Source organism: Rhinatrema bivittatum, chromosome 3 (genome assembly GCF_901001135.1).
Source record: "Rhinatrema bivittatum chromosome 3, aRhiBiv1.1, whole genome shotgun sequence".
NCBI lineage: Eukaryota > Metazoa > Chordata > Amphibia > Gymnophiona > Rhinatrematidae > Rhinatrema > Rhinatrema bivittatum.
The window spans coordinates 436,132,218-436,276,396 of NC_042617.1; the positions used below are offsets into that span (position 1 = coordinate 436,132,218).

Here is a 144,179-nt window from a genome sequence, read left to right on the forward strand (position 1 = left end):
TCCTCTTTTGGTGATGGACTTTAGTAAAGGAAGGAGTATTGTTTTGTAATTGATGATTTGTATTATATATGTGGTTTTTTTTAAATTTTACTTCTTATTACTTTCTATACAAATTGTATTACTTGGTGGTGTTATTTAAAAATTGAATAAATAAAGAGTAAAATAATAAATACATTTTGTAATTGTAGTATGTTTTCATTGTTTCTTATATGGGGTGGGATCAATCTGGGAAAAACACAAGGGGGGCCCATACACAAAAGTTTGCCCAGAGCCCCATAAGTGATTCAATTGGCCCTGAGTATCGATCTTTGAGAAAGGCAAGCTGAGTGGATACCAGGAGTGCAGTGAGCTGAGGGGCATCCTGGGTACCACCAGCATCACCCATTACGCTGGTCTGCAGCACCAAAGAAAATGAGGACCTGGCAGGGAGCCCCATGCCAGAGAAAATAAAGAGGCAGCCTGGTGGAGAGCTCCACCCCGCTGACCAAAGACGAAGAATCTTGGAAGAAAAAGAAAAGTGCTAGCAAAGATCCCCAGACCCTGCCAGTGAAGAGCCACCATATTCCATGCAGAGAGGGTGGTGGATGTGTGGAATGGCCTCCCAGTAGAGATGGTAGAAACAAAAACAGTATCTGAATTCAAGAAAGCATGGGATAAATACAGGGGATGTCTAAGGAAGTGATGCTAAATTAATTGGATGGATGGGAAGACTGGATGGGCCATACAGTCTTTTTCTGCCATGATGTTTCTATGTTTCTACATTGTACAGTTATGGCAGGAAGATGTTCATAGAGCCTATGTTCTAACTGTTTAACTATGAGTGCATTTGCCCTGTTGACTTCCTCGGCTTTCAAAACCAAACTGTCTGGTCCAAAAACCAGGCAGTTGATAGATCTACCCATGGCCCCTTCCTGAGTCCTTTTCTTCCCATCCCTCCCCCTAGCAGAAGTGTGCATGCCAAAAATTTTGTTTCATTTTATTTTATGTTTTTTTGGATTTAGCTTATGCTTTATTATTGATAGTTCAAGATGAGTTACATTCAAGTACAGAAGGTATTTTTTTGTCCCCAGAGTGCTTACAAATCTAAAGCAGTGGAGGGTGAAGTGACTTGCCTGAGGTCACATGGATCATAAGAACATAAGATATGCCATACTGGGTCATCAAGCCCAGTACCCTGTGTCCAACAGTGGCCAATTAAGTCACAAGTACCTGACAAGTACCCAAACATTAAATGAATAGATCCCAAGCTACTAATCTTTTTGATTAATAGCAGTTTATAGTCTTCTGCTCTATTAATTTATCCAACCCTTTTTTAAACCGAACTACACTAACTGCGATAATCACATCCTCTGGCAATGAATTTCAGAACTTAATTATCCGTTAAGTGAACAAGAATGTTCTCCGATTTGTTTTAAATGAGCTATTTGCTAACTTCATGGAGTGCCCCCTAGACCTTATATTAAGCGAAAGAGTAAATAACTGATTCATATTTACCCATTCAAGTCCTTTCATGATTTTGTAGACCTCTATCATATTCCCCCTCAGCTGTCTCTTCTCCAAGATGAACAGCCCTAACCTCTTTAACCTTTCCTCATAGAGGAGCCGTTCCATCCCCTTTATTATTTTGTACTTTCTCCAGTGCAACTATATTTTGTTTGAGTTGTGGCGACCAGAGCTGCAACAGTGGAATTTAAACCTGATTTTCCTAGTTATCAGTCTGCTGATCTAATGTTAAGGGGGAGGTTTTTGACCAAATTTTGTTCTGTTGGAGGTCGTTTTTCTTTTTATTCATTTCAGATACTTTATGCATACTGTTTACAAATAGCACAAATTTGTGATGTAATAATGCAGAGGCATTATGATATTCTTTTTTATTTATTCCTTTCCAAATAATTCTATTTCCTTTTTTGACTGCTGACACATACTGATCAGAGGATTTCATAGTATTGTCTACAAAAATTCCAAGGTCTTTTTCCTGCTTAGTGAATTTTAATAAGGAGACATCTTTATGTACCTGTAGTTGGGACTATTTTTCCTTATATGCACTTATCCACGTTAAATTTCATTTGCCATTTAGATGCTCAGTCTGCTAGCCTCAAAAGCTCCTTCTGCAATTCCTTACAATATGCTGTGATTTAAACAATTTTGAATAATAAGATTGTTAAATTTTAATGAATGTATTAGAGAGCTTTGAGTGATGTCAGAAATAAACTTTGATTTTTTTTCATTTGCATTGACAAAATCCTTAAAAATGAATTCTCACACATTTGAGACCTATGATTAAATCTTTAGGGTGGCAACACTTTCAGCAATACCTTTGTTATTTATTCTCTTCTACTTTTTTTATATTATTGGATCTCAAAATAGTCATTCAAGATTGTGCAGACTATGGGAAGAAGAGCGGTCAAAACAGTAAAAGGGTATTTATGAACGCCAGTTTTCTTGGCAGCAAAACGATAATTAATGTATTTATTTATAGCATAATTAGACCCATCAGATCGATCAATCCCAAAACATTGTGCTATAGGCAAGCCTTAAAAGCTTCCTCATTAGCCCCAATGGTGACCTATCGGCGCTATTCTGCCTTCTGCTTCCACTTCCTGGTTGCTTGTAGCGAATCAGCTGAGCCTGCCGTGTCTCCTGGCCCCGCCCCCCTGCAGTTCAGTTATTGGAGTAGGGAGCGAGAGGAGCCTGCTCTGCCTGTTTCTGAGAGGCTGTAATTAGGGGAGAGGTGAGGAGAGGAGGGCGGATGTTCCGGTGCTAAGAGTGTTGCAGTTCCTCCTTGTTTCTGGGATCGAAGTTGTTTGGGGCGTGAGATAGCTATTTAAATTTAGATCCAGTATCCTTCTTCGTTGGGGGTATGTGAGGTTGAGAGGACGATGGGGATGGGCTTGTATGCCTTCTAACAACAAAAAGGTATATGTTTACCTTTATTTCTGTGCATTCTAACATCTGGTATTTGACTGTCGTTCTTAAGCTCGAACCTAGTCAGAGCTGTTGATTATGAAACACTGAATTTTTACTATTTGTGTATCGTATTTTTATGAAAGAAGCTTCCAATAGGGTTTTATTTTGGCATTACAGCTTTATATGTATTGCCGAAGTATCAAAATATAGAACAATTAAAAAGTGGAGAAATATTTCAAAATAACAGTAAAGTAAAAGTACAGGTTATGGCTAGAAACATGCTTAACTGTTTATTCGTATGTGTCCTCTGACTTGACAGGTGAGGGCTAGCAAGGCATAGGATCAAACCGATAATATTAGAGGTGGGTTGTTCATAATATCACCTCTATATATCCCTGACCATTTCCTCTCCCCTCATCCCTGGATCCAGAAAGTGCCCCACCAGTAGGAGTCAAGAACAGAGAGGATTGATGGTGTGTGCTGTGTCTCACAGACAGAGCAAGAACAGTAAAGCCACAGATATTGTGACTGTGTCAAGGGTTGTATTACTCCAATTTGAGCCGGAGTCACAGGGAACCAATCTACTACAGGGAGAGCCAGAGAATGGGAAGAGAGATATGGGGGGGGGGGGGGGGGGGGGGCAGCTAGGGAAGGAAAGTGGTTAAAGAGGAAGATAAGTTGAACGGAGTGGGAGAGTAGAAGGAGGGGAGAGCCTAGAATCAAATAGGGGGAAAAAGCAAAAATAAAAGGCACTAAAATGAGCCTAGAATTGTGTGGCAGTTTTTAAAAAGCATGTTTTATGATGAAAAAATGTTTTGACACTTTTTTTTTAAATTATATTTTAGAACTGTAGCAAGAGCAGGGTTGGCATGGACTCCCGTAATTCCTGAATGATTTTTCTGTCCTGCTTCATGTTTGTGATGCATGTTTTTTTCAGCATCTGATCATTTTATAAAGTATGGCAACTTTTTTTTTGTATTTCAGATGCGACAACACTGAGCAGCAGATTAGTTGTTACTGCCCCCAATCCTTGTACTGTAATCTCTCCTGGGGAGGGGGTGATGCGGCTGGGCCTTCTCATCTTGCAGTTGCGTCGCACCCTGCTCATTTCTCCTGTGGGTCTTGTCCATGCTGCCAGAATGTACTATGCAGTAAGGATAGGCAAAAAGCCTGGTGTGTACCAGACCTGGTGAGTGTCCAGAGTACTGGCTTTGTTGTTTTAGAAACTGAAAATGTTTCTGACAGGAAGTAACTGATTTTCCTTTAAAAATAGTTTCTAGCTCCCATTGCTCCACACATCCAGTAATATCCAGAATCCATTTTTCCATGTAGAGAAACTATTTATTTATTTAAAGTAGGAAACATTCTGTAGCTTTGTACTGTTGTAAGAAAATGAGCCTAATTTTTCCTGCTTTAAGAAATTCTACAATGGGGGAAACTTTCCCTTAATATAAAGGCAGAGCATTTTAGAGGTTCTTTCTCCTCTAAAACAGACTTATTTTATTGTCATGACCCAAACTGGACCATTTTCATACTATTCCCCTTTAGATTGCTGATTTTGTTTAATTTCTTTAAAGCAAATTTCTTACAGCCCTTTTTGCTTTCACATTTATCAATGAATATAAGTATATTGGTGGTGAAATCTTAATCATATTGGGGGGGAATTCTGTCATTTCATTAGAGCTAAAATGCGAACATTTTGAGCAGTGCTGGATTAAATTAATCTGAGAACCAGTGGCGGTAGAAGCTGAGAGAGTTGAACTATGTTCATCTCTGAGTATAGTTGCTCCTTTGTCCTTCTTGGGAGGCTGGCACTGGTTAATTGCTGCAGACAAACACTCTTGGCTAATGAATGTTCCCGAGCATACCCAGATCAGTCCAGACTAGTGGGATATGCACTTTCACCAGCAGATGGAGGCAGAGAACAAACTTTGAGGCACTGCTTATCCCAAGGGTGCCACCTGCAGCTCCTCAGTATTTCTCTGTATCCAGCAGATAGTGGTTGTGCATCCTGCAGCTCTTGCTTGAATTGGACTCCCCAAGGTGCTAGGTTCCGATCGCAGGCTATCCCTTGGGTGGAGCCGGGCGATACCCCTGACTGTAAGAGCCCACGGATCCCGGGATGTTGATAGCCAGGGGACTGGCTCCCTCCACATCCCGATGCCCCCCTCCAGTGCCTCAGATACGGAAGTACCCCTGCGGGGAGTTTTGTTTCCTTGGTTTTTTAGTTAAAAAAAAAAAAAAAAAAAGAGAGGAAAAGTTAATCATTAGGATTTTTTTTCAGGCTTTATTCTCTGCTGCAGGGCTTCCTGGAGGTCTGCTGGTTGCAGGCAGTACTGAGCCCGGCTGGATTGCCGGTGAGTCTCTCTTCAGCTGGGGGGGGGGGGGGGGGGGGAAGGAAGGGCATCCGATCCTGCTGAGGCTCCCTCGGGTTGAGGGAACAACTTTCCTGCCCTTTCTTGCCGTTTCTGGGGCTTTTCGAGGCAGGGCAGGAGTGTTCTGAGCTAGCAGGGTTTGTTTTTTTTCTGCTCCTCCGGAACGCGAGGTCCGGGCTATTTTTGGTGCGGGCGCCATTTTGTGTTTTTCACGGCCCCCGTGCGATTGCTCAGCGCTGCTATTTTTTTTTCTCCTGGGACTTCAGAGAGAGAGAGTTTTAATAGTAGAGAATGGCTGTAATGGCTGTTTTTAGAGCCCTGTAAGGCCTGTGGTTTTGGTTTTGACCAGCTGGATGTCCTACTGTGGTGTACCTCCTGTGCAGTGGGAGGGGAGGTGGCCTCTTCCAAGGGGATTTTCCCCGGATATTGTGTTTTTTATGCCCTAGGCCTTTCTGGCTAGGAAAGCATCCACGAGAAGACCAGAGGGACGCTGGGGGTCTGGCTAAACGTCCAAAGGACCAGAGATCCTTCCTCTCCGGTATCTGGGTCATCCAGGGGCAAGGATAATGAAGGGAGAGCAGCGGACTCCCTGGCGGGGGGGACGGGACCCTGTTACTAACCAGGACCCAGATATGGGGGAGGACATGTTGGACACCACTGGGGAGAGGGATGACTCTGGGTGGTTCGTCTGTTCAAGCAGGAGGAATTGCATCCTTTGATTCCACAGTTCCTGGATGATCTGGGCCTCAAATTATCCCAGGAGGATTCTGATAGAGGGGATCAACCCTGTTTTGGTGGGACTTCAAGGGCCGCCCATGGTCTTTCCTGTTCGGAGAGGATCCAGAAGCTGATTAGCCTAGAATGGGATTCCCCGGAGGTTGGTCTTCAGGTGGGTCGGGCCATATCCAAGCTCTATCCGCTGCTGGAGGAGTTCTTGGAGCCCTTATGAACACCGAAGGTGGATGCGGCAGTGGCTGCTGTCACCCCAGAGGACATGCAGGATTGCAAGTTAGCGAGCCCAGGACCTGTCCCCCAGGGGGAAATGCCCCAGGGCCCGGCTAGAGGCAGGAGTGGTGTACTTGGCGGATGCCCTTGTGCGATCCATGGTCTTGGCGGCGGCACGGCAGTTGTTTGGATTCGGAGACTGGTCGGCAGATCCTTCTTCCAAAGCCCACTTGGGTAATCTACCCTGCCAGGGGAAGCTCATTTGGGAAAGAAGCTGGACTAGCTGGTTAAGTCCCTGGGTGACTCAAAGGGCAAGAGGCTGCAGGATGATCGAAAGCCTCTGTCCCAAGAAGTCGACCTCTGGATTGTCAACATTCCTGTTGAGGATCCGGCAGAACAGCCTGGAGTGGCTCCACCCGGGGGAGCCAGAAAATCCTCCCTATGAATTGAGGGGCTCCCTCTCCTCTGCCACCGCGGTGGGAGGACGGCGGCCCCAGTATTACGAGGTGTGAACCCAGATCATCAGCTCAATGAGTGCTTCTAGTGATCTACGTCTGCTACACCTTAGAGTTTCTCAGCCACCCAGAGACACTTTCTGGTATTGCGCAGCGCTTCCCCAAGCAAGTGGGTGGTGGTAGAGGGCACACTGTGCAGATTGCTCAGTATGCAGGCCTTCGTTCCGGCACCACTGGAGGAACAAGGGACCAGTCGTTACCCCATCTATTTTGTGGTACCAAAGAAGGGGGAATGCATAGACTCATTATGGAATTTCAGCACGTAAATCGCAGCAGGAAGGTACCGCATTTTGTATGGAGACTCTGCGCACCGTAGTAGTGGCCGTATGCAAGGGAGAGTTCCTTGCCGCCTTGGACCTCACCGAGGCTTACCTCTATATACCGATCCAAGCTGATCGCCAATGCTTTCTACGATTCAAGTTCCGGGAACAGCTTTTCCAGTCTCAAGCGCTTCCCTTCGGTGTGGCGATGGCTCCCTGCACCTTCACCATGCTGATAGTGGTGGTGGCAGCGGCTCTCAGAAGGGAATAGGTATGGGTGTACCAGTACCCCGACGACTGGCTGCTCCAAGCGCAGTCGAAGGAAGATTGCCGGTGCAAGGTTCTTCATGTGAAATACTTGCTCCAGTCGTTGGGAGGGGTGATCAACGGCATGAAGAGCCATCTGAACCTTTCCCAGTCCCTGGAATACCTAGGGATGAGATTCGGCACCCGGAGGGGCAGGGTATTCTGGACTTTAGACAGGATGAGAGAGCTGCAACATCAAGTCGTTGGCTTCCTGAGCGCACAGTTTCCCTCTGCCTGGGACTACCGTCAGATCTCTGGGTCTATAGGCTCGACACTGGAACTAGTCCCGTGGGCTTTTGCTCTTATGAGGCCTCTGTAGATGGCCCTTCTGTTGCATTGGCGTCTGGTATCAGAACAATATCAGTTGCGGCGGCCCCTGCCTCCTCATATCAGATCCAGCCAGAGTAGTGGTTGATCAACTTCAATTTTCAGAGAGATATGTCTCTCGACACACCGACTGAGTAGTAGTAACTACCCACGCCATCCTCTGCAAATGGGGTGCAGTGTGCCCGGGCAGAACGGCACAAGGCAGGTGGTAGGAGACGGAACGCGCCTGGTCCATCAACCGTCCAGAAACAAGACCGGTATGCAGAGCATTGGCGGTGTCTTGTCTCTAGTCAGTGTTCGGGTGGTTTCGGACATTGCCCCCAAAGTGGCGTACCTCAACTACTAGGGAGGAACCAAGAGTCCAGCGGTTGACCGGGAAGCTCATCTCCTCTTTGCCTTGAACGAACGCAATCTGGAAGGTCTAGCCGACTCTTACATGGCGAGAGTGGACAGCATTTAGACGAGACTTCCTGCGCAGGCAACAACTGGATCCAGGGGATGGGGGCTGTCCTGGGAGGCCTGGAACCTCTTTTGGGCCAGAGGGGGGACTCCCCAGCTGGACCTCATGGTGACCTGAAGCAATGCAAAGACGGCAAGATATATTTCAGCCAACGGAAGGATGTCTGGTCAGTCGGCCTGGATGCCCTGGTATCCTTAAGGCAAGCAGGGATTCTCCAGTACGTCTTCCCTTCATGGCCACTAATAGGGCGGGTCCTGAGACGAGTGGAATTGTTTCGGGTCCAGTAATTCTAGTGGCACCGGAGTGGCCTCTGCACCCTTAGTTCGCAGACATGGTAAGGTTGGCCACGGTCGGACCTATATATCTGGCACATCTTCCGGACTTGCTCAGACAGGGCCCCATACTTTCGGACAATGAGGATTGCTTCTCTCTCATGGCCTGGCTTTTGAGAGGGGATGTTTACGACTAAAAGTGCTATTCGGAAGTCAGGGATTTCTGTCCTGCTACAGGCCCAGCGACCGTACATCTCTATGGCCTATGTCCGGGTATAGAAGGTGTTGGTGTTCTGGTGTACACAGCAGTGGATTTGAACAACTGCGGCATCCATGCCCCCTATACTAGCCTTTCTACAGCAGGGCTTTTTCAAAGGGCTTAGTGTGCAATTCCCTTCGGATTCAGGTGCTGCTCTGGGATGCTTCAGGGCACAAATAGAAGGCAGTTCCCTAGCCTGTCACTTGGATGTGGCTCGCTTCCTGAAGGGGGTGAAGCTTTAAGGCCGCCTGTTCGGAAACTGTGTCCAGAATGGAACCTGAAGCTGGTCTGCACGCTAGGGATGTGAATCGTTTTTTGACGATATAAAATATCGTCCGATATATTTTAAATCGTCAAAAATCGTTAGGGCCACGATACAATACCAGTTCCCCCGATTTATCATCAAAAAATCGTAAATCGGGGGAAGGGGGAGGGCAGGAAAACCGGCACACTAAACCCCCCCCCCCCCCAAATGCCTTAAATTACCTGGGGGTCCGTAGCCTTAAATTACCTCCGTAGCGGCGGTCCGTAGCTAAATCGGGGGAAGGGGGAGAGCAGGAAAAGCGGCACACTAAATCGTGTAGTCTTCAGCCGGCGCCATTTTGCAAAATGGCGGCGGCCATAGACCAAAACGATTCGACGCAGGAGGTCGTTCCGGACCCCCGCTGGACTTTTGGCAAGTCTTGTGGGGGTCAGGAGGCCCCCCCCAAGCTGGCCAAAAGTTCCTGGGGGTCCAGCGGGGGTCCGGGAGCGATTTCCTGCCGCGAATCGTTTTCCGTACGGAAAATGGCGCCGGCAGGAGATCGACTGCAGGAGGTCGTTCAGCGAGGGTTCTGGACCCCCAGGAACTTTTGGCCAGCTTGGGGGGGCCTCCTGACCCCCACAAGACTTGCCAAAAGTCCAGCGGGGGTCCGGAACGACCTGCGTCGAATCGTTTTGGTCTATGGCCGCCGCCATTTTGCGGCGGCCATTTTGCAAAATGGCACCGGCTGAAGACTACACGATTTAGTGTGCCGCTTTTCCTGCTCTCCCCCTTCCCCCGATTTAGCTACGGACCGCCGCTAAAGGCATTTGGGGGGGGGGGTTCGGGAGGGTGGGGGATTTAATTTAAAGGGTCGGGGTGGGTTATAGGGGGTTTTAGTGTGCCGGCTCACGATTTTAACGATTTTCACGATACTTTACACACCCAAACGGCAACAATACGATTCCCTCCCCCTCCCAGCCAAAATCGATCGTTAAGACGATCGAGGATACGATTCACATCTCTACTGCACGCCTTGTGCACTGCGCCCGGTGAGCCTATGGGTCAAGTCCCCTGCAAGGATCTGATCCTGAAGATGACTTTCTTGGTGGCCATTTTTTTTTTGGCTAGGCGAGTTTTGGAATTACAGGCTCTCTCCGATCGGGATGCCCTGTTTACGTATCTCGGTGGATAATGTGCCCTTGCACATGGGACTGCCCTTCCTACCCAAGGTAGCTTTGGACTTCCATATCAGTCAATCGATGGAGCTTCTGGATTGGGCCCGAGACTCTACTTTGGGAAGAGAACTCCACTTCTTGGATGTTCGCAGGCTCCTACTGCGGTTTTTGAAAGTCGCCAATTTCTTTCACGAGTCAGGCCATCTCTTTGTCTGGTTTGGTGGTTTCAAGAAAGGGGACAAGGCATCCGAAGCCTTGCTATCCAGATGGTTTGAGGAAATGAGTTCGGCCTACAAGAGCAAGGGTCAACAATACCAGTGGGCTTGGAAAGCTCCCCCTTCAAGGGCGCACGTGACCTCTTGAACGGGAGGTCAGTTTCTTTCTCTGGCGGATATTTGCTGGGCGATGGTATGATCGTCCTTACATGCCTTTACCAGGCATTACCGCTTGATGTGCAGGCACTGGAAGATTCCAATTTAGGGGAATGGGTTTTCAGAGTGGGTTTTTCGGGTACAGAGTAGTGTGGCTTTGGTACATCCCACTAGTCTGGACTGTTCTGAGTATGCTCAAGAAAAGAAAATTTGGTTCTTACCTGCAATTTTCGTTCCTGAAATACTACAGATCAGTCCAGAGGCCCTTCCTGTTTTTTGCTGTCAAAAGCCTGACTGACCTTGGAATGCTCGTTGTGCAGAAGAGATCTGGAGGAAGTAAGATTTGGGGCTATAGTTCGGGTCTGGGCTTCCAGTTTTAGGGGAATCCAGCCCTTCAGTTGTTTTGGTTGGTGTGCCTTGTTTCGGCATAGAGTTAGTAGTTATATTCATTTGGGAGACATCAAGCTTGGGTATTGATCATTACTGGGGAGCTGCAGGTGGCACCCTTGGGATAAGCAGTGCCTCAAAGTTTGTTCCCTGCCTCCATCTGCTGGTGGGAGTGCATAACCCACTCGTCTGGACTGATCTGTGGTATTACATGAACGAAAATTGGTTCTTACCTTTCTATGGATTTCAGGGAGGAATGCAACGAACAGGTGAATCGATTCCCCTCTGCCAGGTACAAGAAGTTTGCCACAGAAGAGGAAGCCTGGGCATTTGTGGATTCCACGAAATCAGCAGGTAATCTTCTCTATTCTATGGAAAGGGCTGGCCCAAAAGCTAATTTTTAGGAGTCCTGCAGAGATGGGGGATCTTGGTCATTAAGTGCTGCAAGGAAGTCTGGTTATCAGGACATCCAAATTATGCAAATGTGAATTTTGAATCAAATGTATCTTAAATATTCACTGTGGAAATTCTGAAAACCTGGTCCTCAGTTTCCACATGTAGGGCTGAAGTTGCCATTTCTGAATCAGGGATGCAAAAAGAAATACCTCTTTGCCCCAAATTCCTCTTCTACCATATTTCTTGTCTTCCTTTTATCTCTCCTATGTATCTGCCCCCTATTCCATCATCTCTCAACATATTGAGTACCTTGTACAATTCTGGTTGCCATAGCTCCAAAAATATATTTACACTGGAGAAGGTACTGAGAGAGGTGACCAAAATGATAGAGGATGGAATGGTTCCCCTATGAGGAAAGGTTAAAGTGGTTAAGACTGTTCAGCTTAGAGATGGCTGAGGGGGGATATGATGGAGATCTATAAAATCATGAGTTCTAGAATGGGTAAATGTGAATCTGTTTTACTTTTTCAAATAATAGAAGGACTAGGGGGCACTACATGAAGTTAGCAAATAGCACATTTAAAACAAATCTGAGAATTCCTTTTTCACTCTACGTTCAATTAACCTCTGGAATTTGTTGCCAGAGGATGTGATTAGAGCAGTTGGGGTAGCTGGGTTTAAAAAGGTTTGGATAAGTTCTTGGAGGAAAAGTCCATTAAACTGCTATTAATTAAGCTGACTTAGGGAATAGCCACTACTGTTACTGGTATTAGTAGCATGGGATCTATTTAATGTTTGGGTACTTGCCAGGATTGGCCACTGTTGAAAACAGGATGCTGGGTTTGATAGCCCTTTGGTCTGACCTAGTTTGGCAACTTCGTATGTTCTTAAGGTGCATCTCTTTCCCATTTCTGTCCACCATGTGTACCTCCTTTCAACTGTTCAAAATGATGCTTGAAGTAAATTGGAATCTCTAGAATAAGCTTGAAACCTACAGATGAAAGACTGATTAGATACTAGCACTCCACAAATCCCCTCTTCTCTCTACCAGGGTCTTCTATTGGTCTGTTATCCTCTTCCTCTCCACTCTCTTCTCTGTATCTGTAGATAGGAGTTGGCAACCTTTCTGAGCCAAATAACGCAGCACCATCCCTTATTGCAGTAATGGGGGGTAGGGGGGCCTCTCATCCGATTTCCTCAGACTGGGCTGCAGTAAAAACCTTGCTGCTGTTCATGAGTGTTTTGAAACCAGAGGGTCAGCAGTTGATCTTGCCAGGCACTGCTAGCCTGCGGGTTTTAAAAGTAAATCCTGGGCAGCACAGAGGTTTGGTGGTGGCCAGGAAAGGAGTTTGAGGTGTGAAGTTTTCACCTGGCAGCCTGAGATTGCTGAACCTTGGTGTAAATTTTGTTAGTAATAATTAGTTCATATCAATTAGGCATTGCTATGGAGATCAGTTGATTACTACATTTCAGAAATATTTTACAGCTTTTTTTTTTTAAATTAATTTTCAGGTAAATGCTATGGTTCTAACCAGTGCGCAGAAGTCAGGAAATTTTGTTATGGATGCCTCAGCAGTCTCTCTCATTACATTAGAAATGGTTTCAGACATTTGTTCAGATGTGAAAAATAAAGTTAACTTTATAGTCTCCAAAAAACAAGTAGACAAAAATTTGCTTAATCTAATTTTAAGAAAAAATGCCGTGCACAGTTACCCAGAAAATCTTTATTCACAAAACTTATTTCTTAAGAAGGGCATCAAATGGGTAGCTTAAGATCATACATCTGTCACTTAACTTCATGCCCGGACCATCATAATCTGCCCATACTCTTTTTCATAAACATCTATAAAAAATGATTGGTTTTTTTTTTTTTATTTGTGGAACAAAAATGTATTCAAACTTCACAATGCTTAAAACAGTCCCATGAAAAATTAATCACAACACTCAGATTCAAAAAAAGCTTTATAGAACAGCCTCTCTGACAAATCTTGCCTCCTGGTAATTCTGCCTCACAGATTTATAACTATTCAAACTGCCCCAACACTGATGTTTTGGCCAGTGCTGCATCAGGGGACTTGTATGTTTGTAAATAATAGTGCCTTACATAATGGTGGCATTGGTATTGTTGAGAATGGATGAAGATAGTTTTCCCTGAAGCAGGAAATATTCTGAAACAAGCCTTATTGGGTTACTTTCACCAACATAAGTAACTATGCAACATTTTTTGTTTTTAAACGCAAGTGTAAAAAATCAATTGAAACTATATACATGAAGCCAAGAGAGTGAACAGGGATGATTCTCTGTAGCCAAACAGGCATGATAATAAGCCTGAGATTATGAATGGTCCTTTCTATTATATAATCACTAGCCATTAATCCCATAACAGGCTACATTACCTTTTTTTTTTTCGGTCCATTTCCTTACCCCTCATTCTCTCCCCCCCCTCACTCCTCACTCCCCACTCCCCCTCTCAGCTCATTCACAACCCCTTCGGATGGCACAGACCAGATCTCCGGGGGAGGTCCCTCCCTCCCACGCGTGCACTGCTGCTACTGCTACTCGCCGCGCCAGAGGTCCCTCCCTCCCTCTCGCGCACCGCTGCTGCTACTGCTCCTCGCCGCACCATTTTTGTTACAGGCAAGCTCTCACCGACGTGCTGCCTGCGCATGCGCGGTAGAGTTGCTCTCTACTGCGCATTTGCGGCACGTCGGTCAAGCTTCATTTTATCTAGTAGAATAAATACATCATAGTCTAAGTGAGGTTAAAGATGGATATTCAGATTTATTTGGCATACTTCCAATCAGACTGTGCAGATCTATAAATGCATGAGCTGGTTTGGAACAAGGAATTTGCTGACATAGTTATAGTAATTTTGGAAGCACATTCATTTTTAGCAAATTAATTCTGCCTGCCCAGGAGATTGGCAGACTTCTTGTTTGATCTTACCAAGTAATGCCATCATTTTTGAAAAAAGGTTCCTAAAACTCAAGATATTTAAAATCACCTGAAAGGCAGATAGACATACAGGAATTACTGTCTTTACACTACTGGGGTAGATTTTTACTTATCAGGATACAAGGTTAATTTTGATAAGGGACCATAAACTGATAAAAGCTGGACCTTTTAAGTAGACTAAGGCATCATTTGCGAAAAGAGGTATCTTGTGTTCCTGTACACTGAGCTGGATGCCTTGGATATTGGGCTGTTTCCTGATTGCTGCTGCTAGGAGCTAATTGCCAAGCCCAAAAGAAGTGGAGAAATATACAGCCTTGAGAAGTGCCCCACGCTATAGTAATAAAAAAAAAAAAAAAAAAAAAAAGAACAGGGAATCATTGACTAATAAACATGCTCTGGGCTGTTCTTACATCCATAAGATAAACCTGCCAAGTAAAACCAATTTGTTCTAGGACCTCAAATAGAAAAGGCATTTTCAGCATCTAAGGATACTATTAAAGCATGAATATCCTTGATCTTGGCCAAATGCAGTATGTTAAACAATCTTCTAGTATTAGAAATGAATACTCTACCTTTTATAAATCCTGTTTAATCCCTATAAACCAGACAGGGTAAAACAGATTCCAAATGCCGCTGTAAAACCTTAGCTGGTATTGTACTGTCTGAATTTAGAAGAGAGATCAGTCAAGAAGAACTGCACACTTGTATGTCTTTGCCCTTTTTGTGAATAAGAGAGAACAGCATCAGCCATAGTACCCAGAGATAGCCCTGTCTCCCCCACAATGTGAAAAATCTGTAGAAGAAACTGAATAACCTCCAGCAAGAACTTTTTAATAAAATTCCATATGGGCCAGGGCACTTCCCTTTAGGGAGCCCCTTAACCACTGCCTGGATTTCCAGTAATGAAACGGGGGCAGATAATACATCCCTTTGAGTGTCCTGCAGCATGGGTAGATCTAGGTGATTTCAAAAATTCCCTAATAGCACCTATACTGTGGTAGGATCTGTATAGAGATCAGAAGAGTGTTAAAGGCATTTTCAATTTCCAAAGGATCAACATGTTGTCAGCTTCCTAACACTAAAAATAGATTTACAATCTCTTTTCTTAAGAGCTTTGGCTAACAGGGTCTCAGGTTTATCACTGTGCTCATAAAATTTTAACTTAGACTATTTTAGAGCCCCTTCAATTTCCCAATTTCTAAAGATTTCAGTTCCTAAAAGCTTCCAACAAGTGTACGGGCCAAACAATCCTTTTTATGCTGCACTTCTAAAGCCTTAATTCTTGCCATGAGGGCATCCACTTTCTTTCTGTGCTCTCTTTGCAGGAAGCCAGCATAACTAATCTTACCCCTTAGAAATACCTTAAAGGTTTCCCATCAGAGGTCTGGTGTATAATCCTCCACAGGATTAAATTCAGGGACAGGAAATGCTAATCACTGAGAAGATGTTTAACCACCTTGTACAGATCTTGGGTTTGGGGACATCAAAACAAATATGTTTCTATTTTCAAATCTATAGGTATTTCAGGTTTAGTACTCCAGTGGTTTGTCTCATTTCTATCTGACCGCATTCAGCAAGTCAACGTAGATAATCATTCCTCTGAGCCGTACACTATTGCTTCAGGTGTCCCTCAGGGTTCGTCTTTATCCCCTATTCTTTTTAACATTTACCTGTTACCTCTTTGCCGTATTCTTGCCTCTTTAAATTTGCAGTTTAAAATCTATGCCGATCTACAGTTTATGGTACCCTACGATGTATCTTGGGCACATACTCTTTCTTTAGTATCTTTATATCTTACAACAATCAATACTTGGCTTTCTCATAATCGACTAAAATTAAATCCAGCAAAGACTGAAATTGTCCATCTCGCATCTATCATGGAACCGGCTAGAGGTCCCCCCATCTCATCTTCTGTTCACTGGCACTTCTATTCCTATTTCTAAATCAGCAGAAAAACTTTAGGCGTGACTATCAATACTGATCTATCTCTAAAACAACACATCACTGGTAACAAGAAACTCTTTTTACAAACTGCAACTCTTGAAACTTCTACACCCTTTGCTTTTTTTCCATAACTTTCGGACTATTCTACAATCACTTATTTTTTCTGGGCTTGATTACTGTAATTCTCTCTATATAGGTCTTCCGGATAATACACTTCAAGAACTTCAATTAGTTCAAAATGCAGCTGCACGTATCCTATCAGGTTCCCCAATTAGAAATCATATTACCCCAAATCTTCAGTCTTTACACTGGCTATCTTTCAAATACAGAATACAGTTCAAAATCTTAACCATTATACATTCCCTTATTCATAATTCTAACTCTACTACCTTGTGTTCCCTCCTTCGAATATATAAACCGTTCAGACATGTAAGATCAATGAATAAGAACCTTCTAGACATACCATCACCTCGACAGGCACGCCTTGACATTACTAGGAAACGAGCCTTTTCGATAGCAGGTCCAACTCTTTGGAACGCATTACCAGACTCATTAAGATCCATATCAAACTCCAAAAAAAAATTTAAAAAATCTTTAAAAACACACTTTTTTCAAATTGCATTCAAAATTACACCCACTAAATAATCAATCAGTTACTCTTCATACATTAATCATATGGCACCCTATTAGTAGTAGTATTCATTTTTTAATAATCATGATTTTGTTTTAAGTTTGTTTGTTTATATTATATTTGTAATTTTTAATTGTTTTACTTTATATTCTGAAGTTTTTTTTTTGACTGATATATTGTACACCGTCTTGACTAAATTTGCTTTGTAAAAGCAGTATATAAACATTTTTTAAACAAAATATGAATTTGAACTGAGTGGTGGTCTGATAGTGCCACAATGACGTTTGCTATGTCAGGAACCTTTAGATGTGAAACTAGCAGTACATATAAAATAGTCCAACCTACTGTACATATTGTGCCTAGGAGAGTAAAAGGTATAGTTGGTCCTTCTCCCCAGGGTGGTGATGCCTCCAGATATCAGTAAGGTGAAAGGTATCAGTTAAGTCTTTTTTTACACTGGAGGAGAGTGTAGGCCTGAATTTTGTCATGGAGGTCTTATCAAGGGAGGAATCGGGGCAAATGTTCCAAGTGCCTCCAATACAGAGAATTTCAAAGCCAAAGAGAGCTATAACATCCTATTTCCTAGTGTGTAGCAGATGGATGCAGGATCAATGGGTATAGTGTACTCCTGATAGTTGGGAGACAGATTTTAATCTGATGTCAGCCTACATATACCCGTGCAGGAAGCTCTGCCCTTCAGTATTTCTCAGTCTCCTTAGTTTGGGACTCTACAAACGCTTGCACAGCGTTAGAAAATCCAAACCAAATGAAAGAGAAAATCTTACCTGTACAAGATGAGCCCCGCTCTCCTGTGGTGATACCTAAGGGTCCCTCCCCCAGTTGAGAATTCCTGAGGTGATTTCCGAGATCCCTCAGAGGTTAGCCTCTGTCCGGTAGCCGGTTCCCGGCGTGGACTTAGCCCCCTGAGTGGCTGAGAGGCAGCGAGTGCAATACCGAGCAAGGCGGTGAAGGTATTCCCCTCTTTCTCGGGCCCTCCTTAGGCTCCTCAGAACACCGCTGGATTCAATATAGACCCAGGGACCTTTTTCCTGGGTGGAATTCTTCAAATGCCTGCAAGCCTTCATCCAGGTGCAATCTGTGCCATCTGGGACACAGCCACAGTCTCCACCAGAAGAGCAAAACCTTCCAGAGCCCTCTTGACCTCCCCAAGACATGTCTCCGCCCTGAGATGTGCCGCCTCCAGGCAAAAGCCTCTCCTTAGGGGACACAGACACCTCTGAGGAAGAGCCAGACTCCCTGGAGGAAGGGGAAATCCCTCAGGAATGGAACCATACCGAACCATGATGTGTTTCTTCTCCAAAGAGAGCTATTGGATCTCTTGTCTCTCAGCCTGAAGATGCTGGCCATCCCAGGCACAAGCTCCGCGGCAGAGCCGAAGACTAACCCTGCAGACCTGGAATGGAATATCCCGGAGGCCAGCTTCAAAGAAGGACGGGCCCTAGAATCCCTATACCTCCTGGGGTTCCCCAAAGGGGCGGGAAGGGGGTGTGGTGACAGGCCGGGGGGTGGTCCAGAGTTCTCCGGCACAGCGGCCTGTGCCAGGGGATGGTGGGCAGGCGTAACTTGTACAACAAAGGTAGTGGAGGGAGAGTTAGGTGGGGGGGGAGGCGGAAGGAAAGTTCCCTCAGAGGCCGCTCCGATTTCGTGCGCTGACCCTGGATTTTATAACATGCGCGCGGCATTGCAGGTCTGCAGAGATAAATTCAGGTCTCTTGCATGCGTGGATGTTCGGAGGCTGCTAATTAGGTATCTGGAGGTGATTAATGCCTTCCTCAAGTCAGACTTTTTGTATTCTTTGGGGGAACACCTAGGAGGGAAGCGGTCGCTAAAACCCCTTTGGTTCACTGGATAAAGGAGACTATTGTCTCGGCTTATGTGCTGGGGGAGCAAGAGGCCTCCCGACTTGATTCAAGCACACTGCGTAAGGGTGCAATCTTCTTGGACGGAGGTGCAGGCGCTTGCACTTCCAGGCATTTGTAGGGCAGCCACTTGATCTTCCTTGCATATTTTTGTGAAACATTACCACCTGGATGTTTTGGCCAAGGAGGACTTGGCATATGGAGCTGGGATTCTCAAAATGGCCCTCGCTTCTTCCCACCCAGATAGGTAATGCTTTGGTACTTCCCATTTGTATGGGGCTGGATGAGATGGATGACATTTTCATACCTGTTGATTTCCGTTACACTAGTCCAGGACCCTCCCGGGAAGCAGGGTGGATTCACATCGGGTGCTAGGTTTTCTTCTGTTGTGTTAGTTTTCCTGGTTTTTCCTTCTACTTCCCAGTTTGGAAGCCACAGGTTCAGTTTGCATTGTTTAGTTTTTGTCTGATCTGGAGCTTTGCCAGGGATATACTGGATTCCTGCTGCACTACTCCACCCCTAAGTAGTGGAGATGATGTCTATGTTCTCTGCCTCCATCTGTTGGTAGGGGGAAACAACCCACCTGTATAGGGATGGACTGGGATGGCAGGACTAATGGAAAGAATTAACAAGTAAGAATTTTTCCAACTTCTGGCCGAGGGTCTTGCAGTGGGGGGAGGGGGGAACTCTTACAATCACTTTTGCAAACAGCATTGTAAAAGTGCTAAATTTTAAGAATCTCAAGGGTTTTTTAATCTCCCAAACGTGTGCCCTAAGATGTCCCCCTGGCTCTCACACACTACATGTAAATTGACTATGAACCAAAAGTAAAAATAATGCAACCAAATCCTTTTTCCTCTTTCCTTGTCCATGTTACAGGTCCGAGCAGTGAATGCAAGTCTGAAACGTGCCATGAAGGAGAGGTGGAAAATCTGAACCTCAGCAGGTCCAAGAGGCCGCACCAGCAGTTGTCTTCATCCGAAGATGAGGAAGAACTTGAGCACAAACGTGGAAAGTACACCGAAGCAAGCGCCACGCCATTAGTTGAGAAGACGACCTTCACGTATTTGGGTATTCTTTCACTAGTATATGTTGGCCATATTTCCCGCTGTCTTAAGTATGCAAAATACTTTTTTTTTTTCCTCAAGCTGGAGGAGCGGGCTTTGTACAAACAATAGCATCATGTGCTGTTGAGGTGCATCAATGTCCTTTTACACATGGGTGCAAAAAAGCAAAACAATGTAAAGAATTATTAGGAAAACAGAGAATGTCATAGTACCTCTATATTTCTTTTTAGTGAGACCACACCTGGAGTACTGTGTTCAATTCTTGTCACTACATCTTAAAGATATAGTTAAACTGGAAAAGGAACAGAGAAGGGCGACCAAAATGATAAGGGGATAGAATGGCTCCCTTATGAAAGGCTAAATGTTTGGGTAATTGCCAGGTTCCTTTGGTCTGGTTTGGCCTCTGTTGGAAACAGGATGCTGGGCTTGATGGACCCTTGGTCTGACCCAGCATGGCAATTTCTTATGAGTTTAGGGCTGTTCAGCTTGGAGAAGAGATGGCTGATGGAAGGATTTGATAGAGGTCTATAAAATCATAAGAGGTCTAGAATGGGTAAATGTGAATCAGTTATTTACTCTTTCAGATAATACAAGGACTCCATGAAGTTAGCAAGTAGCACATTTAAAACAAATCTGAGTTCTTTTTCACTCAATGCATAATTAAGCTCTGGAATTTGTTGCCAGAGGATATGGTTAAGTCAGTTAACATAGTGGGGTTAAAAAAAAAAGGCTGGACAAGTTCCTGAAGCAGAAGTCCATAAACTGCTATTAATCAAGTTGACTTAGGAAATAGCCACTGTTTAATATAGGCATTAGTAGCATGAGATTTATTTACCCTTTGAATACTTGCTAAGTACTTGTATCCTGAATTGGCTTCTGTTGAAAACTAGATACTGGGCTTGATGGACCCTCAGTCTGACCTACTATAACAAATTTCTTAAATGTTTGTGTTTGCATTTATAAAATGCTGCAAACCAGAATATTCAGATTTTGCTTTTAGAATGCAGCCATTGTTACTGTAACTTTTGTTTTATTGTATATTCAGCTGACAAATTTCATATCTCAAACCTGAGCCCACTATGATCTCATTAGCTGGTGTTAAAGCTTCTTTGTGAAACAAAATATTTCACCCAAATCCTCACACACACATAGTGCTAATATTTAGTTTTTCAGTTTTACTTAAACATAGGAGAAAAAAAAGACCTGTTAATATAGGCTACACTTGAGAGAGATTCAGCATGCACATCTTCCAATCATAGGTAATTAAAAAAAACCCTCCATACACTTCCAGACTTGATGGACCATTCAGTCTTTATCTGCAGTCAATTACCGTATTTTTCGCTCCATAAGACTCACCTAGATTCAGAGGGGGAAAATTTAAAAAAAAAAATATAAAAAAAAATGGTGTGCTAAACCAGCTCTGTTCCTGGGCGTCTGCATCTTAAGGAGCAAATTAGGAGAGTGCATAACTTTTTTTTTTTTTTTTTTTTTTTTTTTAAACCCATTTTGTTTTTGGGTCTGGGGAGGGCCATTTTGGTCCACTCCCCAGATCAGAAAACTTTTTTTATCATTCTTTCTGTGGGGAGGCCCCCCCCACCCCCGCCCCCAAGACCTGCCAAAAGTCCCTGGTGATCCAACGGGGGGTCCGGGAGCGATCTCCTGCACTTGGGCTGTCGGCTGCCAGTAATCAAAATGGCGCCAACGGCCCTTTGCCCTTACTATGTCACAGGGACCTGTTGGCCTATGTAACTCTTAATTTATGTCCTGCCAAACCAGTTGAAATCTGAGACCCAGAGCACTTGTTAGGATGGTCATTGTTCCTGGGCTGGTGGAAGAAGTCCTAATCTGCTGTCTGTTTTTTGTAGATTGCACTGGGTGATTATAATACTCGGGATGGGAGTGGAGAGGTTTTATGGGGAAAAGCATGTCTTCCCAATAGTTATGAACCTGATTTTGAAAGCAGGCAGTAGAAAATGTTCCTGACATCTCTCCCTCTTTGCAGGAGATGCTGTTGTTGTGTACACTGATGGCTGCTGTTCAAGCAATGGCAGGAGTAAGGCACGTGCTGGAATAGGCGTCTACTGGGGACCAGGTCACCCGCTGTAAGTGAACTTGGACTTTTTAAAAAGTGGTACTAGTAAGACAGGCTGCACCCTCCCTTCTCCCAGCTGCTTTGACTGCCTGGCTTTAGACACTTGAGGACAGCAAGACCCACTGTGGCATCGGCTTCTGCTGTAATGCAGATTCAGATAACTTTATTGGTATGACAGTTTTACTTTGGCAACATATGCATCATACCTTTTTTTTTTTTTTTTTTTTTTTTTTTAATTTTATTCCTGCTGTAAGAAAAGAGGATTTAGTGACTCAGCAGGCCTTGGGAAGATGGCAAGAAATTGGCACCCCCCCCCCCCCCCCCTAGACTATTTTTGTATTTATAAAATTAATTTAGCTGCAGGAGAATACCAGAGGGCAAGCCTCATTGATTTCTGTTCATTCTCCAACTCAGTGATTTAAGCCTGGGGTGGAGCAATTTACATTAAAAAAAAAAATTGATCTCTTCCCCCCCCCCCCCCCCCCTCCAATATGAAGCTATCAAATGTTAAAACAGGCTAATATGCGAAGAGGCTTTTTTTTTCTCAGTTTTAGGAATTTCAGGGATAGTCTTGTATTAAAGCAACTGACAAAGCATGAGTTTGACTGCCTTTTACCAGTGTGCTGATGACTTGCTTTGCTAAAATAGAAGCAAAAGATGAAATCCTTTTGAGAGGCAAGTTTTGCCAGGAAAACCTGGTGTTCCTCAGCCTGGTGACTGGAAAACTATGGCCTCAGTTAAACTGTAGTTTTAGCTATGCCGTATGCAAACACCAGAATCTCAGCTGCTGCTTTTCTTTTGTAAGATGACGACAAAATGCTTGTTTTGGGGGTCTCAAAGTCCAGCATGTATAACCAGCTATTTAGCCTGGTGGCTGAATAGCAGTGTGTAGAGGGACCTGGCTTTGATCCCTGGGGATGCTGCAGAGTCCAGTGTCACAGCCCCATGTGGGGGAAGGAGTCCTGATCCTCGTGCAGCAGTGACCCCTGGTGGCCATATTGTAGAAGCTGCCCAGGTGCACATCCATGCAGTGCAGAGACTTAAGTTGGGAGAGGAAATAAAATTGGGGCGAAACTCCCCAAGTAGTTGTGAATGAAGGCTCATGTTCTAGAAGCCCAAAGGAGTAGCAGGAAACTGGTAGCTCATAAATAATGTTTGTTCTAAAGTGAACAATTCATCCTTTACAGATATCATAGCAGAATGTGTTTTACTTTTTTTTGATTCTTCTTTTTTTTTTTTTTTTTAATAGAAATGTAGATGATAGACTCCCTGGCAGGCAGACCAACCAGAGAGCAGAAATACAGGTAATTCTGTTTTAAGAACTGGGCATAAACTATTGAACATTTCTTTTAAGTCGTATATATGTAAGAGCTGTGCTAGGCCAAAGGAGTGGTCCGTTAGGCCACAGTCAGAAATGGGGTGCTGGGTTTATCGGGTCACCTGCAAGAACCGGCAGATCATGCTGGGGAGATAGTAACATACACAGTGACATAGCAACTGATGGCAGGCAGAGACAAAAATGTCTCAGCCAGTCTTCCCTGTTGCTCACTTCCAGAAGTTAAAAGGTGGTAATCTAAGTCTGCATGGAGAATAATTGACTTGTCCCCAGAAATCATCCAAATTTTTTATTTATTTTTTTTTAACCCCATATTAGAAACCTTTACATCTTCTGGAAGCTAACTCAACAGCTTAATTGTGTGTTGACTGAAAATACTTAAATGTGTGTGTGTGTGTGTGTCATTAGTCTGCCATTGAGTTTCATGGACTGCCCTCGTAGCCCTGTTTCTATTTGAAAGGATAAATGAGATTCCTATTGACTTGTTCCACACTGCTCATAATTTTTTAAACTTTTTTTTATTTGAGTTGCATACAGTCATATCTGCATTTACATAAAATGTGAGCTTGAACATGTCAAATTCTAAGGCAGTATTAAAAATGAGACGCTTTCCAAAAGATACAAGAACAATAGCTAACAGTAGTTCCCTCTGCCACTATTCTCATGGTACAGAAAAGACACCATAACTTCCAATAAGGCCCAAATGGCATCATATTTCTTACAATCCATCAAACAGTAATACAACTTTAAAATATCAGCTATAGTTCTTATTTGAGCTCTCCAGTTGTCCATTCTAAGATTAGCTTTCCACGTGAAGGCAATGGTAAATTGGGCTGCCAGAAGCAACTGAAGAAACCACAACCCTACTCCTCACTGGCACCTCCGAACCTGACCATTTACCAAGCAGTCCAAGCACCCGTGACAAATGAAAAGGGCTTCCAAGAATATCTGATATTTCCTGTCACAGTTGCCCAGAACGGACTAATCCCAGGACACTCCCACCACATATGTAGATAGGAGCCCAGTGTTCCACACCTCCTCCAGCAGCTGGGACTAGCTCCAGTAAATATATCTGCAAAGTAACATGGTGTGTGGTAGGTCCTGTGCAATAATCTAATCAGCTCTACTCTTTTAGCACATATAGAACCTTTATGCGCCAAGACTCGGACGCTACCAATCTTTCTCAGTAAGCATGGGATTCAGATCCTCATTCCATTTAGCAATAAGTTGATCAGCTCTGCTCCCAAACTTACAATGGTGAATCCAGGCCTATCGCAAAATGGAGGGGGAGGGGGTGGACCTGCAAAAGCCGGCAGCCTTCACATCACCACGGTGTTTTCGCTGCCGGCTTTTGCACCCAGTAGCGCCACTGTGAAAGGTGGTGCTATTGGGTGCGCTACTGGCGATGATAACATTACTTTATCGCCGCCAGCAAAGCCACCGCCAAGTCTGCCTCCTCGCCGCCCCGACTCCGCCCTCAGCATGCTATCGCACGCGAAAAGGGCCTTTTCGCACGTGATAAGCCTTTGAAAATGACCCCCCTTAGCTAGTAGAATACCCAGATATACGAGGTGAGAGAGCTCAACTTTGTGCCTATATCAACAAAATAAGATTCCAATAAACTGGGCGTTCGAGGTGGTTATCACCTCAGCCAGATGCAAAATATTCCCGCAAAGCTGGAGGTACAGGGCTCTTGAGCATTCATCTAAGGACTCGAAACCTGCATTGTCCCACAACTGTGCTTCAAACATCAGGCCCTGCAAAAAGATGAGGCCAGATAATCCAGCATTTTGGAAGATGGGAGACTGAGGAGGAGTTTTTCATCAACGAGTCCAAGGTGCCACAACCTCTCTACACTCCAACCATGTGGTCCAAAAGAGGACTCTGCTGACATGCTATTAGAATGATAGAGGAGGAGAAGGGTGAGAGAGAAAACCTTAGTCTCCCACTTGTGCCATTTCACAGGAGACCCAAGCAGGACCTTCCCCTGCCCCCCCCCGACCATATCGAAACCAGGATTTTAGACACAGCCGCCCAATAGTAATGGAAATTTGTAAGTGCCACACCACTTTGCTGTTTTTAATCTGCCACAGCATGAAAGATTAATTGTCATGGGTCGGTGTTGCCAAACAAATTTTGCCATTAGAACATAAGAACATGCCATACTGGGTCAGACCAAGTATCCATCAAGCCCAGCATCCTTCTTTAAACCCAACTGCACCAACCACATTCCCTGGCAAAAAATTCCAGAGTTTAATTGTGCATTGAGTGAGAGAACTTTCTCAGATTAGTTTTAAATGTGCCACATGCTAACTTCATGGAGTGCCCCCTAGTCCTATTATCTGTGAGAGTAAATAACCGATTCACATCTACCCGTTCTAGACCTCTCATGATTTTAAAACACCTCTATCATATCCCCCCTCAGCTATATATATATATATATATATATATATATATATATACACTTTTTTTTTTTTTGAAATGCGGCGACCAGAATTGTACACAGTATTCAAGGTGTGGTCTCACTATGGAGCGATAGATGCATTATGACATTTTCCCAGATTTTTGAGGGTCTGCGACATACAACAGCATGTCTTTCACATATAAGGAAATTTTATGCTCTAGGCCCTCCCGCCTTTAGTCCTTTCCCTCTGAATAGTCTCTGCCAGTGGCTCTAAAGCAAGGTCAAACTACAAGGGAGATAGGGGGCATTCCCTGCCTTGTGCCTCTCTGAAAATCAAAGCACACTGCTCCATAACTTTATAAATCTCTCATAACCCCTCTGTCTCTTCTCCAAGCTGAAGAGCCCTAACCTGTTAACCTCCCTTTTATAAAGGGAGATTTTTTTTTTTTAGGGGGTTGAGATGAAGTGACCCAAAGTGCTCAAGGTTGCACCAAGGATTTTTACAGAGGCTTTATGATTAGATTTGTTCCTTTTCAAACAATTCCTAATATTCTGTTTGCTTTTTTGACTGCTGTTGCACACTGAGCTGAAGATTTCAAATTACTGTCCATGATGACTCCAAGGTCTTCTGAGTGGTAACTCCTAATGCAACCTTGGGATCCTCTTTGATGCCTTTCTTTTCTTCTCTGCATACATCCACATCACAGCCAAAAAGCACTACTCCCTTGTATTTATTTTTTTCTTAAAGCCTCTCCAAAATCTGTCCCTTCTTGTCTGAACATACCAGAACCCTTCCTTGCTTTCTCATTGCCTCCCACTTAGGCTACTGCACCCTGCTCTTTGCAGGTCTGCTGCTGCTGAGTGATCTCTCTTGCAGTCTGTTCAAAACTCAGCAGCATGCTTTTCGTCCTCCTCTGTCGTTATGATCATGTAACCTTCTCAGATCACTGCCTTGGCTCCCCATCTGCTTCCGCATCAAACTCAAACTGCTTATACTCGTGTACAAATGTATTCACTCCAGCAAATTACTGCAGCCCTCTCATTTCACCATACACCTCTCACCCCAAACTTTGCTCAGCAGACAAGCTGCTCTTATTTATGCCTCTGTCTTCCATTGCTAAGTCCTAGACTCAAGTTTTTCAGCTTTCTATGCCAAATGTCTGGAATAACCTTCTTGAACACTTGCTCCAGGCTCCCTCTCATGCCAGATTCAAATCCAGCCTAAAAATTCACCTCTCTGAGGCTCCTTCTTTTAAAACAGTTTCCTGCAGAAAGCCTCTTTACCTCACCCACAGGCTGTTTTCTCATATACTAGAGACCTCACTCCTCAGAGCTGGCCCCACTGTTTCAATTTAAAAGCACCCTCCCCTCGATGTTTTGTCTGTCTGTATTAGTTTAAAAGCTTCAAGAAGTCTGTAAAGCAGTACATTCATCTGATAGCACTATATGAATAACTGCAATGTAGAGCCCAGCACTGTGAACATATAGTTGGGATTTCCTTTTTTCTGTCTGCATCTCTTTGCACCTATATACATGAAAAATAATTTGCCATTTAGATGCCCAGTTCCCCAGTCTTGCAAGGTCCTCCTGCAAGATATCGCAGTTTACTCATCATTTAACTATTTTGAATAATTTGTGTCATCTGCAGATTTGATCACCTTGCTCATTTTGTCTTTTTTTTTTTTTTTTTTCCAGAGCATTAATAAATAAATGCTTGTTCTAGTATGTATTCTGGCGGGCACTCTACATTTCTTTCCATTGGGAATACAGACTATTTAGTTCTGCTGTTTCTGTCTTTTTAAGCAGTTACCAATCTGCAACAGGACACTGCCTCTCAGGAGGCACTTTGTCAAATGCATTCTGATAATTGATTTCTTGCACGTGCACACAGTCTCGCAAATGTACACACAACACATTTTGAAAATGTATGCTCTGTGTAAAGAACCCCATTGGAAATTTTTATGTACTCCTTGTTTATTTTAAATCTTAAACCCTGCCTCCTTAAGCATAGACTTGTTAATCATGCTTACTACACTAAATTTCCTAAAGCTTATTTGTCTTGTCTATATTTTAAACTCCATGGAGCAAGAACGTCTCGTGCATTTGTACAGTGTTGCATATGTCTAGTAGCACACAAGAAATACGTAGTAATAGTATTTGACTGGCTGAACCTTAACTCTTATGATCTACTCGCTCCCTGCGGTAACTTACCTTCCTGAAAGGCTGTCTAGGGCTAGAGCATCTTTTATACGTTAGCTGCATCGGTTAGGCAGTGATGTCCTTCCTCCACCTTGTAGGGAAGAGGAGGCTCTGTAAGTTCGCTGACTGCACTGCTAATGGATGCTCCCAGTGGAAGTACAGATTCCTGGAAGGTGTGCCCTCTTGTAATTCTGTGATGAGGTGTTTTCTGTGGTTCACAGCTTATTTACAAACTTATTCCTTTCTTCAGGCAGCCTGCAGAGCAATAGAGCAAGCCAAGGGCCAGAATATCAACAAACTGGTTCTCTACACAGACAGTATGTTTACCATTAACGGTACGTGTATTGCTCATGATCTGCATAAAAATATAACCGTCCTATGAATGGTGTAGAAATAGCATGGGCAAAGACTGAAAATGTTTTGTTTAAAAAATAAAATCAGTATTCTATAGATGAGCTTAAGTTACATGCTCATGAAGGATATGATTTTATTGTAATCCGTTTTAGACAATTGTATTTTGGGAAAGGTGGAACATATACTTCCATTTTTATTTAAAAAAGAAAATGTATTATGTATTCGCCAAGGCCTTGTCTCCTTACCAGCTGGTTTGTGCCATCCTTTACTTAATTTCCCTGGCCTTAGTCTCCTGGATGACTCTTATGGTGTTAAAGTTCAGTTGGGCTCCAGCTCTGTGCAAAATCCTAATACTGGGTGTTAATATAAATATTTCTAGGTGTTGCTTTGGCACCAAAAGGCCTGCCTGATACCTTTTTGCTTCTATACTCTGTCTATAAAAGATTTTGATTATAAAGAGCAGGCTGGCCGTGTGTTCTACTGGCAATTGCACAGTTGGGTGCTTGTGGTCTCCCCACTGGAGATTTCGTTGAGAGCAGTAGGATGCTGTAGCTGCCATCTGCTTTTCAGCAAATTTCAGTACAGAGTTCTATATGGAACTTAATGAAGATTTTAATGCAACTTAACTGCTAAAGTTGATAAAGGGAAAACCAGTGGCGTAGATTTTAAAAGAAGCGTGTGCTACCCGGCGGAAGGGAACTTCCCTACCCCCCCCCCCCCCCCCCCCCAAAAAATGTAATTTACCTTTTTGTGCCTGCCTCTGACCCCACCCCTTTAGTAAAGCCCCAGGACTTGTGCGCGTAACATTTTTTTATTTTTTATTTTTTTAATCCGGCCCAGTATCTTTTGCAAGACAGAACAGGTCAGTACTGCCACAAAATTATAGCACTATCCTGCCTTATGTTGTGTTCACACATTTATAATTATGACAGGATAGAGTGGCAATGTGTGGCAGTGCAGACTTATTAGATTATCCGGCTGACTCATCAGGTGTAAATATCTTTTGTATTGCTGCAGCCTATTTCTAAATCCCCAGTTGGGGATTGTAGCCTTCTGGGCCTGATCTAGGAATTCTGCCACTGAGCTGAAGGGACAACTTAATTTAAAATGTTAAAGGCAAAAGAGGTGGGTAAGGGTAGGGCAAATATGCATGCATGCAACACCTCTACATTTTTCTTCTATGCCTTTGGAGATTTCAGCCGTAGTTTATTTTCTTATTCTTTCTGACTGCTTTTTTTCTCAAATTTAATTAAACATTTAAAATATTTTCTGCTGTATTCTCCTACCAAACCACTATACTCTGTTCTTAGGTATAACAAAATGGGTTGAAAACTGGGATACCAATGGCTGGAAACAGAGCACAGGCAAAGACGTGATAAACAAAAAAGACTTTAAAAAACTACAGAAACTGACCAAAGGCATCGATATCACATGGGTAAGTGCTCCCCGTAGAAAGTCTGAAACCTAACCATGGTTCGGAGAGTGAGGGTCAGCCACTCTTTGTATTTGAAATGATAGTTTTATAGATCATGAAGTTCATATTTTCACTTTAGAAATGTTTTTTATACTTTTTTTTTCACATGCTAACATGTTTGAATTAGAAAATAAATAGTAAGCTCAATAAAAACTAATTAAAAAAAAGAAAATAGTAAATATAATGAATTGTATGTATTGATTGGTTTCGGAGGTGCTTCATTTATGAAGCATTTTTATGAAGACATATTCTGTACTACAGCCAAACCATATCTATATGGCATTTAGTCAAGCCGTACTCCTAAAGGAATCAAAGGACTGATTTACCTATTTAGAAGACTGACAATATACAGCAGTGGTGTCCTGCAAACTGTTTCCAAGAAGCTAACTTGATGTCTTTGCAGTGATAGCAGGATGGACACCTTGGAAATGAATTAAAAAAAAAAAACACAGAAAGCTAGTAGTAATCCAAAACTGTTTTATAGAGGGCAAGCAAGTTTTAATAAATGTGCAAATATTCATTCCATGCTACAAAAATATCAAATAATAGTAAGCTAGGTTATCAGATTAGAAAATACAGACAAGATGTGTAGTTATGGGTTTGGTTTCTTCAGTTTCCCCTAAAATGAGCTTTTCTTGGTGTATCTGACCTGCAGCGGGGTTAGGAGGTCTGTACATTTAATCCTGGTTTCTCATCACAGATGCACATCCCTGGACATGCTGGCTTTCCAGGAAACGAGGCAGCTGATAGACTGGCTAGGGATGGAGCTAAAAAACCAGAGAAGCAGTAGCGTTCCAGTCACTGGAAGACATCTGTAGTAAACTAAGCATGCAGCACTGCCTTTGTGGACTATTCCAGGAGTGATGCTGAGGGTGGATGTAAAACGAGAAGCATTTCTTAGATCTGCATTAATTCTGATTCTTTTTTTTAATATCACAGTTGACTTTATGTACAAATGGAGCCTACGTCGATGCTTTGTCACAGATTTTTAACTATTCCACAAATTGTAAATAGTATAAAGATTAACAGTCATGAATTACTGTAGTGATTCACAAAACCTGTATAAAAAAACCTTTTCTGTTATTTGTAGATTATTTTATGCACAGTGCCCTTGAGAATTCTATAGCAATTGCCCACCTGGAAATGTTTATTTAAAAATAAATATTGTACTTCTAAAATGTGGTATTCAAGCCTTTTTTTTTTTTTTTTGGTCTAAAAGGAATACAAGGACATTTTTTATTTTTATATTTGTACGTTGACCAATGTGCATCTCTAAGAGGGAAAAAAAACCAGGAAGAAGCAATGACAAGCTTGAGGTCAAAGACAGCAAACAAAAGCGAGGGGGATGAGAGTAATTATAGTTTGTGAAGGACCAGCAGACAGGCATAGTATGCTGGCTGCTTCATTGTAGAGCAAATGGTGTGGTGGGAGCTTGAATAGCCTATGCTCAGTGGGTTAAATATAGAGATATCTTGTGCACGATAAAATAGCATACAGGTATAGTAAGAAGCTTAACCCAAGCCTAAAATAGAATGGCAATCGCTTTTTAAGGTGTGCAGCCCAAAAATGTCCTTTTTTTTTTTTTCTCCCTGGCAGGGGAGGGGGAGTATTCACTTTTTAGAGTGCAGTATTTTTTTAAAGCACATTAAAATATTTGTTGCATACTAAGAATTTATATATCTATCCATCCCGCAGCACCCCTTACGTTCATGCAATTAGTTGGGCTGCCCCCCTCCCTTTTTGTTTCTCTATAAATTGCTGAAAGGAGCAAGAACATATATACAGGGAGAGGCAGGCACCTCACTCACAGGGTGCCTGCCTCTGATAAGACACGCATTGTGAAAACGGGTGCTTGTATTAACACCCGTTTTTCCTAACGCACATGCAGCTACATCCCCTGGGCATCCGATGCAATATTAAAATAAGGGGCTGTGTAAAAAAGGATGTGCTATGGGAGAACTGTCTCTAGTACTCAAATGCATCAGGTGCTCGATAGGTGCAATTGTGTTTATCCTGTTGCTTCTAGTTGATTTTTCTGAGGTAGCTGACGACACCCATAGCGAAGTACCCCTTTCAATGGGCATCTAAATTGTGTCTAGAAGAACTTATTTTTAAATCGAGCCTATATAGACATTTTTCAATACAGCAAGCAGTAAATGTGTCAATACAAAGTAGGAGGAACCACAGAGGACTTTAGCATCATTGTGGACAATACTTTGAAATTCTCAGCTTAATGTGCAGCAGCAATCAAAATAAACAAATAGAATGTTAGGTATTTGAAAAGGAAAGCAAGTTCTTACTGTAAATGGTGTTCTCCATAGACAGCAGCATGAATTAGCCATGACACAAAATATGACTTGCCATATCCTGACTACCCAGTATCCTGTTTCCAACAGTGGCCAAGCCAGGACACAAGTACTTGGCAGGATTCCAAGAGGTAGATAGATTTCAAGCTGCTTATCCCAAGAAAATGATTGGCTGAAAGCTGCAATACGTTTTCATACGCTGCGGAGAAATTTAAGATCGGCAAATAAGGGTTTACTGTCCATTCCATCAGTCAACACAGCCAAACTAACATCAGTGCGGGAGAGAGCCATATCATTAGCAGGCCCAAAACTTTGGAATGAAATGTCAACCGAACTGAGACTACAATCAGACTTTTAAGATATTTAAGCGAAACCTGAAAACATGGTTATTTAAAAAGACCTACAATACAGATGCATAAACTTCAGTGCTTCTACCTTTTACTTCTTATTTGTTTTATCTTTTACCTGTTACTTTTATTGTTAATAATCTGTGCTAAGATTGTTTTCTGTTTTATGCCTTTTAATGTTATAAAATGATGTATCTATTTTCTTAAAGCTTGTAAACCGTTGTAAAAGTGGTAACTAAACGACGGTCAATAAAACTTGTTAAATAAAAAATAAAATAAGCATTATAGATTGTTTGACATCACCCAATGCTGACTGGACCCTTCTCTCTAAGCTTGCTTTTGCTTTATTTATTTTATTTAAAAATATTTCTATACCGTCTTTTCAAACTAGTTTGATCAAGACGGTTTACAGATTTCGATTATATAGAGCCATTAACCAAAGAAAAAAAACAAAAATAAAAAGTAAAATAAAACATCAAATTTAAAAAAGTATAGATAAGAAATAGAAAGAATAAAAATACATTATATTGCCATAATCCCTACTCATAAAATAGATATACTAATTTTTTAACAAAAATAGTCAGAGATAGAAAGGAAATAATAAATCTAAAAATATAACTCATATAAACCATATTCCTTCAAGATGTGTAATTGAATAGTAGATTGCTACAAAAAATGTGGCTTAAAAAAGTGAATTAGTCAATTTTCAAGATGAGCATATGCAATCTTAAATAAATAAGTTTTAACTGCCTTCTTAAATTCACTATGACTAATAATTTGCCTTAAGGTGTTAGGGAGAGAATTCCACAACAGCGGTCCTGCCACTGAAAAGGCCCTCTCCCTGGTCATATTGAGTCTTGCTATTCTAACTGTGGGAACATCGAGCAAATACTGAGATGTTGATGGAAGGTGTCTCATTGGTTTATACAACCGTAAAGATGTACAGAGCCATGTGGAATCATGGTCATGAATTAGTGAATGAATTATAGAGAGAACCTTATATTTTACTCGATATTTAATTGGGAGCCAATGAAGTTTATATAAGATAGGGGAAATATGATATCTCATAGGTAGTCCTACTAAGAGACGAGCGGCTGAATTCTGTATTTGCTGCAATGGTTTTATCGCAGAGTCTGGAAGACCCAGAAACAAACTGTTACAATAGTCTAAACCTGAGAACAGGAGAGACTGAAGTACAGTTTGAAAATCATTTTTGAAAAGTAAAGGTTTTAATCGTTTCAAAGTGTGCAATTTAAAGAATGAATTTTTTACCAGATTAGAAACATGATAGGATAAAGATAGATTTGTATCCATTTGAGCATGTGTAGGAATTTATGCACAATCATTGCCTTGAGGTCCCTCAGTTGATAAGAGCTAAATCTAGTAAAGTAGTCAACTCTAGGAAGATGGGTGGGTATTTAGCATGGTTAATTCATCCTGCTGTCTATGGAAGGACACTATTTATGGTAAGCAAACTTGTTTTCTCCATCGACAAGCAGGGCTGAATTACCCATGATATGTGAGGAGTACCAAGCTGGGGGTTGCAATGAAGCATTTACTGAATAAATAACCTGGACTCCACGGTGGAGTGGATACTGGCATATAGGCTGAGGTTAATCTTCAGAGACATTTAGACAGATAATTCACAAATTATCTATCAAAATGGCAAGCTTTTGAATATTGAGCCTCTTCTCCAGCTAGATTTTAGTCAGATAAGTAATTTCATTTTTTTATTTTTTTTTTAGCCAGCTAGGTGTTCTGGGGTCATCTCAAGGAGGAGTTATCCAGTTAACTTTTGTCAGTTTTTAACTATAACTTTAGATCTACTTCAGAGTAGGTCTAAAATTATCCAGCTTTGAGTGGCTAGCTAACCTGCCACTTAAGTAGATAAGTGGCACCCATATAGTTCTAAAAAAAAAAAAAACCCAAAAAAAAACAACCCACTAAACCATCGACCTCTTGGCCAGATTCCCATCCCTTACCATCAGTCTTTTAAATCCCTTCTGCAAGAGCCTCTTAAGACCCCCAACACCTCAAAAAGGAAAAAGACCTCTGTTGCCCATGCTAATTTGTAAATATTGGCAAAACCATACGCAAATTTAACTAGATTTTTTGAATATTTTTCATAAATTAGAAATGCTAAATTGGAAGCCCCTTTAGTTTCCCACTGGTTGGAAACTAACCATTCTCTCAATCTAAAATGTTTTGCCTTAGAATTGGTGTTTTCATCAACACATGGGACTCTAAAAAGTTTGGAGAGAGGTTTTTATAAGGGGATATATTCTTTAGCGTTTGGCTTGCTTATTATTTCAGAAATACAGAGGGAGTTAATTCTAGTATCTCCCTCTCACCCACCCCTAGCTCAGCCCTTGATTTTTAGACAAGACACTTTCTCAGTAAAAATCTATCAGGCTCTTTTCTAAGTCATACTATTGCATTGGCCCTTATTGAGAGTTTAATCATCTCCTTGTAGGTCACCAGCAGATTAGTGAATATACCAATAAATTTAAAATACTCTAATTCCTACTCACTTAACATCCTAAACTTAACTAGGAACTCAATAAGGAAAAGGCAGCAGTCTAGCAGCATCGAATGTCACATGTATGATTTTTTTTTTTTTTTTTTACCTGCCGGTGAGAGATCGTGTGCACCCAGTGCAAAAGGCTCTTGGTTTTCAGAGAACAAGTCTGATCTCTGGAGGCTAGAGTGGCAGAGCTGAGGCAGGAAGAGGTACATTGAGACCTTCAGGGACATAGTAGCCAAGTCCCAAACCCAGTCTGGCAGCCTCAGTGTCACTGTGTGCCTTACCAATCACCACACACTGCAGCTGCCTTCTGCCATGAACTAACAGGACCGAATGGGCCTTCCATTCATACTTCAGCACTACATTGCAGTCACCTCTCATTCCTCTAGCCAAATGGCACAGACTCTCCTGCCATAGCTAGTCATACCACTGCAAGCATAGGGAAAAAGGAAGCTGTTCATGCAGTCCATTTGGCAACAGTGCACTCTCCACTGCTCTGCATAGCCATCACAACTCAACTATTTCCCATTTGATGCTTTTATTTAACATGCCACCATTGCCAGGCTCAGGCTGCCTTCTGGAGTTTGCTCATCATCCTGATTGAAACTCAACTTTCATTAATGGTGTCTCTAGGGGCACAAGGGGGGGGGGTGTTTATATTAGTGTGACATCAGCAAATCAGTTGATCTTCATCTGCTGGTTGGCATGCATAACCCACTTGTTTGGACTGGTCTGCCTGCATGAAGAAATGTAGTTTTCCTGAAATCCAGGACCTTTAACTATCACTCTTCGTGCTCCTATGCTGAACTGACCGAATCTTTGATCACAGGACCCCGGCTGCTCCTCAGTCTGGTAAACACTCCATTTCTAAACACCAGTATAAGCCCCTTACATCAGTTCTGTTACCATATTAGTTCTTCCCCTACACAAGCCAGGATCTCTCTACTTTTAGAGAAAGCACCTGAAGTGTCCTAATCAACATCCAGCAGATTAAAGTTACCTAGCACAATTGTTCATAATAATTTAACAAAAGCAAAAAAAGACAAATGAGTATCTGTTTGCAAACAGCTTTGGCTAAGACCACATTTATACAAACTCTGCCAATCTTTCTGGAGGCTGAATGATTATAAAGCTAAGTAATTTTGACTTTAAGAACTCATATGAATACTTGACATTTCACACACAAGTGAATGGCTTTGGGATTTCAACTTGAAAGAAGCATAAAATTTCAAACTCCCATTTATAGCATTTTTCCACATTAATAATAGAGAAATTACTTACCTGATAATTTCATTTTCCTTAGTGTAGACAGATGGACTCAGGACCAATGGATAGTGTACTCTCCTGATAGCAGTTGGGAGACAGTCAGATTTCAAAGCTGATGTCAGCCTACATATACCTGTGCAGCATGCTTAGCTCTTCAGTATTGTCATCGCAAAGCCAGTGTGAATACATGTTGCTTAATACTTGATTAACCTTGAACTGGTTCAACTGCATGTAGCCAGATGGACTCAGGCCAATGGGATGTACAAAATCTACTCCCCTACAGGATGGGAGGCTGCCCGTGGCCCACTTAGTGCTGCCTTTGCAAAGGCTGTATCTTCCCTGGCCTGAACATCCAGGCAGTAGAACCTGGAGGTGTGGAGGGAGGACCATGTTGCTGCCCAACTGATCGCAGCTGGCGAAAGCAGCCTGGTTTCAGCCTAGGAGACTGCCTGGGCCCTTGTAAAATACACCTTGACCTGTAGAGGTAATGGTTTTCCTGCCTCTATGTAGGCCACATTAATTATTTCTTTGATCCAGCGCGCTATGGTGGCCTACCAAACCGCTTCCCCTTGTTTCTTCCCGCTGGGAAGAACAAACAGGTGGTCAGTTTTGCGCAAAAATTCCAATCTCTTTAGGTATCGAACTAGGATTCAGGTGGCGAAGGATGCGTGAGTTTTTCCCGAATCCCTGTGCTCATCTGGTGATAGTAAGGATATGGTCTGGTTCATATGAAACTGGGAAACCACTTTCGGAAGGAAGGATGGTACCTTACGCAGCTGTATGGTGCCTGGGGTGAACCTGAGGAATGGTTCCCGACAGGATAATGCCTGAAGTTCGGAGATGCACCGAGCTGAGCATATTGCGATCAAGAATGCTGTCTTCAAGGTCAAGAGACATAGAGACAGGGCACTTGTTGATCTGAAGGACTCCTCTTCTAGGAAGTCTAGTATTAGGTTGAGGTTCCATAGAGGCACTGGCCACTTTAATGATGGTCGGAGTTGTTTGACTCCTTTCAGGAAGCAAGACACATCAGGATGAGTTGATAGTCTGATACCATCCCTTTCAGATCTGAAACAGGCCAGTGCCGTGACTTGGACCTTGAGGGACAACCTCTTCTGCAAGCCATCCTGTAGGAATTCTAGGATCGTGGGGATCTTGGCTAAGCTCAGGGAGAGACTGCGGTCTTCACACCAAGCTTTGAATACTCTCCGGATCCATATGTAAGACGGATGTGGAGAACTTGCATGCCTAGAGCAGGGTGTTAATCACAGCTTTTGAGTAGCCATGGTTCTTTAGGCTAGTCTTCAAGGGCAATACCGTAAGATAATCAAGCTGGGTCTTCGTGGGAGATCGGTCCCTGCATGGAGGTAGACGCAAAGGACTCCCTGCCCATAGTTTTCACATGTTCACATACCATGGTCTTCTTGGCCAATCCGGGGCGACTAGTAGGAATAGTGCCCTGTAGTGCTCTCTCTTGTGGATTACCCTGCCCAGTAGGGGCCAGGGTGGGAAGGCATACAGGAGGCTTTCCTCTGGCCAGTTCTGGATGAGAGCATTGATTCCCTGAGATTGTGGTTCTTGCCTATGGCTGAAGAATCTGGGGACCTAGGCATTATGACAAGTTGCTAGTAGGTCCATGGCTGGAGACCCCATTGATTTACTATCAGCTGGAAGGCTGTGTCCGGCAGCAACCATTCCCCCGGCTCTAGGCTCTCTCTGCTGAGGTAGGCTGCAGAAATGTCTTTTCCCACGATGTAGAAGGCCGAAATCCCTTTAGATTTGTTTCCACCCACTCCATGAAGGGGTCTATTTCCAGAGACACCTGCTGACTCTTGGTTCCTCCCTGGCGGTTGATGTAGGCAACTGTCGTTGCGTTGTCCGACATGACTGACTGATTCGCCTCAGTCTGTGGCTGAATCGTAGGCAGGCTAATCTGACCGCTCGAACTTCCAGGTGGTTTATGTTCCATCCCGCCTCTTCCTTGTTCCATTGTCCCTGGGCCGTCAGTTCCTGACAGTGGGCTCCCCACCCTCGCAGGCTTGTGTCCGTGGTGAGCAAGATCCACTTTGGTGCGGACAGGTTTACGCCTCTGCTTAGGTGTTCTTCCTGTAGCCACCATTGAAGCTGCTCCCGAACCTGTTGGTAACTGGAGGCGAATTGAGTAGTTTTGGGACACTGGATTCCATCGTGACAGTAGGGAATGTTGTAGCGGTTGCATATTGGCCCTTGCCCACAGAACAACTTCCAGAGTTGATGTCATGAGGCCGAGGACTTTAAGGTAGTCCCATACCTTGGGGCAGGCAGAGGTCAATAGTTTTTCTAATTGACCCATCAGCTTCCTTCTCTGTGGAGGGGGAAGCTGTTTGGTATTGTTCCGTACTCCCAGGTATTCTAGTGACTGGGAGGGCTGCAGAAAGCTCTTGGCTGTGTTCACCACCCACCCGAGTTCTTGTAATAGATTGACTCTGGTGGTTGCGTGGCGACTCTCCTCTGGAGACTTTGCCCTGATCAGCCAGTCGTCCAAGTAAGGATGTACCAGGACTCCTTTTCCTCAGTGCTGCCACTACTACCACCATAAATTTGGTGAAGGTTCTGGGGGCAGTAGCTAGTCCGAAGGGTAGTGCTCGGAATTGATAATGATGGCCCAGTATCGCAAAGTGCAGGTGGTTCTGATGGACTGGGATGTGAAGGTAGGCTTCAGATAGGTCCAGGGAGGTTAAGAATTCTTCTGGTTGTACCGCCATTATAACGGAGTGTAGGGTTTCCATGAGGAACCTTCAGGTAACTGTTGACGGCCTTGAGGTCCAGGATAGGCCGGAATGTTCCTTCTTTCTTGGGAACAATAGTTTCCACTGCCACTCTCTTGGAGTGGGAGTGGCATGGCAATTTCATAAATTTGTCTGAGGGGATGCTTTGGAATTCAAGTACCCCTCTCAAATGATAGTTAGGACCCACCTGTCTGACATTATCTCGACTCATCTTTGGTAGAAGAGGATAAAGTCTGCCCCCTATGTCTTCTTCCTGTGGAGAGATCTGTGTCTTCTCATTGTTGGGTACAGCTGGGGCCTGCACCTCTCTTAATATGCCTGTTCTAAAAGGACCGAGACCTTCCTGAAGGACGAGGTGCTTAGGACAGTGTATTCTTGTAAGGTTTAAAGCGCTGCAATACTCTACCCTTGTTTCTTCTGGGGGAGGAGCACTTATATGTCCTTTTGTTCCTGTCCGCAGGAAGTTGGGGTACTGGAGATTCACCCCATTTGTTGGCTAATTTCTCTAGTTTGCTCCTGAACAGGAGGGATCCTTTAAAAGGCATTTTTGTGAGGTTCGCTTTGGAAGTCATGTCAGCTGACCAAGTCGAGCCATAATTGTCTTCTTGCCACCACTGCAGTGGCAACACCCCTGGATGAGGTGCTTACGAGGTCTGTGGTGGCATTGGTGAGGAAGGAGGCCGCAGGCTCCATCACTTCTCCGGGCATGGTTGCATCGCTGGCGAGGATTAAACAGGAGCGTGCCACTAAAATGCAGCAGGAAGCTATTTAAAGGACTGCTTAAGGATGGCTTCCAGCCTTCTATCCTGGGCATCCTTCACTGCAGCTCCCCCCTCCACTGGAATCGTAGTGCGTTTTGAGCCATGGGTTCCAGCGAATATAGGACTTTTAGTGCCCACCCCCCTTTGAAAGTGGCCTCTGGAGCATTCCATTCCAGGTCAGTCAGTTCCTTAATGGGCTCAAACATAGGGAAATAGTATGAGGCCTTATGGAGGTACACCAGCATGGGATTCTTCTTTGGTTCCACTGTGGGCTCCTTGCCTGGAAGACCCAGCGTCTTCATAGTCTGGGACACAAGGGCTGGTAATTCATCCTTGTGGAAGAATCGGAGCACGGTCCAGTATTGCTCCATCCCTAGGGGAATTTTTCCTTCCAGGGAATGTTTGCTCTTCTGGAGGTGTCTGGATCCTCATCAGGGATGCTCTTGGTTAGGAGAGACATATCTCGAGGAACTCGGGAGGGGCCAGGAAGTGCTCAAGTTAGGTGGGTAGTAGGGGCTGGTTGTGCCTGGACAAAGGTTTGCAGCCCTTTAAAAAATTCCACCCAGAAGGCTCCTGGGGCCATGTTGATCGCAGGGGAAATTGTAGTGGCCACCCTGGAGGAATTTTCCTGTGGGGGCACAGAGTTGGAAATACTTAAGTCCAGAGTGCCATCAGTGGTTCCAGATTCTGCTCCTGGCTATAGAGGGTCTTGATTTGGTTCTCCCTGGTTCTGTTCACTTTCAGGCTGATTCAGTAAAGTCCGTGGGACACTTGCCATGGTGCACAATTCAGTATTTAAATTAGGCCTGGCGGTAAAAACGGGCAAAAGGAGGTGCTAGGGACAGTAGCGCGTCCCTAGCGCCTCCTTTTTGACAGGAGTGGCAGCTGTCAGCGGGTTTGACAGCCGACGCTCAATTTTGCCGCCGTCTGTTCGAGCCCACTGACAGCCACGGGCATGGAAACTGGATGCCGGCAAAATTGAGGGTCCGGTTTTCGACCCAACAGCCGCCAGCTGACTTCCAATTGTTTTTTCTTTTAACTTTTTTTTACTCTTAATATCGCCATGATATTAAGTCTGAGGGTGCACAGAAAAGCAGTTTTTACTGCTTTTCTGTGCACTTTTCCGGTGCCGGAAGAAATTAGCGCCTACCTTTGGGTAGGCGCTAATTTCTGAAAGTAAAATATGCGGCTTGGCTGCACATTTTACTTTCTGAATCGCGCGTGAATACTTAATAGGGCCATCAACATGCATTTGCATGTTAAGGGCGCTATTAGGTTCGGCGGGTTGGACGCGCGTTTTCCGCCCCTTACTGAATAAGGGGTAAGGGAAAACGCGCGTCCAATAGCAGGCTAACAGTGCGTGCTGGAGTGCACTGTACTGTATCGGCCTGTTAGCACAGGAGGGATTCCAATTCAGGCTGCGTGGCTCTTAAGTGGCAGGCTGGGCAAAGAAAAGGTCCCTTGGATGGCAGTGCCATTGTTTTGACACGGGCAATGAAGTTTGTGCCTGTGGCCTAGTTGTGCGTGTCGCTGTGCGCTCACCCCATAGATAAGCATTTAAGTTAGGCGCTCGGGGCCTCTGCCCTGCCCCATGCGTACCGCCGGTCGAGGGGGGAAAATGGCGCAGACGACTCCGAAGGTAAGATGGCGACCCCCCCCCTCCCCCCTCCCCGATCTCCACATGTGGACCCTCTCAATGAATTGGGGCCTGCCCAAGGAGGGCTGCACAACCCGATTTTAAAGCCTTGGAGGAAGGATGGTACGGCTATTCGAGCCTTGGAGACTTAGAAGTAAAGGTTTCTACCTTACCTGGTCTTGGCGATTACCAGACTATCTCCAGCTGTGGAGGAGAGAGGGAAATGCTTTCACAGCCATGCTCGAAACTGCACTCGCTGCCTTACAGCCACTCTGGGGGCTAAGTCCTCGCCGGATCGGCTGTCGGACCAAGGCTCACCGCTTGAGGGATATTGGAATTCACCTCAGGAAAGTCTCAAGTGGGGGAGGGACCGTTAGGTTGCACCGGAGAAGCGGGGCTCTCAAAAGGTAAATTTCACACAATTCTGTTTGGTATAGTGTCCGCATCTGTTATGGAGACTGAGAAATACTGAAGAGCTAAGCGTGCTGCACAGGTACATGTAGGCTGACGTCAGCTTTGAAATCTGACTGTCTCCCATCTGCTATCAGGAGAGCACAATATTGGTCCTGAGTCTATCTGGCTACATGCTAGGAAATGAAGGGTTTTTTTGACTAATGATTTTGCCTTAACAATTCACAAGGCGGTGTTGAGCCTGAGGATTAGCATCTGAAGTCTTTTTCCTCCAAACTATTACTCCCCAAAACTCAGCCTTTTTGAGTTTGGTTCTATACAATGTGCCTTTCAAATTTACAAAGTTGATTTTCACTGGGTAGTTTGTTTTAATTTATCTACCTGGTCTCCCTTGCTAAATAGTAATTTTATCAATCCTCAACTAAATCTATATATTGCATTGTTCAATTTTTCCCCCTCTTCCAACTCCAAGTTAATTTCCCCTGTTTTATTGTAACTTTCTCACACACGGTATTGATACACTGTATTTAAAGTTTCACAGTTTATTGGGAATATTGTTTATTACGTTACGCTATGCTTTACACACATTGTTAATTGTAAACCGGGTTGATGTGATATCTGTCATGAAACTCGGTATAACAAAAATAATAAATAAATAAATAAATAAATCTCTAACCATTTCTTCTGCCTGCAACAGAGGTCTGTATCTCACGCCAATATATATAGATGTTCCATTTTCTCTTTCAATATTAAACTACAATGAAATTAGCCTTACAATTCTATTGCTGTCTTCCTGAATCAATTATAGCCTGGTACAATTGTACCATCTATGACTGCAATTATATTCTTTTCAGTCTCTGCCTCTAGATTGGAGGCTTTCTTTCCTAGAGACTGATCATTAGCATACATAGCTTTCCACATCTTTCCCCCTCCCCCTAAGGTTCTACTTATTTATGCTTTCTTCACCCATCCCCAAAATGCCTAGTTTAAAGCCAGTGCTGCCTTGGATCAGAAAGGTCTCCCAGTAGGAGAACATCACCCTGGTGTAGCAGGAAGTGATCCTGTAGCAAGGACCTGCTCTCCAGGTGATGTATTGTCCTCTCGCACTGAGGACAAATCTCCTAGGGCTACTGCCCAGGAGGGAAGGGTTAGGACGGCCATCATAGTTGGTGGTTCGATTATTAGAAATCGAGATAGCAGGGTGGCTGGTGGACGTGAGGGCCGCCTGTTAACTTGCCTGCCTGGTGCAAAGGTGGCAGACCTCACGCGTCACCTAGATAGGATTATAGACAGTGCTGGGGAGGAGCCGGCTGTCGTGGTACATGTGGGCACCAACGACATAGGAAAATGTGGGAGGTTCTGAAAGCCAAATTTAGGATTTTAGGTAGGAAGCTGAAATCCAGAACCTCCAGGGTGGAATTCTCTGAAATGCCTACTATTCCACATGCAGGTCCCCAGAGGCAGCCAGAGCTCCAGAGTTTCAATGCGTGGATGAGAGATGGTGCAGGGAAGAAGGATTCAGCTTTGTAAGGAACTGGGGAAACTTTTCCGAAAGGATGGGCTCCACCATTCCAGAGTGGAACCAAGCTGCCGGTACTAACTTTCAAAAAGGAGCTAGAGCAGCTTTTAAACTAGAACAAGACAGTCACTCAGCAGTGCATGGTTCGGAGAAATGTATCCTTGAAGGTTACTAATGAAACAGGAGAGTTAGGGCATCCCAACAGAGAGGTTCCATTAAAAGCAAACATAGTTCATATGCCTATATGTAAAAAATCACCAAAGCTAATGATTTCTGAATTATCCCAAACAACTGAAAAGCAGATTGTTAAAACAAGCAAAAACCACACTTTGAAATGGCTGTTTGCCAATGCCAGAAGTCTAAGTAGTAAGATGGGAGTTAGAGTGTATAGCAGCAAATGATGAGATTGACATAATTGGCATCACAGAGACTTAGTGGAAGGAGGATAACCAATGGGACAGTGTTATATCACAATGATAGGGAGGATCAACTTGGTGGGGTGTGGCACTTTATGTCCAGAGTAAATGCTCTATATGGGTAGAAATCCCATGTGTGTTGGGTAAGAGTATAGTGATAGGAGTATACTACCGTCCACCTGGACAAAATGGTCAGATGATGAAATGGTAAGAGAAATCAGGGAAGCAAACCAATTTGGCAGTGCAATAATAATGGGAGATTTCAATTACCGCTGAAAAACACGTTGTACAATATTATTTCAAATTTGATGTGTGTATTTTTCTAAATATAATTCACTTACTGACTTATTAAGGACCGTCATAACACCCGTGGTCTGCATGCATTTGATGCCTGTGTTCTCAGCCACTTTGGGTCATCTTTAATCATTGGTCCTATAAAATTTAAACTTAAACAGTCTTTTTTTGTTTTTATAATTTTTACATTTTTTATATACTCATGTAGTATGTGGAAAAATACTTCCCTCAGTAAGGCGAAGTTTTACTGTCATGCAAGTCCCGCTCAGGTACTTCTACTGGCATATAAGAGCAATACAATTGCCTACTTGTTCGGCGTTGCTGCTTCACCATACAAGTCTCTTCCTCCGTTCACTGTTTTTATGGGCGCCACCACGCTGCCACATTCGCCTAGATTCAGCGCCACCGCGCTGGTTGCCAAGATCCTGCTTTGCCGCACGGGTATCCCCCGTTTGTTGTATACTGGCGCCGCCGCGCTGGTTCACAGAAGTCCAATGTACGTTTCGCAGTGATTGCTGCTTCAGGGACTATAAGATATACTCAAGGAATACTTTTTAAGAATACGTTTTGAATTCCACATCTGTATCCAACATTTGCCAAGTTTCTATAAGAACAAAGTTTCATACTAAATCACACAAACTTCAAAACAATTAAATATGTACATCCCAGGGGCCTTGTATCCGTAACTTGTTTCTCACCCAAGCTTCACGCCATGTCCTGATTCTGGCGTCTATGTGAGTCGACTACTGTGTTGCACCTGCTTATAATGTTATTAATCATGCCTCACCTGAGTATAGTTGGCTAACCTGTGTGTGTTTGGCGAACCTGGTGAGGGTTCACATAAAGTGAATCCACTCGATGTCCTTGTTGAGCCCATGAGGGGCTAATGACTGTAATTGAAATATCCATTTTTGTTCAGCTTGTTGGAGTCTTTTAATTCTATTTCCCCTTCTCCAATGCTCCGCAACAATTTCCAATATTGTCCAACAGAGATCAGAATAAACATGATTAGTATCTTTACAATGTGAGACTAAAGGTTCATCTATTCTGCCCATCTTCAGACATTTGTGTTCTGTGAGTCTGTAACGTATTGGGCGTTTGGTCATGCCCACATAAGTCAGTGGACAAGGGCAGAAGATTGCATATACTACATATGATGTGTTGCAATCAGATTGAGGCAGGCTTTCAATTTTACCCATGGATATCTGGATGGAAGAGATTGAAGCTTTTTGAGAACAGTATGAACAATTCCCATTGCATATTATATTCTCCACCACCATCGATGGATTATATATGCTAGAGTGTACTACTCTGTCTGATGTTTTGGCCTCTTGAGTAGGCTATCCGGATGGGATCTTGCAGCTGAGGGTGAATTTCTTGTAGAATCCTCCAGTGTTGTCTAATGGCTCTGCTGATAGCAGGGGCTGCCAGCGTGTGTCTCAACACCAGGGTCTGGGGGTTAGAATCCTCCTGATTTTTAGGCAGAAACAAATAATCACGGTTTGAATATAAAGCTCTGCGATAAGCCTTTTTAAACCTGGAGACTGGATATCCACGTTGTAAAAACCTCTGAGCCATATTCTGTGCTTGGTCCTTAAATTCTTTGTAGTCTGTGCATATGCATCTCAACCTCATGAATTGACCAACTGGTAAGTTCATTTTAAATGTATTCGGATGAAAACTATCAAATCTCAAAACGTTATTGCGATCGTTGGGTTTGCGATATAATGTGGTAATAATCGAATCAGACTGCCTAGTAATCAAAAGATCGAGGTATGCAACTTGCTGAGTGTGGAAGTTCATGGTGAACTTTTTAAGCACATGTTTCTTATAGAAACATGGCAAATGTTGGATACAGATGTGGAATTCAAAACGTATTCTTAAAAAGTATTCCTTGAGTATATCTTATAGTCCCTGAAGCAGCAATCACTGCGAAACGTACGTTGGACTTCTGTGAACCAGCGTGGCGGCACCAGTATACAACAAACGGGGGATACCCGTGCGGCAAAGCAGGATCTCGGCGACCAGCGCGGTGGCGCTGAATCTAGGCAAATGTGGCAGTGTGGTGGCGCCCATAAAAACTGTGAACGGAGGAAGAGACTTGTATGGTGAAGCAGCAATGCCGAACAAGTAGGTAATTGTATTGCTCTTATATGCCAGTAGAAGTACCTGAGCGGGACTTGCATGACAGTAAAACTTCACCTTACTAAGGGAAGTATTTTTCCACATACTACATGAGTATATAAAAAATGTAAAAATTATAAAAACAAAAAAAGACTGTTTAAGTTTAAATTTTATAGGATCAATGATTAAAGATGACCCAAAGTGGCTGAGAACATAGGCATCAAATGCATGCAGACCACGGGTGTTATGACGGTCCTAGATAAGTCAGTGTGTGTATTTTTCTAAATAATTCACTTATCAAATTTGAAATAATATTGTACATGTTTTTCAGCAGTGCTTACCTAATCGTTGTATTTTGCATAAGTTCCGGATATTTTTGGTAGATTTCAATTACCCCACTATTGACTGGGTAAATGTAACATCAGGACTTGCTAGAGAGACAAAGTTCCTGGATGTAATAAATGATTGCTTTATGGAGCAATTGGTTCAGGAACCAAACAAGAGAGGGAGCTATTTTAGATTTAATTCTTAGTGGAACTCAGGATTTGGTGAGAGAAGTAACGGTGGTGGGGGCCACTTGGCAACAGTGATCATAACATGATCAAATTTAAACTAATAATTGGAAGGAGAACAATAAGTAAATCTGCAGCTCTAACACAATTTTAAAAAGGGAAACTTTGATAAAATGAGGAAAATAGATAGAAAAAACTGAAAGGTGCAGCTGCAAAGGTTAAAAGTGTTCAACAGGCTTGGACATTGTTTAAAAATACAATCCTAAAGGCACAGTCTATATGTATTCCACGCATTAAGAAAGGTGGAAGGAATGCAAAACTATTACAGTCATGGTTAAAAGGTGAGGTGAAAGAGGCTATTTTAGCCAAAAAAAATCCTTCAAAAATTGGAAGGATCCATCTGAAGAAAATAGGATAAAACAAAAGCATTGCCAAGGTAAGTGTAAAACATTGATAAGACAGGCGAAGAAAAAATTTGAAATGAAGTTGGCCACAGAGGCAAAAACTCATAATAAAAACTTTTTAAAATATATCCAAAGCAAGAAACCTGTGAGGGAGTCGGTTGGACCATTAGATGACAGAGGGGTTAAAGGGGCTCTTAGGGAAGATAAGGCCATTGCAGAAAGACTAAATGAATTCTTTGCCTCCATGTTTACTAATGAGGATGTTGGGCAGATACCAGTTCCAGAGATGGTTTTCAGGGGTGATGAGTCAGACGAACTGAACGAAATCACTGTGAACCTGGAAGATGTAGTAGGCCAGATTGACAAACTAAAGAGTAGTAAAGCACCTGGACCGGATGGTATGCATCCTAGGGTTCTGAAGGAGCTAAAAAATGAAATTTCTGATCTATTAGTTAAAATTTGTAACCTATCATTAAAATCATCCATTGTACCTGAAGAGTGGATGGTGGCCAATGTAACTCCAATATTTAAAAAAGGCTCCAGGGGTGATCTGGGTAACTATAGACTAGTGAGCCTGGCTTCAGTGCCGGGAAAAATAGTGGAAACTATTCTCAAGATCAAAATCGTAGAGCATATAGAAAGACATGGTTTAATGGAACACAGTCAACATGGATTTACCCAAGGGAAGTCTTGCCTAACAAATCTGCTTCATTTTTTTTGAAGGGGTTAATAAACATGTGGATAAAGGTGAACCGGTAGATGTAGTATATTTGGATTTTCAGAAGGTGTTTGACAAAGTCCTTCATGAGAGGCTTCTACGAAAACTAAAAAAAAAAGTCATGGGATAGGAGGCGATGTCCTTTCATGGATTACAAACTGGTTAAAAGACAGGAAACAGAGTAGGATTAAATGGTCAATTTTCTCAGTGGAAAAGGGTAAACAGTGGAGTGGCTCAGGGATCTGTACTTGGACCAGTGCTTTTCAATATATATATAAATGATCTGGAAAGGAATATGAGTGAGGTTATCAAATTTGCAGATGATACAAAATTATTCAGAGTAGTTAAATCACAAGCAGACTGATACATTACAGGAGGACCTTGCAAGACAAGATTGGTCATCGAAATGGCAGATGAAATTTAATGTAGACAAGTGCAAGGTGTTGCATATAGGGAAAAATAACACTTGCTGTAGTTACACGATGTTAGGTTCCATATTAGGAGCTACCACCCAGGAAAAAGATCTAGGTATCATAGTGGATAATACTTTAAATTCGTCTGCTCAGTGTGCTGCAGCAGTCAAAAAAGCAAATAGAATGTTAGGAATTATTAGGAAGGGAATGGCGGGAAATGTCATAATGCCTCTGTATCGCTCCATGGTGAGACTGCACCTTGAATACTGTGTACAATTCTGGTCGTCACATCTCAAAAAAGATATAGTTGCGATGGAGAAGGTACAGAGAAGGGCAACCAAAATGATAAAGAGGATGGAACAGCTCCCCTATGAGGAAAGGCTGAAGAGGTTAGGGCTGTTCAGCTTGGAGAAGAGACAGCTGAGGGGGGGATATGATAAGAGGTCTTGAACCAGTAGATATGACTCTTAGTTACACTTTTGAATAATAGGACTAGGGGGCATTCCATGAAGTTAGCAAGTAGCACATTTAAGACTAAATCGGAGAAAATTCTTTTTCACTCAATGCACAATAAAGCTCTGGAATTTGTTGCCAGAGAATGTGGTTAGTGTAGCTGGGTTCAAAAAGGTTTGGATAAGTTCTTGGAGGAGAAGTCCATTAATGGCTATTAATCAGTTATACTTAGGGAATAGCCACTGCTATTAATTTCATCAGTAGCATGGGTTCTTCTTAGTGTTTGGGTAATTGCCAGGTTCTGGCCTCTGTTGGAAACAGGATGCTGGGCTTGATGGACCCTTGGTCTGACCCAGCATGGCAATTTCTTATGTTCTTATGTAAAGCCCTCCATAGTGTGTTTGCCAGTCTGTTTTGAAAGAGGCTGCACCCCACTTCTGCTTAAGTCTTTGGAATATCATCCTGAGGTCCAGGAAGTTGAATACTGACATCTATACATCTCCAGAATGCAATCTTCCACATTTTTCCTTTGACAGGAAGGACAGAGTATACCATCTGTGCACATATCTGCTTTGCTGTCACCCAGTGCCATGAAGTAAGGTTCCTCTCTCTGGTATGGACCTTCTATAATTGGACCAGCCCTTCAGTGAAGAGTTAGAATGGAAGCTTAACCAGTTTTTATTTTGTAAATGTTCTTCAGAATAGCTTAATTAAAAATACCACAGCATATTTGTATCTCACATCAATGTTTATGGAATTATGGGGCAAGATTAAGTGAAATAAATGAATGGACAGAAAACTGGTTACCAAGGATAAGCAAAAGTAGTTTATTATTCGGAATCTGTCTGAATTTAAAACAAGTTGTAATTATATATATGTACTCCTGCTTGAGAAAGAATGTAGGTAAATGTGAGCAGGTATATTACATTTATACCAAAAAAGGTTTCCTCTCACTGTAACTAAGAAAAGCTATATTTTGAAAATTGTATTAAAATATAAAATATATTTGGTCATAGCTCATAGAAGCCCTGGTTATTAAAAGGGGTCAAAGTGCAGTTTCTCTGGCACCTCCATTTCTCCTGCTCTCCTTGTTACATTATATCAGTTCTCCTGATCAGTGCTTTTGGAAACTCTTGTAAATCCAGTATTACTTTATCTGTAACATAGAAGCATTAGAAATACCCTTAAAAAGAAGGAACACAGATACTAAACAAGGAATTTTTTATTTCATCATGTCACACTTTACAGCTGGAACTCTGGGAACTCAAATACAACATCTTTGCCTGTGAGCTTCTTGTAGACCCCGGAAAATGTTTCAACCTGCAAAGAAATGCTGAATTAGTAACAAGCCTTACATATTATCCTTTAGTCTTTTTTGTTTCATGGATTTGTATTTTATTGTGCATGCATTTGTAAACTAAGAATTGCAACTTGGCAGTATATAAATGTATTAATACATTACCATGTCAGGAGAGTGTGGGGGGGGGGGGGGGGGGGGGGGGGAGGGGGGGGGAGTTAGGCTATGCCATTAAATGCTTTGTAAATTGAACCACCAAAACTGCACCATAGTGGCCCTTAATTCTGGCCAGATTAACTAATGTACCCTTTTAACAATTCACAAACTGCATTCTCAAATAATTGTGTCCTGCATGGTTTGTCTCCCCAGTAACTGTCCAGAGACTCTGGGAAGTTGTAGGAATATACAGGACGCTGCCCTCTCTGGCCCAAGAGCCAGGGACAAACATGCTCTTCAATGTTGTGGAACAGGACTATACGTCACTGCACCCAGGGGTGCTATGCTCCCATATGCCACTTGGACAGAGCCATGTGAGAGCAACCTCACTGGGTGTCCACATTGGGTTTAAGACAGGACAAGTACATTCAGAAAAGTTTCAGCTAGAAACTTAAATACCTCAGGCTGCTGTTTCTCAGTTAGCTCATTTAGTTTAAATAGAAAAAAATGTTGACACAGAGCAATTCATTTATTCGTTGTATATTTAAGATACTAACAAAAATCACATTTTTCAAATACTGGACTAGTAACTAAAATATAAATAGCTATACATACCCTCAAATATTTTGGTAATTAAATTTTTACCTTATGTTCAACATTGTTCTGCTGTGCTTTGTCCAAGTGGACTTTTATGAGCCTGCTGCCGTCCAGTTTCACACGAATTCTCTTGCCCACAATTTCACTTGGGAAGACCAAGTCTTCCAGAATGGCATCGTGCACTGCAGTCAATGTGCGGCTGAAAGACATTGCCAGGCAGATTAACAATCTGACAGCAGCCAATCTGTATTATCTGGTTTCTGAATACTTGTCTTTCACCTATACCTGCAAGCAGTTACAACCTCTTCCCCCTACAGGTTGGTAATCAAATAGATTGTAAACAGCAGTCCATTATGAGGTACTGCTGACAGTGGAAGAAGCTCCTTATGCCTTCCAGAATCATGTTAGCCAGAGGAGGACTAATATCAATTCAAGTTCAGGTAAAAATAATTTTTAAAAAGGATTCCAGTGAGTCCTTTCAAGTGGGTTATATCCCCCTACGAGCAGATACACAAAGCAAAGACTCTCCATGACATCTTTGCCACTATGTATAGGTGGTGCAACACAAGCTTCAGAATACCCCTGACAAAGCACTGGGAACAATATAGGCAAACAAAACCAGACCACCACGAATATGCCCAGAGAAGCGCTTTCAATGAGCACCTTCTTGTCTGAGAATGGAAGGAGCAGGACAAAAAAAACAAATAGAAAGGAGGAAACAGGTCAAGGGAAGACCAGATTCTTAATATTTATACACAATAATCAGGCCCCTTGGACTCCAGCAGGCCCAACTTCCCTGGAAGGGTGCTAGACTGGTGTAGAAGGATTCATGGAAATAATTAACTGGTAAGAACATTTCTCCTTACATTTCATCCTGATACAAACAGTCCAGCAACTCCTTACAAGTGGAAGTACCAAATAATAAGGGAGGAAGTAAGGGGCCACCCTGAGGACACCAGCTCCATAAGCTGTGTCCACTTTAGCAAGAAGATCCAAGCAATAATGCTTTACAGAGGAATGCAAGAATGATTAAGTAGCTGCTTTGCAGACATCGTCCAGTGTTACCGCAATTGCTTCTGCCCAAGACTACTGCACCGGAGTAGAATGGGCATGAATAAGGTCATGAGCTCGCTAAAGAGACTATCCAGACTGAAGATAGCTGTACAGGCTGCCTTGCCTCTACAGGGTCCTCCAAATAAGAAAGTCTGTTAGTTCTACAAAATGAATTAGTCACCTCCAAATAAACTGGTGAACATCCAGATACTTTAAGGATCTGTTCACACCCTGACATTTATTTTTAGAGATATCAGTGAGAGACCGATTCAAATGTCATGCCAAAAACACCTTAGGAGAAAAAAAAAAGGTAGATGGTAGTAGACAAAAAGGATGAACAAGAAAAGATCCCTACAAGACACTGCTTGAATCTCTCTGAAATACACTGTGCTGGACAGATTGCCACTAGACACCCAGCATTCGGGGTAAGATCTTTCAAAGAAGCTCAGAGAGGAGACACCAACATCTTCAAGACCAGACTGAGGTATCAAGCAGGGAGGACAAAAACCTAATAGGCTAACAAGGACCTATTCCTCCCAGGTGGATGATAGAGAGTCTAATTGCTCAAGAGCCATAATTTACCACTAAACTTTTACCCCCTGCATAGACTGATTGCAGGGGTGAAATTTTACCCAAAGACGGCGTGTATTTAAATCAAGCTCAATTATATACCATTAGCTTAATATAATTAGCATGGATTTCAAAGCGTCTAAACAATAAGATTTTTCCATTCCCCCATGTGATGTGTTATCCACTTGAGAAGAATAGGGCCTTCTTAGTTAGCTTACAGTGTTCTTGTGGTCTGACCATTTTTTAATGTAGTTTTAACCCAATCTGTTTCATCACTTCAGACAGAGCAACAGTCTCTGGGTAAAACACGTCTCCTCCCGTTCTAGACTAAATTTTGGTAAAGGAGCAACTGCTGGATAGCTCTGCTCCAGGTTTTCAGGACAGGTTGATCCAGTCCTGGTTTTACCCCAGGATTTGTAGCTCTGACTTCCCTATTGCAGTTTTAGAAAAACAAGACTACATACAAGGAGGTAAAAGTCAGAACTGATCAACCTGTCCTGAAAGACTGGAACCAATTGGCAATCCTAGTCCCAACTTCTTTCCCTCTGGATACAAGACCACAGGCCACCACTCAAAACAAAGCCCCAAAGAGCCTTAAGAAACACGGGGGGGGGGGGGGGGTTGCAAAATCCACCCATGCTGGACCAGTCTGATAGGACAAAGTATTGTTGAAAACTTTAATCAATATTAACACACTGAATTAATGCACAGGTTAAGAAATTTGTTTCCTAGAAATATGTACTTACCAAAAGAGGGAGTGTATTTAAATCAAGCCCGATTAAATACAATTAGCTTATTAAATATTAGTATGGATTTCATGTATTTCAATGTGTAACAGTAAGACTTCCATTTAACAATTTTTGCATGTGAAATAGCACTATAGGCTTCTTTTGTACTTTCACAAATACTATACAACTGTGTGTAGTATGCACAATCTTCTTGTGGTAGCTTGATGGCAACTCGCCACTTTAGAAATAGTGATCAGGTTTTAACCAGCAAGGCAATTCAATTTGAAGAAAATAGTTAAGCCATTCCCTTGCATTAACTTACTACACTTATGCAGCACAGAGAGCAAAGAATATTTTTCATGTTAGCAAACTGTCCATTTTCTTGGAGAGTGCCATCACAGCTGCTTATTCTAAAGATGATTTTCCACCTATGGGACTTGGCTTATCTTTTGGATTTGATCTAGCCTCTAATAAAGCTGGCATGCTACTTAGTTTTGTGGAAATAAAGGGTTCATTGATACAGGTCTAGCTGACAAGCCAAAAAATTTCCCTCACGAGCATTACTCAACCTGAGATCTGTATTAAAGGGGGAAGACTATGATCAACATTTTCTGGTATTGTTTTCTAGATAAGTGCCAGAATTCACCAGTTAGGCAACATTAAGAAGGGTCTCCTCTATCCTTCTGCTTACTTTGCAGATAGTAAAATTTAGGTGTTGATGTGGATCTAGCATATGTGCCAGAATGCACTAAGTTTCTTCTCCCAAAGCACCCTTTCCAAAAAACAACTCTGAAGAAAAACCACAATTTCTAGATATCCATATCCTCTTTCCCATGCCTGCCTTCTTACAAACTTCTCCATTCCCAGGCACTTCATTCTTACAGCCCACCCCCTAATTTTCTTGTTACTCTTTCCAGCCTCTCCCCCCCTCACACTTCTAAACCCTATGCCATTTCTTCTCCTCCAGGAGGCACAGCATCACTGCAATAAACATTTCTCTCCAGTGCCATCGCTCCCACCTCCTCCCACTGATCCTAATGCTGTAGGAAAAGCTGAAAGCAACAGTACCAGAGAGCACATCTTGCTTACCAACTCCAACAGGCAGTGACTCACTTATGAAATTTCCGGTTGTCAGTGGTATAATACTGACAGTCCAGAACAAAGATTAAATTTGGTATTTCTATTCTGTCTCCACCAGAAAAATCCCTCCCAGGAGCAGCCTACTCATACGTGCATTAGCTCATATATCTACACCATCTGCTGGAGACTGAGAAATACTGAAGAGCTGAAGGCAACACCAGACTGCTATAGGGGGACCAAAGTTAGAGAATAAAAAGCCTGAAAGCTTTCTCCATTTACAGGGGGAACATAAGCCACTGGTTCGGCATGGATAAGGCATTTCATTTTATTTATATTCCATCTTTTATGACTGGTTAGCCACTTCAAAGCTGATTACATTCATGTACCATAAGTATTTGCTTGTCTCCAAGCTTACAATCCAAGTTATGAATTAGATCGAAGCAAGACTAGCACTACCAACTACATCTCAAACAAAGCATACAAATGTTTACCTCAAATCAGGACCCATACTATTTTGGTTACTCTTAGAATGCCTCCGTGATAAAAGGCAATACCAAGGAAAGGAAAATGCTTTCAGGTGCAAAGTGTCCTACTGATTTTGCAACTTTAAATCTGGCTCTGCATTTATGCTAGTTTGTATCTCACCCAAATTCTTAACTATAAAGATCTAGTGCAAGACAGAACAGCCATATAAACCTGTTAGAAGACTGAACTGCAGAGCTATAAGAAGAAAGTGTAAATACTGTGCCATTCAATTGTACTAGGTATTCACCACTTATAAAAGCAATGCCTCCAGACAAGAGCCTCATTGCCAGCAAGAGCTCTGGCCATTGGGGTATTATAACTTACATGACTCACCTCCTGGGACGCTTCTGCTTGTTTTTTGTACGACTTTTCCTTGTTGGTTTGGGTAGAATTCTCCTCTGTTAAGAGAAACAGAACACAACCTTAGGATCAATTCAATTCAATTGTGACAATCTACTCCAATCACACACAGGTCAACTATCAACTACGTATGTCATTAAAATGCTTTCAAATTTGGGGCACAAGTCTACAGAAAACCTTACTGGGGATGGGGTAAGACACTTCCCTACTCTGTGGGGAGTGAGCATCTTTGATTAATGCCCTTTTAATTTAAGGGTAGCAAAGTAAGTTTACTTATTGAAAAATGTCTCCATAGGCAATGCAATGATTTTGCCACAACACAAGGGCAATGTCATGGAAGAGACCCCTTTACTAGTAGAGCAGTTGCTCTACTGAGCATGTGTAGGAATTTGAATTCAAGACTTTGCCTTGTGAGGCCCCTCAGTTGACTTTAGAGGATTCTAGCTAGGTAGTTGTTTCTTTAGGGAGGCAGGAAGGTATTTAACATGGCTGATTCATCCAGTTATCTACAGAGAACACTGTTCATGGTAAGTGAACTTGCTTTTTTCAATCAAAAAGCAAGGCTGAATTACCCATGAGATTTTGGGAGCCCCAAGCAGAGGACAGCGGCACACTATTTACTAAATAAGCAATCTGGACACCACAGTTTACAGTAGACGACTAGGTGAACAGACTACACAAAACTGCTTGTCCAAGTTTACTATCAACCCTTGAGAGATTGTCGAGACAGTAATGAGTGGTGTGTACTAATGACAGTTACAGCTTTGTAGATTTCTTCAATTGATATAGCTTGTAGATGAGCCATTGATGCAGCCATGGTTCCAATGATTTTCCTTGGAAATGTCTGCAATTTGTAGGCCTGCTAGTGTGTAGCAAGGCATGATGCAGTCTGCTAGCCAGTTTAACAACTTGCATTTGGCTACTACTATGCCCAGTCTGTTAGGATTAGAGGAGACAAATAGTTAAGCCTGATTAGGCTAAATTCTTCTCTTGTAGTAAGCCAAGGCCCTTTTACAGTCTAAGGTATGAGGGGCTTTCACCTTCATATGCATGGTCTCTGAGAATGGCTTGATTAATATGAAAAGCAGGAACACAGTTTAAGGACAAACCCAAGGAAAGACTGCAGCGGCCGAAAGGCGGGACCTGTCAAAAATTCCAATATAAGATTAAGATTCCACAAGGGAACCGGACATTTCAGGGGTGGCTGAAGTTGCTTCACCCCTTTCAGAAAATGGGCTACATCTGGATGAGCCGACAGGGAGGTTCCATTCACCCTCGCCCCTGAAAGAGGAGAGCTGCTACCTGTGCTTTCAAGGAGTTAAGGGTGAAACCTTTATTCAAGCCGTCCTGCACAGATTCCAGAAAAAGTGGGATTTTGACTGCCTTGGGGGAGGGGGGGGGGGGGGGGAGAAGAGGCATTCCTTGCACCAGGCCTCAAATACTCTCCAGACCTGCACATATGCTAGGGACAGAACATCAAGCAAGGTGCCAATTACTGCCACAGAATATCCTCACTTCATCAGGCGATCCTTCAAGAGCCAGACTAAGAGAATAGTCTGATGCTCATGAAGGATCAATCCCTGTGTGGTGGGAGGCACTGTGTGTGTCCACCATGAGTCTCTGCATGTCTGCATACCATGGACGCCTGGGCCAAATCTGAAGTTACTAGTAGGACTAATACCCTGTGGTGCTTTATTCTGCAAGTGATCCTGCTCAGCAGGGGCCACGGAGGGAAGGCATATAACAACTTCTCCCAGCCAGGTCTGAACAAGAGTGTTGATCCCCAGGGACCACTATCTTCCACAACTGAAGAATTGGGGAACCTTTGCACTGTGGGATGTAGCCAGCAGGTTGATGGGAGACCCCAGTGATCTACTATCAGTTGAAAAGCTTCAGCTGACAACACTCCTCTCCTGGATCCAGACTCTCCCTGCTTAGAAAGTCCGCTCTGACATTGTCTTTTCCTGTGATGTGAGGCCGAGTCTATAGATTTATTTCCGTCCATTCCATAAGGTGGTTTATCTCCTGAGACACCTGCTGACTCTTGGTTTCTCCGTGGCAGCTGATGTAGGCTACTGTCGTTGCCTTGTCAGACATACAGATTCCTTGACCCTGGAGTCTGTGGCTGAATTGCAAGCAGGCCATCCTTACTGCCTGGGCTTCCAGGCGATTGATGTTCCAGAGAGCCTCTTCCTCTATCCAATGTCCCTGAGCTATGAGTTCCTGACAGTGAGCTCTCCAGCCCCGAAGACTTGCATCCATTGTAAGAACCAGCCAGTTCAGGGAGGACAGGAACACCCCCTGCTCAGATGAGCCTCCTACAACCACCACTTGAGGTGACTGCAGACTCCCATCAGTAAGTAGAGCCAAATCGAATAGTTTTGAGACTGCAGGTTCCAAAGACAGCAGCGAGCATTGAAGTGGGTGCATGTGTGCTCTCACCCATGGCACTCCTTCCAAAGTTTCTGCCAGAGAACTTGGAGATAGCTCCACACCACACAGCCAGGCATATTGTGTTCATCAACTGACACACCTAGTGCATCAACTTCTGTATGTCTGGCCTTGAGGAAGACCCTGCCCTGTGTTGAACCGGACTCCCAGACACTCCAACTGGGAAGGCTTGAGATTGCTTTTGTCCAGATTTACTACCCAACTGAGTTCTTGAAGGAAGGAGGTCACCCTGTTGGTCACTCAGACTTTCTCCCACAGACTTCACCTGGATCAACCAGTCGTCCAAATACAGGTGTACCAGGATTTTCTCTTATCAATGCTGCCGCCACAACCACTATTAATCTTTGAAAATGTTCTTGGGGCAGTGGCTAGGCCAAAGGGCAGTGCCCAGAACAGATATGGCGACCCAGCACTGCAAAGCGTAGGAAGCATTGTTCTTGACAGATTGGAATATGTAGGTAGGCCTCAGATAGGTTAGGAACTCTCCCGGCTGTACAGCCATCATGGAGTGTAATGTTGCCATGAGGAAATAAACTCACTTGTAGTGGACGGTTGACCCTCTAGGTCCAGGATGGGGTGAAAGGAACCTTGTTTCTTGGGAATGATGAAATAGATAAAATGCCCCCTATTTTCCTGGGGTGTAGATATTGGGATTACAGCCCTCATCCTGAGGAGCCTTAAAAGAGTAATCTCCACTGACTGCTTTTTGTGCTGGGAGTGGCAAGGAGACATGGATATGTCCCGAGTACTGTGACGTTCCAGTGCATATTCTTCTCATATGACTTCCAGTACCCACTTGTCCAAAGTGATCTCTGCCCATCTTTGATAAAACGACAGTCAACCCCCTATCTCCTCGTTCTGAAGAGGAGGTGGTAAAGTTTCATTGGGAGGTTCAGGATGATCCTGAACCTCTCTTGGGCTAACTATGAAAGGACTGAGACCTCTAAAATGTCATGTTTCTATAGAGAAAACCAGAGTGCGCCCCTAAGCCAGTCCCTCATAGGCAAGGGGCATTGCAACTCCTTCCTCTTAACTTCCGGTAGCTGGGGGACTAAGATTCACCCCATTTACTTGCCAGTTTTTCCAATTTGTTTCCGAATAGGAGTGATCCTTTAAAGGGCATCTTTGTAAGGTTGGGCTTGGAGGCTGCATCAGTTGACCAATTTCACAGCCATAGCTGCCTTCTGGCCTCTACCACAAGGTCACTCCTCTGGCTGAGGTATGGACTAAATCCAAGCCAGTGTCTGCTAAATAGAAAGCAGCGGGTTCCATAGCTGCTCTCGGGTTCACTCAAATCAGCCACCTCCTGTGAGAGAAGTAGGCACGAATGTGCTACCAACGCACAAATAAGAAGCAATCTATAAGGTGATTGCTACTGTGTTAAAAGGCTTGTTTAAGGATAGTCTCAATCCATCTATCATGTACATCCTTTAAGGCCATTCCTCCTCCACCTGGATAGTTCGCTTTGAGATGGCACAGACCAGTGCATCCACTTTGCATTTCCCTAAACGTTCCTCTGCCACCGGTAGAGGATATAAAGCTTCCACTCAGCCCCCCTTTAAAACTTTCTTCTGAGGTATCCCATTTCAGATTAATCAACTCCTGGATGGCATACATTACTGGAAATTAGCAAGAAGCTTTCTGCAGGGAAATCTGAATGGGATTCTCGTTTGGTTCTGTTGCATTCACTGGGCCTGCTCCCTCTTTTTTTCATGGTGGTTTGGCAATAGTTAAGGGCCAGTGTATGCTCAGTTTAGAGAGCCTGCGATAAGTGTTCCTAGGCTCAGAACAGGGAATGGAGCCGATAAGGTTCATGGCACTCTAGCCCCAGAAAAGGCAATTTGAATGAGATGGAAAAAGCAGGAAGAAAAATTAACAGTACACAAGACACCATGATAGCATTAGATTTATATTCTAAAACATACAGTTAAGTACAGAATACTTTAGACTCCTTTTGTAAGGATGTTAGCACAGTACACTTCACAGGTCAACAAGAAAAAAAACAAACCAGTCGAGTAAAACTCACCTGAGCAATAAATACCACATGTTTGCCACTGAACTTCTTCTCCAGTTCTCGCACTAACCTCACCTGGATCTTCTGGAAAGATTTTAACTGAGGAACTGGAACAAAGATGATGATTGCTTTTCTACCCCCACCAACTTCAATTTCCTAAAAAAGTTAAGGAAAAAAAGCCCACACCATTTCTAGATATACTAATTCACTGGAATTTGAAGTTTTGATGAGACAGTATGTAGCTGATTCTGGTAAAGTATCACCTGTCTCACAGCCACATGACAGCAACATAAAAGGTGTAAATAAAGAACAAGAACGCTGGCACCCTATCGTTGACTACCAATGATATACACAGGTGTAAAAGCTAGACAAAATCTGACCACACCACCTTGATTTCCAAATCAGCAATCAAAAAGTTAAACTGTGAGAAAAGCATATGGAAATAAAGATCTAACATGCACACCCTGGAGGAAAGGCAAGATATGAGAGACATTCAAATATCTCAAAGGCTTCCATGCATGGGAGATAAATCTTTCAACAGAAAGGAGGCTCTAGAACGAGGGGCCTGTAGCAATCTTAGGCAATATTTCTTTAGAGTATGCTGGATGCATGGAAAGGCCTCCCAGTGGAGGTGCTAGACAAAAACATCTGAATTCAAGAAAGCATGCGATAAATACAGGGGGATCTCTAAGTCATGGGAATTATGCTTAAATTGGGTGGGATAGGCAGACTAGATGGGCCATATGGTCTTTCTGCTGACATGTTTCTATTCTCTGCCAATGATATATTCAGTCTCCACTAAGAAAAGCCCAAAAACTGTTTACGATGAGGTTTAAAGGGGAATTACAAGATGGTAAAGAAAAATAATACTATGCACCACAAAGAAGTTGTTGATCAAAAATCTTAACATTTGAGGCTTTGACTGCACTAATGAAATGCTAGTTTCCTCCCAGGGTAGTACAATGAGGCTTTCTGCAGCAGTGTGCCCCTGCAGAAGCTCATGTACAGGCACAGCTAGTGTGAGAAGGAAGAGATGTCAGATGCTGGGATGACCTCAAACAAGGAGAAAAGTACATATTTTTTCCTTTATTTGGGGGGGGGGGGGGGGGGGGGGGGAGGGAGGAAGAAGAGGAGAGGGCAAGGCTGAAGTACAGTTTAATCATTTTTACAAAGAACCTCTCACTACACATTTAACCAGCAATACTCTAACCCACCACATTTTAAATATGACCAATATTCTAAATTCTCATTTAAATTCTCATTTAAACTCAGCTTCCTTATTCCCCCTCAGAGATGTTATCTTGTGCTATAAGTTACATTAAAAGACCGAGGATCTCTGGTCCAGTTTCAATTCCTATGTAATAAGTGAGATCTATTAAAAATGTCTTATTCTGTGTCCTGCATGGTTTGTCTCCCCAGTAACCGCCCAGAGACTCTGGGAAGTTGTAGGAATATACAGGACGCTGCCCTTGCCAGCCCAAAAGCCAGGGGCAAACATGCTGTTCAACGTCGTGGAACGGGACTATACGTCACTGCACCCAATGGGTGCTACGCTCCCATACACCACCTGGACAGAGCCATGTGAGAGCAACCTCACTGGGTGTCCACGTTGGGTTTCAGACAAACTAACCTCAACATCCACAATGAAGAATGAAAAGGACATTTGCAGCTTAAAGTTCCACTTAAAAATCCAACAGAATTCTTATAAAAATTGCCCCAATGAACTAAAAAAAAAAAAAAAAAAATCCTGTTCAGCATCTGCTATAAAAAGGTTTAAGATTAGCGGTTACCTTCACCAACATAGGATTAGATAGTAGCATAATAATGAAGGCAGAAAAGACCAAATGATCTAGTCTCCTCAGCAAGTTTCCCATGGCAGCAACCGCTGCTCCGTGCGGGCCACCAATTACAATCAAAAATTAAACTGTCAAACCCATAATAAAGTTAGTGCTAGCAACATTTTTACAGGATGAGCATCCTGCTTGATAATTCAGATAATGCTGTTTGAATATGCTTTTCTTGTCTTTACAATAGAAGCAGTCTTATGCTTGTTTTCTAACGTCTGCATATCAGTACCCCAAACTGTGAAAGACAGAGCCCAGCCTTCACACTTGCCTGAATCCAATTTCCCTTTTTTCACCCCCTGCTGAAGTGGAGAGCAATGTTGTAACTGCATCAAAATCAAGGCTAATTGGTTATAGATAGTAATCCCCATGCTTCTGTTAAGGGTAGTAAACTCCACTCCGTGCAGGTTACCCTCATGCACCCTTTACTTTATTGCCAACCTCTAGCTTTTAGGGATCCAGTGTTTACCCCATGCCTTTTTGAATTAGTTTTCATCCTTGCCACCTCCCTAGAAGGGTATTCCAGACATCTACTACCCTCTCCATTAAGAAATATTTCCAGATGTGGGTTCCACATCTCCCCTGGAGTTTCATTTCATTATAGCTAGTTCTGTTTCCTTTCCAATGGAAAAGGTTTGATGTTTGCGCATCATTAAAACCTCAGACGTGTTGAGCTTTTCACCTCCTCAGTAACTGGAAATTTTTTTTTAAGCACATCTAGCTCTTAAAGTGGGGCTGTTTAGATAGTGAATATTTAAACATATAGAGTGGTCTCCTGCTCCACTGAACTTCTAGCAGTGTCAAACCCAGGGCCAGGATTTGACATCAGTAGTTACCTTGAAACATTCCCTCCCATTTCAATCACCCTTAGTCCAGCCCTCAGCCTAGGTACCATGCATCAGGGATGCTTCTGGAATGCTGCAATCTGGGCCATAAATTGAGCCATTAGATGTCACCATGGTACACACTTCTTGCCCACAGTCCACACAGCAACTTCAGCAGAAACAAGAAACTAAAGACCAGAGCCAATAATTGAATCCACATCCCTCCATATGGTAGTGCACACTATTATTACTTGACCCTGCAGGCTGGCATATTCACTTTTAAAACAAAAAAAGAACTCACTAGAGAACTTCATGTATGGTATGCCGAAAACCGTAATGAAAGGGTGCTCCTCACTACCAACAAGTGAAACTGTTTTAATAAAACAAGGGCATAAGTGTCATGCTTCATTTGACTCTAGGCAATATTTGCCTGCATTGATCAAGAACAGCACCTTTTTCATTTCAAGGAGCAGAGGACATATCTGTTGTCCATCTTTAACTCCAAAGGCAAAGAATACTTAAACTATTAAGGCATTGTTTTAGGTTGCCAAATATGTACACCCCATTCTGATATCTTGGGTGCCCATACTAGGAAATGCTATGGACAAGGCTGCCACACAAATAGCTACATAAGCATATTCATGGCATTGTATGGCACTTTATACAATACCATAGAACTTTTCAATCCTATCATATCACTTCCCAACCCCCCTCCCAAAAAATAAATAATCCTGAAACCAAAACTTCTCTTTTCCACCACCCTCATATCCCACCAATACAGTTAAAAATGCTTGCTCATCCCCATATATCTTCTCACACCCAAAAACTAATCAATGTATGTGCCCCTGAGATCTTTAGTCATTGTGTCTCTCTCTACATTGTATGTTATATGAATATACTAAGTGATGGTTTTTGTCAAGTCATATGTATATCATGATGTAAACCAGTGTGATCTTTATTTGGAAAGATATATAAAATGGCTAAACAGTAAACCATTTTGATTTGTATAGCAAAGTGTAAACACTATGGATTTATCATAGTTTCAAGTCCAATCTCATAACCATGGTTGAAGCCTTGATGTCTGGCCCTCCTAGTATGCAGGGAAGCCAACATTGAAGATTTACTGCACACCCAGATGAATGTATTTCAGTTACAAACCACTAGGTTAAAATTAAAAAAAAAAAAAAGTATAACTGCATAATCTACATTACTACCAAATAACGACTGCATCTTTATGGGCAAAAAAAAAAACAACAAACTATCAAAGTATCACCTTAGCTGCAGTGATGTTCAGCTCTCGTAACTGAGCCTTTAAATCAGAGTTCATCTCCAACTCTAGGAGAGCCTACAAAGAAAGAAAAAAGTTAGAGATGATATTACTCACACCATTTACAATAAAAAAAAATGGCACCACTACTCTGTACCTAAAGGAGCCATTATATTCTCAGTTGCGAGTTAGCGGCTGTAGTCCTCCACAATATCAATTTGCATTTCTTATCTCTCATCTTAAATTATAAGTCGTAGATAAGCCAAATGTTACCAATACTCCCCGATAGCAGCTAATCCTTTCTCGGCCGTGCCTCAGTGCCTGTATTCCCGTCCTCTCCAATACTGAGCATGTTGCACTTACAACACGTCCGATGATAAAGTTTGATGCCAATAGAGCTAACTAAATTATACATCTTCGTCGATCTATACTGACGGAACTTACCTGGGAGATGCCAGATTCGAACTCATCCGGCTTCTCGCCATTGGGCTTCACGATCTTGGCGCTCGAGCTGAACATGGCCTTTCTGTGGGCAAGAAGCAGAGGGACTCTGAAGAACAGACAAGACTCGAGCGGTTAAACGCCACCATCGGAGGCCTAGGCCCGGCCATCGCCGAGCACATCTGTACCAAAGGCCGCAGTCTGTCGTACATAAGAGCTATAGGCCAGGACCTCAAAAAGAGCCAGCACGACTCCCGCTGAACAAAGCTCCCACCCAGCAGCTGCAACTCCAGCACACGAGTGAGAGAGAGGCCGCCCTCGCGTTACACATGTCCCTACGGCCTCCTGCCCAGGAACCCGTATGAGCCACAGTGCAGCCACCGCCGCGTCCCAATCGCCACTCTCACCACAATCTACAACCATCCTCCGCGCCCCCGGACCCCCACCCCTACGCAACATTCGGTTACAGACCCAAGGGAAGCTAAGTCCCAGTAAAACCATTATTTTACAGCACCGGAAAAAAAAAATCCCGTCCGGCAGGAGCTTCCAGACACCCACCTCTCGTTACAACGGCCTAGAAAGAGAACGAAATCTCGCGAGAACACCCAAATCCCCTTCCGGCCTGCTTTCCAGTTCTACTTCCTGGTTACCTGCAGCCAATCAGCTAAGCCTGAGTGAGTCCTCCAACCCGCCTCTTTGTATTCCAGCTGTAGAATATGAAGAGTGGGAGAGAAACGATTCCGCCGGCAGTATTTTAACTATCGCTCCCATTTGCGGTCAATCAGCGAAGTCCTCTCTTTTGCAGCCGTTTTCCTGCTTCAAAGCAGGTGGGAGAAGCTCTCTGTCGGTGGTTTGGCCAGTCCTCTGATAAAGTTTTTCTGTATCTAGTCGGGCTGTTACAAAAGATGAGGGATAGGGATATGCAATGGAGTGTGTGGGTGGAATTTAATCTAACTGATTTGAGACTTTTTTTGTAATTTGTTCCTTTCGTTTCTGGTCGATGCAGAAAGGTGCGTTCTGGAAAACGCACAGTGTTGCCTGCAATTCAACATTTATTTATTGATTGATTGATTGAAGATTACGGAAAAAAGATAAATAACATAATGATATATAATAGGGTGATATACAACAAAATATATAATGGATTATATTATATTCTATAAAATCAAGGCATTAAGAACATGAGATATAATGCGTCGAGGGAGGGGGGAACGGAGAAATATTACAATTATGTACATGTTTTACAGTGTCAATAAAGGTGGATGGGAGGGGGAATTAAAGATGTCAATAAGAAAGCAGATGTGTGTTTTGTGAGTGTAAACTTTACTGCTGTTGCAGCAAGAAGTTTTACGCTCATAAAGGGGCTGATGCAATATGGTGCGCTCAGGCTAGCGCACAGGTTAACCAGCAATTGGACGTGCTTTTTGGATACGCTACACTAACACCCGATGCAATAAAGGGATTAGTGCATCCAAAACACTCAGGCCCTGTGGTTGGACGTGCATTTTGGACACGCGGCCATAACTCCCGATGCAAAACGGGGGTTAGCGCATCCAAAACGTGCACCCACCTGCCCACGTAGATAATAGCGCTCATCACATGTAAATTCATGTTGATGAGTGCTATTATGTATTCCCCTCAATGCAGTAAAAAATGTGCGCAACAATGCATAGCTATAATTGATTTTTTGGGTGGGCATAAGGTTTACATGGGTGGGCTATAGGCATGCAGGTGTGAGACCTACTAGTTGTATTCTTATTGATAAATAATGCCATATACTGCACCCTAGAATGGCTTTCTAAGTAATTTGCAACAGCCATTATGCATCATGCAAGAAACTTTAAAACATTTTACCTCAATTATTTCAAGCACTTACCAGCATTAAAAATTCCTTATTAATCAGAATTTATTTTATATTTATTGCAGTTTATAAATGCACAATGCACAAGTATAGAAAACAATCAGATCCAATCATGTAATAAAAGAAAAATTAATGTATTCTTTCATGAACCATCTTTGCAGAAAATGAGAAATCTTCATAAATACAATAAAATATAATTTATCATCAGAACAGGTGCAGAGCTAGGGCAATTCGCATTACAACTAATATGAAAAAAAAATTCAAATTCTGGTGTCACCTCAACAAAAAATGACCCTCCACTGCTATTTTGTGAAGTTACACAAACTCTTGCAAAGAAATAGGCATCTAGAACCTTGCCATACAGTCACAGCACTGACTCTCAGGATTCAAATAACAGCAACCTTATGAAAAAGCATCAATGCAAATACTACACCAGGCCCTAGAACATTAATACATCACCTACGGGAATAAGAAAACAAGCTGGACTACTACTACAGAGAAACTACACTCTAGCAGAAATACTGCATTTCAGTCACACACACAGGCAAAACAGAGACCGATCTTTACCTAATATAAGAAATAAAAGACCACAAATTAGAAACAGAAACATGCAGATAAAACCAAAATAGAAAGTCTGAGAAACTGAAGTCTCTGAACAGTGGAATACTGAAGAAAGAGCAAAATACAAAAATATAAGAAATGCACATTCCCAAAAATGGCATATCTAACATCTCAAAATAATTTTTTTTTTTTTACCTTTTTTGTCTGATCTTAGTATTTTTCTAATCAGTTGGTCCAGGTCTCTTTTTCCTATTTTTTCCCTTGTCGCTCATTTCCTAATTCCTTTTCAGTGTCTTTCTTCTACTGTCTTCTTCCCTTCCACACACACACATACACGCTTTCTCTCACAGACTCCCTCACACACTCAAGCTCTCACTCTCTTATGCTCTCCCCCCCACACACACACACAAACTCACATTCTCTGCAGACACACATACAAGCTCTCAGTTTCTCATCCCTCCCCAGGCTTACATTCTTATGCACACACAGACGCACATCCAGGCACCCATTCTCACCCACACACTCAAACCCAGACTCCCATTTTCACCCACACCCCATTCTCACCCACACATATTCAAGCTCCCATTCTCACCCACTCACAAACCCAGGCTCCCATTCTCACCCATATATACACACATTCAAGCTCCTATTCTCACCTACACCTACACATATTCAAGTTCCCATTCACACCCACACATACACATATTCAAGCTCCCATTCTCACCCACACACAAACCCATTCTCACCCAGACTCCCATTCTCATCCACACATATTCAAGCTCCCATTCTCACCCACTCACAAACCCAGACTCCCATTCTTATCCACACATCCACACATTCAAGCACCCATTCTTACCCACATATTCAAGCTTCCATTCTCACCCATACACAAACCCAAGCTCCCATTCTCACCCACACACAAACCCAGGCTCCCATTCTCACCCATATATACACACACATTCAAGCTCCCATTCTCACCCACACACAAACCCAGGCTTCCATTCTCACCCACACATACATACATTTAAGCTTCCATTCTCACACACACACACCCAGGCTTCCATTCTCACACACACATACACATTCAAGCCCGCACACAGCTTCCGCTTCCTCCCATTCCCAAGCAGGAAGATCAGTAGGCCTCTCCTGCTGCCACCGGCCTCCTGCTTTCTTTGGGCCGTATGACCCACCGATCTTCCTGCTTGGGGGGGGTAGAGGGAGGAAGCGGAAGCTGTGTGCAGCGCTTCTGCTCCCGTTCCCCCCCCCAAAATAGGAAGATCGGTGGGCTATGTGGCCACAGGATCGCTTCCCCATGTGTGCCGTGCAAATGCACGTAATGGAACGCTGGCCCTGGGTCCTCCTCTTCGCCACACGGAGATGGGATCCTGCGACGACCTTGCAGGTCCGGTGCTCCGGTTCCGGTTGGGTGGGCCTGGTGTTATAGTTAGTGAGGTTTGGGTGGACCCTTGGACACTGTGGCAGCTGACCACGCCCACGGGGGGAAGTCCCGTGAGGGGCCACAAGTCAGGTTCAGCTCTGGACACACAAACTAGCAGGCCGATTCAGTAAAGTCCGCGGGAGAGCACACAAACGCCCGCTCTCCCGGTGCGCACACCGGCCACTCGCCGGTGCGCGCGATTCAGTATTCAAATTAGGTGGTGCGGTAGAAACGGGCAAAAGGAGGCACTAGGGACACTAGCGCGTCCATAGCGCCTCCTTTTAGCCCGGAGCGGCGGCTGTCAGCGGGTTTGACAGCCGACGCTCAATTTTGCCGGCATCGGTTCTCGAGCCCGCTGACAGCCACGGGCTCGGAAACCAGATGCTGGCAAAATTGAGCATCCGGTTTTTGGCCCGACAGCTGCCAGCCCATTTTACATTTTTTTTCTTTTTTTTTAACTTCTTTTACTCTTCGGGACCTCCGACTTAATATCGCCATGATATTAAGTCGGAGGGTGCACAGAAAAGCAGTTTTTACTGCTTTTCTGTGCACTTTCCCGGTGCCAGCAGAAACTAGCGCCTACCTTTGGGTAGGCGCTAATTTCTGAAAGTAAAATGTGCGGCTTGGCTGCAAATTTTACTTCTGTATTCCGCGGGCATACCTAATAGGGCCATCAGTATGCATTTGCATGTTGAGGATGCTATTAGGTGCCGCGGGTTGGACGTGCGTTTTCCTCCCCTTACTGAATAAGGGGTAAGGGAAAACATGTGTCCAAGGGCAGGGTAACAGTGCGCTCCATTGGAGCGCACTGTACTGTATCGGCCTGACAGATAGTTCTTTATTTAGACAGTTTGAGAAGCCACCAGAGGTGGCAGTAGTGAGTAGAAGATGTAGCCCAGCTGGGCTAGTATTCCCCAGGGCACTGGAACAGCGGTTTCTCCGGTAGCAGTGCTGTAGTGGAGAGAACTGAGAAAGTGAGTACAATAGAACATTCACAGAGTCCCAAGTATGGAGAAGCCCCGAGATAGGGAGAGCTGGCCCTCGAGGAGCGAGTACCAGATCCCTGGAGGTAGAGAGACTTGTTGGCAAAGTACTCACACAGTGGTTCCACGTAAGAGATGGTACTGACGCTGGAACGGGGGCAGGCCCTCGAGGAGCGAGTACCTGGTTCCAGGGAGACAGCTCTGAGGAGTAGATCATAGTAGTACTCACTGATGTTGTCAGTAGCGAATTCCTCCAAGTAGAAAAGGAGATAGATGCAGGCAGTGGGTCAGGGAACATGGGCCCTTGAGGAGTGAGTACCGGTTACCTGACAGCGACCTGAAAGAAGCAAAGAGGCTCCGAGGAGTGAGTACCCCATTAGCAGAAAGAGTCCAATGGAAGTTGGAAGGCAGAGTAGCTGGGTACGGAGAGCGAATCCCATCCGTAAGAATCCCCTTGCTAACTCCACTGCTAGCAATAAACAGTAGGCTTAAATATCTGGGCAGTGTGACATCATCACAGGGGGACGCCCCTGAGGAACGTGCCAAAGAGGAAATAAGAATGAGGGCTGCGCGGCGCGCGCGCCCTAAGGTACCAGGAGAGCATGGCGGGAGGCAGCGCCCAAGCTGGTCTGGGGACGCCGGAGAGGACGGCAGACGGATGCCGCTGCAGCCAGGCGTCCATCAAGAGCAGGAAGAGTCGCAACACCTGGGTCCAAATTGGGTGGGCAGCTGCCCACCCGTGGCTACGCCACCGGTGCGCCAAATCCACAGATTTGTACGTTCAGAAATTAACGCCAGCACAGAGTCAGGGCTGTTCCTTTCAGAAGGATTGGTCCTTTCACTGACATGTTTATTCACTCCTTCACTTATTGCCGATTGGTAGCTTCACTGTCACATGTCAGTGAAAGGACCAATACCATTTCAGAAGGCTTTCCTGAAAGGGGATTGGTCCTTTTCACTGTCAAATGTCAGTGGAAAGGCCCAATCAGAGGCCAGACCTTGGGGGGGCGGGACCTTAGGGCAGGTCAGACAGGGCTCCCAGCCATGTCTCCTAGGTACCCGAGGCGCTAGGGATGCACCTTTTTCCCTAGCACTTCCTTTTTAGTGTGGCAGGTCATTTGAATATTGCATCAGGTCCCCGGGGGAGGTGGTTGGCAGCGCGTTAAGAAAGTGGCGCTCAGCATTGAGCACTTGCTTTCTATGCGCCAATACTGCATTGGCCTGACTCGTAGCTAATAGTGCTCATCACATGTAAATGCTATATAGATGAGGCTATTAGCTATTAACCCTGATGCAAAAAATTGCCATGCATCCAATGCACACTTTTTAGCACGGCAAATTTAACTCCAGCCCCAGAGCTGACATTAAGTCTTGCCGCACGTCAAAGGCTCAATAAAAATAATCCTGCTTTCTGTGGTTCCTCCTACAATACTAACAGGTCGATACAGTAACGTGCGGTTGAAGATTTCCCGTCTGTAACGTGCTGGGAGCGCACAATACAGACGAGTAAGGCCATACAGCGATACAGTCTCCAGTTTCACGCGTCCTTAGCGCTTCCTAAAATAGACACATAACCCTTTCCGCACCCAGCATGTAGATGATGTGTAAATGAACGAATTAGCTGTATAATGAAGGAATTAGCTATTCCCCTCCGATACTGTAACGGGCGCTGATATTATCTCCTTAGTAACCCGCTGTTTTGCCGCGGCCTTAACGTGTTAGTTTACCGCCTCCCCCTAGTAGGTGTTAGGACTGTGAGTCTTGTAGCAAACCCATCGACACCACTTAAAATACTGAAACACAATAAAACACAATAAAAAAAAAAGCGATACAGAGATGATCGAGAAAATGTAATGCTGTGGGACACATAAAAACCTGTCAGAAAAAAAAATAAAAATTTTTAAATACCTGTCGGAGGGCCGCGTGGGTCCAGGCGGGCGGCGGCGGGAGCCGGGGAGCGAGTGGTCGCGTGTAAAATCTAGGCCGCGGGCGGGTGGGCGCCTGTTCCAAGCGGCGGCGGGGGCGGGTGGACGCACGATAGTCTCAGACGGGCGGCGGGATCCGGGCAGAGGGAGCCAGCGGCGAAAACGGCCTCCGGCTCCCTCTGCCTGGATGAATGCACGGCAGTGAAGGAATGGCCGTGCGATTTCAGCGCTCAAGGCAGTCACATGCCTTGAGCGTGACTGGGTCACGTGACTACCGAAATCGCACGGGCATCCATTCCGGCGGGGGCCGTGCATTCAACCAGGCAGAGGCTCCCTCTGCCTGGATGAATGGCCGTGCGATTTCAGCGCTCACTGCCTTGAGCGCTGAAATCGCACGGCCATTCCTTCACTGCTGTGCATTCATCCAGGCAGGCCGGCTCCCTCTGCCTGGATGAATGGCCGTGCGATTTCAGCGCTCAAGGCAGTCACGGCATGTGACTGCCTTGAGCGCTGAAATCGCACGGAGAGGAGAGGGGAGAAGGGACGGAGGGGAGAATCGCACGGAAAGGAGAATCGCACGGAGAGGAGGGGAGGGGAGGATCGCACGGAGAGGAGGGGAGGGGAGGATCGCACGGAGAGGAGAATCGCACGGAGAGGAGGGGAGGGGGGATCGCACGGAGAGGAGAATCGCACGGAGAGGAGGGGAGGGGAGGATCGCACGGAGGAGAATCGCACGGAGAGGAGAAGGGACTACCGTAGCAGGCCCGAGCCTTGCTACTTTTTCGGTTTTTTGTTTTTTTTTTTTGCTTCGGGAGGAGGGGACCGGACGGGGCTGCAGGAGACCGGACGGGCTGCACCGGAGACCGGACGGGCTGGACCGGAGACCGGACGGGGCCAGGGCAGGTAAGCGGGGGCTGGGGGAAAGTTTGCTGAGCATCGGGGAACATCTGGTACCTGTCATTTCAAATGTCATTTGAAATGACATTTGAAATAACAGATACCAGCGCGGCCGTGAAGCGTTAGGCCCGCGAACCCAGGATACTGTATAGGCGCTCTATACAATAAAATGGGTTACGCGGGCCTAACGCTTGCCTAAGGCTTCGCAGCCGTGGCATGCATTTGCATGCAATTAGAAGAGAGTATCGGGCGCTAAGTGAAGAGAACTGTGCATGCGGGGAGGAAGGGTGCGCCTGACACTGCCGCACTGTTTCTACCGCGGCCTTACAGTATCGAGCTGTAAGTAGGAGGAACCACAGAAAGCAGCAATATGAAAAAAATAGTTTTGATGGTGGCCAGTTTAGGAAACGGTCACTCAGTTTATCAGCATCCGTTTTCTTAACCCGTGGCTATGCTCACAGTCACGTCTCCTGGGTGCCCAATGCCAAGGACGCACTAGGGACACACAATTGATCCCTAGCACATCCTTTTTAGCGCGGCACCTCATTATACTGCATCTGGTGCCCAGGAGACACGGCTATGCGCACGTTAAAAAAATGGACACACATTTTTACGCTCGGCTTATTGCATCGGTCCGAAAATGAGTGTTCTAAAATGGAAGTAATTCTTGGTGCCCTCTCATGGAAATCCCATGCAAATGAGGGCATTAAGTATTATTTCCCGATGCAGAGAGGTGCATTGGCCCGGCCAGGATTTTCATAGCACTGTGAACTTAACTCCATGGAGTGAAGTTTCCAGCGCTACTGTGCTGACACTTAAAATAGGTAAAAAAAAATTACAAACTTGTCCTTTATACTATGCACATAACTATTGACTTATCCCGCTAAATGGTGGCAGCCATCGCCCTTACCCAGATATATATTGGTTATCTGAAGAGCTTTGCTGCCGCCACTTAGCTGGATAAGTCAGTACATATCTGCCTATTTGGCGTGGGGTTGCTGCTACTTAGGAGGTCATTTTTTAAAGCTAGCGCACGTGAAAAGGGACGTTTTGCACGCGAAAAGTCCCTTTTTGCGTGCGATAGCTAAAAAGGGGCGGAGTTGGGGGTGCGTCTACCCTGGAAGAGAAGGAGTCAGGGCAGACGCCGCGAAGACAGCGTGGATGGCGAAAAGGTAAGGAGCCTTTTTGCTGACCATTTCGCGCCCAATAGCACCACCTTTTATGATGGCGCTATTGGGTGCGAAAGCCGGCAGCGATCGCACCACAGAGGTGCGATCGCTGCCGGCTTTCGCAGGCCCGCCCCCCGCTTCGCCTCCCTGCCCCCCTGGACCGCGCGATTCACGCCGCCGCGGTGTTTTAGAAAATATAGGCCTTAGTCGGATACTTAGCCGTCTAAGTACTGACTTATCTGGCTAAGTGGCAGCAGCAAAATTTGCCAGGTAGCCAGTTAAGTATTTATCTGGGAAAGTCATTACTTATCCTCAAAGTGCCACTGCACGATTTACCTGACAGGGACGTTCCCCCTCCCTTCTGGAATTAAAATGTGTGTTCGACCTATGCCGATCGCATATTTTAAAGGCAACACACTTTTTTAAACTCCCGATGCATCGAGTTAAATTATTTCATATGGACATTAAAACCATGCGCTGAAGTCTAGCACACCATGTTTTAATGCTCAGATTTCTGCATTAGCCTTTTGCTCTTTAATTCTGTTGTGCCTAAAATCAAATGCAGTTTCAGATCTATTGTACATGAAGCACTACATTTGTGTGTGTGTGTGTGTATTGCATTTCATGGTAAAAAAAAAGGTGGGTAACCTACAGCCAGTCTGTTACCATTAAGGCCTGGGTGTGCCATAATAAGCTGAGCATAGGTTAGCGAATGGGGGGAGGATCCCTTTGTGGGGTCTGGAAAGGCCATCCTCCTGAAAGGCTTTATAACAACTCTCTCGCAAGGCAGTCCCTTATGGGTTTTGGAGAGCTAGGAGGTAGTTAAGGAACTTCACCTAATTTGCATTTTTTCAGGCCCAGTCAGAGGAAGCAGGCTAATCCAGCCTGGGGATCCTGACCAGGGTCGGGAGGGTTTTCCTGCCAGTCTATTTATTAGCTGGTTGGGACATCCCTCTTGGTTGTTTTCGGGCTTTATATTTTTTCGAGGTAGGTGCCTTGTGGGTCCCTTTACACCACCTGGATTTGGAATGGGGAACCCTGTTTCTGGGGCTGTGCAGGTTAGGGAAGACCTGCCCTCCAAACTCTCATAGGCCGATGCAATATCATGCACGTAAAAACATGCATCCAAACTGGGTGCCCATTTTTCAAAAGCGTGCACATCCACCTCCACCTGGGCATGCAATGCTATATTTTAATAAGCTGTCGCGTTAAAAAAGGATGCGCTCGGCTAAAATTGTGCATCCTTAGCACTCAAAAGCATTGTGCGCCCTGGAGATGTGGCAATGTGTGGGCCAAGAAAATGGGAACTCAGTATAAGCATCCGTTTTATGCCACCGCAGGTAAATCACATGCACAATATACACGCACACCTGCAGCGAGATCAGTGTTTTTGTTTTTCATGTGATCTTGACTCATGGTATGACTTAATGTCAGCTCCAGGGCTAGTGTTAAATTTGCCGCGTTAAAAAGAGTGTGTTGGTCAACTGATGATTTTTTTGCATTGGGGGGTAATAGTTAATAGCTTCATTTACATGTGAGGAGCACTATTAGCTACGTTTGTTTGGACGCACGTTTTGGACTCACTAATCCCCTTATTGCATCGGGTGTTAGTCTAGTGCGTCCAAAATGCGCGTCCAATCGCTGGTTAAGCTGTACACTAGCCTGAGCGCATAATATTGCATCAGCCCCTTTGTGAGCATAAAACTTCTTTCTGCAATGGCAGTAAAGTTTAGTGTTAGTCTAGCGTGTCCAAAATGCGCATCCACAACAGGTTAACCTGTGCTTTAGGCTGAGCACACTTTATTGCATCAGCCTGTCGATGAGGAAGGAGGATCTTCGGTGTTAATCTTGTTTGAAAGGAAAAAAGTACATTAAGTTTAAAGATGCAGGAGGAAGATTGTTTTTTTTGCTGCCCCTTCCTGCATTGGGGCAGGGTAAGTCACCTGCATCCAGGTATCTCTCCATCAGGGATCCAGAGGAGAGACTGAGTCTCTGAGAAACCTAAAAAAGATCCTGAGGATCTGCTAACCATGAGCAAAAGAACTATAAAGATAATTGAAGACACACATCCGACATCTTCACCCCCGGGGAGCGAGAGATTTGGACTCTCTGTGCAGAGACAGGAATTTTTACATTTTTACCAGTTTGGAAGGGGTCTCCTGCCCAAATAAGGGAGACTCTACCCACGTGGGAACTCTAGTTATCCAAGCCCTGGAGGCTAGAAGTTTCTTTGATCCTGGTATAAGATATTCCTGCACAGATAGAAGGAAAAGCCTGTAAAGAAAACAAGGAAGCCTGTGGTGCGGGAATCATATTTATTGTGCCATTATTTATCAGTAATGAACAGTAAAGACTTTATTTTGGACACTAATCTAATGACTCCAGAGTGATTATTTGGGCACATAACACACACAATGAAGAAAGGCACCCCTCTCCCAGGGACAACATTAACAGTCAGTCACTCCTAGTACTTGGGGCCATGAAAGTTAACTCTTTACCCCCACAAAAAGAATCCACACCCTGGGGAAAGTCAAAAGGAAAAGAGCTAGCCAAGTGTCTCTGCCTCAAAGAACTACAAATAAGTTTATGGCCCCATCAGAGTGCAGCCCGCCTCCCGGGATGGGCTACACACGTTTATGTTATCAGTGGTACAGGCAGGGCCGGAGGAACCACTAGGCGAGCTAGGCCTGTGCGATTTAGGGTGCGCCACAGCAGGCGGCAGAATTTTGAAAGGGCAAAAAGTGCCCTTTCAAAATTCTGCCAGCCCCCGCCTCACCGTGCCACCCTCCCAACGACCCCCTTGTAGTCCAGCGGAGGGCCCGGGAGCGATCTGCCGCTCCCAGGGACTCGGCTGCCACTAAGCAAAATGGTGCCGGTGGCCTTTAGCCTTGTGCCGCCCCCCCGTCGTGCCGCCCCCAGCCCCGCCCCCGGTCACAGCCCCGACTCCTCCCCCCCCCAAAAAGAAAACTTACAAAATACCTGGTGGTCCAGGTGGGGGCCCAGCAGCGATCTGCCGCTCCCAGGGCCTCGGCTGCCACTAACCAAAATGGCGCCAGTGGCCTTTAGCCCCTACCATGTGACAGGGGCTACCAGTGCCATTGGTTTCATGGGGTTTTTCATGGGGTTTCATGGGGTTTTTTGTTATTGCTAACATCAATAAAAACTAAATATAAAAAAATGGCACTCTGATGATGTCATAAGCCCGCGCCATGGACGGTATTTGCACTAAGGTGCTTTTAAGTGCAGTGGAAATGAAGGCACGGCCAGACGCAGGTAAGGGGACGCTGGTTGTGGAGCGCCACAGCTGGTGGAGTATTATACAAAGAGAAAAACATCTAATAATTAAAAACTCAAAATTTTAAAAAATTTACCAAACTCCAATAAAATATTTCAAAACAGAAGGCATCAAATATCACCCAAATAATAAGGCTAAAAATTTTCGACTATCCATACCTGGGAACTTTTGATTTCCATTTACCCTGAGATGTCTTGGAGTAGTTGGGTGAGGGGTGTGTGTGTGGGGGGAGGTGCAGAGGTGCACACACTTTATTCTCTCTGTCATATATACACACATTCTGTATGTGTGTATATATGACATACATATATACAGTCATACAAACTCCCTGACTCTCTCTCATACTAACACATGCTCTCCTAAACACTTCCTCTCTTTCACACCAAATGCCCTCATAGACATTTTCTCTCTCTCTCACACTCATACATGCTATCAGATACACTTCCTATCACACACACATATTCTCATACACACTTCCTCTCTCTCTCTCACACATACACCCCCCGCACACACTCTCATACACAATTCCTCTCACACACACATGCTGTCTCACACACACGTTTTCATACACATTTTCTCTCTAACACACACATGCTCTCATATGCACTCCCTCTCTCAACACATATATGCACTCATACACACTTCCTCTCTCAACACATATATGCACTCATACACACTTCCTCTCTCTCTCATACACACTTCCTCTCTCTCTCATACACACATACACACTTCCTCTCATACACGTTTTAATACAAACTTCCTCTCTTGTACACACATACACATGCTCTCACACAAACACTGGGGCGGATTTTAAAAGGGTTACGTGCGTATATTATACGCGTAACCGCGAAAACCGGCTCCTGCGTGTGCCGAGCCTATTTTGCATAGGCCCGGCGACGCGCGCAAGCCCTGGAATGCGCGTATGTCCCGGGGCTTGAAAAAAGGGGTGGGGCAGTCCGAGGGTGGGGCGGGACTGAGGCCTCCGGCACAGTGGCCGTGCCGGGGGAATCACGCACCGACGCAACCTATGCCTCCCGGAGGCAGGAGCAACTTATTTAACAAAGGGCAGGGGGGGTTTAGATAGGGCTGGGGGGCGGGTTAGGTAGGGGAAGGGAGGGGAAGGTGGGGGGGGGGGCAGAAGGAAAGTTCCCTCCAAGGCCGCTCCAATTTCGGAGCGGCCTCGGAGGGAATGGGGAAAGCCATCGGGGCTCCCCTAGGGTTCAGCGCGCGCAAGGTGCACAAGTGTGCACCCCCTTGCGTGTGCCAACCCTGGATTTTATAACATGCACGCGACTGCGCGCGCATGTTATAAAATCAGGCGTAGATTTGTACGCGCCGGGTTGAGCGCACAAATCTATGCCCGCGTGTACCTCTTAAAATCCGACCCACTGTCTTTCTCACACACACATACATGCTCTCTTATACACTTTCTTTCTCTCACATGCTCTCATACATACTTCCTCTCTCTCACAGACACACAAACTTCCCCTCTATCTCTTTCTCTCATACATACACACACATACACACACACACACACACTCATACACACACATTTCCTCTCTCTCTCACACACACACACACAAACACACATACAAACACATTTCCTCTCTCTCACATACACACTTCTTCTCTCTCACACACTCATACTCATACACACACACACACACATATGCTTTCAACCCCATAGGCCCCCTTTCACTCCTATAGGCTCCCACTCCCCACAGGCTTACTCCCACACACACAAGCTCTCATGTTAGGCCTCTTCTGGACCTCTTATTTGGCTGCTGCGGGATTGGGTCCACGGCAGCCTGTTGGGCATCTTCATTGGCTGGCATGAAATGGGGTCCATGGCAGCCTATGGGGCCATCTCTTTGGCAGATGCAAGATGGGATTTGTGGTGAATGGGATCCAAGGCGGCACAACTGGTCCTCTTCTTTTCTTTGTAGCCAGACAGCCAATGAATGAAACTCGAGGCACTGAGAAGGAGACTCGGAGCACTGGCCCAAGGCTAACAACACTCCTGCCTTCATCCTTCTGGAGCCAGACATGCTCCACCAGCATGGGTGGGAGTAGGAGGGAAAGGGAGGGCTGGAGGGCTGCGTTGTATCTGTAGCCACTGCAGTGTGTATGGGTGGTGGGGTTCTGCCACATCTTGTGAGCCAATCGGAGGATGGAAGGGTGGCTACAATTTGTGGTTGGGCTTGAGCTGAGCCAATCATGGCAGTATCTCACTTTGGGGCAGAGGGTAGCTTTGCTGCTGCAAGTAAAGACTGCAGAAAAGTAAAAAATTGCAGAGAGGAGAAAGGAGCAGTTGGAGGAAGATGGAATGAATGGAGGCAGTAGAGCAACAGGATAGGGTGAGATGGGACAGGCTAAAAAGAGAGGAGATGAGTTGGAGGGAGAGAAGAAACCGGGGGCATGTAGGCTGTCGGGCTGTTGCAAGGACTGGGCAAGAAGGATGACTGACTTGAGCACCAAGCTGGGGTGGAGGAAGGGAATGCCGTGCCTCTTTTTAGACAGGCTTCAAGGAAGGCGGGTGCCACACCACCCTTTTCAGTCCCCTTCCCAAGCCTAAAAGGGAAGGGGGCTACCCAGGACCAGATTTAAGATGATGGTGCCTATAGGCAGAGAAGTGATCCCTTCTTTCCTTCCCCTGGAAAGCAGAGAGCAGCGGGGGGAGCACCCGTTTTTTGGGCATCTTCTGAATCTGGTGCCCAAGATAATTGGTTATGTTGCCTATGCTTAAATCCAGCCCTGGGGGCACCGAAGGCAGCCCTTGCTCAAGGTGCGGTTGTATCCATCTACTGCCCTAGTAGACTGAAAGGAGGGACATATTAGTTGGAGGGGTGGCAGGGCGTAGGATGAAAGGAGTGGGGAGAGAGCAGACTTGGGTGTAGGTGGAAAGGAATGAGAGAGCAGCTGGAGGGAAGGAAAAGTGAGGTGGAGGGTAGCAGCCTGCTCCACATGGGCTAGCTAGAGGTGCAGGCGCTGAATGAATGCAAAGCCAAGTCGCCTGTAAGGAAAGACCGCCTCTGCTGAAGCAGAAAATAATATCCTTGCAGTACAGGGAAGAGTAGTAAGAGGGAAGGAGGAGGAAGATTTTGAAGGATGTAATTACCACACAAGGACAAAGACATAGTCTGTTGCGGAAGTGGACCCTTAGGCTGAGGAGGAGTTGGTGCAATCCGCAGGGGGAGCCCTGCAGGTCCCCACCATCGGCAGGTGGAGTTGGCTGGAGCAGAGGCCCAATTAGAGTTTCACCAATACCAGCCCTTGCTCCCCTTAGGTTGAGCACTTGGGTGCCAGGGCCAGCTGGACTTAGGTGCAGGCCTCTGTGGAGGTGAAGATCAGTCGTGTTTGCAGGCCAGAACAGTGAAGAAAGCAGAGTTAGGCCGAGCAGCAGTCAGGACAAGCAGTGGGCAAATGGAGACAGGTTCAGGCAGTGGTTAGGGGCAGGCAGAGGACAAGCAGTGTTGAGGTCCAATCCAAAGTCTGGAGGGCCTGTAATTTCTGGGCTAAGCTGGGAATGGCCTTCAATGCTGCTAGTTCCACTGGGTCCATGGCCTCGGCAATCTGTTACAGAAGTGGACCCTTGAACTGAGGCGGGGTTAACTCAACCTGCAGGGAGGAGTCCTGCAGGTCCTCTCCATTGGCAGGTGGAGCTGGCTGAAGCAGAGACCCAACAGGAGCTTCACCAATACCAGCCCTTGTTCCCCTTAGGTTGAGCACTTGGGTGCCGGGGCCAGCTGGACTTAGGCACGGGGCTCTACGGAGGTAAAGATCCATCACTTGGAAGACGTGGCAGGCCAGCACAGTGAACAAATGTGGAGTCAAGTCGGGCAGTGGTTAGGACAGGCAGCAGACAATGAAGTTTGGTATGGGCTGTAGTCAGAGGCAGGTGGAGTTCAGTCGGTGTCATGATTCAGATAGTGGTCAGGGCAGGCAGAGTTCAATCAGAGATGATAAACAGACAGTGGTCAGCAGCAGGTGGAGGTCAAGCAGCATCGAGATCCAATCTGAGGTCAAGCCAGAAGTCCAATCCAAAGTCAAAACCAGAAGTCCAATTCGAGGTCAAAGCCACAAGTCCAATCCAATGAGATGAGAAATGAAGAGGAGGAGGAAGGACAAGGAGCCTCGAGAGCAAGACAAGATGCTGAAGATAGATGAAGGGAAGATTGACCATGAAGATAAAAACTCAGAAGACAAACAAGACTGCCAAGGAACCAGAAACAACAAAATCAGGAGCTAGGAAGCAAGGATCAGGAACCAGGAACTAGGAATGCAGGAATGCCCAGGCAAAGCTCTTCTCCAACGGAGTCTTCCTATTGTCGAGGCTCGGAGCATCAGCAGAAGTGGTCTTTTATAGGCCTGGGACAGTGACCTCATCGGGGGGGGGGGGGGACCTGACCCTGGGGCTTTTCCGCCATGGTCCTTTTAAATTTAGACTAGGGGTACGCACGTGTGCCTAAAGAGGATGCGCTGCCTTGAGCCCTGTCGGTGGCGTCTTGGCTGCGAGTCCTGGTGGCCCAAGACCAAGCCGGGGAACAGTGCTAATGCCGCTGGCGGCAATTTGACGTGCAAGGGGGCCCTCATTGCGCCAGGATGCGGCACATTTGTTTGGGCTGGGCTGGAGTTGAGAGTGGCGGTCTGCAGGAGTAGCTCTTGGACCACCGAGTGTAACAGTACAGTGGAACTGCGAGTGGGCCTTGAAATCAGTTATGGTTCTTGGAGCAGTGCAGCAAGTGTGCAAAAGAATGGATAGCTGTGGCGTTTGGTGAAAAGGAGGCAGAGGAATTCTGTGAAGTCATGCCTCAGATGTGGTGTTTTGGGAAAAAGAAGTAGAGGAACTCTATGGAGTCATGAGCTGGCTTTGGTGCTTGGGGCTCAGCAGGTAGAGGAACTCTGTGAAGACAAAACCCGACTGTGATCTTTGGGGCTCAGCAGGCAGAGGAATTCAGTGCAATCTTGACCTGGCTGTGGTGCTTGGGGGTATGCAGGTAGAGGAACTCAGTGGAGTCATGCCCCAGTGGTGGTGCTTGGAAGATGGCAGACAGAATCAGGATGTGAAAAAAACCCTGTGGTGGTTATAGGGGTATGGCAGTGGAAGGTTGCTGCTGTGGAAGTGCTGCCAGACACTAATGTTATTGAAGTTGGGATATGGCAGTGGAAGGCTTATGCTGGATGTACTGCAGAGCCCTGTATTGTCAGGACCCAATATTGTTGTTGGGGATGTGTAAGGAGGAAGCAGGAGGAGTGAAGCCCCAGTGTTGTTGTTGGGGATGTGTAAGGAGGAAGCTAAGATTTAATGCTATATAATGCAGAGTCATGTATTTGGGGTACAAAAACCCAAGGGAAAGGTACAGTATAAGGGATGAAATTCTTGCATGCACGAAACAAGAGCAGGATTTGGGGGATTATCATATCTAATGATCATAAGGTGGCCGAACAGATGGATAAGACAACAGCAAAATCCAGAAAGATGCTTGGGTGCTTAGGGAGAGGAATGATCAGCAGAAAAAAGGAAATTATATTGCCTCTCTATAAGTCCATGGTGAGACCTCATTTAGAATACTTTGTACAGTTTTGGAGACCATGGATTCAGAAGGAAATAAACTGGATGGAATCTGTTCAAGAGATTGCTATTAAAATGGTCAAGGGTCTTTATTATAAAGCATATGGGGACAGACTTAAAGATCTAAACATGAATATAGAAGTGGGATAGGGGAGGTATGATAGAGACATTTAAAGTCTATCAAGATACCATGGAGATACCTCTTTCAACAGAAAAGAAAAGAGGTTCTGGAATGAGGGGTCATGGGATGAAGGTGAAAGGGGGTAGACTCCGGAGTAATCAGATTGGCCATGTCTTCAATTATATACAGGCAAAACTGGCAATCAAACAAGTAATATAAATCAGTACCATTCACCCCAGGACACTGAAGTTGCTCTCGAGGATGCCACCATTCCCATGGTTCCTAGGCATGTGCACACATTCATCATTTGTTGGCATGTGGCGGGAAATCTTCTCCGGCAGGCACCTCTGACTTCAGCCAGCCTGGGGCATTTAAACACCAGTGTCCCTGCAGCCAGATCCTTAGCAACAGGTCCTCCTTCATCTTCATTGGGGTTTGATGCTTGTTCTTGGTCCTGATCCTGCCTGCCTTGTCTTATTCCAGCTCCTGCCTTGCCTTGTTCTAGTCCCTCTTCGTCTTGCTCCAAACCTGCCTCTCCACCCGTGCCTTCCAGTTCCTTGTCATCCTGATCTCTTGCTTCCGACTTGGAACTCTGATTGGATACTGACTTTGCCTGACCGCCGCCTGCCTTGACCCTCACCTTGGATACCGACTCCGCTTGACAGCCACCTGCCTTGACCCTCTGCTTAGATACTGACCACTCCTGACCGCTGCCAGTCACGACCTTGGACCACTTTCTAACTGTGGACATTCTCCTAAGCCCTGCTAGCCTCAGGACCCAATGGCTGAACCCACAGGAGAAGAAGCTGGTACAGGTGAAACCTCTCTCGTGGTCTCAGCCAGTAGCCTGCCTGCCTGCCTGCTGCTGAGGTGGGCCCAGTCCATGCCCCTTGAACTGAGCAGTCCCAACTCCATTGCAGTCCAGGACTCGTATACTATGACACCAACTAGCTATAGCAAAATTTGAAGGAAAGAAATAGAGATGTCACAACATATACAAATGCCATCTGAACAATTTCAACCATGACAAATTCTAACCACATTCATAAAAATGATGTGGTGTCTTAATGAAATGAGGCCCTTCATATACACAACCAAAGCACAAATACTGTACTCAGTTGCTAGTTATAATCATTAGTCCATGTATGTCCATTTGCTGGTTTTTTTAATCATTTTTTCATTTGCATAATAAAAAGGATGTTGTTTATACAAAATACAGATTCATGTTTCTTGTCATATACAAAGCCATAAACTTTTATTTTACATTTCAATTGAAATAAATCGATATAAACTAGTGGTTGATCTGATGTTTCCTTTTCAGCCATTTCAAACAACTTTGGCCTCCGTCCTGCAAAATTCCTAAATCATGTCGCACCAGGCTTTGTGATAAGGGTTTGGAACAAAGCAAGAACCTGGTATAGACAGCTGAAATGCAAATGTTGGGCTAGCAGGGGGATAAAAGGAGAAGATTCTTCACATGACAGAAAGTACATTCCCCCAAAATAGTTATCTATTTAGCATAGCACATTATGGATGTCTTTGGCTTTCCCACGCATCTCGCCTAATTATCAGCCTGCAGGCCAGCTGAAATGTCTCAAGCAGGAAGCGGCTTGCAGATAACACTTGCAACTCATCCTTTTGATTTATTGAACTCTCTGTAAGCTAAAGACATCTTCTCAAATTAAAATCTGACAGCCTTCTGTAAACAGCAGCAATGAGGTTCGTCTGTACAGTGTCCCTGCCGCCAGAGGAAATTCTCTCAGCCTTTGCAAGGTAGGAGCCTTTCATAGCATTACGGATAGAATCGCATCATAGAATCGCATCATAGAGTTTAAGGCCAGAATAGATGTTGAGCAGGATAACTCAAAGTAAAAAAAAAAAAAAAAGAAGAATAGGTTGGGTTAAGTGTAGCTTAAATGTCAGAAGATAGATGCCTACTGTTTTGTTGCATTTTGCAGAAAAAGACACACAGTCCATTGCCTGCTAGAACTGTGCTTTTGTTTGTAACATCTCTGATCTATACAGAATATGTAAGCTGGGGAACATTTTTTAAATTTGCATGAAAAAGTTTCAATAAGAGCAGGGCTAATAGTTTGGCTTTTCTCAGGCTGCATGAATGAAGCGACTACTTGTTTGTAGGGTTGGAGTTTTCTGTCCTTAAACATGTTGCTCAAATGGTTTTATTTATTTTTGGATGAAGAAAGTAATCTTGGGCTGGCATAAGGAAAATGACTGTGCCTCTTGATTTTAGAAGTCCTCTAGAAATCCTAGGGGGAGTGTCTGTAAAATACTCTTATAAGGCAGGGTTAGTCCTAGTAGCTAGACTTTCTACAGGAATGCACTTTAAAGGAGGACGTTTTGAGAACATTCAAGTTCTGAGCTCTGATTTGGAGCAGAAGCTGTTGTATCAGAGGCTGACCTCCACTGTGCCATTACAGTCACAGTATCCCAACAGTGCCAGTATCAAAGGTAATTTAGGTAGGTGAAAGAGTATGTTAGATTAAAGTACAAAATGCATGTATAATGGAACTGGTTTTGAAAGGGGAGCTGGAGAAAGACTCCTCAGTGGGGGTAATTTTTAAACCATCTCCAATGGGTCAAAGACATTGCATACATTTTACCCACTGGCTTTCCACCAATTTTCGAAGCAAAAGGATGCGCAGACTTTGGAGTTGAAACTTGCCCCTGGTACAGAGTACACGAGCTCCCTTGCACCTGCTTTTACTACAGGTAGGACTTTTTCTGGAATATTATGCACAAAAGATCTGAAAATGCCATCTACATGCATATTTGTCCTCCACCGCACCCAAGCAGACCCCAGGGAACGCCTCCTCTGATTGGGGCTAAAAGTACGCATGGTATGGCAGAAAGGACCAACGTTTAGCCATATTGAGGGACGCAGTTTTCGGATGGCCAATTAATCTGGGCGGAAAGCTTTTTTACCTTCATGAAGCACTCTGTAAACTGTCTTCTCTAGGATTGAATATTCACATTCAGCTACTGGAAAACATGTTTGCTTGTTTGTTTTTTTAACCTTCTGGAAAAATGGCAAAGAAATATCAGATCTTAAGATTTTGTAAAGAGGCATTCCCTGCTAAGAGAGATGTACAGTTATGGACAGGTGTCCAAGGCACTAGAACCTACCTTCACAGCTTGGTACTCACTGGCACTGTGGCTGCCCGTCTCAGCACAGGGGAAGCTTGCGCTGCCACTGCGAGGGCTGTATCTGTTCTCCGGATAAGTGAAGAGCTTCAGGTTCTGTTACAGTTCATCGGGCATGCTTCAAGAGTAATAATTCGTTAGGGAAGAAACAATTTTTTTTCAGTTGTACCTATTGTAGTTTATGCAGAATGTTGTCAGAATGTAAGCTAATATAGATTTCCAAGTTTTTGCTAAGTATTGATTGTTCAGTTAAAGATATATCTAGTTACAAGTGTTCTTTATATGTGAAACTTGCATAATACTTTTTCTTTTTGGATACATATATAAAAAATATGGAATTCCTTTGAAGGTTCCTGTGTGTGAATATTCAGCAGCCACCCTCCACCTTGAAACTATTCACTTCAAGCCCTATTTACTATGCAGTTTTCTCATAGACACAAAATGGGAGAAAAGCTTTAGTAAATAAGTTGGTTAGTATATAAGCTATCTTGCTTCTCCAGCATCTCTGCCCTCATCAGAGACCTCCACTGGCTCCCCCTAGTTATCACTTTTTGTTTTGTCATCCTCGGCCTCAATGTTTCTGTCATTTCTCTCTGAGTCCCTCTTCTCTCCCCAGTGCCACTGACTTTTTGCACCTGCTGCTTCATTCCCCTGGAGTAATCTTCCCTCCTGGATCTGTTCCCCATCACTTGTCAGCAGTCTGCAAGGCTTAGCCTACACAGCACCTCTGTGTTATCTCTAGCCTAGTTCTTTTTCATAAGAACATAAGATATGCCATATTGGGTCAGACCAAGGGTCCATCAAACCCAGCATTCTGTGTCCAACAGTGGCCAATCCAAGTCACAAGTACCTAGCAAGTACCCAAACATTAAATAGATCCCAAGCTATTATTCCTTATTGATTAATAGCAGTTTATGGACTTCTCTTCTAAGAAATTATCCAAACCTTTTTTTAAACCCAGTTACACTAACTGCCGTAATCACATCTTCTGGCAATGAATTCCAGAGCTTAACTATGTGTTGAATGAAAAAGAATTTTCTCTGATTTGTTTTAAATGAGTTACTTGCTAACTTTATGAAGTGCCCCCTAGTCCTTCTATTATCTGAGAGAGTAAATGACCGATTTACATTAATTGTTCAAGTCCTTTCATGATTTTGTAGACCTCTATCATATCCCCCCTCAGTCAACTCTTCTCCAAACTGAACAGCCCTAAACTCTTTAGACTTTCCTCATAGGGGAGCCATTTCATGCCTTTTATCATTTTAGTTGCCCTTCTCTGCACTTTCTCCAGTGCAACTATATATTTTTTGAGATGTGGCAACCAGAATTGCACACAGTATTCAAGGTGCGGTCTCTCCATGGAGCATTATGACATCCACCATTTTATTTGCCATTCCCTTCCTAATAATTCCTAGATTCTGTTTGCTTTTTTGACTGCTGCAGCACACTGAGCTGACGATTTCAATGTATTATCCACTATGATGCCTAAATCTCTTTCCTGGGTGGTGACTCCCAAGATGGACCCTAACATCACTACAGCAAGGGTTATTTTTCCCTATATGCAACACCTTGCACTTGTCCACATTAAATTTCATCTATCATTTGGAAGCCCAATTTTCCAGTCTCACAAGGTCCTCTTGCAATTTATCACAATCCGTTTGAGATTTAACTACTCTGCATAATTTTATCACCTCACTTGTTGCACCCCTTTCCAGATCATTTATAAATATATTAAAATGTACCAGTCCAAGTACAGATCCCTGAGGCACTCCACTCTTTACCTTTTTCCACTGTGAAGACAGAATATTTAATCCTACTCTCCGTTTCCTGTCTTTTAATTAGCTTGCAATCCACAAAAGGACATTGCCTCCTAACCCATGACTTTTTAGTTTTCTTAGAATCCTCTCATGAGGGACCTTGTCAAACGTCTTCTGAAAATCCAAATTCACCACATCTACTGGTTCACCTTTGTCCACTTTTCCCCATCCTTTTATTCTGTTGCTCAGACCTTCTTGGGGGTAATCTTCAAAGGCACCTCTGAGGATAAAACAGTGTTTTACGCACAGAAATGGTCTTTAGGGGTGCATGTCATGTTTGTCCGTACGTTTGCCTGGATTGAGTAGAGGCATTTCTGGGGGTGTGATTGGGAACGGATTTGCACTCATGTGTGTAATTTTGCCTTTTCAAAAGTATGTGTGCATAATTTGCCATATTGGAGTTTTTCTTTTCAAAGAAATTATTTTCTTAGTAAATGAATATCTACCCTGCAGATAAATGAGCAGTGAGTACATTCTGGGAGAATATATAGCTTAAATAATTGGGTATAGGAAATCAGGTCTCTGCCCCAGTAACAAGCTATAAGACTGATGTAGTAAAGTGCACTGAATTTCACAAAGTTTGCTTCATGTGAAAAAAACAGCAGCTTGTGCATATAAGCTGGGTTTAAGCACACAAGTTTTACTTTTAATATGTGAAACAGTTCGCTAAATTTTTTGCCTTCACATGTAATACACTTTTGTGCATAATTTTACACTTGTGAAATTTTATGGTTAATCAAAATTAATAAGCTCCTGCAATGCAACTTCATGCAAAGCAGCTCATTAACTATGTTTACAATGCTAAAGTATGCTCGAAAAGGCCTTCACAGGCCGATTTTAGCAAACCTGATAACTACACCTCAAAAAAGACAAATACACTTCACTTAGGTGCAGTTATCTTTTTTGCAAAGTTGTCTGTAGAAAACGTATGTGCATACATCTTCTACCGGGCATATTTGTATACGACGCCCAGTAGAAAATATACAGAGGGAAAATTGCAGCTTCTGCATGAATTGTGGCACATTTTAATACATTGGCTTCTCTATAAGAAAATCAGGAGATGAGGTGGATGGGCAACTCCAGAAACTCACCCCCAGCACCTCTCTTGTTACAGGTAGGCAAGAATTGCAGTTATATCCTTAACTTTCTGCCATAACATGACAAAGTATTTTTAGTGGTTATTGGTGACAGAGAAAAGCTCAGGTAAAATATGTAGGTTAAGCAGTTTATATTTTTGATCTCTAGTTTCTTATACTTTACAGCACTGTACCTTTTATAGACAACAGTACAAAATCACTGAAACTAGGTGGTACCTGGGTTTTGATTACTGCTGTTTCTCAGGATGATGACTGGTAAGGGCTGAAAGAATGGCAACTACCTTGCCAAAGCAAGCTACTGGAAATGCAGGATTCATGGTGGCGGGAGTTGCAATCTTTTTTCTTTGCAAGGTTCTTGTAGTAGTTGATGAATGTGTGGGGGAAGGGAAGGCAATTAGTGAAGCCTGTGGTGGATACGTAATAGGAAGAGTACGGCACAAGGCTTTGCAGAAGAAGAGAGAAAAGAAAACATCCCAATGAGAAGGATATTTTTTCAATTTCAATATTTAAGGCTTTATATCATACCAAACTAGTACCAATTATGTCTTGCAGCTTGAATGTATTTGTAAGTGCAAATGTGCAGTTTTCTTTCTGTTAAACCCAGATGAACATGTTTTGGCCTGTATGTGAAAATGTACAAATATTTAATGAAGTCACCTTGGTTCCTTTTTGATTCAACCTATTTTCCTAGCATTATCTGAGAAATCCCCTATCCACTCTTCCCCAACACTGACAAGTTCAGGACTTCTCACTGACACTTATCCTCTCTAAGCAGGAAGAAGGGACTTTTTTTCAAGTGTATTACAATGAAAGCATGCAAAATGATTGTATGGTAAGTAAATATAACAACAGTATGCCCACTCACTGTAAAATAATTGTTTGATACAGAAGGCCATTAGGCATTCGTTGTTTTGAAGTTCAACAAGAGGAAAGCAAAGAGAGAGGAAGGATAGGTTAGATGGAGGAGTAGCCTAATGGTTAGAGCAGCAAGCTCTAAATCAGGCAAACCCACATTCAAATCCTGCTGATGCGCATTGTGACCTTGGGCAAGTCACTTCAACCTTCATTGCCTGAGGTACAAACATATATTGTAAGCTGTCTGGGTTAGGGAAAAACCTGTACCTGAATGTAACCCACCTTGAGCTATCAATGAAAAACTGTGAGCTAATTGTGCAAAATGCTAAGGTTTGCTTTTAAGGCACCTAAATGATTAATTCTTTAGATTGGTTATTTACCTTCCTATTACAGTCTATAGTGCAGGGGTGGCCAAGTCTGGTTCTTAGGAGCCACAAACAAGCCCTGTTTTCAGGATATCCATAATGAATATGCATGAAGTTTATTTATATATATATATTGAAGGCAGTGCATGCAAATCAATTGTATGCATATTTATTATGGATAATCTGAAACCCAAGCATGTTTGTGGCTCTTGAGGACTGGATTTAGCCACCCCTGCTAGAGTTGATGTTAATTTTGCTGACATTAGACAGTATTCTCCCCAGTTTTGAGAGGTCCTCATGCCTCAACAACAGTTCGAGACGTACTCTTATTTCCAGGATATATTGAGAGGAAGCAATGGAGATTAGGTGCATTTTGGTTCTTTCTGTTGCTAGTAGGACACATAAGTGGGGAACCGGTCATGGGAACTCTCTATTCACACCCCTTCTCTGAGTGCACATTTTTACTCATGTTTGTATGCACATTTTTATGCACTTAACCTTACTCATGATTTCAAAGGATTTTAGTACACAAAAAATGTGTGCACACAGGTGAGTAAAAATGTCTGAACAAATCCCCTATATAAATTAGCTATTACTTCCCAATGCAGTGACGTGCGTAAGCTTAACTCAGATTTATTTAATGTTGGAATTTTAACTCCTGGGTCAAAGGTGGAGTAAAGTTAATAGGCTAGTGTTAGTCTATGGTCTTGTACTCCAGTGTGGTCCTGGACCTGGAATTTCCGGTGCGGGGGTGCTGGACTCGGGTTATGTGTGCACAACCTTTAGGGGCACGTTTTTTGAGCACAGCTCATGTTTTGTGTGCTAGAAGCACAACCCACATTTTGTCAGCATACCTCATGAGTTACTCGCACAAAACTTGAGCTGCATGGTAAGGTGTACTTAGCTGAGTGCACATTTATTTATAGGTACATTTTTGTGTTTGCGCACTTTTTAAAAACTCTCGATGGATTAGCATGCCATTAGCTTATTGTATCAAGAATTTACTCTTTTTTGAATAAAGAAAATGTGTGCTGAAATCAGGGCACATGGTTTACTCATGTCTTATCACATCAGGTCCAGAGTGAGAATTCATGATCTGGGAAAGGCTAATCAATCAGGCTGTCTGGTATAGCCTTTCCAGTGCTTCAGTCTCCTCTAAGCAGGGGATATATGTAGGCACTTGGGAGGGGGAAGAGTGTGTGTGGTTTTAAACTGGATCCTTTGTAAATAGTTTAGGTGATGGCTTTTTTAAATCTAATGCTGGTAAAATACCTACTATACCTGAATGTAACTTGCTTTGAGCTACAATGAAAAGACGAGAGCTAAATATACAAAATAAAATAAAAATAGCTTTTAGTACTCCTTTATAGTTCCTACAGCAGCAGCAGATAAAACTAGACTGCTCTTGCTAGTCATAGTTACCAACATCATGCAAAGAGAGGAACAGGAAAACTGTTTTAAGTAAACAAGCGTAGCATTTTTTTACATAGAAATAAAGGTAGCTAAACAATTTATAGTTAATATCATTTTATTGGGAAAACGTTGTCATTAGTTTTCAAGAGTTATCAGGTCATTGCAACCCTCACTCAAAATTTATTGACCCGATGAAGAGCACATAGCTTACAAAAATAGTGACAAATACATTAAATTAGTCCAACAAAAAAGTATTATCTTCAACTTTTGTTGATTTTTAGGTCCTCATATCCAAGTGGGTTAAAACGGCAGCCACATTACTGTTTTATTTTACCAAGTTGTTTAAGTTTTATATTTATTTGATTTAAAAATTACATTCTTTAGCATTGTCTTGGTTTTTATTATCCACCATTTTAGAACTGGGGCCAGGATGTGGCACCATAAGCCTTCATTTACAATTGGAATTTTCTACAGTGTTTTGTACCTCTTGCCATCTTACTTAGTACAGTCAGCACAGCATTGCTGCTTGGCTAGGGAACACGAACAAAGGCTTCTTCCAGGATCCTGCAATCATGAGCCCTAAACTCTGGCCACCGGACATTGCTATTGCATGATTATTGGGACTCCCTCCCTGCAGGAGTTGTGAATGCTACATCCACAACAATCCCAACCCTGGCTGGCCCAAGGAGTAGAAGACATCTCAGAAATAAAACCCAGATCCTTCGCATGGCAGTGCACAGCTCTGCAAATGACTCTGCACTAGCATCCATCACTGGCTGCAAAAGTCTTTAGGTCTGAAAGAATATAATTGGGACATAGGAAGTTTCTCTGACTTCATGTGTTACTAGCAATGGCTTCACACATTGAGTGAGTTTTATTGTTTTAGAATTGGAGGCTGCAAATATGTATGGGGACTTCACAAAACCTAAACGGACAATGTTTTATTTCTCATCTGTAGTACCTCTCTTCTTATTTCTCCCATCTAGTTCCCATTAGGTAGCCATTCCCGGCTTCAAGTATTTTTCATGTACTTATCTTTTTATTTTTTAAATCTAGTTTACAATACTTCCCCAGTCAAAAGAGATATGCCCGAGGCGGTTTACAAAATCACACTGAAGTGCCTAACATGACATACTATAAATATACTAACTTAAACTATTAAAAGCAAACATCACACAGTAAACATGCTGCACTTGATATCACTCACCTGATTATTCCATAACATTCACCCAACACGCAGCAAATTGTTAAGCATCCCCAGGATAAAGGACTATCCAACCCTAGAGACAGATTATCAGCCATTCATTTCAGTACCCAACACTAAAACAAATTAGTATTGCCCTAGTCACTTCCTAGCCTTTCTACTGCCCCTTTATGCCCCATACTCAGCACCTACCATTAATATAACCCTTGCAGACGCCTGTGTGCATTATCAGGATTACTAACCCCAAGATACATTTTTATTCACTGTCTTAAGGGTTGGGGTTTTTTTTCACTGACAACACAACTTTTTTTTTTTTTTACTGGCTGTCATTAAAAATGTCTCTCAGATCAGCTGAGTAGAGGGAGACCTTCAGAGGATAAACTGGATTGCCGACAAAAGCTCACACGGGTGCCTATGACTCTCCCCACACTCCTGACACCCATCTGTCTCTTCCATTCACAGTGTCGCCTCACGTTGAGGAACAGCTTTGGCAACTTCTGATGGAAGAGAGACAGCCAGGGTTGTCACCTGCCCATACATTTATGGGCAACCCAAAAATAGATACGGGCCTTGGGGACAGGTCCTTTTTAAGGTTATTATTTTTTTTTTAAATAATTAACATATTATTGAGGTTTCATAAAGTATATGACACAGTGCAACAACCTATAAACCAACATAGAGACAGGCAGTCAGTGTTTGATTGGCTGGGCAAGGTCCTTGGTGTTACCTTTTCCCCTCCAGCCAAGTCTGTACTACTCAATTTTTTGGGTTATTTTTATGGGCAGCCTGTAAATTTATGGGTGATTGGCAGCCCTGCACATAATATACATTGCACTATGACAGGCCATTCCTAGTGAATTGCTCTGAATAAATGTCTGATAGCCAGAAACAACTCCACAGCCATGAAACTTGCAGGACGACTGTCCATATTTCCTTTAATGCCTGTTTCTTCACAGAGCATCATACTGTTCAGTGCTCTTAAAGCATGAGGGTCACTTCAAACATATACAGCAGGCAAGCTATAATGAGATGTAAGTTACTTCCCCAGAGGCTTGCTGAAACAGCCACATTTTTAGCACTTTTTAAAATGCCTTTGAATCAGCTAAGACTCTGAGATGCTCCAGCATGGGGTTCCAGATTGTCGGACCAGTCACAGAGATTGAGATCTTATCTGGTCGGAGCCACAAGAAGGCCTTTATTTTCAGATTGTAATACTCTTTGAGTGGTATGTACACATAAAGCTGCCCCCAAATACTAGACATCCATTATTATTAATTATTTGTGTATCAGTGTCAGGACCGATTTGCATTGCAGTTTGAAACTGGACAGGTAACCAGTGTGGGAATAGTATGTTTGTATCTTGCAGTCCCAGTTAACACCTGGATGGCCGAGTTCTGAAATAGCTGAAATAATCTAAGGGTATTATTGGGTAAACCAAGTAAAAGAGAGTGGTTGTAATCAATTCTGGAAAACAGAAGAGTCTAAAGCACTGTTCTGAAATCCTCAGGTTCCAGCAGGGGCTTTAGGCATCTTAAAATCCATAATTTATAGTATTGCATTTAATTTATGTGCATTTTCATACTAAACCTTGGGTCCAGGAATGCTTTCAGATTATGTAAGCACAAAAAAACCCCTATTACCTCTTCCTGAGGTCCTTTTCTTTCTCTTGACTAATTTTTGGTCATTACTTTCCTGGACTACAATTCCCAGCCTCATCTTGTTCGCCAGTCCCCTCTTTCTTAAAGTGATCTTTCTTTTCTTTCTCCTCTGGTGTTTCTTTTGGAGCGCCCTCTGCCTTTCTGGCTGGCAAACTTCCCCGGTTTCTGAATGGTTTCCAGCTGTGTGGGATTTTCATTCTGTCGTGTACCTTCTCCACAGGTCAGAGCCCTGGTTCTGTTTGCTTGCCATCAATAGTATCATCTTACTCCTTCCCATATCATTTCTCCTGGGTATTCAAATGAAAGTCTTATACAGGTGGTCTTCAGACCCTTCACACATCTCTCTTAGAATCTGGAGCTCTCAGCCTCAGCTCTAACTAATACATTTGCCACCAAGTAGTCTTCCTGCTAATGTTTCTCTCTCCCTATGTACATGAGACCTCTTTTGGGATACATATTGCACCATTTCCACCCCTTTCTGACTTGAACCATATTTTTCCACAGCTATACAGTTGGTGCTGTTCTCTCTCCCCCATCCTTCCCGTTAGGTCAGATGACAGGGAGCAGAAGATCTAAGGTACAACCCCCACAGTTTTCTGTGGCAGCTCAGGGAAAGATTCTATAGCAAAAATTAGAAAATTCTGAATCACATTGACAAACATTTCCATCTTTTATTTTACATTATAAAAATAAAGTAGATTTCTAATGTTGCTTTTTAATGGGTGAGGAAAAGGGATCTCAAGTATCAGTCCGGGGAGAAGATCTCAAGAATAAGAGGACCAGGGATAGAGATAGGAAGAAAAGAGGACCAGGAATGGTGTGAGAAGAAGGTGAGAAGACCAGGGACAGAAGGACATGTGAAAATGAGAGAAGAGTAGGGATGGGGGAGGAAAGGGAGAGAGGACTGGGGATGGGGAAGATGGGAGAAGGAAAGACCATGGAAGTGGTGGAGGAGCTCAGCAATCTAGGATGGGGACAAGGAGGGGAGGTTCTGCTATTGGAGGGATTGAGGGGTGGGTTCTAAGATCTGAGGAGAAGGGAGACATAAGAAAAAAGGGAGGTTCCAAAAATTGGGGGATAGGACTAGAGAACAAGGGAGGGAGGATTCAAATTGAGATGGGAGGGGGGCAGGGGAGGAGGCAGGTGTCCTTATTGTATTTTGTTCCTGATTCCTCTTGAACCCCCTCTCTAACTTCCTACCTAATCTGACATACACCCATACAGAAATATATACCCAGCACCAAGCCCATCTCAATTTCACAATCAAATACTTCCTCTTCCCCTTTCCCCTTCCTCTCACACACAGACAATGCCCCCAGCTTATTGTCCAGCTTCTCTCTTTACCCACGAATGATCCTCTATTCAGTCCCTTCTAGTCTTCCCAAAATAATCCCTCTTTGTCATATCTGCTCTAGACTCATCCCCTCCCATCCTGTCTCTGAATGACAGGCAAAAAAGAACTGTGTTACGTCCGTCGGTCGCAGACAGCTGCGACTGCTGTTGCTCACCTCTTGCCTCACTGCACTGACTCCAGTAGGAAGATTGGCGGCCTCCGCCAGCTATCACTGGCCTGCTCGCCCCTGTTCCCGGGCCTCCCTGGACCGTGTGGACATTGCCAACTGCCATCTTACCCTTGGAGTTCCTTAGGCGCGCGTGCATCCAGGCCAGTCTTATGCATGTCATGGCGGGAACCTCGGGGGCGTCCCCCCCCCCCCCGGATGACGTCATTCTCCATGGACTCTTAAACCGGCTGGCCCTGCCTACCTACGACTCGGCAATGAGTTCCCTCATTGCTGAATCCGCTTCGCTCACCACGGATCCTTCATTCCAGCTCCTGCTTCCTTGGCGTGAGACGTCTCCGGTACCCACTCCTTGGGGGCTCTTTCCTCGTCTCTGGCTATCCGCTCTCGGAGAGCCTTGTGCCTAGGACCGCTGCCTGCCTCGTTCCCTTACAGACCACTACCGTATTCTCTCTACTGAGGAATCCTCATCGGTATGCCCCGCTCTGCGAACCATTACCGTCCCTTCTCCACTGAGGAACCCTCATCAGTGTACCTGCTCTGCGGACCACTACCGTTTCATTTCTACTGAGGAACCCTCATTGGTGTACCCCACCCTGCGGCCCACTACCGTCTCATCTCTACTGAGGAACCCTCACCGGTGTACCCTGCTCTGCGGACCATTGCCATATCATCTCTACTGAGGAATCCTCTCTCTGGGTATACCCCACTCCACAGACCCTGTGGCACCTCTATGTCTGTGTGACTTCTTGCTACACTCCCCACTCCATGGGCAGTGCCTCTCTCTACTCTCTCTCTCCACTACCTGCTATCCTACACACCCGGTAGCTGAGACCTCGCCTCTCGACAGTTAGGCTCACGGGGTTCCTCCCCGTGGGCGGTACCATCTCGCACCTCAGCTCAGGGCCTACAAACCCACAAATCCTAACAGATTGCCAAGTCCATGGACCCGGCACAGGTCTCGGCACTCCAGGCCATCCCTGGCGTGGCCCAGCAAATTACAGAACAGCAAAAGATTCTGGAGACTTTGGCTAGTGCCATAAATCAATTGAATAGTCGGCTGGACTCCTCCTCGATGCCTGCCAAGCCAAACCCTGCTGCAAATGTGTTATCATTCCAGCCTACAGTGCCCTTATCGGCACCTCCTCATTTCGCAGGTGACCCCTTGCTGTGAAGGGGCTTCTTGAACCAGTGCAACATGCACTTTTCTTTACAACCTGCATACTTCCCTGATGTTGTTTCTAAGATGACATACATTCTATCCCTCCTGGATGGAAAAGCATTAGCCTGGGCGACACCCCTAGGTTCTGCTGGAGGACTTCTCTTAGGCCTGACCTCACCCTTTCCTCTGCTAACTCTGCTTGGCTCAATCAACATGGATGCTCTACAATTTCACACCCTGGCATTGGTGGACTCTGAGGCCAGAGGAAATTTTATCCTATGACACCATGGAACACCTTCGAATTCCCACCATCCGTAAACCAACGCCATTGCTGCTCTCTTCTATTCATGGCGAACCGTTACCAGGCGAAGTTACCTTCTCCACGGTCCCCATTCGTCTCTGCACTGGATCTTTGCACACGGATTCCATCTCTTTTCTGGTACTGGACAAGGCTATACATCCTGTGGTCCTCGGACTGCCATGGTTAAAACTCCACACTCCACAATTTGATTAGAGCACTCTACCATTGTCCCAATGGGGCAACTACTGCCATAAAAAGTGCATGGAGGTTGTATCTCCGATACCTTGCCTAGCTACTACGATGTCCCTTCCGGGTCTCCCGTCACAGTACTCCTCCTTTGCGGATGTATTTTCAAAGAAAGCTGCAGACACCGTACCTCCTCACCGCTCATATGATTGAGCTATAAACCTATTGCCTAACACTGAGCCTCCTCGAGGAAGAGTCTACCCACTTTCATTAGCAGAGACAGAAGCCGTGTCTGAATATATACAAGAGAATTTGGCAAAAGTCTTCATTTGGCCTTCTAAATCCCCTGCTAGAGCAGGATTCTTTTTTGTGGGGAAAAAGGAAGGCTCCCTCCGGCCATGCATAGACTACCGCGGCCTAAACGAGATTACCCAGAAGGCCCGTTACCCCTTGCCATTAATCTCTGAACTTTTTGACAGGCTCCAGGGGGCCAAGATATTTACCAAATTGTACCTCAGGGGAGCTTACAATTTGGTCAGGATACGCCAGGGTGACGAATGGAAAACCACATTTAACACCCGCGACGGCCATTTTGAGTACCGGGTAATGCCGTTTTGCCTCTGCAATGCGCCAGCGATATTTCAGAATATGATGAACGAGATCTTCAGAGACATGCTCTACAGTTGCGTCGTGGTCTACCTCGACAACATCCTGGTATTTTCACAAGACCTCCAGAGCCATCACCAAGACATTGCCAACGTCCTGCAACGCTTAAGGGACAACCAGTTATATGCCAAGCTGTAAAAATGCTCTTTTGACCAAGAGACATTCCTTTTCTCGGCTATGTGGTCTCGAGCCAGGGTTTCCAGATGGATCCACAGAAGATCAAGATTGGCCTCAACCAACAGGCTTTAAGGCGCTCCGAAGATTCCTTGCGTTCACAAACTATTATAGTTCGTTCATTCATCATTACTCAACACTGACCGCTCCACTCACAGCCATGACCCGTAAGGGTGCCAACTTCTCTCAGTGGGTACCCAAGGCCATGACCGCCTTCCAGGAGCTTAAGGAGGCATTCCTACATGAACCATGCTTATGTCACCCCAACCCCCGACGACCATTCATCGTCAAAGTAGACGCTTCGGACATCGGTGTTGGAGCAGTACTCAGCCAGCATTCGGCCAATCACAGCTTGCACCCGTGCTCTTTTTTCTCCTGAAGATTCTTCCCGGCTGAGCGTAATTATGGAATCGGGGATAAGGAATTACTGGCAATAAAACTGGCCTTTGAGGAGTGGGGTCCCTGGCTCAAGGGGGCGCAGCACCAGATCACGGTATATACGGACCACAAGAACCTCGAGTACCTGCACCATGCTCAACGCCTTAATCACAGACAGGCCCGCTGGTCACTCTTTTTTACTCGGTTCAATTTCCTACTACAATACCAGCCAGGTAATAAGAACGTTCCTTCACCACAGAAGATGTTCCGGATACTCCCTGGCACATCATTCATCCAACTAAAGTTCTCCTCTCCACTACGCTCACAGTGCCTTCTGGGAAGACAGTGGTTCCCTGACCACTGTGAAGGAAAATCCTCTGCTGGGCGCATGATTCCTTGCTGGCAGGTCATCCCGGACAAGTTAGGGTTTATAGTTTATGGTTTATTGGTTTTTTATATACTGTCACATCAGTAAAACTATCACAACTGTGTACAATATATTAAAAGTAAGAAAATACAATAAGCAATAATATCTAATAATAATAAAAGGGAAAAAACAGAATATATAAATAGCTATATAAAATAACTATTAAGAATGTATAAGAAATTAAGGCATAATTAATAAAATAGTAGCTAATCAGAACATAATTAAAACATAATAAAACAAGACTAAAAGATAGGAATAAATAATATAAAACTACAATATGCCTGTGTCTGTCTGTCATTCCTTCCCTGTGTATGCGCATTTAAAAAGCCATGTTTTAAGTTCTGCTTTGAATTTCTTGGTGTCTTCTTGTAGCCGTAACTGTACAGGGAGTGTGTTCCAAAATTTAGGGCCAGCTATAGATATTGCTCGTTCTCGTACCTGACTCAGCCAGGCTGACTTTATTGTTGGAATTCTTAGCAAGCCCTTGTTTGCTGACCACAGATTTTTTTGGGGTATGTGTAATCGTATTGCTGTATTTAACCATTCCGTTTTTGTGCCATAGATTATGTTATGTACAATACATGCGGTTTTGTACTGTATGCAATAATTAATTGGCAACCAATGTAGCGAGATCAGGATTGGTGTTATGTGGTCACATTTTATATTGCCAGTCAGGACTCTAGCCGCAGCATTTTGTAAGATCTGGAGAGGTCAGGTGGTGGCTTGAGGCAGCTCTAAAAGTAGCGCATTGCAATAGTCTATATTTGAAAATATCAGCGCCTGTAAAACTGATCTAAAGTCAGCTAGTTCCAGCAAAGGTTTTAGTCTCCGTAGTTTTAGAAGTTTAAAATAGCCATCTTTTAGTTTGGTAGCAATATGTTTATTCAAGTTCAGCTCTGGGTCAAGTATAACACCAAGATCTCTCGCAAATGAGGAGGGCTTTATCTTAATGTCATTATCAAATATCAGGTGAGGGAGATCATCATGCTGGCATTTTCTTTCTAATAAGATTATTTCTGTTTTGTCCATATTAAGAATTAGCTTCATGTGCTGCAGGAGTTAGAACTCTCTCTACCCTCCAGAGATTCTATTGGTGGCCAACCATGAAGAAGGACGCTCAAGCATATGTGGAATTATGTCCCACTTGCGCTCGTCAGAAGCCGCTGATGGGCCGTCCCTGGGCCTCTTACAACCTCTTCCTGCACCTAGTGAGCCGTGGACACACATAGCCATGGATTTCATAGTGGACCTACCTCCTTCCAGTGGCAACAGCACCATTTGGGTTACCATGGCCCGATTTTCAAAGATGGCTCACTTTGTGGCGTTACCTGGTCTTCCTTCAGCCTCGGAGTTAGCTAAACTCTTCATCCGCCACTTCTTTCACCTCCACGGACTCCTGAGACACATACTCTCTGATTGAGGTGTCCAATTCATGACCAGATTTTGGAGGTCACTATGTAAAAGGTTCGATATTGCCTTAGACCTCATATCAGTCTATCACCCACGGGCCAATGGTCAGACAGAGAGGATGAACCAAACCCTGAAGCAGTTTCTTTGGGCATATGTAAATTCTCAGCAGAATGACTGGTCCGACTTACTACCCTGGGCCAAGTTCACCTTAAACTCCTACCAATCTGCATCTACCAGGTCATCACCCTTCCAAATTGTATACTGGCGTCAACCTCTGCCTCCTCTTCCATTACCTCTGTCTGTGTCTTCTTCAGCGGTGTAGGCTTCGGCACGAGAGTTACATCAACTTTGGGAGCACACCAAACATCTCCTACAGCAAGCCGCCCAAAGGTCGAAGAAGTTCTACGATGCCCATCATCGGGCAGCTCCTCAGTTTAACCCTGGAGACAAAGTGTAGCTCAGTACTCGCTTTCTCCACTTAAAACTGCCTTCAGCCCACTTCACTCCCAGATACATCTGGCATTTTGCTGTACTTCGCAGGCTGGGCCCAGTCACGTAAAGTCTCCACCTACCTACATCGCTCAAAATTCATAACACCTTCCACATCTCACTGCTAAAGCCTCTCATCTTGTCCGAATTCTCCAAGAAACCTCCTGAGCCTCAACCTCTGGCGTCAGAGGAGAACATTACATACCAAGTTCAGGACATCCTGGATGTGAGGAAGCACGGGAAGTGATGGGAATATTTGATTTCGTGGGAAGGATTTAGCCCAGAAGAAAACAGCTGGGAGCCGGCAGTCAATATCCTTGACAAAGAACTGATCAAACAGTTCCATATTTCTCAACCAAGAAAACTGAAACACCTGGGGAGGGGCCTGTTACACCCGTCAGTCGCAGATGGCTGCCACCGCTGTTGCTCACCTCTTGCCTCACTGCACTGACTCCAGTAGGAAGACTAGCGGCCTCCGCCAGCTATCGCCGGCCTGCTCGCCCCTATTCCCGGGCATCCCTGGACGGTGTGGACGCTGCTGACCACCATCTTACCCTTGGAATTCCTTAGGCACGTGCTTCCGGGCCAGTCTTATGCACTTCATGGCAGGACCCTCGAGGGCATCCCCCCCGGATGATGTCATTCCCCATGGACTGTTAAGCCGGCTGGCCCTGCCTACCTACGACTTGGCAACAAGTTCCCTCATTGCTAAATCTGCTTCGCTCACCACGGATCCTTCGTTCCAGCTCCTGCTTCCTTGGCGTGAGATGTCTCGGGTACCCACTCCATGGGGACCCTTTCCTTTTCTCTGGCTATCCGCTCCTTGGAGGGGCTTGCACCTAGGACCGCTGCCTGCCTCGTTCCCCGGGGCTTCCTCTGGAACCATTACTACTTCCACTGTGAGTACTTCGCTTACAGATCACTATCATATTCTCTGTACTGAGGAACCCTCATAGGTATACCCTGCTCTGCGGACCACTATCGTGTCATCTCTACTGAATAACCCTCATCGGTGTACCCCACTCTGCGGACCACTACCATCTCATCTCTACTGAGGAATCCTCTCTCTGGGTATACCCCACTCCACAGACCCTGTGGCACCTCTGTGACTGTGTGACTTCTTGCTACACTCCCCACTCTGCGGGCAGTGCCTCTCTCTACTCTCACTCTCCAGACAGCATCCTACATACCCAGCAGCTGAGACCTCACCTCCCGACATTGAGGCTCACGGGGCTCCTCCCCGTGGGTGGTACCATCTCTCGCCTCAGCCAAGGGCCCACAAACCCTAACAAACTGGATTGGAGAACAGAGCAGATCTTCTTTTCTCTACTATGTCTGCTCCAGGGCCACTCCCTCCTTTCCTGTTCCCTGCATGCTGCCTGGAAGGGGAGGGGTTGGATAAGGAAGCAGAGGGCTGTTTTTTTGCTGAATGAGATTCAGCATAGATGGAAAGCAGCAAATCTTCAGTCAATCTGCTGCTACCAGATTTTTTGCCACTCTAGGTACAGGCCTAGTGTATCTATTGACAAATCTAGGCCTGACCTCAGGTCGAATTACAGTCAGCTTCTAGAGTTTGGCCCATTTTCAGGTCTTCCAGCTTACTAACTCCTTCAGAAATTGCTCTTTCATATTACTTTCACTCTCTTCCATTTACTGGTCCATATGCTACTTACCTTGTGTAACCCTTAGTGAGGATTTAACCCCAAGGGCACAGAAACATATTTATTTCTCCTTTGGGTCCGCTCTGGCTATCAGTTTTCTCCCATGCTTAACTCTTAATCCTGGGGGGGATTCATTTTATGGGGGTAAGCTCTCATTTGTGGCCCAGACCATGGTGTCTTGCTTCCAGTGTGTGTGTGTAAACTGTAGGTGCATCTCATGAGGTGAGAGGCTGTGGTAAATCAGAACCTGTAAGGCTTGTTTCTCTTGATATCGTTTTTTACCATTTATTCCTTCCCCTCATTTATCCTGTTACTCCGTATAGAATATATTTCTGCTGCTTTGGTTTTTTGTATCTCTTTCACTCCATACATTTGTTAACTGTTTGGGCTATAGAGTACAAGTCTTTTTCACATTAATGGTGGTTCCCTTTCTCTGCCCCATGGTCTCTTCACATAGCCCCATTTTATTTCTTATTTTTTGAGAATTTTTCTATTTCTGTCTTTAGCCGGCTTGTCCCGTTATGTACTTTTCTTTATTTTTATTTTACATTTAGGTTGATATTTTCTAACGCGATCACGTCCCCACATTCTAATTCAGCAGACAGCTTTAATAGGATTTGGTCTGTGGTACTATTTTTACCGGTTCACTAGTTATCGTAAAGTAATGTTACTCCGTATGATTTTCTTTCTGTCCTTGATCTGCCGTCCTAAAACTCACTTTACTTTGGCCCTTACTTTTTCTTTTAGGTGCACAATCCGTTCTGTGCCACGGGTAACTCCCCCTCCCCGTGGCACCCCTGGTTACGTGCTTGCAACAAGTAAAATCAGTTCCGTGCTGCTTGTTACATTACAGGTACTCTTTAATTCTTTAGTTCTCTACACACACCCTGTGCTTAGGTTAACCCCAAGCTTGGCAATTCTTTGCATTTTGTAATTTTTCAGCATTCTTTTCTACCTAACGTCTTTTATACAACAAACGACTTTCACACAAAATACAAGTAAGTGTTCCTTCTGCTGTGAGCCTCACTTGGTCCTGCTTTAGCCTGGTTGATGACATTTTCTTGTCTCTCACTTTGAATTTTTTCAAATAGAATTAAACTTTGAATGTATTATGTTGGGGGCTCCTATTCTTTTAGACCTGCCTACCTGCTCTGTTGGTTAATTCTTATTTATTTATGTATTTCATTATTTAATTCTTCATACTGTCCCTTGTGCATTGTGGTTTTCCTTCTCCCTTAACCCTTTTATATATATATATATATATATATATATATATATATATATATATATATATAATTTTATTTGTGGACCCCTTTTATATATATATATATAATTTGATTTGTGGACCCACCTACCTGCGCAATACCTAACTATTTTTTGTTATTTATAGATTTATGGAAGGTTCGGTCCCCCTGACGCAGCCCTGATGCGAAACACGGCCGTGTCGAGGATCCTTGTTTATATACTATAATTGAATGATGTATCTAGAATTATGCACAACTGTGTGTGTATGTACAATTTATAAATAAAATGCTGTTTTGCTAACAGTTATTGACCAGTATATTGTTTGCCACACATTGCTCTCGATGTATAAATCAGACAAGACCAGGGTCTGGGTGTTAAAATAAAAGTTTACTGATTTGTAATCATTAAATTAAGTCCATTTGACCATAAGAGTGACGTTACATCCAACTGTTGGTACAAGTGTATCTCTCTGTAGGTAGATGTCCTTTAATTTAGGCATCTGAGTAGAGCCCAATGGTGATATTTAATGCGCATATACCATGCACCATATCTATTGAAAATGCAAGACTAACTCCAGCCAAACACATGAAGACTATACAACATGAATTATCCAAACTTAAACTAACTCTAAACACTAATACAACTGAAATCATTCTATTGAGTAGAAATCTACCTAAAGCAACTCCTCAAACACTTGACATGGGTAACTTCAAGTACAGGTCTTAATTATACAAATTGACAAGAACCTAACAATGGAAAAGCACGTATTTCTGGTCCCTTATGGGACAGGCGCTATGAATGTTTTTGTAAGAAAGGAGTTTTGTTTTTAGTGGCTGAAGGTTGCCTTTTGTTTTTGGGAAACCTTTCATTTCACCCCCACGTCACTCAGCTTGGAAGACTCAGTGCCAACATGGCAGATATTTGGAGAGGAGTCACCGTTGGGAGGAGAGGAAAACTATTGAGCTAATCAACTATTGAGCTAATCAACCAATGCTCACCCAGTGGAGACAGCAAAGGAGTTGCTCACAAGGTACAATAAGGAGGAAAGAAATGAAGTTGAGCTTCAAGATCAAGCAGTGGATAGCAGGTATCATTAAGGGGAAAACTTAGTAAAAAGGGAGGAACCTTGCCAGCACTGAAGTCCAGGAGGGTACAGAGGGATTCCTAATGGAATTCCCAATTACTGTATATTTGATATTTCAGTTATACCTTATGGGGCAGATTTTAAAAAGCTGTGCATGCAAAAAAGACCAAGTGCACACATAAAACATTACACACGTGAGTAAACCATATTTTAAAACCTGCTACTCACATGCGTAACACAGGGACTGTGAATAACTTTGCATGTAGAAAACAGGGGCAGGGCATTCTAGGGAGGAGCCAACATGTATGCTACTAAGTTGCTATTTTAAAACTTGTTAAAGTGATGCGCATCAGTCTTTTACCTGTGTATATTTACTTCTGCTCAATATCAGGTGTAAACATCATAAAAGTGGAAAAATGACTGGGGGGGGGGGGGGGGAGTGCAGGCTGAAGAACCAGAGAGGTCTGGATGACTTAGCGACAGACTGGGCCAACAGGTGGATGAATTGGTCAACTGGTAATCTCCTTCATGTGCACATGTTTTAAAATTGTGCTCACTTATGCGTGTAAAAGCTGACAAGTCTTAAGGAAAATACGCAAATAACATTTCCTCATGTAACTTTTTAAAATTAGGAGCATACATATGCCCACTATGCATATTTTAAAGAATGTGCACACACTTGTGCAGACTATATAAAATTCAGGCATATGTGTGCTTGCGCCCATATATGTGCGTATATGGGTGCCTGCGTGCTCGTTTTAAAGTTACCGTTCCTGTATGCAACCAGAAAGAAATGTACAAAGTGTCAAACTGTTTCTGTTGAAGAACTGAATCAGTAAAGTTTTATATTGGAAGACTACCAAGACTATTTATTGGCATGCCCCAGTTAAAGATACAATCATCACTTTGTGCCTTGGAGATTGATCCCCCACCCCCTCACTGGAGAATCCATAGCAGAGTTGGAAGTGAGTGAATCAGGGACTCAGCCCTGGTACTGTCTGGAGCCTTTTTATCTATAGGTGAAATAAGGGAAGATGCTGTACTTGGTTAACTGCATTCTATGCTCAGCAATCTGCTCATACAGATCTATGGCATCTTATTCTAGCTTCTGTGGACTCTGCCTAAACTTTTCACCCTTGTCCTCTTGATGTAGACACTTCTCAAGGTCACTAATCCTGGCCTTATGTTTATACTTCAGTATGGTCAGGCCCTTGGACTTCTCCTCCTCCTTAGCTAGGTAGATGGTGCATTCTGCTACTTTGTTCTGAAGTAGTAGCTTCTCTACCTCCAGTACAAGGTTCTCGTCTTTCAGTACGTTCATATCCTCCTCCACCTTTTTTAGTTTGGCTTTTATTCTGACCTCCTGTTTGTCATCAGTAATGGCCCACTTCTGTTTTCCATTAGTGATGCCATGTCTCTGTTCATCATTAATGATGTCAGGCTTCTCATCATAACAACAATGCTCCATCTCATAGCCAATCTCACCCTACCAAAGGGTGAGATTGGCTATGAGATGGCAATACGGAAGGTCACTAGCAAACTCACCCTATTCCTCATTTTTGCTGAAGTGCCACGGGAATTCCTTCCTCCTCCAAACATTTCCATATGCACACCTTTTTCTTTGGCATTCTCCTCATAGTATTCTCCAAACACCCATGCTCCTCTCTTAGGTTCCGCAAAGGGGCAGAATTCCCTATCATGGACAACTTGATTACACAGGGAACACTTGCATTTCTTTTTCTTTCTGAGAAGATGCTGTCCTATTTTGTCCAATAGAGCACTCGGACCCAGATCTCTATCATTTAGGCAACCTTGCCTGTGTCCTAATTTTCCAGGGGGCTTTTCCTGAAACTCCTGTCTATTCCCTTTAGTTTCATTATTCACCTTTCCTCCTGACTGCACCTCATTCCTCCTGACTGCCCAAACAGATTCCCAACCAAGGGACCATTCCCCCAATTCTGTCTTTGAGACTAGTCATAAAACCCCCTCTCCAGAGAACCAGTTATATACATCTCAGCATAATTTCCTCTGGGTATGGATTCTTCTTTCCATCTCTCTCTGGCCTGTTGTATCTCACTGATTTCTGCCAAACAGCCCATCATCTGCTGGCTCACTTCCCTTATTCTGGAGTACCACTCCCTCATCCTCCCTTTTCAATGTACTTGCCTGGAAGAGAGAAAAAAAATCAGACCTGAATGCAAGCTGCTTCTAAAATGACATACTGCTCTCAGTACTGGCTTGTAGGGCAGGTTTCCTATACATAGGTTTCAAATATGTTTTTTTTGCAAGGTTTTGTGTTGTTTCCAAAATGCCTGGTAGAGGAGAGTTAGAGTTGCTGTTACTGGGGTCATTCCAGTGTACATGATTGTGTATTTCTGTTGCGGTACATGTTTTATAGATTAATAACAAAAAATTCATAGTTGGGTGGTGTATCTGAATTCCATATTAATATAAATTTATGTATTTCTGTTAAATAAAATTTGTGAAAACCTAAGTTATAGTTGGAGGTAACTATAATTTAGGGAAGGGTAAGAGAACAGTTGTCTATGCCCTTGAGCAAGTCTAGTCTACCCTGCCCCAGTGTGAAGAATGTAGTGCGAAGGACGTCTGCACAGAGAGGCCCATGGCTCTCCTTCCTATCACACTTGCTTGCATGCCAATACTCCTTCAGTTTCTCAGTTTTATGTGTTTAGCATGTTAAATATTTGTTGCATACAGGGTATGGATACACTTTTTCACTTGCCCATAGGTACCAAATTGCCTGCCTACAGCCACTTTGTGGTATATGAAAGGTGGGATATTATATTAAAATAAATTAATAAACTCCTCTCAAGGTACACTACCAGTAGCAAGAAAAATTTCTGCCTTTCAGATATGTGCCCATCCCTGTTCCTCTCAGGTTTATCTAGCAGTCCCCTTGTGTGTTTAGAGCATTGGGACAACAGACATCTTACTCACATCACTTCTCTTTTTGTCCATCTGGAACATAAGAAGAACATGCCATACTGGGTCAGACCAAGGGTCCATTAAGCCCAGCATCCTGTTTCCAACAGTGGCCAATCCAGGCCATAAGAACCTGGCAAGTACCCAAACACTTTCTATTCCATGCTACTGTTGCTAGTAATAGCAGTGGCCATTCCCAAAGTCAACTTGGTTAATAGCAGTTAATGGACTTCTCCTCCAAGAACTTATCCAATTGTTTTTTAAACACAGCTATACTAACTGCACTAACCACATCCTCTGGCAACAAATTCCAGAGCTTAATTGTGCGTTGAGTGAAAAAGAACTTTCTCCGATTAATTTTAAATGTGCCACACGCTAACTTCATGGAGTGCCCCCTAGTCTATTATCCAAAAGAGTAAATAACTGATTCACATTAACCCATTCTAGACCTCTCATAATCTTAAAGACCTCTATCATATCCCTCCTCAGCCGTCTCTTCTCCAAGCTGAACAGTCCTAACCTCTTTAGTCTTTCCTCATAAGGGAGCTGTTCCATTCCCTTTATCATTTTGGTCGCCCTTCTCTATACCTTCTCCATTGCAGCTATATCTTTTTTGAGATGCGGCGACCAGAATTGTACACAATATTCAAGTTGTGGTCTCACCATGGAGCGATACAAAGGCATTATGACATTTTCCGTTTTATTCACCATTCCCTTTCTAATGCTACCACGCTTGTGACAGGTGACTTGCCCTGAATAGCTATACGCTAGCCAGAAGCAACTGCACGGCCATGCAACTTGCAGGAAAGCAGTGTCTTTAATTCCTATATCTGTTACCTTGCAGACAGAGTACCACATTGGTCTACATTTCTGAGGCCCCAGGATCACTTCCAACATGTACAACAGGGGTATAAATATAGGCTGCACTTCATGCTGCAAACAAAATATCTATTGATCCCTGTCAAGTTTATAAAATCTCTAGCAGGAAACTTACACAGCTTTCTATGATTCTCCCCTTCTAAGATGGGAGCCTTGGCTAGTCCTGGTCCCATCTGGTTGGGCGTCCTGCTGGTACTTGGGAAAGACTGACAGGGTCAGGGCAGAAGTAAAACTTAAGTCATATTCTGGTAGTCATTTTAGTCTTTTTTGTTGTTGTGTATAGGTGCTTCTCTATTTTCCTCTGTGGCAAACATGGGTTATGTACTTTTTTTTTTTTTTAATGGTTTGGTACATTTTGTGAGTGAACTGAAGAATTAGAGCAAAAAGAGAGAGGGAAGAGAGAGGGAAAGAAAACATTTTATCACCAGAAAAGAAAAGAGGGTCTGAGAGGAGCAGGCTGTTCTGGTTCAAGCTGTTTGCAGAAGGGCATGCAGACAGTGGATAATTTGCCTGAGGACAACACTGGTGGGGATACTGGAGACAGATGTGGTCCAGACGTATAGACTGAGCTTCAGGGCAATTCTTTCTATGAAGAAATCAGAGATGATATTGACCCTCAAATCCATCATGGACATGCTGTTCTAGACTTGGTTAAACTTCTCGGTACCTTGCATTTTCATGGAACTGGCTCTTTCCAGAATAGTGACTGGAAAGGACCAGGTCTGGACCAGTCATCATTTTCAAGGCATTTCAGCCAGGTTCTGAGGGCGATGATAAAATGGGTCAGGGTGTATATTAACTACCCACAGCAGCTTAAAGAGCAGCTTAAAGAGCAGGAGATAAAATGTGCTTTTTTTTATATATAGCTGGCGTGCTGAAGTAATGGGCGCAATTGATTGCACCTGCCCACACACCAGAGAAATGCCATACTGTAACAGGAGCAATGTTTTTAACACTTATTGGGTGTTTATTATAAACTATTTGTCACACCTAGATCTACCAAGATTCATTTAATATTATCCTTATGTGACTCTTAAGGGGCAAACGGTCCATTTACTTTTTTAAAATATTTTTTTCTCCCCCGGGAGAAGGACCTCCACATATCGGTGCTTTTGGTGGAATACTTTATGGGGACCCCCCTGAAGCAGAGTGGGACTCAAAACACGGCACCGTGTTGGGGCTAGCAGCTAAGTCTATGTCTTTTTCACGAGCACCGCATTCCTTTGGACATCATTGCACAATTGTGGGATATCTTTTGCGCTGATTAGAAATTTTCCAACTGGAAATTGTGAGCTCTGATTAGGTTCAATACTGTAACGGGAAGCATTTCCACTCCTTGAGTATACAAGTAGTGTGCAAGGTGCGCATGAAGATCCTCAGTGTTGTCGCCAAGTTTTCCGGATGTTGCCATGACTCCTCCATCCTTGCGCAGTCTTCACTGGCATGAAATTTCATGGAAGGGAAATACAGTGAAGGCTGACTGCTTGGAAATGGAAGCCAAACCAAAGCTTTAGCTAAAAAATTAAACTGTAAGCTCTCTGGTATAGGTACTGAAAACGGAATAGTATATACTGTCAGGTGGATGTTGTCAAAAGTGCATACTATCCATGTATGCACACCATGGGGTGTGTATCAAAAGCGTTGGCTAAACTGTTACAATATTGTAAATTCTCTTGGCTGGGTATCAAAAGCACAATAATAAACACTTTCTGGTTCATGGTGCAGAAACTGCATATCGCTCTGCTATACATGTAAGCTCTATATCAACAGGTCGACTGCACAATTTATTTTGGTTCTTGCATCCCTTTTTGGCTTTGCTTCTTTTTTATTATTGGCATAGCAAGTAGCAAATTAATGGATTGTTGTTTTTCCAGATTTTTGCAGGCGGGGCTGGTTACAGCTGCAAAGCATGGCTGCTCACGCCCCTGTCAGCGCCTTGTCCAGCAGCAGCAGCAGTCCAGTGTAACAAGGCGCACAAGAGAACCAGAGTGGTCATAGAACATACATTTGGCATTATTCCATGATCTCTCCTATTAGAGAAAGGTGCTGATATCATCATGGTGTGCTGTATGCTCCATAACATCGCTCTCTGGCATGGCATTAATCTGGACATGGATCTGGACCTGGGGCCATAGCTGAATATGTTCTCACCTGCCGTAGACGGAGATTGTACGGCAAGAGATAATGTGCTCCATCACAGGGTCACAGCACTATTTTGGAGGTACGTTTCGACACAGGGTTAGGGAGGGTTGTGCAGAAGGGAGGTCTTCTAACGCCAACATTTGTCTCTTCTCAGATCAGCACAAACCCCAAGGAAGATGAATGCCAGGAGAAATACACACTGAGGCCATCTACCTGTTTTTTTATTAATCTGTTAAAATTTTAAATATGTTTTTAATACACACTGTGGCCATGTACCTGATTTTTAAAATGTTTTAAATCTGTTCCGATTTTAAATGCGATTTTAATAAAGTGACATTTTTATTGACAGACTGGTCTTGTTTTTCATTGGTGTGACTCCATTTTATCACATCTCTATGACCAGTGTGGAAATCTCTGGCCCAAGGATGCAGGATCTGTGATACCCATGAAACATGGGCCTGGAAATTTCTGGGCCGAAGATGCTGAGTCCGTGCCTCGTATCACAGGCCTTCCATCATTGTGTCAGTGGTTTCCAGGCTGTCCTGTAAATCCCAGGCCAAAAGAGGAAAAACCCGTGACCCATTTCCAGCCAGAAGAAAATCCCACGACACAAGTAGAATTTTAAGAGTGTTTACTTGGCTTCAAATTAATAGAAAGAAATGAAAGACTGCATATTCTTGCTATTAAAATGTTACGAGCGTGTCCTCCACGCTGCTGACGAACCGAGGGCTTGGAGGCCTTCGGATCTGTTATGAGCGCGAGGAGTGCGGTTGCCTCTAAAGCAGGTATAGTGAGCCCTTGGGCCACGGCGAGACCCAGGGAGGAGCCCCAAGCCACACCGTGGGAGGTGAGCTGGTGCGAGTATGGAGAACCAAGCGAGGCATAGCTGAAGCAAGGACTAGAGAGCAAGGTCTGACCCTCAACCGGACCTGCACGCCCACGGCAACCAACAACGCAATGTTGATTGATGAACGGTCCTCCGACTGTTCCAAGCCCTTTAGGACCTGCCGCTGGGTAACGGCATTGGGCAGCAGGCCGGACAGAGGACGAGGGCAGACGGAGTCCTTGGAACACAGAAGACATCACAGACGAGGGCTGAAGCGAAGACATCACAGACGAGGGCTGAAGCGAAGACATAGACGCTGAAACAAGCAGGAATGTGGAGGGATGCGACAATGGCACTGTCCCTCAGGGCGCCCTACGCTGCCAGTACCACTGGTCAGGTCACGGACCACTCTGTCCTACACCCACAGGAGCGGGACCAGCGCAGGAAAGGTAAAGCGCTGCACAAGCAGTCTGAAGCGGGTTACTGCACTCCTGGCAGTCTGAAGCAAGTTAAAAACATCAGGATCAGGAACACACATCTAGGAACATCTGGAACCAACATCAAGGAAACAGGCAGAGACACAGGTCAGGGAGCCATCAAGACACAAGATGACCACAGAGGACCTGGATCAATGAAGACGCACAGACGACTGTGAGACTCAATCCGAAGGCAAAAAGGAACTGAAGTGAAGGTCCTTTTATACTGCTGTATGCAGGCAACTCCCTGGGAGGAGTTCACCTGGACCGCCCCTCACTGGCCCTATAACTCAGGAGGAGTGCCGTGGGCCGGCGCCTAGGGAGAGGGCGTGGCCCGAACCAGGAAGTCCAAGCAGAGCCAAGCAAGCCACAGGCAGGCCCCAAGAACATCGAGGCCTCCCAGGCCCTGGAGCAAATCCTGGATAGTATACAGGTGAGGCCCTGGCTTCGAGCGGCCTCCAGAGGAAAAGGTAAGATGCCTGATCACAGGAGGGATCGCAACATAAAAAGTCCATAAATTCAATGAACAGGTTCATAAACTGGAGAAACATTTGAAGACGCATGCCGACAGCCTGACAAAGTGGATGAAGTGCCCCCATCCAAAGGCAGCGTTCTCGATGGATGATCCACCATTTTAGCAAAACAGCAGCAATGCATGCCATTAATATATCTGCCTGTGGCTTGCCCAGCGACAGCAGGAGAGGAGACAAGCATCAGCAGGGCGAGCGATGGCAGAAGCAGGGCGTCCGAGTGGGAGAAGCATCTGGGCCAGAAGCAAGAGAAGGAGCGGAACCACCATTTCTGCACTGACGAGTAATGATGTGGAACCCACCTGCAAAAAAAGAAAACCAAAAGTGAGAAATGCTCAGATTCATCTAGCAAAGGAGTGATATTGAGCCTATAAATATCTCACCAGTTAGACGAGAATTTTAACCCAAATATATTAAGTGATTAGAAGATTCTGCCAAATCTTTTATTAAAGAAGTCAATGGAAGTACCTCAGATTTTATTCAGTTAATACTTAGCCCCACAAATTTACCAAAATTACTACAGGCTTGCAGAACGAGAGCTAAGGATTCCTGAGGATTTGCTACAAACAAAAGAATGTCATCAGCAGCAGGCATGATTCATTTTCCAAAGAACCCAGCCAAAGACCTTTAACCCAAGGAGAGGATCTTAATTAGATAGCTAAGGTTTCTTCTGAAAGAACATATAGCAAAGGCAACAAAGGGGACCCTTGCCTAGTCCCACCACCTAATCAAAATGGAGATGAAACTTGCCCATTAACAGTGAGCTTTGCCTGTGGATTATTATGTTAAAGACGTAGCCAATCAAAAAAAAAACACACCAATAAAACCAAACTTTGCCAAGGCCCAAAAAATATAACACTATTGGACTTTATTGAAAGCTTTTTCAGCATCAGAACCAGAGCCATAGCGTGCGTATGGCCGAAATGGCCACAGCTATAGGCACTGCCATATGGGGCCTCAGTAAGTGGAAAAGCAGCGCGGTCTGCTGGCTATGCTGATGATTCTGGCGGAGTGACACTGCTTTTCCACTCATAGGCCTCAGAATGGGGGTGGGGGGAGGCTGGCCGCCGACAATGGGAGAAGCCTCATTGGTGGCAGTGGGATGGCGTATGATTTCCTTAATGCTGCTCACCCCTGAGGTACTGCCGTGATTCCCTCACTCACCCTCCGTGCTCCCAAAGGATGGAAGGATTGCGGCCTTGTAGAATGGGCTGCTTCTTCCTTCTTGGCTGTCGGCATCCGATGATGTCATTCATGCACCGGCAGCAGGGAGGGAGGAAGCAGCCTGCTCTGCAAGGCTACAATTCTTTGATTCTTCAGGAGCAGAGAGGGTGAATGAGGGGATCACAGCAGCACTGTGGGAGTAATCAGCGTTAAGGAAATCATGCACTGGCCACCTGCAGTGAGTGAGGGGATTGTGGGTGAGAAGGTATGGGGGGTGGGGAACAAGACTGCTGGGGACTGGGAAGGGAAAGGGGAATGGGGAACAAGATTTCTGGGGAGTAGTGGGGCTGGGATGGGAAAGAAATCTGGGGAGCAAGACTGGGAAATGGAGGGATGGGAGGGGAGGGCTATTGAGCAAGACTGCTAGGGAATGGGGTTTCTGGGATGGGAGAGGCATCTGGAAAGCAAGACTGCTGAGGAGTGTGGGATCTGGAAGGGGAGGGGGCTGCGGAGTAAGACTCCTCAGGAGTTGGGTATCTGGGAGGGGAAAGGAGAGGGGATCAAGACTGCTGGGGAGTTGGGAGTCTGAGAGGGGAGAACATAAGAACATAAAATATGTCATACTGGGTCAGACCAAGGGTCCATCAAGCCCAGTGTCCTGTTTCCAATGGTGGCCAATTCAAGTCACAGGTACCTGATAAGCACCCAAACATTAATTAAATCTCAAGCTACTTTTGCTTATAATTACCGTAATAGCAATTTATGGATTATTCCTCTAGGAACTTATCCAAACCTTTTTTAAACCCAGTTGTACTAACTGCTCTAACCACAGCCTCTGGCAATGAATTCCAGAGCTTAGCTATGCGCGGAGTGAAAAAGAATATTCTTCAATTTGTTTTAAATGAGATACTTGCTAACTCATTTAAAACAAATCAAAGGGGCTTGGGAGCAAGAGTGCTGAGAAGTTGGGGGTCTGAGATGGGAAAGGGGCTTAGGAGCAATAGTGCTGGGGAGAAAGACTGATGGGGAGTAGGAACTGAGAAGGGAGAGGAGGCATGGGGGCAAGAGTGCGGGGGAATGGGGGTCTAAGAGGAGTGGGGGCTAGAGAACTAGACTGCTGGAAGCTAATAAGCAAGACTGCTGGGGATGGTGTATGAGAGCTTGTGTCTGCATGTGCATGTGTAAGAGAGCCAGAGAGCTTGTGCTTGTGTATATGCATATGAGAGCCAGAGAGCCTCTAGGTGTATATGTGTATGAGAGCCAGAAGCCTGTGAGTGAGGAAGAGAAAGGTTATGTATGTGAGACAGAGCCTGTGTGTGCATGTGTGATTGAGAGAGAGAGAGAGAGAGAGAGAGAGAGAATGAATGAGAGTCAGTGTATGAGAAAGGGGCTGTGGAATTTCCACTTACTAAGGCCTCGCTGACCACGCTGTCAATTTCAGTGGGGTCATGCTGCTCCAGAGGAGTAGGAGGTGCGTACCCAGCCTTGCCCTGCCAGAAGTAGCTCAAAGTCAGAACTAGGTTGGCCCCATGGCCGGCAGTTGTTCCCTTGGCCATGGGAGCTGGGGGCATGGCACCGGTCTGGGGGCATTCCGGGGGCGTGGCCGCGCCCTCCAGAACAGCCCCCGGGTCGGGTCTTGGCGCGCCAGCAGCCCACCGGTGCGTGTGGATTTACGTCTGCCTCCGGCAGGCGTAAATCCATGGATAAAGGTAGGGGGGGGGGTTTAGATAGGGCCGGGGGGATGGGTTAGGTAGGGGAAGGGAGGGGAAGGTGAGGGGAGGGCGAAAGAAAGTTCCCTCCGAGGCCGCTCCGATTTCGGAGCGGCCTTGGAGGGAACGGAGGCAGGCTGCGCGGCTCGGCGCGCGCAGGCTGCCCAAAATCGGCAGCCTTGCGCGCGCCGATCCCGGATTTTATAAGATACGTGCGGCTACGCGCATATCTTATAAAATCCAGCGTACTTTTGTTTGCGCCTGGTGCGCCAACAAAAGTACGCGATCGCGTATTGTTTTAAGATCTACCTCCCCGAGAATAGCCACTGCCATTAGCAATGGTAACATGGAATAGACTTAGTTTTTGGGTACTTGCCAGGTTCCTTTGGCCTGGATTGGCCACTGTTGGAAACAGGATGCTGGGCTTGATGGACCCTTGGTCTGACCCAGTATGGCATTTTCTTATGTTCTTATGTTCTAAGGCTCTCTTATGTAACATATGATTGAACCTGTTCCTCAAAGAATCCAGAGAGGCCTTACTTGCCGCAGATTGCACATGCTGCTTCTTAACAATTTGCATATGCTATGAAAATTGCAAAATTTCTACATCCCTAAACTTTATTTCTATTCGCAACAAATGAGATAATCTCCCCCTTATCACAGCCTTCCCTTTTTCCTACGACACTCTTGGTGAAATCGCTGATGAAGTAGTCAGTTCCAGATATTGGTATATTTGTATTTCATATAGTCATTAAAGACTTTATCAGAGTATAAGGTTGAAGGCCTGGTAGAACTGCACACTCACCTCAATAAAAATCAGGGGAATGATCTGAGACAGACATAAAGCCAATCTGCACTAATTTAACATATGAAAATTTAGCAGAAGAAACAAATCAATGATTCACTCAGAAATATGAATTTATTTATTTAAAATATTTATACACTGCCAAAGAACATGTATTCATCAAAAATAACACATAAGTGAATATTTTTCTATGGGACCATCATATAAACCCCAACTGTTGATATCTTTTAGAGCATTAATTGTGCTCCATCGATAGCTCAAAGGGGTATGGTTTTAATCATTGGTCCAATTTTTTTGAGGATTTTTTTAAAGCATTTCACACAAAAATGAAAGAGTTTTGTTTTTTCAAATGTTCATTAAGCGATCTTTTTTATGAGTGCTTTGGACTTAGTTTTCTTTCAGGTACGCCTGTGAATGCCTCTATAACATCTTTGCGAATGGAGTTGTCACGTTCACGTCAATACGTCAGTTCTCTGTCAGGTAGTCTTCGGCAGCTCTTTAAATTTTCCCTGATGGAGCATTGAAGTTACGTCATTACGTAACGCCATCACGTAACAAATTTAAAAACTGGCTGTTTAACTCCATGAAAACGCCGAGCTTGTGACGGGTAAAAATGCTTTTTTGAAGAAACCAGCAGCCGCGTTAACTCATGTAAGTTGCTTTCCCATTATGATTTTTGTTCTACATTTATTGAGACTTTGAAATATGCATTTATTGTTTTACAGAAAAATAATTACGGGACTGAAAAGAAAAGAGAAATTTGTGGATTCTAAAACATACTGATTCCAGCCCCTGAAGCAGCAGCTTTGCGAAACATAGTACCATGTTGGGCATGAATTCATTTCTATGATTAAGGGAAGTAGTGCACTTTTTAAAATTTTTTTGTGTGAAATGTGTTGCAGTTGGATACTGCTGGCGAGAAGGTGGACCCTTGGGCCGGCCTACCTCGGGTGACAGGGTAGGCCGGGAGACGGAGCCACAAGTGGGAGGTGTTCACCCAGGAACCAGGAATCCCCCGGGAGGAGCCAGTAGGGCACTGGGACCACAGGACTTGGAATAGAGACAGAAAGTCCAGGGACTGAGATAGGCTTAGACCGGGACCAAAGCAAACAGGAAGGATAGGAAGTCCAAGGTACCCGGGAAGCAAGGACCGGCAGTACAGGCCCGAGGGCCGGCTGAAGGCAGGGCAGCGGGCGGCTGCGGAGTCTGTAGCAAACCGGAGGCTGAAGCAGGCTGTAGGCTGAAGTGGAGTCGGTGGCAAACCGGAGGCTGAAGCAAGCTGTAGGCTGAGGCAGAGTCGGTAGCAAACCCGAGACTGAAGCAGGCTGTAGGCTGAAGCGGAGTCAGAGGCAAACCGGAGTCGGAGGCAGGCAGCAGGCTGAAGCGGAGTCAGAGGCAAACCGAAGTCAGAGGCAGGCAGCAGGCTGAAGCGGAGTCAGAGGCAAACCGGAGTCAGAGGCAGGCAGCAGGCTGAAGCGGAGACAGAGGCAAACCGGAGTCGGAGGCAGGCAGCAGGCTGAAGCGGAGTCAGAGGCAAACCGGAGTCGGAGGCAGGCAGCAGGCTGAAGCGGAGTCAGAGGCAAACCGGAGTCGGAGGCAGGCAGCAGGCTGAAGCGGAGTCAGAGGCAAACCGAAGTCGGAGGCAGGCAGCAGGCTGAAGCGGAGTCAGAGGCAAACCGAAGTCAGAGGCAGGCAGCAGGCTGAAGCGGAGTCAGAGGCAAACCGGAGTCGGAGGCAGGCAGCAGGCTGAAGCGGAGTCAGAGGCAAACCGGAGTCGGAGGCAGGCAGCAGGCTGAAGCGGAGTCAGAGGCAAACCGGAGTCGGAGGCAGGCAGCAGGCTGAAGCGGAGTCGGAAGCAGACCGGAGTCAGAAGCAGGAAACGTGAAATCACCAGGAACGCAACTAAGAACAACTATGGAGTTGTGAACCTCGTTGCAAGGCGATGAGAGAGTTTGAGCGCCAGTTATATCGGGGCTTGGGCGTGACCTCATCAGTGCGGGCGGGGCCAGGCTTCCGGGAGTTGAGCGCTCAAGACGGGCGTCCTCGCGCGTGCGCGAGACTGACGAGAAGCAGGCACGTAATGCGGCCACCACGTGGAGTGAGAGAAGCCCCCGGGGTCCAGAGCAGGCGGAACGCGGTGATTCCTGAAGCGGAGGTAGGCGGGTTTGAGCCCGAAGCGGAGGGAAGCGGTAGAGACCGCAACAAAATGCTTTAAAAAATCCTCAAAAAAATTGGACCAATGATTAAAACTGTACCCCTTTGAGCTATCGATGGAGCACAATTAATGCTCTAAAAGATATCAACAGTTGGGGTTTATATGATGGTCCCATAGAAAAATATTCACTTATGTGTTATTTTTGATGAATACGTGTTCATTGTAGTTTATTTTCTCGTATCATCCACTAAGTCTTTTTCTACATTATTAAAGAAAAGTTCAGGGCAGTTTATCATAAAACGTATATAAAAGTGACAAATAAAACAAAAAGGCAGACATGTCAACACCAACACTACAAGTAGCTCTAAAATCCTATCTAGGTGATGTGTGAGGTCCATCACCTTCGCACCAGGCAGGCAAATTACCAAACAATCCTTATGCTCATCAGTCTGCCAACTCTCTATATTCCTAATGATTGATTTGCCAACTACACCAGCTGTTCTAACCCTTCCCTTCTAGGAACATGCCTCTGGAGACAACATTCTTATTGCAAGAGGGCAGTGTATCACCAAGAGGGCAAGATCTAGCTAAAGGATCATTTCCTGCCACACCAGGGTGATGCTCTCCTTCCAGATGACCTTACTTTTCCAAGGCAGCACAGGAGCTGCCAGACTGGAAGTAGGACTCTTAGCTATGCCTTTTAAGGTCTCCTTTGATAGGTAATCATACATGTGGCACTCAGAGCAAAAGTTTGGCTGGCCCCCATCTCACTGCTGGACTGCTGTCTTATCTTAATATTATTGAATTGGTAGTTATTTAAGGATGCTAAGGGAATAGAGATGCTTAACCTAATGTAATGCCCCATAAATTTATTTGGTATGTTTATGTTAGTTTTTTATTGACTAGTAAGGGGAAAGCAGTATCTCTAGGGGTAATATTCAGCCATTGACCAGCTTGAAAAGTTAGCTGGATAAACTAACTTTAGCAGATTATTCAGTGGCACAGCCATACCATTGAATATACCCAACCACCTGAAAGTTAGCTGGATAAGTTTATCCAACTAAATTTAGGACTATTCTACGGCACAATCAGAGTTAGTGGGATTAGTTATCTGGTTAGCTTTGTATATTGGAGTTAGCCAGATAACTTAGCCAGCTAACTTAACTTTGCCTTGGAATGCCCCCTACATTTTTTGGCTAAAATTTAGTCAGATAATGAGTTATCCAGTTAAACTTTAGTGGATACGTGATGGAAATATTAAAAAGTTGGCATTTATCCAAATAACTCACAAGCTATATAGCTAAATGCTGCTGGATATGAACTGTGTTTATTAAAGCAGGTTTACTCCCTTGTTTTATCTAAATCCCTAATTATGTCTTGCTGTGAAAAAATTTCCTCTTGTCCTTTTAATAGATTGTATACTATGGAGGCAGTGTGTGCATATTCTTTGTAGACAACCTGAAAACTAGATTTGTTTGTAACTCTAGAGGACCGGAGTTGGCCACACCTGACCTACTAGCCAGATTCATGGAACACATGTACCGGGTTCAGGAGGGAGTCAGCATCTGTGGCCCCTCGCCAAAGACTGCTGCTACAAAGGCTTGGTTAGATGGGAGGAGGGAGGGTGTTAAAAAACTATAGATAGCGAATGAAAGTGCCAAAGCTTCAAATGCAGGTCAGTCTGCCAGGCTGAAAAAAGGAAGATGGGGTTAGGGATAACATATGTGAGGCCTGAAGGGAGGTCTTAGGGGTAGGGGGTCGTAACCAATGACACGTATTCCAACTGGAATAAGGTGATAAGTAGTTTTCCACATGGGCCTGTACTTGAACTTAGCTATTAATTATTTTTATGAGTGATCTGGAGGAAGGACTAGTCTATAATATTGTCATTTTTGCAGATGGCACAAAACAGTTGCATTGTAAATACATCGCAGAATTTACTGATTTCACAAAGGGACAGAGAAACGTAAGGCAAATGAGTAAACAATTAGCAGATGAAATTGAATGTGAACAAGTCCAAGGTAATGCATTTGGGGCACGGGAATAGGCAGATGCAATATTCTTTGAAAGGGGCAATGCTTGCTAACACTAACCAGGAAATAGACCCAGATATATTTTTGATAGCAAATTGAGAATGAGAATGGAAAGGCATGCAGCAACAGCCAACGCCAGGTGTTTCTTGACTTGCATTAATTGGAGGGTGGGGACAAGCAGCAAAGATACCATCTTTCCACGTTATACACAGAGCTCTTTGGTAAAGCTCCTTTGGCCATATTTGGAATACAAGGCTCATCCAAAACCCTCTCCAAATATTAGAAAAGATACAAAGAAGGGCCACTCATTTTATAAACAGGACACAGAGGACATGTAAATATCTGTTTCCCTCCTGTTGTTGTTTTTTTTTTTTATTCCTGAATTAATTTTTTCTTGTTAAATCCTCCCTCCCCCCCCCCCTCAAATTGATGTGGACTGGTATACGATAATGCTTGTATTTTTCTTTTATTTATTCTTCTATGCTTGATGCAATTCTATGGCAATTACATATTTTTCTTATATCAGTTACTGTAAATGATTTAAAATTTAATAAAGATGTAAATAAAAAAGGGACACAGAGGTATACAAAAGTTCAGAAATGATCCAAATTGGAGTTATTTACATTAGGGGAAAAAAAGACATTTGAGGGGTGATGTAATTGTACTATATACATATATCAAAGAACCCTACAGAAATCTTGCAGGTGATTTTCAACTACTGAAACAACAAACAAAATAAGGGGACATCCTCTTAAGTTTAAAGAAAAAGGATTTCACAACCTTTATAGGCAAGGATTTCATACCCAAAGGAAAATGAAATGATGGAATCTTTTGCTAACAGAGGCAGTCATAGCTATAGCAAAAGCACATTGGCCAATATTTTAGTTAAATAAGATACTGGTGGATATGATATAGTTCAGCCCTAATCCAAAGTACTTCTTCAGTGACTTAAGCTGATCACCATATTTGGTGCAGAATTGGTTACAGATGCAATGCTTTTTTATTTGCCTTTTTCTTGTGTGTTTGCCTTCCCTTGGATTTACTACACAGAGACGTTTTTAGGTAATTGAGAAGGTTGGACTCCATGGACCTTTGATCTTCTGTCATCTTATTCAACTATGTAACAATCTTGTCTAAGTCAGAATATTTTGAAAGTTTGTAGACCTCCTATAACTGTTTACGCATTCTTTTCATTAGGAGTCAGTGACCTGAAAGCGCTCATTATGAAGAGAGATCTGGTTTTCGTGGTGACTCTAATTAGCCTTGCTTTCCTGTCACTGTTACGATCTGGGTATCCTCAACATATTGCAGAAGAATCTTGTTCTGTTCAGATTCTTGTCCCAGGCCTCAAAGGTAAGGTAATGTGTACAGGGTCTATTTAATTTTTTCATATCTGGTGATAGTCTTCTTCAAAAACAGTTGCTTTTCCTTAATTTTTGCATTCATGGTACCTTAGTTATCTAACTGGTTGATTTTATACCACATGGCTAAGTTTAGACTTCCAAAACTCAAATGGGGATCACATGGGATGAACAGTTGAAGAGTCCATTAATGATAAGTGATTTTATATGCATTATTAAAAATAAAAAAATACATGAGTGATTCATGGACTTTGACCATATGATTATACATAAGGCAATTGAAGGTGTTCAAATTGAGAGTGTCTATTATGATGGTCTTATGTTTATTTTGCAAGTTATAGAAAGCTTATAATATAATGAAAGAAGGTAATTGTTATCATATTTTAAGTATAGTCTTCACCATTTCCTAAAGAAGCTGTCATCACATTATTAATTGATTAATACTTGTTAGGATTTGTAAGTGTGTGGGCCCTTTGGCTGAGATGAGAGGTGGTACCGCCCAGGGGGAGGAGCCCCACTGAGCCTCACTGTTAGGAGGTGGAGTCTTAGCTGCGGGATGATATACAGCAGATGTGTAGATGGAGAAAGAGAGGGTGACCCCAGGAGGCGGGCCATGGAGCGGCAGCGCCGACACTGCCGTCAGACTCAGCTCGGAAGACTGGCGTCAGGCAATAGCTGCGGCACTACCCGAGGAGCGGGGGTGCCGGAGGTAGTTACAGTCACTGTAGTTACACTTGGTCCGTAGGGATGATACTCAAGAGGGTTCCTCGGTGGGAGATCATGGTAGTGGTCCACAGAGCGGGATACACCGGCGAGGATTCTTCTAGTAATCATGGCAATGGTCCACAGAGCGGGGGACACCGGAGAGAGGTTCCATGTAGATGACACAAGCGGAGGTCCAGAGTGTGGTACTCACAGCGGCTGAAGATGAATAGAAGTTCCAAAGAAAGCCTCGGGAAGCGAGGCAGGCAGAGTCCGGGTGAAAGGCCCTCTGAGGAGCGCATAGCCAAGAGACAAGGAAGGCCCCACAGGAGCGGGTATCTAATAGTCTCACACCACGGAAGCAGGAACCGGAACAACGCTGAAAGTGAGAGTAGGTAAATGCACCAAGTGAACTTGTTGCCAAGTTGCCGGCTGTCTGGGCTGGCAAGCCTAAATACCGGAGTAGAGTGACATCATCTGATGGGGACCCCCCCGAGGTTTCTGCCATAACATGGTCAAAGCTGGTCGGGATGTGCGCGCGCCCAGGGAACCCCGAGGGTAAGATGGCGGTTGGCAGTGTCCATGCTGCTCAGGTAGGCCCGGGAACGGAGGCTGGAAGGCCAGCAGTGGCTGGCAGAGGCCACAAGTTCACCCAACGGAACCAATGCAGCAAAAAGAGAGGTGAGCAGCAGCGGTCGCAGCTGTCTGCGGCTGCGGAGTGTAACAATACTAGGGTAACAGTCTACTTTCAAGGGTAATTTTCCACGGAGCATTGCCACTTACAAGGACTACCTTACATATAGGTTAAAAAATTGGTCACAAGGGAATAAAGGCAGCCTTAGCTCTTAAAGCAACCAAGGTGAGAGATAGCATTGGCCATGAACTGCTGCTGGGAACCACAGAGACATTATTGGACACTGCAAGGAGAACCATAGAAGCCATGTAAGTAAGACTGCAGGGTCAGTACCAGGCTGAGAACACTCCACATAAATAGACCACTCTCCAGACTCAAGTGGTGCTTCAAATAATAAATAGTTTACTGCAGAATCTTCAGCATCAAACAAAATGACAGTGACAATTCAGGTAGATGCAGAAAAGAAACAAAATCTTAACTCCTCTCCTCTTATAGCAGTTCAGGGTCTCTGGTTACTTTGTTTCTCTTCTCCTTAGTCCTTGAACACTCTAGCCTGGTACTCTCTTTAGTCTCCTTAGACCTAGATTTATAATTTTGCTATAAATTTCACATGAATAGTGATTAAAAAAGGGGTGTGGGAAGGGGAGGGAGAGAGAGAGAGAGAGAGAGAGAGACACAGAGAGACAGAGAGAGAGAGACTCTTTAGAAGGGCCTCATATAAGTCAACTATTTATACAACTGTAGGAGGGGGTCAGCTAGTAACTCGAGGTGACGTTTTGGTGGTGGTCGAGGCATTGGGGGGCAGTTTTACATGCACAGTCAGAGGTTTGAACATTAGTGAAGCTTTGATGTGATTTGGAGTGAGGAAAGGTACACAAAAATGAGATTTGTACATTGTACTCTCAACCTAGCTTGATGCACTCTCTACCCAGCTGCTGTGAGTTTTCACTTACAAATTGTTGTGGCTTTACAAAGAGATATGTCTGCAATTGTTTTGGGGAAAACAGGAGAATAACAGGAGAATGGCCTTGCGGGAGCTGTAGACACTTCTCAGCAATTTCAGCAAATATGTTGATGTTGGTTTTTTCACTAGCATCATATTTTGTAGTGTGGCATACCTCTGGGTTAGCCAGTAGATGTCCCTAGCATCTCAGTAGCCAGCCAGAAATCACATAACAGTTCAGCATCTCCTCCAGAGACTGCCTGAGTGAGTGGATCTTTCTTATAAGCAGGGACTAAGACTGAAAGAGGTGTGCCATTTGAGTTCAGCTTTTGAGGCGTGAGGAGCTCCTGGTGTGTTTATTTGAGAGTGAGGCCTATTCTCCCCACAGCTCTATAGTTTTTGGAGACTATTCCTTCCTGGGTACTGTCTGTCTGGAGTTTGGTCTCATTTTAGAAGAAGAGATTTTGTTAAGATTTTTGCTATTTTTTGAGAGAAGGTATTGGAGTAGAAGCCTGATCATTTTGGTGAAGGCAGTTCCCCTGATCCGGATGCCAGGATATGGAAGCCCTAACAGAATCCTGTCTAGGAGAGAGACAGACCTGCAGGATAATGACTCCACTTCAGAGAAGAGCTATTTTGGCTGTGAGAGACTTATACTATTTTTGGTTTGGCAGGAGGTTTTTTTTGTTCACCCCTCCTTGCCTGAAGCTGGGCTGGAAGAGCACAGTTCAGAACTTTACCATCAGACCCCTCCTTCAGGGAGGTCCAATAACTATCAGGAAGAAGATGAAGAAATCTGAAGACCCTCAACAGGATCTTCAATCCTGAGGAACTCGGGCACAGGCTGGGTCTGTGGACTCAGGTAGGATTTTTCTATGTTCTAGCAGAGTAGCATTTTCCCCCAGTTACTTGACTCTTATTCACTCGGTGCAGGAGTGGTAAGATCTTGCTTAAGGAATCTGAGCCAAAGACACTTCCACAGCAGGAAGTATGCAATCAGCTGCAATTTCATTTATTCATAATTGGATATTGAGTTATTGTTTGAAGAATCAGTAAACTATTATTTGAGCACCCGGTTCTGTGTCCAGTGAATTTGTCCCTGCAGCACCTCAGCATCACAGAATACAGAGGGAATTACACACAAGGTTTTGAGTAAAGCGCAGCACCACCTGGGTCATAAGCATCAGTTTCCTCCCAATGAAAGGACCCATACCTTGGGGGATAAAGGAGAGGATTGAAGAAAACCAGTGTAGACAGCCCCTTGTCCAATGAAATACATAACATAGCAGAACCAAAACTGACTGCTACATCATCTCCCCTTTCTCGTCCCTTCCCCCCCCCTCCCCCCAAGCAGCATCTTCCCTGACTTTCTTTCACTTCTCCTCCAGGACTCTGCAGCTGTCCTCTCTTTTCCACCCTCCCCCAGCAGCGTCTCCCCTCCCTCTCTTCTCCTTTCCTCAAGCAGGCCTCAACTCGCTTCTCTTTCTTTACTCTGCTAGGTACCTTCCTCCTTTCTACTCCTATGACGGAGACTCTGGCGTGGGCTTTTCTCTTCTGCTGGTGACGCTTCAGTGTGGGTTTTCCTCTTCTGCTGACAATACCTGTGATGAACCAGTGCGTGCTCCCCTCTTCTGCTGGCGATGCGCTCACTTGGGATCCATTGTTCACTCCGTGACAATGTGGCCTTGATTTCCGTCTGCTGGCAGTGCTCTGGCATGAGATCTCTTCTTCTGCTGTCAATGTTGGTGATGTTCCAGCACGGATTCCCCTTTTCTGCTAGTGATGCTCTGGCCTAGATTCTCCCCTTCTGCTGGCGACAGCTGGCATGTGAAGGAGTGGGATATGTGCTAAAGCCCTGAGTTGCTGTAAGAATCCCTTCCCTTATTTAAGAGCAATGAACCTGATCCCCGCAATTCTCAGGCTGATTAGAAGAATGAGGTTAACTCCTTACACTGCTATTTGGTTCAACTCTGTCACATTATGATATCATCAGTCAATGAGTAGCTTTGTGACATTGGTCATTACTGCATTCAAGAAGAAATATATTAAGTCAATCCAAGAAAAATGTATCACATTATATTATGATTGTTTTTTGTTTGTTAACCTTTATTTCCAGCATTCAGGTGGACTAATGTAGCAACCACACTATTTTATCCATGACTGGCTAAACCCCAAATAAAAAACACAGTTTGTCTTCTTTGAAGTTGATCTAATAACTGAAAATAATGGCACAGAGAAAGCAGCTTGGAGATGTCAGGTCACAGAGGAAACCAATCATGCAGCAAAACATCAAACTTCTGCTGGCACAGATGAGAGAAATGAAAGGTTCATTTATTCAAAACGTCACTGAAAATTTTCAGATATATTCCGTACACCCTTGATGGCATATAGGATGTAAATGTTCCAAAAACAGAGGTTCATCTGTAATAAATCATAAGTTGCCAGAGTCTTTTGGAAAGTTTTATCCACAAAACTTTTATTCTTGACAGCAGTACTTCAAGAATGAGGGAGTTGTCGGTACGCTGTCACATACCCTCCCCTCAGCTAGGCCTTCTCAGGTCGAGCATCCAGACGTGCCCAGGGCACACTCTGGCTCTGTCTTAAATGCCTCTTCCCTTCAGCGCTATTGTCCCCAACACGCATGGATTGTCTCTATAAGGTTGCAAAATGGGGGTAATCATGACCCAGGCACAGAAGCTCGGGGAGGACATGGCTTGTTCGGTGGCGGTTGTCAAGAGGACATGGAAAGAGGAACACTTCTGTTTGACCCCATGTATACATGTCAATGTCTCCATTTTCTTATAGTTAATGTGTCCTTGACAAAGTAAATCTGGCAAATGAGTGTTTTGCTAAAGCCAGAATCTACCAAGGCCTGGGTAGAGGCTCCTTCCAGTTCCACCTGGATTATAAAGTCCTTAAGTCATGCACGTGGGACACCCACAAAATTGCAGTTTTGGAGCCTTGACAACTTGTGATCCCAAGCATATTCCCATGTGTCATTAACATTCTGGGACTCTGTCCCCTTTCCTTGGTCCTTCTCCTGTTGTTCCACTAATTTGCGTTTGCACTCCAGGTCATCAAGCCAAGGACACTGTTCTTTTGCATGACCTTATGTTTTACAGAAAGAACACTCCCAATGGGCCAGTCGCGTTTTTGCCCTACCAGGTTCACTTAAATACTCTTCAGTTACTGGCTGCCTATATGGGCAGTGGTCTTCTTCATGCCCATTCTCTGCACAAAGAGCACAAAAAGAGAGGGTCTGCAAGACCCCATTTCTGGATTGTTCCTGTCTCTCCAGAGTCCCCTTTTTTTTTTGGCTTGCGAGTCGTCACTGCTTCAGAGTGTTATTTTGTAGTATGTGTACTTCATCTTTGGGTGTTGGTTGGGTCACCAAGACATAGACAAGCTTCAGCCATACCAACAGTCCTTTGCCAAGTGTTCTTTCTGTCCACAGTTAAAACCTGTGGATGAGATTGGCATCTGAAAGGTGGGTACGGAGACTGTGCCCCCCTTCCTCGGAGGTTTGTTGCCGAGGTCCTCTAGCCTCTGTCCTACACCAGGGAATGGTTATGGGTTGCCTATGTGCCTTATGCCGGCGGGCATTGATTGTGCCTAGTGGAAGGCTTCCACCACTTCCAGGGCTCTTTCAAGGTGAGCCCGGTGTGCTGGCAGACCCAGTTCTGCATGGGCTGGTCTAGACCATTTAGGAAATACTCGAGGAGTATCTGATGGGCTACTTCCAGTCCCGACTTTCCTCCAGCTAGAGCCACTTCTTTTTTTGTTATTAACGTTTTATTGGATTTTGAAAACATTACAATGCTTTGACAGCCAAAATATAATAACTAACTAGTTACATAAGTAAGCGTTTCAGCTGGAGCCACTTCTAACTGGCATCTTTCAATTGGTGAAAGATGTTTCTGGGGCTCTCCGCAGGCCGTAGGGCTGCTCGACAGAACTGCTGCCAGTAATGTTCTGGGGAGTATCCAGCTCTCTGTAGTATAGCGGCTTTGATGTCCTGATAGAAAGCCCTCCCACCTGGATTGGCTGCCTGCAAGCCACTTGACTCTTGCTGGTGAGAAAATTCACCAAGTAAGTTGTCCAGCTAGTCTCCAGCCAGGCCGATAGGTCTTTTCAAAGTTTTTCAGAAAGACTTCTGGGTCCTCTCCTGCCTTCATCTTAAACAGGATATGTGAAGGGGAGGGTGCTTGAGGTATTCTGGACAGAGCCAATTGCAGGGCCTCACTAGCTGAGTTAAGACTACGCTTTGTTAAACAGCAGGGGTTGCAAAACCAATTATCTATTTGTGTTTGCAGAGCATTCTGAGGCTGTTGCTGACTGGTGGCCAGGACCTGGATTAATTGATGTATTTTATCTACCTTTGGGGCCAGCTCCTAAATGGAGAAAACAAAAAACACCTGCTGGCCTGTCTGGCCCTGTCTTACTACATGATCCCTGACTGTACAGGTGGGGATAGTCCCCTTGGCTTACTGTAATAGAATTTGAAGTCTGAAGGCCCCTGGAAAGAAAATCTCTTTTTTCTTGGGTGGCTGTGGGTTTTTTACTTGTACTTCCTGCTTAAGCAAAAATAAAAATCCCACTGATGACACCAAATGAACTATATTTGTGCTTGCTGCAGCCTCAGGAATAGCCCAGGAACACCACAAGACTTGACTAGCCCAGTTCTGGTGCAAGTATTTATTTACAGTGCTTCACACTTACAGAAACAAAATAGTGGCTCACCTTGCATCAGGCACAATTGTCAGGTAAACATACTCCATACAGATATACCAGGAGATCCTGCCAGCTCTCTGGGGCCTCCTCCAGCTTTCTAGGCCTGGGTACTTATGGTATGGTGAAGGGAACCTCCCTTCAGCCAGAATCCCTTGTGGTGTTCTGCCTTAAGGAGGACTGAGTTAGAAACCTGAACTGGGCTCCTTAAGGTAGAATGAGGGAATTGTTGGTACATTCCATCACAAGGTCCAAGGGTTATTCTTTCCCAAAAATAAAAAGAAAAGAAAAAGAGGAGCAGAAACAAAACCATCCTGCTTCCTGAAAAGTTTAACTAAAAATTCACATCCTAAGATAGTGTCTCTGGGTTTTATAGAAACAGGGCATTACCACTGCACAACCCACATGGAGGAGCTGCAACACACAGGATATGCCTGATGTCTCCCTAAGCTGATGGTATATTCCTCTTACTAGAGCCCCAGTATGGCTGAACATGTAGGAATAATTATAAATTACCACCAAGGGGGGAGAGCGTGAGGTGAAAACTGCTTCTATCTACTCGGGTTGCCTCTTTGGTCTCTGTGGGATTTCCCTCCTATATTGTCATTCAAGTGCCAAACCTGCCTATAAGACCTGTAACTCAGCAGCACACTGTTGGGGAAAGGGTGAGGTGAAGACCACAATTAGCCCTGTTTCCACTTACTCAGGCTGCTTGTTTGGTCTCCATGGGACTTCCCACCTGTGATGTCACTCAAGCTCCAGACCTGCCTATAAGACCTGTGATTAGGGGGGTGTGCTGTTAGGGAGAGCATGAGATGAAGAGTACGACTGGCCCTGTTTTCACCTATTTGGGCTGCCTCTTTGGTCTTTGCAGGATTTCCCTCCTTTAACACCACTCAAGCATTGGACCTGCCCTATTAGGCCTGCAATTTAGTGAGGCACAGCTCCTGGTGTACTGAAGCTGCATGCCAAAGGGAAGCATCCCTAGGTCCAAGTTGCTGAAGTCCCTTTCATGTTTTTGCTGTTAAATCTACAAGATGGGAAAGAAGAGGAACGGAGTCTTTCAGACTCGCCCATCGAACCTATTGTTTCTTCTACCATTCTCAAACCATTCTTGAGGATTTTAACTTTGTGAAATGACAAGGTACTATAACAGGACTCTTTGACCTTGACAGGTTATCTTTTGCTTCTGTTGAGAATTCTGTCTCCCTGAATTCTGATTATCGGATTCCTCCGTTGGTGGGTGCTGAAGCTTGTACAGATCTTGGAAGTGGCACTATGTTGAATTTATCTCCCGTTGGTTCTTTTCAAGATAGGGAGGTTTCTGCATTAGAGGGGCCTGTTGTGGATCCTTCAAAGGCCTCAGGGGTAATTGGTCATCTTGCTTTAGTTAAGCCTGCTGTTGTTACTCCAGACACACTATGGTCAGCTTTTGTAGTTTTCAAGAAAACAATGTCTGTTAGAATTGATGAAGTCTTATCTTCATTGGGTGATCTTTCTGTTTAAGTCAATATGCATTCCCAGCAAATTAAGCAGCAAGAGAGGAAATTAGTTCAAATTGAGGAGCAATATAAAGCTTTACATGAATGTGATTTAGCATTCATTAAATCAATCAGATATTACATCATAAGTTAAAAAATGTGGATACATCTATTTATTTATTTATTTGTTTGTTTGTTTTTTCTATACTGGTGTTCGATTTTGCATATCGCATCGGTTTACAATCAACATGAGTGATGCAGGAAATCAAGTGTTTTCTTTTGTCAGATACAATAAAACATCTGTAACAGGTTCATGGATGAACATTTGTGAAAGGTAAATGGATACAAAGACAAAGGAACGTTCAACAATCGTTAATGGCGCAGAACTTATATCTTACAATAAACCTCTATGATTGAAGAGAAGGTTACCAAATAACAAGGGTAAAGGAAATGTATGACATGGCAGAATAGCGCAGAAATTATATCTTATACTAAACCTTTACGGATACAAAGAGAATGGAACATTCAATAATCGTTAATGGCACAGAAATTATATCTTATAATAAATCTTGATGAAAAGGTTACCAAATTATATCTTATAATAAATTTATGTGATTGATGAAAAGGTTATCAGATAACAAGTGTAAATAACATGTATGTCATGGCAGTATACAGGGAACTAATGAGTTGGTATGGGCAGGTGTTCCTCTTGTCGATTACAAAGTGGCATATAGTGTGGATAAACAGCTGTAAAAAATCTAATGGGAGGTTATTGTTGCAGGAGGTAATGGACAGATTTTCAGTGGCTGTGGGGGTTAGGGTTTGGTGTAGGATTCAGTCACATTATTGCAGCGAAGGCTTTGTGAAATAGCCAGGTTTTAATTTTTTTCTTGAAAAATTGAGTTGATGGCTCTGTTCTGAGTTCAATAGGGAGTTTGTTCCATAAGGTGGGTCCGGCGAGTGAAAGTGTTCGTTCTTTTGGGAAGTCCAATTGGTGATTCCTTAATTTCCCTAAAAGTTCTTTATTGTCTCCATTAGAAATGCTGAGGAAATTTTATATGGAATTACTGAAAGTTCCCAAAGAGTCCATTCCTTCAATTTCAAAATTACATTACTCGCCTATTTATGGAAAGGTGTTTCAAGGCTCGCCTGTGAAACCTAAGGAGGTCCCTGCTAATTTGAACCTTACAGGTTTCTTAGAACAATCTCAGGGAGAGCTTTTGGATAGAGCTACTCGTTTGGTCTGTTTTGCCCTAGAGCCAGATAAGCAATGGATGTTGAAGATTTCTTTTCATTTAAAGGATACTATATTTTTGGGTCAAAAAAATTGCAATATCCCTGATGTTGCTGGGGAAATGCAGCAAAGAAGAAAGATTTATTTTATTTATTTATTTGTTTTTCTATACCGACATTCAATTCAGTTTACATGGTAACTCATGGGATAATTTCAACAGGTCATATTATCTTTACATCGTAACATGGTAACTCATGGGATAATTTGACAACAGGCCATATTATCTTTATGTTGTAGCAGCATATTATCTTTACATGTGTCTTTCCAAAAAACAGAGTCCTTGCTTAAGGTGCTGTTTTCTTATTGCAATTCCCATGTAAATATTCTGTTACGTTGGATGGTTAAAATATACCTTCTTTGATCTAAAACCAATTAGAAGGATTTTTACAGAATAGGACTCTTTCTGTTCTGTAAGCAGTGTCGGAAACCTAGTTGTAATAGAAACCTTTTTTTCTTTGTTCTTTCTCCCCAAGTTGTGGTCTAATTAATGGAAGATTATAACTGTGAATTTTTTATTAATATTGTTTCTTATTATGCAATGTTGTATAATTAATCATCATTTTCTTGTCTCAAGGAAATTCTTGAGTTGTATTATTTTGAAAAATCAGAATAAGCGATTCTATAATAAATTGCCATCAGTTCTTCATGGTCCCATCAGTGTCTCCTCATAAAATTCTGCCCTTGGTTAACTGTCTATTTAGATAGCCACCTATTGTTAACAATACATTTAGCTTCCAAGGCATGACATTTCTGATTTCCAGATGACATCTCCCTTCCTGCTATTCTAAGATTAAGCAAGTTTGGGAAAAGTAAACATTTTTTGGGTGGTGCAGTTCCATTTGAAATGTCAAAGTCTCTAGATTCTATAACTTTCACAGCATCATGATAGGTCACACTCAAAAGAGACTCTTTTCTTTTTTTTTCTTTAGTGAATAAGCAAAATCCACTCAATTGAAATGACAGGCAGGAAGATACTGTTTTGTGGTTATCTGATTTCAGTAGCGGTTGTTTTCCCATTTCGTAAACCTTACAATTTAATTTAGAAATTAAATTTTTCCTTTTAAACTAAAACTATTATAATAACAATTTATATGAATTTTTTTCATAGGGGATGCTGGAGATAAAGGAGAGAAAGGAGCTCCAGGAAGGGCTGGTAGAGTTGGCCCACAAGGAGAAAAAGGTGATGTTTACAGAAAATCAAGTCAGCAATGTTCTTAAGCTAATAGGCCCATTTATAAATATGTTGTGAAAACTTATAGTTGACACAATTTCATTCAAACAAAGGAGAAGTCTAATAAATAAATGTCAAAAAGAAAAGACCTACCTCCTATATTATGAGAAACTACTAATGAATTCAATTAAAGAATTGTTTGTAAAATGTCTTAAAGCTTTTCAGAGGTCTTGTTAACATTTTGTAGAAGTCAGCGAAGAATCATTCCAGGGCTTTGTTTGTGAAATTGTACAGGAGTCATTGAGAGACCAGTCTTACATATGATGATATGATCATTTTGAAAAGACACTGTCCACTTTTATTCAAATTCTGTGAACAATTGTAGATAAGTATTGACTTGTTGCTTGCCACTTGAAAAGGATATAACATAAATCATGATAATGGAAAATGAATGCTGAAACTGTTTTTTTTTTAGCGTACAGACAGGTGAATCCAAAAACCAGTGGGTTATGTACCTCTACCAGCAGATGGAGATGGAGCAAAGCTGATATCACAGTATATACACCCCTGCAGTGACATTAGTCTGCCAGTGTGCTCTGTCTCCAGCAGATGGTGGACGTGCATCTCCCTACTGGGGATTGCTTTAAAATTTTGAAGGAGAAAAAAAGAGGAAAATTAATTCGCCCTGCTTTCCTGTGGTGATACCATATAGTCCTTCCCTCAGTTGAGAATTCCTGAGGTGATTTCTGTGGTCCCTCAGATGAGTGCCTTGGTCTGGTAGCTGGTTTTTCAACTGGTGTGGACTTAACTGTAAAAAAAAACAAAAACAGCTGAAAGGCAAGTGGGTGCAGGAAGCCGAGTGCAGCGGTGAAGGTCTATGCCCTCTCCCCTCACAGCAAGAGACCAACTTTGTACTCAGCAGGGGATGGGCTAAACTCAGGTAAAGGGTATTGTAAAAAAAAAAAAAAAAAGAGAGAACACAGAGAAGGGGAGTTGAGTAGGCATTTCTCACCCCCCTCCTGGTCTTTGTGCTCGGTGCATGATTTTACGGACATTTCCACCTCTTGTGGAGTTCTGGGGATGGGGGCAGCCTGGTGGGTTGAGCAGCCCTTGTGGCTAGGCCTTGCTCCAAGGCTCTGCTGGTTTATTGTGTGGTAGGCTGCGGCAGCGTTTTTGTGTGTTTTTTCTGCGCTACAGACTTCCCTTTGCAGTTCTGGAGGATTGTGCTAGTGCGCTTGACTTTGTGGCCTATTATGCGTTTAGTTGAGCGCTTAGTTGGGTGCCTAGCTAGGCACCTAGTTAGGCATATAAGAGCGCCTACCAAATGCCCATTTGTTGATGCATGCACATGCATTTTTTTGGGCACACACACTTTTTTGGGCACACGCACATGCTCGTGTCTTTTTTGCATGCATTGTCTAAGCCTCCTGAGGGAGCTGAGATTGGGCACTTATATAGACACAGTGTTGTCAGGCACCTGTTAGGTGTATGACAGGCTATGACGCCCATAGGGAAGAAACCAAAGTGCCTTGCCCTATGTATTGCTTGTCATATTCGGGCATCTCAACCTGGCACTCCCTGGAATTTGTGTCAGTGCTGTTTGGAGGATCAGGGAAAATTACCTCCTACTAAGCCTGGTTCTTCCTAGCCTAGTGTGGGAATGGAAAAAGAGTTGCCTGAAGGGTCACCTGATTTTGGTGCTCCCCTAACTGGTTCTTCAGCGGGGGAAGGTAGTTCAGTGGGCACAGGTAGGTTGGCCCCTGGTTTTTGTATGGATCCTTCTGCCTTTTCTTGGGTACAATTTTTTTCAAGGACTGCAATCCTTCTTTCAGGCACAGTCCCAGGCCCCAGCCAATCTTATCAACTCAGGATCATAAGTGGTGAAATCCCACACGCCTGGTGCTGCGGATAAGCGCCGGGATACACCTGGATCTGGCCTTCCTGATAGGGACCCAGATAACAGGGATGATAAGACCGATCCTTACTCCCTGGAGGATGGGGAAATTTCTCCGGGATTGGAGCCATGTAGAACTATATTGAGGTTCTTTCATTGCGATGAGTTATTGGCTCTGATTTCCCAGACATTAAAGATGCTGGGAATACCTGGGGCTGACTCTGTGTCTGAGTCAAAGAAGGATCCTATTTTGATTACCTTACATAAAGAATCATGCTTCTTCCCTATTATGGGAGCCATTCAAGAATTGATTTATCTTGAATGGGGCACCCCAGAAGCTGATTTTAAAGGGGGACAAGTCTTGGATGGACTGTAGCCCTTGGATCCAGCTGTGAGAGAACTCTTACAGTGTGGTCCTATCTTCAGGTGCTCAGATTGATGGCGGCAACCTTGGAGGTGGTACTGAGGGTGACGGCACATATGCATCCTCTTCAACACACTCTGCTGTCTCGTTGGAGCCCACAGTCTCAAGACTATTTGATTTGACTTCACTTGCCGATGGAGGTCTGCTCTCATCTACAGTGGTGGTTAAAGAAAGGGGATTTCCCTAAGATCACCAGACTGGCTAGAACTCACAACAGATCCGAGCCTCTAGGGTTGGGGATCTCACTTTTATGGTTAAGCGGTGTTTGGGTGAATTCTCGGGTACTGTGGCAGATGACCACGCCCACGGGGAGGAGCCCTGTGAGGCGCCACAGTACTGGGCTAAATGCAGGACGCACAAACACAAAATGAGTTCTTTATTTATTCAGCTTGAAGTATACCACCAGAGGTGGCAGTAGTCCCCGTTGGTAAAGGGGAATTCCGGTGTAGGTCTCCCAGTAAGGCAGTACTGTGGATGAGATAGACTGAGAGTTAGATTACTCACTAGATGGTTGCTGTAGGTATGCGATTCCACCAGGTTGAAGAACTTGGTAGCAGCACCGAGGCAGGGAGAGCAGGCCCTTGAGGAGCGAGTACCTGATCCCTGTAAGGCACCTGAAATAAAGCAGAGGGCCACCAAGGAGCGGGTACCCAGGTTAACAATTACCCCGAAGGGCAGAGAGAGAGCTTCCAGTGGCAGCACGGAAGCGGCAGAGTAGCTTAGACCGGCCAAGACCAAGTCCTTGCTAACTCAATGAGCTAGCAACATAGTACAGGCTATATACCTGGATGGCATGACGTCAGTAGAGGGGAACGCCCCCCAGGTTCGTGCCATTGCTGGAATAAAGACGTGGGTGGCTTGCGCGCGTGCACCCTAGTAGGCCCTTGGGAGGAGCATGGCGGGAAGCAGCACCATAGCCGTTCCGGGGATGCCGAAGAGGTTGGCTTGTAGATGCGGCAGAAGCCATTTTCCCTAGGGATGCGGGAGGAGCTGTGAACAAGGTGAGGCAAACGGGGCGAAGCCGTCTAGCACTGATGGACGCAACACTCTCTGTTAGGGGCTGATGGTGCAAGGGTGCTGGAATGCAGAAGAGTATCTCTGGAACATCAATTGGCTGGAAGCCTGTGAGGTCTGGTTGGCATGCTTGAAGTTCAGCGACAGGTTGCAGGGTTGAGTGGTCCACATAATGTCGGACAATGTAACGACAGTGGCATATATCAGTTGCCATCAGTGTCATGGCACTCAAGACTTAAGTTGCTTTTTCTTCTTTCTCCTTGATCCTTTCCAAGCTCCTTATACTTTGTGCACTTCTATTTCTCCCTCTGTCCTTATGTTCTGTTTCCTTATCTGATGTTTGCTTTCTCTAGATATCCGTACTTTTATATTATCTTTTATTCTGATTTTGTTTTATGTTTTGCTATCATAGCGACCCTCGACCTTCTTCACTCCCTTCCTTTTTTCTATTTATACTGTTTTATAGTATTCTTGCTGTCAACTCATTCCTTTGTCATTCTTTCATTTTTACTCTCTTATTTTTCATCATTATCTTTCTTGTAACATTGACTTCTTTCTTTTTCTTCCTGACAATTCTTTTCATCTTTGCTGTCCTTAGCATTTTGATTTTTTTTGTATCCTTTAATCTCACTTCCTTCTCTCCACCCAAATTCAACGTCTTGCTCCATTCATCCACTAGACACCCATCTCTATCTCTCCTTTGCCCATCACTATTTTTTCTCATTGTTTCCCATTTCCTCCATATTCTCTCCATATCTCATCTTTTACCTTCTGACCAATATACTGCCCCTTATCCCAATTCTTTCCCTCTTAATTTAATTCATTATTTATTTCTTACATTGATGAACCTGCCTCTCCAATGAAGGGCTCTAGGTGGTTATCCCCATCTGTCCTTTAAAGGTTCCCTTTCACCTCTTACTCACCCAACCTCTCCCTTCCCTCAAATCATATTTTTCTCTCCCTTCACTTCATCTTTTCTACTTCATTTTCATCTGCCTACTGCATCTTTTCTTTTTTTTATTACTTATCTCCCACTGTCAGATTTCTCTAGCATACTTGCATTTCTTCCATTCATGTCAGGTCATTTTCTCCAGTACTAAGCTGTGTGCTTTCATTTCCTCTCCCCGTTTACTGCCTATCCATGGCTTTATTTCCTGTTCTCTCTCGTTTCTTCCCTTTTAAGCTCTTGGTTCAACCATGTGACTACATGAAAAATATTTACTTTTGAAGAACAATATTGAGAAAAAGTGGGGATGTTGCTTCATCCCCTTTCATCCCGATATTAGTAAGGGACTCTTCTATTTTCTGCATCTTCACTTTTATTAAGATACATTGTGATATTTAGCAATTGAATCTATCTGCAGTTACAATTTCTACTTGAACAAAAACATGCTAAACAGTATATCAGTCACTCTGTAAAATTTGCAGGACACTTGAATTGTGTTTCCCTTTTGAAGCTTTAATATGTAGCCTTTATGATCTTGTCCTGTCTCTGTGAACTAGTTCAGGTACAGAAAGTATCTCCTGTGGCTGGGAGGACCACAGACAGCTTCCTTCAGTTTCCTTGAATGTTGTTTTTTTTTCTCAGGGGCAGTTGGAGACAAAGGACCAAAGGGCAGCATGGGTCGCCATGGAAAAATTGGTCCCATCGGTTCAAAAGGTAGTTTCTCATTGACAGAATTATCAAGGGGTGGTTTTAGTGAACATATCACTGGGTTGTCTTTGAGAAATGTCAGATTTCCACAGTGAAATAATTGTTTTTGACTTAAGTTATACTAGTGGTACTCAGCTATAAACCTTGTGGCCCCCAAATAGGTCTGGTTTTCAACAAGACTGAAATACAAAAATACAGGAATGGAACTATAAGTCATGCATGAAGGCATAGCTAACCTTATAGCTGTACATGATCCACATTATTATGGGCCACCTAAGGGCAATCAACCTCCTGTAACGGGGCAAAGGTGCCTAGATAATGGACTCGCTGGCCTCGGCTGCCTAGGGGGCCTTCTCTGCTAGAGCATCAAGGTTAAAAGTAAGTGGATTGGACAACTGGGGTGGGGGAGCATGGTAGGAAGCTGAAAAATATTTTCCTGAACAAGGGGAAGGGCTACCTCAGGCTTACTTACAATTTGTTGGGTTTTTTTACACTTTGGCTGCAAAATCCTGCAGTGGGGGGTGGATGGGAAGGGGGTGTTCCAATAGAATCCCATCAATTTGTTTTTTGATCAATAATTTGTAATTAGCAAAGTACAACAATGAATACAATAACAGTAAAGTGAAATAGAGTATAACCAGATGGAAAACAGCTACAAAAGTTGTCCCCCCCCCAAAAGAATTTGATCAAATGATGGAAATTTGGGCGGATTATGTGCACTCTCCCCCATCGATTTTTACACTCTGCCAGAGGAGTTTGTTTTGGAGCCTTATGGCTCCTTTAAGGCCTGAACCTGGGAGCATTAGGACATGTGTTAACTTCCTGATACTCCCAGGGAAAGTTAGCTGCACCTCTTGAGCTGTAGCTAACTTTCAGTTAAAAAACACGGCTTGTGAATTTTAAGGCAAGCCGTGTTATTTGACTTGAATACAGTTTTATAAGCAATGAACTAATTTACATGCATTTGCATGCAAATCAGCTCATTTTCATACCTAAATGGTGCCAGTTTTTTTAAGGGGTGAATATCATGCAGAATTTGAAATGTCATGAGTTATTTCTACATGAAGACATTTACAACATGGTAAAGCCTTCCTACAGCTTAGTAAATGGCCCTCTTAGATTGTAAACCCTCTAGGGACAGGGAAATACCTATAGTACCTGAATGTAATCTGCTTTGAAGTGGCTGATCAGCCACAAAAGGCAAAATATAAATTGAAAAACATAAATTAAATTACAATTATCTCTCCATATTTAAGTGGACTTACATGGCAACCATGTTACATCATGTATTATCATCTACTATGTAACATTTGGCAGGTTGCGGGACAGCCCTGAGACCATCCCAACACCATAGACAGCCCTGCGACCATCCCGACACCATATTGTCTTCTGTATGGCGTGGATGCTGGCACTTACACACAGGCCCATAGGCTCAGGCATGCATGCTCTCATCCTTGATATGGGCCACACGGTGGGAAACCCTCATTGGCGCATCTGGATGACATCATGGGAAGTTGGTCTTGTTGGCCCCCACAATATATCCTGCTTAATCAAGTATTATTATTATCCTCCCCCTTTATTCAAAGTCTCACCCATGTGAAAAGATGCAACTGAGCTGGTGGGCAGTGTAGGCCTGGAGGGTCCATTGTATCTAAATCACTGTCATCTCCTCGGTGCTGCTTCCACTCTGCTGAAAGATCCCTGCCAACTCTAGGGTCCATGCCCTCCTGGGGATCTGACTCCACCTCTTAGTCTGTTGCTAGGGTCCACACCCTCCTGGGGGACCCAACTCCTCCTGCTGGGGCCCATGCCCTCCTGGAAACTCAACTGTACCTCTGGACCTGCCACTGGGTCCCCTGCCCTCCTGGGGACCAACTGCCTTCCAGGCTATTATTGGGGTCTATGCCCTCCTGGGGGACCCATGGGCACATTTCTGAAGCCACACTGCTGTGGTTTATTTCTTCTGCCTGCACAGTTCCCACCCCACATGGACACGTCATTAAAACTACTTTCAGCCTTGAATGCAAGGTAAGGCAGCTGTGGCAGGAGTGTTTTGGCGGGACAGTTTTTGCCATCCGAAAATTTTGATAACTGAGGTGGTTGCCTCACCCTGCCTAATGATGGAACCATTCCAGCTGACAATTCCATTATATGATGTTTCCAGATTTTTTGAAAAGACATTACTGATTTATAATTTTTTTGTGGCTCTATCAAGAGATTGATATAATACCAAATATCATCAGCCAGTACCATGGGTCTGCAGTTTTCCGACTCCATCATACTTAATTCTACAGTATACTACAGCCAATTATCATGGAAAATAAACACAGCCAGCAAGCAGCTTCTTCATTCAGGAGACAAAGGTTTTGGCACCATGGGGATAAACATTTTGTGAGACTCACCCCAATATCCAGGGACAACCATGGAGGACTTAAAATATGAGGATTTATTAGAGTCTGGACAACTATGATGATTTCATATTAGGTGTTCAAGTACAAAACCAGTTACTTGGCTAGAAACAGACCAAGCAGCACCCTACAACAGTCAGTTTTCACACCATATGGATGTCTTCTTCAGAGCAACAAATACTATCACTCAAGTCTATAAACAATGTGGTTATTTTTTTTTTTAATGTGTTGAATGCTAATGACTCTGTATATGAATTGCAAAAGCTGTGTTTGCAATTTTTATTTTTAGGTGGAAAGGGAGACAGTGGGGATGTTGGACCACGTGGCCCGGATGGAGAACCAGGTAGAAAAAATGTTTTATAAGCATTATGAAAGATAGCACTTGCACACTGTACAATGCATTCTTTATTTTATACATTTTAAAGCATGGAGGTACTAACATAATTTTTTGCCACAGAGAGAAGTTTTTACCAGTGGCATATGATTGGATATGCTTAGATTATAAGGGTGTAAACTGTGAGCAGGTAGAAAAGTTTCAACAAATTCTGCCCATGTGGTCTTCAAGAATCACACTATACTGATGCCCCTTGCTGGAGATGGCAAAGTGTCTTTGAGGGGCTACCACCTCGATCTTAATCATATGGAAAGATGACAAATATTATCCTTATTCTTCTCATATGAAAAATATCATTGAAGAGTATGATTATTTGGTAGCATAATTTCCACCAAACATGACTGCATTAGAAGAGGCACATTCTAGTCTGACTCCCCTGCTTCTACACTACGTTACAATTAATAGGGTTTTAAGTCTACCTGGGACTATCCTGTTCTCAGGGGTTCTCCTGGGTCCTGGTGGTGTTTTCTCGCTCCCTCACAGTGACATTAGGTCACTAGGCACAGATAGGGTTTGGCATTCTGGGTGACATTGAAACCTGGCTGAAGAATATGTGCTCTGTTGTGGCTCCCCTTTTGAAGTTAGGAGCATCTTTCTCTTCTTGCAAATCATTGGGAAAAGGAAAACTCCCCATTTGAAGTGCTGAAAGTATCAGAAACTCCAGCAAAATACAAATACTTTGGGCAATCCTGATAGAGAAGAACAAAGGAAAGAAAATAGGGAGGTCAATATTCAAACCTAGCCATTTAAGTAACTCAGGCCTGGATTTACTAACATCGCTGGGCTCTCTGAATCCCACGGTACAGGGGGGTGGGGGGGGGGCGGTCCTGCGATAGCCGGCAGCGATCGCACCTCCGCGGTGCGATCACTGCTGGCGTCGCACCGAATAACTACATCATAAAAGGTGTAGTTATTTGGCAGGAAATAGGCAGCGATACGGAAGCTTACCGTTTCGCCGCCAGCACTGTCTTCGCGGCGTCCGCCCTGGTGCCACCCCGACTCCTCCTCTTCCTGTCTTGACACCACCCACATTTAGGGATCGCGTGCGATTGCTTTAGTAAATGACTTCCTTAGTTGAATTTAATTTATCTGGCTAAGTTATGAGGTATATTCAGCGGCATGGCTAAGCTGCTGAATATATGTGTATATGTGCACACTTAGCCGTGTAAGTAAAATACGGCTAAGTTTAGAACTGCTATTGATCAGGTCTAACTTAGTTGCATAACTTATGTGGCTAAGACTCAATATCAGTAGTTAGCCGCATAACTTATACAGCTAACTCGCTCCGCCCCGATCTTCCCCACTACACGCCCACAAGTTATACGGCTAACGTTTTAGCCATATAAGGGACTTATGCAGCTAAATGGCAGCCGCTGAACTTAGGGGCATATTCAGTGACTGCTACTTAGCTGCACAAGTCCTGTTATTGCGGTTAAATCGCGCTGAACACTTTTTGAATATTGACCTCTTAGAAAATAGAATGAAAAAAAAAAGAACAGAGAAGGGAAGGTGAGCTGAAATGGAAAAAGGAAAGAAATAATGAAAAAGAGCAGAGAAAAATAAGCAAAAAAAGATGCACAGAGAAAACATTGGAAAAATATTTTTATTTAGAGAGGAAAATATTAAAACTAAAGCAACTACCTGCCAGTGAAGATTTTAAAGGCTTGCACAGTCTATGCACATGATTGCAGTGGGTTGCAATTCTGAGACTTTCATCATTTATGATGACCTTTGATTCTTGAAAATGTTATCCCCACCACTCCCTTCAGTTTTTGATTCACATGTCATACATCCTAGAATTGTCGCTGGCACGTTTTCATGCAGGTGAATTTTCTCAATTTTTGCTCTTCCTTGATTCATCTTTTGAGGTGCTTTGACTTCTATCTGCACTCTGCACACTTGTGTCTAACAGAGCATCAATTCAGTTACCAAAACAATGTGTTTTCTTTTACTGATAGAACCTAAAAATATAGCTGCATAAAAATGTGCTAGCGGCTTTACTAAGGTGTAAAATAGTTGGCTATTCTAGTGAGATTTTCAAGAGTTTTCAGACTTTTATGGAGACCACAACACACCCCAGCCTTGGAACTAAAAAAAGAATGTTAAATGCAGCAGAGCATTGTAATAGAAAACGTGTATGCATTTACTTTCCATAGCTGAGGTCACCAAGATAAACCAGTACAAAAAAAAATACAGTTGGGTTTCAGGCTGGGGACCGATGCATTTCTGGCTAGTTTGTTACATGGTAAGTAATTGTGGATATAATCCTGTATCTGCAGGGATTCCCTGTGAATGTGGCCAGATAAGAAAGGCTATTGGTGAAATGGACATCCATGTGACACAGCTGACAACTGAGTTGAAATTTATAAAAAATGGTATGTATGCACATGAACTACATCTTGGTTGTATTTCATTCACATTGTCTCATAGTATGATTTCTTTTTATCTTGCTATGATTTTGTGTTAAGACTTCTGTTTGTATTTTTGTGATGTATACTAAGTTGGTTTATAGAAATGCAAGTGCTCACTTTTCAGCACTGCCCTCCCCCGCAGTTGTTGCTGGCGTGCGTGAGACGGATAGTAAGATATATCTGCTGGTGAAAGAAGAGAAGAAATACATTGATGCCCAATCCTACTGCCAAGGACGAGGAGGAACGCTGAGCATGCCCAAGGATGAGACGACCAATAGTCTGATTGCTTCTTATATCAATCAAGCAGCCCTTACAAGAGTTTTCATTGGAATTAATGACCTGGAGAAAGAGGGTCAGTTTGCATATTCAGACCGATCACCTATGCAGACCTTTAACAAGTGGCGCAGCGGAGAACCTAATAATGCTTATGACGAGGAAGACTGTGTGGAAATGGTAGCCTCAGGCGGATGGAATGACGTCTCCTGTCACTTGACAATGTATTTCATTTGTGAATTTGACAAAGAAAATGTGTGAATAATTCTTAAACTTCTAACTCAAACTCTTATTTTGTTGGTCACCTTCTGTAATTCAGCTTGCCCATATATTATACCAGAGTTGTACAGATGTAAATAGGATTATGATATTATAAATATTCATGCTTAACTTTCTGAAGGGTTAAGACAGTAGTATGGCTTCAAACTGAACACAGTGTTATTTGTCTTTGGGGCATGGAATGTTTTAAGGCATTTGGACAGAAAGAGAGAGAGAGCAGTCAACAGAGGTCCGCAGAGTATCCGCAGAAGGTATACTTACAAAAAAATGTTGCTCTAATGTCAGTGAGACTATCCCAGTATTTTCAGTGGAAAAAAAACTTTGTAATCAAACTGGAGTAACATTTTGATAAGCTGGTGCAAGGTGTTCTAGGTTTGACTGTTGAACATACTGAGACCTCACAGCATATTCTGATGAAAGAAGAGGAAAACACATTAAAATAGATTTTGCAAAATAGTATTCCCCATTGACGTTCCAACTTTAAAAGTGTATAAAATATTTGTATTTACACGTACTTATATCCCTGTAACAAATTAATTGGGATTTTGTTGCACTTGTCCAAGGGTAAGATTTCAAAAGCCCTCAAAACAAAGCTATTTGCAGCTCAGCTCTAATGGTACCATGGTGAAACACATTTTTTTCCTCCTAGCTGATATCAGGATTTCTTTTTCTGCACCGTTTTCATACACTGCAGTAAGCGTGTTTGGTGCCAGCAGTCCGAGCATGTGATGATTTGCTCTGTCTTTGGAGGATGGAGCTTGTTAATGCTGTTACTATTGCCTTCCAAAACTAAAATATAATTTGCTTTCCGGGTCAGCTGGGGCTGAGGATTTTACAGAGGCAACATTCACAGTCCCTAGGAGGGGCGAGGGATTCGCAGTCATTGCACAACAGTGGCAGCTGCTGGCCAGACATGGGTTGCATGCATATTAGTTTCTGAAGGGACTCGTGCGAGGACTGCCACTGCAATGGCTGGGATTTTATATGAGAGGGGAAAACCCCTGGGTAGTTGTGAATAAAAGCTCATGCTGCCATGGCAGCAGTGAAAGCCAATTCCAACTGAGCTGGAAGCCAGCAGAAGAAAATTGCCAATGCAAGAAAAAACTTAAAATTATATTACAAGCATATAGGGAGATAAGCAGCCAAAAGACAGAAAAGAATGAGGATTTTCCTTTGAGCAACAAACACTAGTTATTTCCTACAAAAGATCAGTGCACCTATTTAGCTTTATTTCTTCCTCTTATTCCTATTCTCCTGTTTTATTTCTGTATTATTCTGTTTCATTTCTTTACATACAAACTGTCCAGGAGAACCCATGACAAGCTACAGTATTTATCTATTTATTTTAACTTATTAACCACCTTCCCAACAAGTGGCCATACATAACCAATCACAAATCCACATATATGTAAAAAATAAAGATATAGCGCTGTGTCCTCTAAAATGCAATAGAAACCTTCAGCGATGGGCTGCTGTAATTCGCAAGAAGCTCACTTAAAAGTGATTTAAGTCAGAGCTGAAATCCTTATCAAGCCACAGCAAATCCATTGATCAACTGTAAATTACTACCATACTTCAGTGGCTGGCACTGTTTGACAAACATAAAACAATTTTATATGCAAAGGGCACAACTAAAGAAAACATCTTTTAATGCCAAGTTGAGGAAAGAGATAGAAATATGTAGTCTCACCATTTCCCATGAAAACGTGACTAGAAAATGCTCAGGATAAACACATAAACTG

At 43.9% G+C, this 144,179-nt stretch overlaps 3 protein-coding genes and 2 non-coding genes across 9 annotated transcripts in view; 2 read left to right on the plus strand and 3 right to left on the minus strand.

The window, feature by feature from the left end:
• The first annotated feature begins 2,564 nt into the window (after positions 1-2,564).
• Positions 2,565-30,725, plus strand: LOC115087987 (ribonuclease H1-like). Of its 4 annotated transcripts, none has more exons than XM_029595801.1 (10): positions 2,565-2,731; positions 3,227-3,269; positions 3,892-4,096; positions 11,054-11,157; positions 19,489-19,680; positions 21,679-21,778; positions 23,018-23,072; positions 27,958-28,042; positions 29,372-29,496; positions 30,236-30,725. In XM_029595801.1, the coding sequence occupies exons 3-10, from the start codon at positions 3,969-3,971 to the stop codon at positions 30,323-30,325; spliced, it is 879 nt and encodes a 292-aa protein (XP_029451661.1). In that variant the 5' UTR covers positions 2,565-2,731; positions 3,227-3,269; positions 3,892-3,968; the 3' UTR covers positions 30,326-30,725. The 4 variants fall into 4 exon arrangements, with proteins under 4 accessions (XP_029451661.1, XP_029451659.1, XP_029451660.1 ...); XM_029595800.1 differs by lacking the exon at positions 2,565-2,731 and adding an exon at positions 2,738-2,916; XM_029595799.1 differs by lacking the exon at positions 3,227-3,269.
• An 18,886-nt stretch (positions 30,726-49,611) lies between these two features.
• Positions 49,612-64,247, minus strand: RPS7 (ribosomal protein S7). Its single transcript, XM_029595802.1, has 7 exons — positions 64,173-64,247; positions 63,618-63,699; positions 63,180-63,251; positions 59,251-59,394; positions 54,747-54,811; positions 50,506-50,656; positions 49,612-49,727 (listed from the first exon to the last, which is right to left on the minus strand). Exons 2-7 carry the CDS (start codon positions 63,690-63,692, stop codon positions 49,650-49,652), a joined length of 585 nt encoding a protein of 194 aa, XP_029451662.1. The 5' UTR covers positions 63,693-63,699; positions 64,173-64,247; the 3' UTR covers positions 49,612-49,649.
• Positions 50,044-50,266, minus strand: LOC115088891. Its single transcript, XR_003855965.1, has one exon. It is a non-coding gene; the product is annotated as a small nucleolar RNA SNORA73 family (small nucleolar RNA).
• On the minus strand, positions 60,628-60,851 carry LOC115088892. Its single transcript, XR_003855966.1, has one exon. It is a non-coding gene; the product is annotated as a small nucleolar RNA SNORA73 family (small nucleolar RNA).
• An 18,881-nt stretch (positions 64,248-83,128) lies between the features above and the next one.
• COLEC11 (collectin subfamily member 11) overlaps positions 83,129-144,179 on the plus strand; it is a 61,232-nt gene continuing 181 nt past the window's right edge. The window contains exons 1-7 of one of the 2 annotated variants that reach the window (XM_029595803.1): positions 83,129-83,209; positions 120,570-120,725; positions 131,624-131,695; positions 136,607-136,678; positions 139,370-139,423; positions 141,754-141,849; positions 142,010-144,179. The exon at positions 142,010-144,179 is cut by the window's right edge and continues 181 nt beyond it. In XM_029595803.1, the coding sequence (XP_029451663.1) occupies positions 120,596-120,725; positions 131,624-131,695; positions 136,607-136,678; positions 139,370-139,423; positions 141,754-141,849; positions 142,010-142,419 (834 nt within the window). In that variant the 5' untranslated portion in view covers positions 83,129-83,209; positions 120,570-120,595 and the 3' untranslated portion in view covers positions 142,420-144,179. The remainder of the gene's footprint in view (positions 83,210-120,569; positions 120,726-131,623; positions 131,696-136,606; positions 136,679-139,369; positions 139,424-141,753; positions 141,850-142,009) is intronic. The other variant, XM_029595804.1, reaches the window with a different exon arrangement.

Coding starts and splice junctions, on each gene's coding strand:
- RPS7 (XM_029595802.1), bottom strand. CDS start 63,692: ATGTTCAGCTCGAGCGCCAAGATCGTGAAGCCCAATGGCGAGAAGCCG. Junction 59,395..63,179: donor TGAACATCACTGCAGCTAAG/GTGATACTTTGA, acceptor TAACTTTTTTAG/GAAATTGAAGTTGGTGGGGG. Junction 54,812..59,250: donor ATGTGGTATTTATTGCTCAG/GTGAGTTTTACT, acceptor TTCTCTTAACAG/AGGAGAATTCTACCCAAACC.
- LOC115087987 (XM_029595801.1), top strand. CDS start 3,969: ATGCGGCTGGGCCTTCTCATCTTGCAGTTGCGTCGCACCCTGCTCATT. Junction 21,779..23,017: donor TGGGGACCAGGTCACCCGCT/GTAAGTGAACTT, acceptor TTTTTTTAATAG/AAATGTAGATGATAGACTCC. Junction 29,497..30,235: donor AAGGCATCGATATCACATGG/GTAAGTGCTCCC, acceptor TTCTCATCACAG/ATGCACATCCCTGGACATGC.